The sequence below is a fragment of the Oncorhynchus clarkii genome, chromosome 10 (genome assembly GCF_045791955.1).
Source record: "Oncorhynchus clarkii lewisi isolate Uvic-CL-2024 chromosome 10, UVic_Ocla_1.0, whole genome shotgun sequence".
In the NCBI taxonomy this organism is placed as follows: Eukaryota; Metazoa; Chordata; class Actinopteri; order Salmoniformes; family Salmonidae; genus Oncorhynchus; species Oncorhynchus clarkii.
This window is the reverse complement of record NC_092156.1, coordinates 42,054,045-42,176,137: the sequence shown is the minus strand read 5'-3', so window position 1 is coordinate 42,176,137 and position 122,093 is coordinate 42,054,045. Positions and strand designations below refer to the sequence as shown.

Sequence of the window (122,093 nt, the reverse complement as noted above, 5' to 3'; positions counted from 1 at the left end):
CGGTGTCTCTCACAAAAAGACCGGTCTACCAAAAAGGTAAGCAGACACCTATTGTGAAAAAACTAAAGTTCTGCATATTGGCATTATCCAAATTTATTTTGTGAGAATGCCTGTTTGACGTAAATTACCAAATTATAATTCCCTATACCTAGTATAAAAATATTATAACAATATAGACAAAACTGTGGTGAATGCAATTTTAATTGATCATCCCTATTTTGCAATGTGTAAATGAAATGTACTGTATGAGTGGATAGTCAGGGACTACATGAGACAAATGTGAATATATGAAAAATAGTCGGGGACTATAAAGTATAAGTACTGAATGAGTGGATAGTCAGGGACTACATGTTATGAATGCGAATACATGGAAATAGTCAGGGACTATTGGGGGTAAATTACCATATGATAACGAATGCAATGTACTAGATAGGTCAGGGACCTGTTGGTTTGCATGTGGGTGGGTCGGCGTACCTACTAGTGTGAGTGTGGGGGAACGGCAATATAACAGATAAATACAGGTCAGGGACCTGGGTTATATTGGAAGTAAGATAAGTTTGCCGAGTGACTGTGGTACATTGGGTATTAAGTCAGGGTACTAATACCATGTGTGAATGACCTAAGTTGTTAAAGAAGTGTCGGGGACACAGTTCATATGGAATAATTTACCTAGCGTATGATAGTACACTTAATATTGCAGTCAGGGACTGAATATTCCTAGGGGACCCACATTGCAGGATTGAGTGTGTTGAGAAATAAGGTAGATTTATTTTGCTTTTTTAATTAATTTACACGAGTATACACAGACATATGTACTAAAATGTTATTAGAAATAGAAAAGGTACTGAAAACATTGATGTCCACGTATGTTTGCAGGTTTGAGTGATTCAACCGTGTATGTTTCCAGATTTGAGTGATTCAAACTGATGTATGTTTGCAGGTTTGAGTGATTCGAACTGATGTATGTTTGCAGGTTTGAGTTATTCGAACTGATGTATGTTTGCAGGTTTGAGTGATTCGAACTGATGTATGTTTGCAGGTTTGAGTGATTCGAACTGATGTATGTTTGCAGGTTTGAGTGATTCGAACTGACGTATGTTTGTAAGGTTTGAGAGAGTCGAACCGTATGATTGTAGTACATTAGGTATTAAGTCGACATACTAATACCAAGTTTGTATGACCTTCGGGTAAATAACAGGTGTGAGACCTAGGTTATGTTTTGAAACGGTAAAGGAGAAGTGCACAGTGTTTACTAGACAGTGGCTAGATTGGGACACATTCTAAGGCAGCACACAATTGAACCTGATCATTTCTATTGTATTCAAATTAAAACAAGTAATTGAAATACATTAGACAATGGCTAATCAGGAGGCAGAGAAGGTGTTGAAAACATTGAAATCAGCATTAGAGACCAATGGAGGAAAAGAGGGAAAAGATTGGAGAAAGAAAGGAGAAAAATTATACAGAAGATGGATAGAAGAGGGCAGTATTGCCGAGCCAGTCGACTGGGAGCCTGGTATAATGCTGGAAGCGCTGAAGCATAAAGCATACAAAACCTGTTCCGAGTGGAAACAGGGAGGAGAGCCGAGTAAGGGTAAAATCAAGGAAGAAATGGAAAAGGCTAAATTGAAGGAACGCATAGGACTGGCTATGCTGGAAAAACTCAAGAAAATGTGCACGGATGAAAACCCACCAAAACCACAGGGAGGTAGACTATACCCGGAACTCCCTAAAGCGCCACCACCCTATGATAGTCCACGAATAATGGCACCTGTACTGGATCTCTCAGCCACAGTAAACTACCACAAAAGACCAGATGATGGCAGCAGTGGACAAGAATGGTGTCTGGCGTCAGAGGGAAGAGAATAAGAAATACAGGCTCTGGTGGAAGCTGCCAGAACTAAGTAAAGTACAGATGGAAGGAGGAAATATGAGCATAGACAGCAGGAGTGAAAGTGGATCCTCTGAAAATGGAATCAGATGGACTGAGACAAGCCTGACAAATACCCAAGAGGAAGAAGAGGAGCGGAGGAGAGTATGGAATGAACTCCAAGACAAACTCAGAAAGGAGGAGGGAGCAGTGAAAATACTGGAACGGACCCTGAAAGACATGGAACGGATTGAAATAAGGCGTAAGGAACAGACTACGCTGAATCAATGCAGACCGACATCAGGGCCAGGTGTACATTTCATCAGGCTGGGTACGCACAGCCAAGGAACAGAGGAATATGAAGATGGTGAAGACACACCCCGGGTTGGGCCCCCACAGTGTGAGCTTGACCAAAGATTAATCTGTGGCGTACTTGAGGGGGGCCTATGGGATCAACAGTCCGCTCCCGCACACCACACCAGGAGTAAGACCTAACAGGGTGGTGCTAACATGATGCCACTAAGAAAACTACCTGGTGGACAAACAGTATACAAACCTTGGGCTCACAGGGACTTGCAGACTCTAGTAGAAGCCCTGCCGCTACCAGAAGAGTCTGGATGTAGGTGGGTGAAGGCCTTTGAGAGCCTGACTGCAGCGGATGAACTGACAGTAGGAGACATGGTGGCTGTCATGAATAGATGCATGGGGGACCAGGAATGTCGTGAACTCATGAATGATGCAGGGATGGGAGGGATGTTTGCCATAAAGACTCCATTTGATCAATACCGCAATGGGATGTGGACTGCCATCAGGAGGAAATACCCCACTCAACCCAGGCCTCAGTTGATGAAATCATTGACCCTAGAAGAGGATGAAACTGTGCCGGTTTATATGAAAAAAGCCAGGATCCTGTGGAGACAGGCCTGGAATGCTGAGCCAGATAAGAATGAGATGAAACATATATTTCTGGAACAGTGCATGAAAGGGCTGCCGGACCAGGTGCGCACAGAGTGTGAAAAAGTGGTGGGGATCACTGCGAAGAATGTGATAGAATTCACTGAGATTGCTCAACACCATGTGGAGAGATGGAGAGGAGGAAAAAGGAAGGAAGAGGATGAAATAAAGCAACTACAGAAGAAAGTCTTGAAGAAGCAACTGGCAGACGATAAGCCAGCAAAACAGATGCCTCTAACCAGCACTCCTCAACCTGCACCGCAACCTTCTAGAGCCAACACCAGTGACACTGTTACTGCTGTGGTGCAGACTATGGCGGGATTGATGACACCCAAAAGGAATGCGTATGGGGGGCAACCACCTTCTACAGGATGGCCAAGCTACAATCAAGATCCAGACAGAGGGGCTAACCTCACCTGTTATAGATGTGGAGGCTATGGTCACTGGGCATGGAGTTGTGGGCAGTCATCGGGAGTAGTCCGGAGAAGAGGTAGGGGACCTTTTGGACCGCAAAGGGGGAGAGGCCAATGGGGGACACGCAGGAACTCAGAGAGCTGGCAGGGTCAGAAAGGGGGTTCACAAGGTCAACAATACCAACAACCACAATGGATTGCAGGTTGAGTTTATTTGGAGAAAGATTGAATGAGTTACATGAAACATCGAGTAAATGTAAAACTAATGATTGGAGGGAGTACATTTCCATTTTCCCAGAGACATGATATCTTAAAGGGTACACTCACATATGGAATATTAAAGTTTTTATTTTCTGAGTCTTAATTTAAATAGGTGAAATCTTTTTAAAAAAGAATGTTGTTTAATATACACTGCTCAAAAAAATAAAGGGAACACTTAAACAACACAATGTAACTCCAAGTCAATCACACTTCTGTGAAATCAAACTGTCCACTTAGGTAGCAACACTGATTGACAATAAATTTCACATGCTGTTGTGCAAATGGAATAGACAACAGGTGGAAATTATAGGCAATTAGCAAGACACCCCCAATAAAGGAGTGGTTCTGCAGGTGGTGACCACAGACCACTTCTCAGTTCCTATGCTTCCTGGCTGATGTTTTGGTCACTTTTGAATGCTGGCGGTGCTTTCACTCTAGTGGTAGCATGAGACGGAGTCTACAACCCACACAAGTGGCTCAGGTAGTGCAGCTCATCCAGGATGGCACATCAATGCGAGCTGTGGCAAGAAGGTTTGCTGTGTCTGTCAGCTTAGTGTCCAGAGCATGGAGGCGCTACCAGGAGACAGGCCAGTACATCAGGAGACGTGGAGGAGGCCAACAACCCAGCAGCAGGACCGCTACCTCCGCCTTTGTGCAAGGAGGAGCAGGAGGAGCACTGCCAGAGCCCTGCAAAATGATCTCCAGCAGGCCACAAATGTGCATGTGTCTGCTCAAACGGTCAGAAACAGACTCCATGAGGGTGGTATGAGGGCCCGACGTCCACAGGTGGGGGTTGGGCTTACAGCCCAACACCATGCAGGACGTTTGGCATTTGCCAGAGAACACCAAGATTGGCAAATTTGCCACTGGCGCCCTGTGCTCTTCACAGATGAAAGCAGGTTCACACTGAGCACATGTGACAGACGTGACAGTCTGGAGACGCCGTGGAGAACGTTATGCTGCCTGCAACATCCTCCAGCATGACCGGTTTGGCGGTGGGTCAGTCATGGTGTGGGGTGGCATTTCTTTGGGGGGCCGCACAGCCCTCCATGTGCTCGCTAGAGGTAGCCTGACTGCCATTAGGTACCGAGATGAGATCCTCAGACCCCTTGTGAGACCATATGCTGGTGCGGTTGGCCCTGGGTTCCTCCTAATGCTAGACCTCATGTGGCTGGAGTGTGTCAGCAGTTCATGCAAGAGGAAGGCATTGATGCTATGGACTGGCCAGCCCGTTCCCCAGACCTGAATCCAATTGAGCACATCTGGGACATCATGTCTCGCTCCATCCACCAACACCACGTTGCACCACAGACTGTCCAGGAGATGGGGGATGCTTTAGTCCAGGTCTGGGAGGAGATCCCTCAGGAGACCATCCGCCACCTCATCAGGAGCATGCCCAGGCGTTGTAGGGAGGTCATACAGGCACGTGGAGGCCACACACACTACTGATCCTAATTTTGACTTGTTTTAAGGACATTACATCAAAGTTGGATCAGCCTGTAGTGTGGTTTTCCACTTTAATTTAGAGTGTGACTCCAAATCCAGACCTCCATGGGTTGATAAATTTGATTTCCATTGATCATTTTTGTGTGATTTTGTTGTCAGCACATTCAACTATGTAAAGAAAAAAGTATTTAATAAGAATATTTCATTCATTCAGATCTAGGATGTATTATTTTAGTGTTCCCTTTATTTTTTTGAGCAGTGTAGTAAGAAACACTTCTTTGGAGGGATGGTATGACTTATGACCTCCATTGTAACTTTCCTTTGTGGTCTGATCAGCCTCATTGGAAAGCCATTTGGATGGAGAATCTGGGGTCATTTGTAATACTGATATTAAGGTAATTTAATACAAAAAGGCAGTGAAATTTACATTATAGTGTCATTATATTTTCTCTGATGAATGTGGTGTGAAAATGAGCTAGGATAAGTTTTAATGATGGTAGACTCATGTTAACTATTTGGGACATATTTTGAGCCAACAGGGCAGGGAAGAAATTGAGATATTTGTGTTTGGATTTAACACCTGTGTATAGGAGGGTGCCAGAGTACCTGTGTAATGGGGGAGGGTGTCCGTATGGGGATTACATGATAACCAACTTGGGACAGTCTTGGGATTGGAGAAGAGGGTATCCTTATAGCATAGGGGATCCCACAAACGTGGATAGGTTTTCCATGATATGGGGAAAACCTGGGAGCACTGTTGAACTCTGTAAAGGTGATGAAATCCTACTAACCATTAAGTCCATTAAGCTTTCTGATGCAGGAACCTATACCCTCGGTCTGGAAAGGAATGGGGCTGACACAATGGATGTGTTCTCTGTAAAAGTGCTGCCGAGGCCACAGCGGTCTCAGATGAACCAGAGCCAGACCCAGACACACTCCTCCACCACTCCAAGCCCAACCCTGCCTCCACCAACCAAATTACCAAACCCTCTCCAGGTAATTAATGTTAAGGATATTCACAGATAGCGACCAATTGGGTACTGAAATTGGATATGACGTTAGGGAAAATATGTGGTTGGCATACATGCGATATACTGCCAAGACATTACAAAGGAAGGACTGTGTTATTTGTGCCCCTACTAGGCCTGTATTGGCTACTCATCCATTTGCCTTGGGAAAGGGGGAAGGATGGAGGTGTATGCTGGAACGTTTTTACCATGTTAAACCCAACTCCACCCTTTGTAAGACTCTGTCTCTAGTGTTCCCAGAAGTCCCTCCTCAAAAGGCTCCATGGGGTGTTAAGGCGTACGGAGGTAACTGCAGTTGCATCACTGGTACAGGTAGGGGTTTTGACTATGGGCGGTTGCCTGCAGCAGATTGTAGTAATAACATAACCATTAATGCCACCGGGCCAGTGAAAGGCTTGAATCAAACTAAGGGTGTTGCTGATGTATGGTGGATGTGTGGCCCAAACAGGCATTTAACACCTGTCCTTAGAGGTAACTGGCAGGGTACGTGTGCTTTAGCCAGTCTGATAATACCACTAACCATTATCGAAGTTACAACTAATCAGCTCCTGGGATCTACTAGAAAAGCACCTAATGATGTTCACCCGTACTCCAGATATAAGCGTGATGCACCTTGGTCTGAGGAAACAGATAATATACATTTCAACCTACTAGGTGTGCCAGTAGGTGTTCCTCGGGAATTCCAGGCCCTAAACAGGAATGATGGTTTATGGCATCTACTACCAATTCTTGGCCCCGCTATTGTGGATGCCAAACAGACCTCATGGATAAATTATATATACTATAATCAACAACGTTTTGTTAATTACACCCACACAACTCTTACTGGTATGGCTGAGCAATTGGAGGCTTCTACCAGGACCGCCAGGCAGAATAGATTGACTTTAGATATGATCCTGGCCAGTCAGGGAGGGGTTTGCAAAATGTTTGGTGAACAATGTTGTACATTTATACCTAATAATATACGGAATCTAACTTCCGGAGAAAGATGGGGCTGACTGAGGATGACCCCTAGTTTGCTGTGGGTGAGGTCGTGGAATGATAACTTCTTAAATACATAACGTGTACGATATAACTTGTCCTCTCTTATGTGAAGGTTTAGAGTCCCTGGGTGGCAAGGAGCCCACCTGGTACAGGATAGGAGTAGCTGAGAGGACCAGATGGTTTATAATAATGCTTTGCTTTGCTTTACTCTGTTTTCCATGACCAAAGTTTTATCCTATATCTAACATGTCAATAAACAATATAGTTTTATCCTATTTTTGGTAAGTGACACCCTTGTGGGTGTCAAAAGGGGGAGACAAAAGCATATATCATTTGTAGATTTTCTATCTTTCTTTGTTGATTTTTCTTTTTTGTATTTCTGTAAAAAAAAATATATATTTTTTTAATAATACACTTTTTATTATTTTCATGAAATGCTATTAACATATTACTATGTTGGGACTGCTGAAATAAAGGATAATGAGTGACACCCATGTGGGTGTCAAAAGGGGGAATCAAAAACAGTTTATATATGTTATATGTTAATCAACAAAGGGATGTGCATCACTTCATATATTCACAAAATAAAGGTTTAAAGTTCCTGGGTTCATCAGCAACCTAGTATATTGGATGGTGTGGTTACACCCATCAGGGGTGTAAAAAGGGGGATTATGAGGATTCTGTGTTATGCACTATAACCCGTTACCATATACAGTATGTGATTGAATATTATCTGCTGTTGGCTTGTGTATGTGTTATGCAACATAGCTGACTTGAAACATTGTTAACAGTTTCAGGGCCATGGGCCTTTCTCATGATGGAAAAATACAGAATGACATGAAGACAGGAACTGTGCAATGAGTTGGGGGGGCACATTCAGAACGTAGGTTGGATGGGGATTGTCACTGCACAGCTATTTCAGGTCTCTCCAGATATGTTTGATTGGGTTCAAGTCCAGGCTCTGGCTGGGCCACTCAAGGACATTCAGAGACTTGTCCTGAAGCCACTCCTGCGTTGTCTTGGCTGTTCTTAGGGTCGTTGTCCTGTTGGAAGGTAAACCTTCGCCTCAGTCTGAGGTCCTGAGTGCTCTGGAGCAGGTTTTCATCAAGGATCTCTCTGCACATTGCTCCGTTCCTCTTTCCCTCGATCCTGACTAGTCTCCCATTCCCTATCGCTAAAAAACCACAGTATGATGCTGCCACCACCATGCTTCACCGTAGGGATAGTGCCAGGTTTTCTCCAGACGTGATGCTTGGAATTCAGGCCAAAGAGTTCGATCTTGGTTTCATCAGACCAGAGAATTTTGTTTCCTTTAGGTGCCTTTTGTCAAACTCCATGCGGGCTGCCGTGTGCCTTTTACCGAGGAGTGGCTTCCGTCAGGCCACTCTACCATAAAGGCCTGATTGGTGTAGTGCTGCAGAGATGGTTGTCCTTCTGGAAGGATCTCCCATCTCCACAGAGGAACTCTGGAGCTCTGTCAGAGTGACCATCAGGTTCTTGTTCACCTCCCTGACTAAGGCCCTTCTCTCCCGATTGTTCAGATGGGCCAGGTGTTGGGAAGGGATCACAGCAGTGATTGAATGAGGGTGTGAGGTATGAGTTGAGGTGTTCAGAGGCTTGACTTCAGTGCACGGCAGAGGTTGAGGTGTTCATAGGCTTCAGTGCAGGACAGGCTCATCATGGATGGATGGTGTTGGAGAAGAGCTCAACTCTTCCACTGAGGGCAGGACAGGATTTAACTGGGAAGACAAAAAACAATAACACAACACACTACACAGTTAGAAAAAATAACTAAGAATGAGTTAGTCCAAGCAAGTAGTAAAATCATTGATGTGTAATAATGTGATTGTGTTTGTGTATATGATTGACTCTACATACAATAATGAGCTACAATTGACAGGTCTACTCACAGTGCTTGGAGAGGAAACATTCAATGTGCCTGTGGATGAGAGGGCACATGAGACGTGGCTTCATTTCATGTCAGGAGAAAATGACAATGGTAGTGGAGTGGAATAGTCATCACCTCTTAAACAGGGAACATGAGGGGTCTTAGCTGTAAATACAAATAGCAGATACATTCCACTACAGCAGCTCCATCACTTGGGCAACACGTTTCTCCATGAAGTTAATCTCAGACATCTCAGAATTCCCAAAGTCAAACACAGACTGCTCATCTCGCCCACTTGACACATCAAAGTAGCCCAATAAACGTTCCTGAATGAAGCCCTGATCATCCACACCATCATCCACATCATCCGTACCTGACGATAACTGACAACTGCAAGCAGACTGGTTGCACCATAGGTCCCAGAGTGGAGTAGAAATGTTTTCTCTCTGGGGCCTGGCGTTTTCCCTTATTTGGTAACCTAACCAGGAAAACTCTGCACCCTAAAGTTTTATACGGGCTATGATGGACCAGTTTGTCTAATCAGGTCACATGGTTCTAAAAAAATATTGGAAAAAATCTCCTGGTCCTGGGGAGGACAAAAGCCTGTCAAACTGCAGCTACCTTATACTTGTTCATATATGAATTATATTTAGACAAGCCTACCAAGACACAGAGACAGCAACTGATAGACAATAGAACTCACAGGGCTGAGCTTGCTTTATGCATGTTTGCATCATGTAGGCCTATGCAACTGTAAGGCTTATAAAAAATGTATTCACAGTCTATGTCATCACTATTATGTTGATTGATTATTTCCAGTTAATAATTTTGGATCGAAGAAACTCCAAAATGTTGTGAGGTACAAGCCCAATACACCACACTAGGATCATTCTCTGATCCTAATCCTTTGATTGGTTGGAGGATGTCCTCCGGAAGTGGTCTATGGAAGTGGTTAAGGCATACAAGCCTCCTAGGTTTTGTATCGAAGTCAATAGCTGTCCTCCGACTACACCATGGTGCTAGCCTAGAGTGTGTTGTTGAGACTACTGTAGACCTTCATTGCAAAACAGTGTGTTTTACTCAGGTATTTGGTGACGTGACTATATTTAGTACAGTTTTATCTAAAAAGGAGAACTTTTTTAATGTTTAATTATTTTTTTTAATTCTGAAATTCACTGAGTAGGATGGTCCTCCCCTCCCTCCTCCGAGGAGCCTCCACTGATGCTGACATGTTCTGATTTACTTTCCCCATTCTCCTATCACAGTAGCTTTTATTATGCTTATTCTTGGGTAATTATTTATAACCAGTTCAGGTTATTGATAGTTAGTTAGCATTATAGTACAGGTACTTTGTGTAGAGATATAGAAATTGCTGTTTGAACGTATGGTTTCCCTTTTCTCTATGAACTAATCAAAAACCACAGTTTCCTCAGAGAAGTTCCTGCACACTTTTAGAACTGGTGTTTGTCCTGACCATGTGACCTAACCAGGAGAAACTCCAAGCCCTAATTTATGCCTCATAATTAATTTCCCTCTCAGAATTAATTTCCCTCTCTTTATGTCAGTCAAAGATGACTTTGACTGACATAATGTCATCCTTCAAAATGTCCCCATAACTCAGAACACGTTGAGCTCTAGTCACTTAAACAAAGTGTTTGACATGTGCATGGTCAAATTTGAATGAATGGTGTGTGAGTGTGTGCGGTACGACAATTATTGCATAAAACTTCTGGTAAACTACAGCCACTCATATCTGATGATGAGGAAGGACCATTTATTAGCCTGCCTACTGTTCTCAGTGCAATTAAACATGAGCATTTGAACATGTGATTCATGATGTGGGAATGACAAGAACTGTGAGTATCAAGGTTACAGGTGATTCCTGGCCAATCTTATATAACACTGATTTGCATAGGGGGGAGTCGTGAATACGTTTAGTGAAGGAAGTGCCGTAATGCTGACATACTGCTGAATGGTGCTGACACAGAGAAAGTGACAGATGAGTGTGAAGGTACCAGGGCAGTATTAAATATGGGGCTATTTATATAGACTTAGCATGGGGTCTATATGGTGGCAGCCTTGGAGTGCTGCTGTCTTCATTTTCCTCTGGGTGCTCTGGGCCTGGTGTGGTGTGGTGGAGGACTTTAACCATGTGGAGCACTGTAATGACTCTCTACATGCTCAGCCCACCATGGGGCTACCTGGGGGGGCAGCAACCGGAAGAAGATATGCCAGCACCTGGAGGACAAGCCCTGATTTGTCACCCTCTATGACCCCCACAGACACATGCCCCTCTAATCTGCCTACACCTTCAAATGGTCTGACGGGGAGAAGTGCAAGGATCAGCCCTGAGGTGAGTTAAGGTCTGGGGACAGAGGGAAGATGATCATTGTAACACACACTATGACAATTCACAGTTCTACAACTTCAATTGTGTTCTTATATGAAGAAGACTATTCTGGTCCCTTAGAAATGGACTTATATATAAACTAAAGCTCACTATCTTGATCAGAGAATGTGTGAGCCTTTGTTTCGCCCACACATTCCATAACTCACCATCTTCCTTTAGTAATAGCATGAATCCCCGCAGTAAATATAGAGCTCTTGAATTTCACCTAATTACAGCAGTAGGTTATAATTTAAAAGATAAGATGGTAGATCGGTAGACAGTCGGGCACTGCTTTCCCGCAGTTCTGCTAACGACGCCAAGAGCAGGTGTTCGTTCGGGTACAGATTGTAAGAAGCTCTGGTAAGCAGGTGCATGGGGTTTCTCGGCTAGTGATTCCGAACAGATGGGAATTAAATCAGGAAGCCCCTTTGTTAAAGAAACAGACAATGTCACACAGTATACAGTCTGATAAATAAAATCTTTGGCTTTGGAAAAAAAAAAGATTATTGAAACACTGAGTTTTCTTCATTCCTGAAATGTTAAATCTGCACACCCTGTACAAAACAATCTGTATCAATAGGCACCTGTCTCGCCGATAATCAAATTGATGACCTCTCTCTCTCTCTGCCTCTTTCTCTCTCTCTATCTCTCTGCCTCTCTCCATGTCTCTCTGCCTCTTTCTCTCTCTCCATCTCTCTGCCTCTCTCCATGTCTCTCTGCCTCTCACTCACACACTCTCTCTCTCTCTGCCTCTCTTTCTCTTTAGTTCTCTCTCTGCCACTCTTCCTCCTTCTAGCTGGCCTCCAGTAAAGCCAGTAGTAATATGGAGCCCTTCCCCCAGTCGGCCTAGATGCACATGCGTCTCATGGACAGTCAGGCGGTGCTGGATGACTTTGCAGATGTGACCCAGAACAAGAGAGGCCAACTGAACCCAGACCAGCACCAGTCTGAGCCCCTGTAAAAGGCAACCACCTACATCCTGACCAACGTAGGGCCTTAGATCCGAGAGTTCAACACCGGCCCCTGGGCCCAGCATGAGGACCGCATCAGACAACACCTCAACAACTACTTCCGTGGCAATGCCTAGGTCAACACCAGGAGTCACCTCGGCCGGGAACATGATCAGACGGTGACAACCAGGACTGTGTGGGCATACCAGAGTACATGTGTACGGCCTACTGCTGTCCAGACTATTACCACAATGCCCCCTACCTAGAGCGCTGGTTATGTGATTGTGAAGAAACGCATAAGACTGACGCAACAATGTAATTTCATTTGTGTTGATTGACAAAGAGCCGGGAGGGAGAATCGTGCTGTGCTTGGTGTAACATTCATCTATTACGTCCAGGGGAGAATGACTGCCCCTCACAAGTTGACCGACCACGGTACTGCAGGTATTGTTTCCAGAAAACAGGATACCCATTATACAGAATTGGGAAATGGCGATCTCCTTGGTCAATATTCATGGTATACAGTGCACTCGGAAAGTATTCAGACCCCTTGACTTTTTCCACATTTTGTTACGTTACAGACATATTTTAAAATGGATTAAAATCCTCATCAGATCTACACACAATAGCTCATAATGACAGAAATATCTTATTTACATAAATATTCAGACCCCTTGCTATAAGTCTTGAAATTGAGATCGGGTGCATGCTGTTTCCACTGATCATCTTTGAGGTGTTTCTACAACTTGAGTGGAGTCCACCTGCGGTAATTTCAATTGATTGGACATGACTTGGAAAGGCATACACCTGTCTATAGAAAGTTCCACATTTGATAGTGCATGTCAGAGCAAAAACCAAGCCATGAGTTTGAAGGAATTGTCAGTAGAGCTCAGAGACAGGATTGTGTTGAGGCACAGATCTGGGAAATGGCACCAAAAAATGTCTGCAGCATTGAAGGTCCCCAAGAACACAGTGGCCTCCATCTTTCTTAAATGGAATAAGTTTAGAACCACCAAGACTCTTCCTAGAGCTGGCCACCCGGCCAAACTGAGCATTTGGGGGAGAAGGGCCTTGTTCAGGGAGGTGACCAAGAACCCAATGGTCACTCTGAGCGATCCAGAGTTCCTCTCTGGAGATGGGAGAACCTTCCAGAAGGACAGGTTCTCCCATCTGAGCCACTCCTCAGTAAAAGGAACATGGCAGCCCTCTTGGAGTTTGCTTAAAGGCATCTAAAGAATTATCATACCATGAGAAACAAGATTCTCTGGTCTGATGAAACCAAGATTGAACTCTTTGGCCTGAATGACAAGAATCAAGTCTGGAGGAAACCTGGCACTATCCCTACAGATAAGCATGGTGGTGGCAACATCATGCTGTGGGGATGTTTTTCAGCGGCAGGGACTGGGAGACTAGTCAGGATCGAGGGAATGATGAACGGAGCAAAGTACAGAGAGATCCTTGATGAAAACCTGCTCCAGAGAGCTCAGACCTTAGACTGGGGCAAAGGTTCACCTTCCAACAGGTCAACGACCCTAAGCACACAGCCAAGACAACGCAGGAGTGGCTTCAGGACAAGTCTCTGAATGTCCTTAAGTGGCCAAGCCAGAGACCAGACTCGAACCCGATCAAACATATCTGGAGAGGCCTGAAAAGAGCTTTGCCGCGAAGCTCCTCATCCACCCTGACAGAGCTTGAGAGGATCTGCAGAGAAGAACGGGAGAAACTCCCCAAATACAGGTGTGCCGAGCTTGTAGCATCATACCCAAGAAGACTCCAGGCTGTAATTGCTGTCAAAGGTGTGTCAACAAAGGGTCTGAATACTTATGCAAATGTAATTTCATTTTTTAAATTTGTTATGCATTTGCAAACATTTCTAAAAACCTGTTTTTGCTTTGACATTATGGGGTATTGTATGTAGACTGATGAAGAAATAACCCCAATTCAATCCATTTTAGAATAAAGCTATAACTTAACAAAATGTGGGAAAAAATCAAGGGGTCTGAATACGTTCCGAATGCACTGTATAAAAAAAAATCAGCAAACACAATCATGGTACCAGTAATTGCTCCAATTTCACCAGAAGTCTTTCACCAGATGCCTTGAAACGATTACTTTAAAATCCCTCAGCCTGCAGTACCTCGTCAGCCGTCGACTTAGCAAGATGGTGACACTTCCTGACATTCTTGCGCAACTGAGCATTCTCATCGGCAACAATGAGATGACGTCATCGATGGCATTGCCACATTTTTTTTTTTTTACCGTCTATGATTACATGAGAGTAAACTTAACATTAAAATTTGGGTTCTTAGACAAGCATTACATCACTGCTGAAATATTACGCCTTGAGCCGCTGGCTGTGACAGAAAACCAGGACCATTAGGAATGTAGGTCAGAGGACCAGAAGGGGTTAAATGCACCCCATTTGCAGAATTGACCAGTCATAAAAGGCTTTAAGATGCATCTGTCTCTTCTTTTAATTGCTAAAGCACAGCTGAGTGTTTCCTCTGTCCTTGTTGGCACATGTAGTCTTTTTTGGTCTAAACAAATCCCTGCAGCAATATTTATAGATCTGTATTCCTAGAACTGCAGGTAACTGCAGGTAGTCTAGTGGTTAGAGTGTTGGGTCAGTAATTGAAAGGTTGCTGGGTGAAATCCCAGAGCTGACAAGGTAAAAATGTGTCGTTCTGCCCCTGAACAAGGCAGTTAACCCACTGTTCCTAGGCCGTCATTGTAAATAAGTGTGTAAATGTGTTCTTAACTGACTTGCCTAGTTAAATTTTAAAAAACTGCAAGTCATCCCAAACAGCACAGACTATAGGCTACACATCCCTTGTATACCTGCATATGTATAAACTCCTTGTGTAGGCCTGTCTGTGCTAAATTACTTCCCACACACATAAAACAACTGAGAAAATATATTCAGCTCAATAATAAATTAGGTCTTTGAATCAATGTTCATTCAAACCACAGGGCTGGTAACCTCAGGGGCCCACAGACAGGAAAATGTGTAGAATTGCAAGACATTTGTTTTAAAACGGCTAAATATTTAGCTCAGCCTCATGGCAAATTGTGAACAAAAGCAGACGATGAGCTTAAAGAACAGCAAATAAAGATCTCTGCCTCATGACAAAAATGTATAGAATAGCATGACTAAACAGTACAGTTTTCTCTCTGCACCGTGGCACAATGTGTTGAAATGCAGTAAGTTAGCTGATTCCCCACTCCAAAACCCCCCCAAAGTCGGTGCCCTGGGGCCCGAAACGCAGTAGCCTGGTATTGGTTACCGAAATACATCAATGCCATCTCATTTAGAAAAGACCGTTGAAGAATGACAGCCTCTAATTGCAGGTTCAGAATTCAGTGGTGAGATAAATTCATAACTGCATATTAGTTTGCCAAAACACGACCCAGTTAAAACTTATTTGGGAACGGGGGGCAGTATTGAGTAGCTTGGATGAATAAGGTGCCCAGAGTAAACTGCCTGCTACTCAGGTCCAGAAGCTAGAATATGCATATAGTTAGTAGATTTGGATAGAAAACACTCTGAAGTTTCTAAAACTGTTTGAATGATGTCTGTGATTATAACAGAATTCATATGGCAGGGAAAAATCTGAGAAAAATCCAACCAGGAAGTGGGAAATCTGAGGTTTGTAGATTTTTAAGTGATTGCCTATCCAATATACAGTGTAAATGGGGTCGGATTGCACTTCCTAAGGCTTCCACTAGATGTCAACAGTCTTTAGAACGTTGTTTCAGGCTTCTACTATGAAAGGGGAGCGAATAAGAGCAAAACACACATTTATTGTCTAACATGGAGTCCTGGGAGTACCATCCGGTGAAGATCATCAAAGGTTAGGGATTAATTTTAACGCTATTTCTGTCTTTTGTGATACCTCTCCTTCTTTGGAAAATGGCTGTATGGTTTTCTGTGGCTAGGAGCTGACCTAACATAATCGCAAAGTGTGCTTTCGCCGTAAAGCCTTTTTGAAATCAGACACTGTGGCTGGATTAACAAGAAGTTTATCTTTAAAATAGTGTATAATACTTGTATGTTTGAGGTATTTTAATTATGAGATTTCTGTTGTTTGAATTTGGCACCCTGCAATTTCACTCGCTGTTGGTGAGGTGGGACGCTATTGTCCCACATATCCCAGAGAGGTTTTAACCTGTAATGAAAGTATTCCCCCATAGTTCTCCTCGCCTGGGCATGTTCAGTACAAAAACTTTTTGGGGAACGGTGCAGATGGAAATCTATGAACGTAACTGTAACGGTTCTCCTCGTCATCTGAGGAAGAGTAGTCAAGATCGGACCAATGCGCAGCGTGTTATGTGTCCATGTTAATATTTAATAAATCAACTGAACACTGAATAACAAAACAACAAAGAGAGTGAACGAAACAGTCCTGTAAAGTGCAAACACACAAAACAGAAAACAACTACCCACAAACACAGGTGGGAACAGGCTACCTAAGTATGGTTCTCAATCAGAGACAACGATTGCCAGCTGCCTCTAATTGGGAACCATACCAGGCCAAACACATAGAAATACAAAACTTAGACTACAAAACATAGAATGCCCACCCCAACTCACGCCCTGACCAACCTAAACAAGAAACATAACAAAGGAACTAAGGTCAGGACGTGACAGTACCCCCCCCCCCCCCCCCCCCCCCCAAAGGTGCGGACTCCGGCCGCAAAACCTAAACTCATAGGGGAGGGTCTGGGTGGGCATCTGTCCACGGTGGCGGCTCTGGCGCGGGACGTGGACCCCACTCCGCCATAGTCTTGGCCCCCTTACGTGGCACCTTTGGAGCGGCAACCCTCGCCGCTGACCTCGGACTGGGGACCCTTGCAGCCGGCCCCGAATCGATGGGAAACTCCGGACAGGCAGGGCGACTCCGGCAGCGCCGGAGTGAAGGGTTACTCCGGCAGTGACTCCTCTTTCACCCCAGCTGCCAAACTAACCCTGATACAGTTGACCATCCTACTCATGCCAGATTACGGAGACATAATTTATAGATCGGCAGGTAAGGGTTCTCTCGAGCGGCTAGATGTTCTTTTCCATTCGGCCATCAGATTTACTCCTTATAGGACACATCACTGCACTCTATACTCCTCTGTAAACTGGTCATCTCTATGTAACCGTCCTCACTCCCCCCTGAAATATCTACTGCAGCCCTCATCCTCCACATACAACACCCGTTCTGCAAGTCTCATTCTGTTAAAGGTCCCCAAAGCACACACATCCCTGGGTTGCTCCTCTTTTCAGTTCGCTGCAGCTAGCGACTGGAACGAGCTGCAACAAACATTCAAACTGGACAGTTTTTTCTCAATCTCTTCATTCAAAGACTCAATCATGGACACTCTTGTGGCTTCTTTCTGTGATGTATTGTTGTCTCCACCTTCTTGCCCTTTGTGCTGTTGTCTGTGCCCAATAATGTTTGTACCATGTTTTGTGCTACTACCATGTTGTGTTGCTACCATGTTGTTGTTATGTTGTGTTGCTACCATGCTGTGTTGTCATGTGTTGCTGCCTTCCTATGTTGTTGTCTTAGGTCTCTCTTTATGTAGTGTTGTGTTGTCTCTCTTGTTATGATGTTTGTTTTGTCCTATATTTATATTGTATTTATGTTTTATTTTTAATCCCAGGCCCCTGTCCCAGCAGGAGGCCTTTTGCCTTTTGGTAGGCCGTCATTGTAAATAAGAATTTGTTCTTAACTGACTTGCCTAGTTAAATAAAGGTTAAATAAAAACAAAAATAAATAAAATGGTATTGTAGAATTCTAGTGGCGCTGTTTACTCAGTAGTGCTGAATTTCAGCCTCAGCTGATTTTCTTTAAATCAATCAAATGTATTTATAAAGCCCTTCTTACATCAGCTGACATCACAAAGTGCTGTACAGAAACCCAGCCTAAAACCCCAAACAGCAAGCAATGCAGGTGAAGAAGCATGGTGGCTAGGAAAAACTCCCCAGAAAGGCCAGAACCTAGGAAGAAGCCTAGAGAGGAACCAGGCTATGAGGGGTGGCCAGTCCTCTTCTGGCTGTGCAGGGTGGAGACGATAACAGAACATGGACAAGATGTTCAAATGTTCATAGATGACCAGCAGGGTCAAATAATAATAATCACAGGGGTTGTAGAAGGTGCAACAGTTCAGCACCTCAGGAGTAAATGTCAGTTGGCTTTTCATAGCCGATCATTCAGAGTATCTTTACCGCTCCTGCTGTCTCTAGAGAGTGGAAAACAGCAGGTCTGGGACAGGTAGCATGTCCGGTGAACAGGTCAGGGTTCCATAGCCGCAGGCAGAACAGTTGGAACTGGAGCAGCAGCACGACCAGGTGGACTGGGGACAGCAAGGAGTCATCAGGCCAGGTAGTCCTGAGGCATGGTCCTAGGGCTCAGGTTCTCCGAAAGAGAGAAAGAATTAGAGAGAGCATACTTAAATTCACACAGGACACCGGATAAGGCAGGAGAAATACTTCAGATATAACAGACTGACCCTAGCCCCCCGACACATAAACTATTGCAGCATCGGTCGGGAGACACTGTGGCCCCGTCTGACGTTTAAACATATAAATGTTTCTTTGTACTTCCTTCATTCCAATGCATTAGCTGTATCAGTTGATTCATCATTGTTGCTTTTGTCAGGTCAGTCAGCTGTTTAGAGAACTCATTGCTTTGTTTTTCAGGTGTGCGCGGGTATTGGAGGTCTCCTTGCTGTCTGTGGTCAGAAGAGTATCCCATTTATTTAGCTTTATTATTTTCTATCAATATTTGTTGTCTTTCCTGGAACAGCTGATGATGGTCGACAATATCAGTAGACAACTAGCCAATAGCTAGACACCAATACGCATCCAATCCATCCAACAAGTATACGTTAATGACAGTAGGCCTATAGTTGACTCTTTTGGTTAGAAGCATTTGATTTGGCAATGCCACAGGCCTACATTATTTTGTGTGCCCATGAAAACAGTTTTCACTGTGAAACATAATGAAATGTTAGGTTGGCATAGTAACACTTACAGTGGATTTTCTGAGATCTCCAAGATTCAGGTATCGTACAGAGTTTAAGTTCAATGTTTTAATTCAGTTGTTAAATGCTTAATAATGACAAATACATGTCATTAATGTACGAAAAGAAAGGTAGTGTTTTATGTCACAGGATCTGTGAAGACTCCAAGTGTTCAACTCATGTAGGGCTATTATATTGAATGCAGGCTGCCTGTTCTGCATGTGTTCATATGTGTAAAATTTCCTCGGCTGAAAGGGGAGGCTACCGGCAGGAGGGTAAATGCAAGTAAACTCAGTTTACCCTCCTTTTTTTCCAGAAAAATACATTAAAAGTATAGGGAGCGTAATTTATTTTCTCACCGCGACCGGCAATCAGAGTTTACCCAACTATTAAAAAATATATTTTTACCACTACATCACTGGCTACTGGTAGGCCTATTTGACATTCATGGTAATACACAATAGCCTATACAAGTAAATTAACTGTGTGTTAGGGTGACCATCACGTTTTTCCAGGGACGGTTTCAGACCCATTTCGGGTGTCCCGACTTTTCAGGCTACAAATAAGGTCAATTTGTCAGCATGATGCATCAATTAATGTAGACCTAATCAATGGCAATCACCGAATGTCATTAGACTCACTTTTTGGTGTTTTGTAAACAGATGTTGATTTCCATTCGTCAAATGGTGCGAGTATACATGCAGTTTGGATGCTGGAATTATGTTGGAGTAGACAAACATGCATAACAGGTAACCTACTTTTTGAAGTGATTTGTTTGACAAATCATGTTCATGCCAAAAAGGTCATACGTTTTACTGTTAAATTATGTCTTTGTTATTAGGCCCATAACTTCTTTTTTTTTAAGAGACCCCCGAATGTCACAGTGTAATTCACACTCTGACTGGATCGCCCTGCCTCCCGCCTGTGTACCAGAGTCCTAGCTTAAAAATGGACCAATAGAAGCATAAAGAGGGGTTCCGATGGAATGTAGGAATGGCAACATGCAGGAACGCCCGCATTGCTGGGCGCAAATGCACCCTTCTCGAGATGGAGAACAACAGATGCCGGTGACCCAGTGGCATGTATTCATGAATGCCAAGGGAAGCCAGGCTTCCACAAAAAATGTACCAAGAAAAAAATGACCCATACTAAATGATTTATCTTTTGTCTCTCTGAGGTTTCATAATTTCCCTTCCATTTGCAAGAGGCTGAATGTATCTCAATGGAGGAGGGGCAAGCGAAACAGCGCCCTTCTGGCTCTGTATGTGTAGCCAATCTATCTGATGCTGTCTGGTCAAAAAGAGTATGACATTGTTGCTGCACTTTGCATTGAATGCAAGGGGAGCTAGCGAGCATTTGGTCTCCCTTGATATTTTTTAAAAATACAATAATATCCAAACAGCTTTGAGCTAAACTGAGTGAGCTAAACTGTGACCGTCCTGGCACACCAAAAAAAAGTGTGAAGGGACGCCAGTTTGGATTTGGCTTCACACCAATCACACCACATCAAGCCAAATGTCATTGACAGAAAAAATGTGAATTGTTTCATCTTGTTGTGTTGTTGTCCTCAGGTGACTAGCTAGCTAACTAAAATTGTCCCTTTCCTAAATTAGCCATGGACTGAGATAGGGATTTGGACTTGTGGTTTTGCTTAATTATCCATACTGGCCAATGATTGTGATGTTAATTCTGATCCAACCATAAATTCATACATTGTGCCTCTGGCCTGAGAGGATGGAAGTTCAATATGTAGCTAGGCGTAGTAGGCAAATGTTAAGTAGCTGGCTAATCGTTTCCCATGAAAGGAAGTTAGGCTAGCGATCAAGCATTTTAGCCAGGTAGTCTAGGACAACAAAAACTAAAAGTGTGCACTGCGTAACAACGTCATAGACTGTTTCGGCAACATGAAAAAGGAGGATGGCATTGCAGTTTCTCTACAAGTAGTATGAGTCAACATGTTTTTTCTCCTTATGCACACACAAACACACAAATCAGTATCACGGACTGCAACATGAATGTTTAAAGTCATCAGTGTATTAGACTAGGCATAGGTGGTTTGATGATGTTCAAATGTTGAAGTTGAAATGCTGCTGTGGTACTGTTTTCTTTGCGAATTGTGTTAATTTTCTGGTGTTCTAAATCAATAGTTGTTTAGTAGTCTGAAAATCTCGGCAACATTGACTTGATTGACCATGCTGTAGGTCATGTAACTTCGTTACATGCAATACGCTTTGTGAACTCCACCAGACATGTTGCTCTCCGTTTTTGTGATGAAACAAAGGTGTGGTTGAATCTATTCTGTGTTTTCTTATTGTCTTGGCCTTATGCCTATATATCACGGTGGCAAGTCATTTGAACTAGTCGGTTATATAGAGCAAACAACGCAAGTATCACAACACATCGGTTGTAATATGTTTTTCCCTGGCTTAGCTTCCTCAGTGACTTTACTCATGCGCCACTACTGCGGTGACCATAGCAACGAAATAAACAAACATTTTCAACATGTGAAAAAGTGAATAGTTGTAACACCAAAAGCATTCATAAAAAAGTATTTAAAGGCAGGATAAAATATTAACTCAAAATGAGGTTAGAAAACAATGATTTGTTATTGTTAGACGTGACTCTGTAAACCTATAATCATATAATTGCAGTCAGCTAAATTAGATGATATGTTAAAAGGACATGCTGATTTATCACCACGCAGGCTACTTTGTGTTGAGCGTGTTGGAATGGGAACGCGCCTCAACCAATGAAAACTGTTGGTGGGCGAGGCCGGTACGGGCCGAACCCCCCTCGTTACATGTGCTGCAGCTAGGGGTACTTGCTCCGGTGTGCACGCGGCATTTCTTTGCGCTCGGAACAATGGACAAGGATACAGGTGGAGAAAACGTAGACGAATTTCGAGAGAATTTCATATAGGCTGCTGGAGTGTAGGCCTACAAAATAGATAATTTGGTCACGGATGTGTTTTTTTTTTTACTGTGTATATTACACATTTACTTTGTTTAGCAATGCATTCTAAAAATGTTGGACCATTTTGCGAATGTCTTCCATTTCAGGTAAGATATCTATAGCACACGATTGAAACAATTCTTAATTTGATAACCATACTGTGTTGGTGATATAGCTTAAAACTGAGGCAAACATATTCAGGAGAATATATCTATCTATCCATGAACTTTAGTGCGCAAAGTTCCAAACGCATTCTTGAAGGTTTCCAAAGTGCCTTCGATGGTATCCGTATGGTCTCATATTTAGGTATCTTCATAATAAATGCACGATTACAACGACAACGTCGAATCATCATTATGGCTGTTCTCAAACGTGTGCTTCTGCCATACCAGTTAGTGAATATGCCAAAAGGCTAAACCACGTTTTGAAAACTGTGCTGATATAGCTGATACCAGCTCCATTTCCCCCACTGGCCAGAATAGGCCCGTGATTTAACTTCTTCTCACTGAAGGTCAATGGTGCGTAAAGAACCCCTCAGGGTTGAATCCACCGGGCACCGGGCATTTTACGGATCAAATCGTGTAGTTGAGGGTAAAAACTATTTTGTAACTAATTTATAGCCCTCCACATCACAATCAAGTTGGTCATGCTGGTCTATAACGCACACATGAAAGGTCTATGTATGAATTCTATGAAGTCAAAGTAATGTCATCTATTTTCCCATTCACAAAGCATTTATAGCTAAGCACGTCATGGTAATTAACTGTGCAGTTTGCCACTCTGATCTATAACACCAACGTTAAAGGTCAATGTTAGAATTCTATGTAGTCAATGTAATGCCATTTCCATTCTTCCATTCATATAAACATACCTCACTTATCAAAAAGAACACGGACACAACACAGAATTTTCGGCCTAAAGAAAATATGACAATTTTCTAGATGAAGCACATTAAACAATTACGGAGGACTTCGTTTTATATGTTTACTTTTTCTTGAATAGATTTAACAAAGATTCATATTAAAAGCATTCCAATTAAATTCCCCATTTCAGACTCATAGCATTAACTATTTAAGTGAGTAAAACATACTAACACAGGGTGTTAAAGCTAGTAGCTAGCTAGCCATTTCACACCAGTTACACTTACCCCCCTTTGACCTCTTTCTCCGCAGCCACCCCAGCAGCTGGGCAGAGCCCAAGTGAGTTATCTGTTAGCATCAATGTAAAAATATACATATGATGTCATCTATTGAAATGCTTCTAGCGTGCAACGCTAACTAGCTAGCCATTTCATACCGGTTACACTTTGAATATCAATCTTTGTTAAATATATTGAACAAAAATATTATCGCAACATGTAATCATTTCAAAGATTTTACTGAGTTATAGTTCATACAAGGAAATCAGTCAATTGAAATATATTCATTAGGCCCTAATCTATGAATTTTACATAACTGGGAATACAGATTTGTATCTGTTGGTCAAAGACACCATAAAAACAAGGTAGGGGTCTGGATCAGAAAACCAGTCAGTATATCGTATCACCACCATTTGCCTCATGCACCGTGACACATTTCCTTTGCATTGAGTTGATCAGGCTGTTCATTGTGGCCTGTGGAATGTTGTCCCACTCCTCTTCAATGGCTGTGCGAAGTTGCTGGATATTGACGGCAACTGGAACATGCTGTCATGCACGTAGTCCCAGAGCATCCCAAACATGCTCAATGGGTGACATGTCTAGTGAGTATGCAGGCCATGGAGGAACTGGGACATTTTCAGCTTCCAGGAATTGTTTACAGATTCTTGCGACATGGGTCCGTGCATTATCATGCTGAAACATGGGGTGACGGCGGCGGATGAATGGCACGACAATGGGCCATCAACAAAATGAAATGTTTTCGTTGTCTGTAGCTTATGCCTGCCCATACCATAACCCCACCGCCACCATGGGGCACTCTGTTCACAACGTTGACATCAGTAAACCGCTCGCCCACTCAATGCCATATACGTTGTGAGGCCGGTTGGACGTACTACCAAATTCTCTAAAACGATGTTGGAGGCGGCTTATGGTAGGGAAATTAACATTAAATTCTCTGACCACAGCTCTGGTGGACATTCCTGCAGTCAGCATGCCAATTGCACGCTCCCTCAAAACTTGAGACATCTGTGGCATTGTGTTGTTTGACAAAACTTCACATTTTAGAGTGGCCTTTTATTGTTTCCAGCACAAGGTGCACCCGTGTAATGATCGTGCTGTTTAATCAGCTTCTTAATATGCCACACCTGTGAGGTGGATGGATTACCTTGGCAAAGGAGAAATGCTCACTAAGACTGATGTAAACAAATTTGTGCACAACATTTGAGAGAAATATGCTTTTGGGCATATATAACCTTTCTGGGATATTTTATTTCAGCTTATGAAACATGGGTCCAACACTTTGCATGTTGCGTTTATATTTTTTCTCAGTGTATATTCAAGAAAAGTCCAACTGAAAAATGTAAATAGTATTAACTTTAGTAGGAATGATTATTCAGCGATGTCCTCAACATCCTCAGCAAAAAAACATTTGGTGCTAGCTACATCTATTAAATTGAAATAAAATGTTCATATTTCCTTTAACATTCTGTGTTGTGTGCATATTATTTTGATAAGCCTTATTAATGCTTTATACAGTACTAGTCAATAGTTTGGACACACCTACTCATTCAAGGGGTTTTCCTTATTTGTACTATCTTCTACATTGTAAAATAATAGTGAAGACATCAAAACTATGAAATAACACACATGGAATCATGTAGTAACCACAAAAGTGTTGAAGAAATCAAAATACATTTTATATTCTTCAAAGTAGCCACCCTTTGCCTTGATGGCAGCTTTGCACACTCTTGGCATTCTCTCAACCAGCTTCACCTGGAATTATTTTCCAACAGTCTTGAAGGAGTTCCCACATATGCTGAGCACTTGTTGGCTGCTTTTCCTTTATTCTGCGGTCCAACTCATCCCAAACCATCTCAATTGGGTTGAGGTCGAGTGATTGTGGAGGTCATCTAGTGCAGTACTCCATCACTCCTTCTTGGTCAAATAGCCCTTACACAGCCTGGAGGTGTGTTGGGTCATTGTCCTGTTGAAAAACAAATGATAGTCCCACTAATCACAAACCAGATGGGATGGCGTATCGCTGCAGATTGCTGTGGTAGCCTTGCTGGTTAAGTGTGCCTTGAATTCTAAATAAGTCACAGACAGTGCCACCAGCAATGCACCCCCACACATCACACCTCCTCCTCCAACCACACGTGTGGAGATCATCCGTTCACCTATCTGCATCTCACAAAGACACGGAAGTTGGAACCAAAAATCTCAAATTTGGACTCATCAGATTAAAGGACAGATTTCCACCGGTCTAATGTCCATTCCTTGTGTTTCTTGGCCCAAGCAAGTCTCTTTTTCTTATTGTTGTCCTTTAGTTTTTTGCAGCAATTTGACCATGAAGGCCTGTTTCACGCAGTCTCCTCTGAATAGTTGAGATGTGTCTGTTACTTGAACTCTGTGAGGTATTTATTTGGACTGCTATTTCTGAGGTTGTTAACTGTAATGAATTTATCCTCTTATCCTCTTTTTTTTTGTGGCGGTCTTCATGAGAGCCAGCTTCATCATAGCGCTTGATGGCTTTTGCGAATGCACTTGAAACTTTCATGGTTCTTGAAATGTTCCAGATTGACTGACCTTCATGTCTTAAAGTAATGATGTTGTTTCTCTTTGCTTATTTGAGCTGTTCTTGCCATAATATGGAATTGGTCTTTTACCAAATAGGCCTATCTTCTGTATCCCACTCCTGCCTTGTCACAACACAACTGATTGGCTCAAATGCATCAAGAAGGAAAGACATTCCACAAATTAACATTGAACAAGGCACACATTGTTGATTGAAATGCATTCCAAGTGACTACCTTATGAAGCTGTTTGAGAGAATGCCAAGAGTGTGCAAAGCTGTCATCAAGGCAAAGGGTGGCTACTTTGAAGAATCTAAAATCTATTTTGATTTGTTTAACACTTTTTTGGTTACTACATGATTCCATATGTGTTATTTCATAGTTTTGATGTCTTCATTATTATTCTACAATGTAGAACATAGTAAAAAATCGTTGGAGTCATTAAAACTTGTTTTTCAACCACTCCACACATTTCTTGTTAACAAACTATGGTTTTGGCAAGTCGACATCTACTTTGTGCATGACACAAGTAATGTTTCCAACATTTGTTTACAAACAAATTATTTCACTTATAATTCACTGTATCACAATTCCAGTGGGTCAGAAGTTTACATACACTAAGTTGACTGTGCCTTTAAACAGCTTGGAAAATTCCAGAAATTATGTCTTGGCCTTAGAAGCTTCTGATAGGCTAATTGACATAATTTGAGTCAATTGGAGGTGTACCTGTGGATGTATTTCAAGGCCTACCTTCAAACTCAGTGCTTCTTTGCTTGACATCATGGGAAAATCAAAAGAAATCAGCCAAGACCTCAGAAAACAAATTGTAACCCTCCACATGTCTGGTTCATCCTTGGGAGCAATTTCCAAATGCCTGAAGGTACCACGTTCATCTATACAAACAATAGTACGCAAGTATAAACATCATGGGACCACGCAGCCGCCATACCGCTCAGGAAGGAGACGCGTTCCGTCTCCTAGAGATTAACGTACTTTGGTGCGGAAAGTGCAAATCAATCCCAGAACAACAGCAAAGAACCTTGTGAAGATGCTGAAGGAAACATGCACAAAAGTATCTATATCCACAGTAAAATGAGTCCTATATTGACATAACCTGAAATGCCGCTCAGCAAGGAAGATGCCAATGCTCCAAAACCATAAAAAAGCCAGACTATGGTTTGCAGCTGCACATGGGGACAAAGATCTAACTTTTTGGAGAAATGTCCTCTGGTCTGATGAAACAAAAATAGAACTGTTTGGCCATAATGATCATCGTTATGTTTGGAGGAAAAAGGGGTAGGCTTGCAAGCCAATTAACACCATCCCAACTGTGAAGCACTGGGGTGGCAGCATCATGTTGTGGGGGTGCTTTGCTGCAGGTGGGACTAGTGCACTTCACAAACTAGATGGCATCATGAGTTAGGAAAATTATGTGGATACATTGAAGCAACATCTCAAGACATCAGTCAGGAAGTTAAAGCTTGGTTGCAAATGGGTCTTCCAAATGGACAATGACCTCAAGCATACTTCCAAAGTTGTGGTAAAATGGCTTAAGGACAACAAAGTCAAGGTATTGGAGTGGCCACCACAAAGCCCTGACCTCATCCTATAGAACACGTTTGGGCAGAACTGAAAGAGCGTGTGCCAGCAAGGAGGCCTACAAACCTGACTCAGTTACACCAGCTCTGCCAGGAGGAATGGGCCAAAATTCACCCAAATTATTGTGGGAAGCTTGTGGAAGTCTACCTGAAACATTTACCCAAATTAAACAATTTAAAGGCAATGCTACCAAATACTAATTGAGTGTATGTAAACGTCTGACCCACTGGGAATGTAATGAAATAAATAAAAGCTGAAATAAACAATTCTCTCTACTACTATTCTGACATTTCACATTCTTAAAATAAAGTGGTGATCCTAACTGACCTAAGACAGGGAATTCTTTACTAGGATCAAATGAAAACTGAGTTTAAATCTATTTGGCTAAGGTGTATGTAAACTTATGACTTCAACTGTTTACAACAAATACACTGCTCAAAAAAATAAAGGGAAAACTAAAATAACACATCCTAGATCTGAATGAAATATTCTTATTAAATACATTTTTCTTTACATAGTTGAACGTGCTGACAACAAAATCACACAAAAATTATCAATGGAAATCAAATTTATCAACCCATGGAGGTCTGGCTTTGGAGTCACACTCAAAATTAAAGTGGAAAACCACACTACAGGCTGATCCAACATTGATGTAATGTCCTTAAAACAAGTCAAAATGAGGCTGAGTAGTGTGTGTGGCCTCCACGTGCCTGTATGACCTCCCTACAACGCCTGGGCATGCTCCTGATGAGGTGGCGGATGGTCTCCTGAGGGATCTCCTCCCAGACCTGGACTAAAGCATCCGCCAACTCCTGGACAGTCTGTGGTGCAACGTGGCGTTGGTGGATGGAGCGAGACATGATGTCCCAGATGTGCTCAATTGGATTCTGGTCTGGGGAACGGGCGGGCCAGTCTATAGCATCAATGCCTTCCTCTTGCAGGAACTGCTGACACACTTCGGCCCCATGAGGTCTAGCATTGTCTTGCATTAGGAGGAACCTAGGGCCAACCGCACCAGCATATGGTCTCACAAGGGGTCTGAGGATCTCATCTCGGTACCTAATGGCAGTCAGGCTACCTCTGGCGAGCACATGGAGGGCTGTGCGCCCCCCCCCCCCAAAGAAATGCCACCCCACACCATGACTGACCCACCGCCAAACCGGTCATGCTGGAGAATGTTGCAGGCAGCAGAACGTTCTCCACGGCGTCTGCAGACTGTCACGTCTGTCACATGTGCTCAGTGTGAACCTGCTTTCATCTGTGAAGAGCACAGGGCTCCAATGGCGAATTTGCCAATCTTGGTGTTCTCTGGCAAATGCCAAACGTCCTGCACGGTGTTGGGCTGTAAGCACAACCCCCACCTGTGGACGTCGGGCCCTCATACCACCCTCATGGAGTCTGTTTCTGACCGTTTTAGCAGACACATGCATATTTGTGGCCTGCTGGAGGTCATTTTGCAGGGCTCTGGCAGTGCTCCTCCTGCTCCTCGCACAAAGGCGGAGGTATCGGTCCTGCTGCTGGGTTGTTGCCCTCCTACGGCCTCCACGTCTCCTGATATACTGGCCGGTCTCCAGGTAGCGCCTCCATGCTCTGGACACTACGCTGACAGACACAGCAAACCTTCTTGCCACAGCTCGCATTGATGTGCCATCCTGGATGAGCTACACTACCTGAGCCACTTGTGTGGGTTGTAGAATCCGTCTCATGCTACCACTAGAGTGAAAGCACCGCCAGCATTCAAAAGTGACCAAAACATCAGCCAGGAAGCATAGGAACTGAGAAGTGGTCTGTGGTCACCACCTGCAGAACCACTCCTTTATTGGGGGTGTCTTGCTAATTGCCTATAATTTCCACCTGTTGTCTATTCCATTTGCACAACAGCATGTGAAATTTATTGTCAATTAGTGTTGCTTCCTAAGTGGACAGTTTGATTTCACAGAAGTGTGATTGACTTGGAGTTACATTGTGTTGTTTAAGTGTTCCCTTTATTTTTTTGAGCAGTGTATATATGGGGGATTGGAAATGATGCAGACAATAACATTGATGGAAGGTACAATCTATCTGCAATATCAATACCCCCCCCCCCCCCCCAAAACAAAAAAAATGAGGCCAACGAGGTTTCAGATGGCACTCTATCCCAGATCTTCCAAAGTGAAAGTGGCTTATTTTTTTGTTCGATGCGGAGATAGAGCAGTGTCTGAACTAGGGCTAATGTTGTCCAACTGTGAGGAATGGAGCTAGACCTGCACCGACCTCAATGATGCGTTAAGTATGCAATGTCTCCTGTCACTCCCAAATTCGGGAGGACTATCAGGGCAATCTACCCTTCCAATGAGTTCTTGCATTAGAAAGCAAAATAGAAACCACCTAAACTAAATGCAAAACTGTTTGGACAGCTGAACAGTCGGCAGTCAGTTACTCTACAGTATTTCCAGTAAATCTGCTTAAGGGATCCCGCTAGCTGACATCCTCTGTTCTCTGGTTGACATCACGGTCTGTTATATGACTGTCTGTTATGTAAAGCTGCAATTGCTGCCCGTCTGTATCTGCTCTCAGCCACCATTTCTAGCGTCTGCCTGAGGATGTGTGTTGTTCCCCCAGGGCTGGTGGCGGTACTGCTGACGGTACTCCAGTGGGCAGGGCGAGGCCTCCCTTCTCCTGTCAGGCCCATCTGTGACCCCCGCGTTCTGGACCGCTTCATCATGGAGGCCCGCGACACAGAGACCGCTCTGGTGAGACACTGACTGACTGGGCCTAACCACCACTAGATGGACCTGGGCAACTTTTACATGTCTGGAAAATGTCACATTAGAAGTGAAATGGATGAGGATATTATTACAGTGTATTATGTACAGAGACACTTCATCTTTATTTGTGTGTCTGATCTTGCTCTAACTGTCAATCTGTCTTGCCTTCTTTCCCTCACGCAGCGAGGTTGCAAGGCAGGGTGTGGCGTGACAGGCACCTTTGTGGTTCCACTGACCAACGTTGACTTTGTGGTATTGGAGACAAAGGATGTGAGTAACTGTCTATCAGTTAAATACCTACTGTACATGAATAGCACAAGCCATGGCCATATAGTATAGAGAGAAGTGTTTGGCCCATTTCCTCTGGTTTCTCTACACTGAGTGTACAAAACATTAAGAACACCTTCCTAATAAGAGCTGCAACTCCTTTTGCAGAACAGACTCAATTTGTCAGGGCATGGACTCTACGAGGTGTCGAAAGTGTTTCACAGGGATGCTGGCCCATGTTGACTCCAATGCTTCCCACAGTTGTGTCAAGTTGACTGGATCTCTTTTGGGTGGTGGACCATTCTTGAGACACACGGTAAACTGTTGAGTGTGGAGAAACCCAGTTCTTGACTCACTCAAATCTTCAATCTGCCCATACCGTAACCCCACCGTCACTATGGGACATGGTTCACGTTGACATCAGCAAACCGCTCTCACACACAACGCCATACACGTTGTCTATGGTTCAATCTTTTGTCTTGCCCATTCACCCTCTGAATGGCACCCATACACAATCCATGTCTCAATTGTCTCAAGGCTTAAAATCCTTCTTTAACCTGTCTCCTCCCTTCATCTGAAATTAATAAGGGATCGTAGCTTTCACCTGGTCAGTCTGTCATGGAAAGATCCTGGTCAGTCTGTCATGGAAAGAGCCTGGTCAGTCTGTCATGGAAAGAGCCTGGTCAGTCTGTCACGGAAAGAGCCTGGTCAGTCTGTCACGGAAAGAGCCTGGTCAGTCTGTCATAGAAAAGAGCCTGGTCAGTCTGTCATGGAAAGAGCCTGGTCAGTCTGTCTTGGAAAGAGCCTGGTCAGTCTGTCATGGAAAGAGCCAGCTCAGTCTGTCTTGGAAAGAGCCTGGTCAGTCTGTCATGGAAAGAGCCAGCTCAGTCTGTCATGGAAAGAGCCAGCTCAGTCTGTCATGGAAAGAGCCAGCTCAGTCTGTTATGGAAAGAGCCTGGTCAGTCTGTCATGGAAAGAGCCTGGTCAGTCTGTCACGGAATGAGCCTGGTCAGTCTGTCACGGAAAGAGCCTGGTCAGTCTGTCATGGAAAGAGCCTGGTCAGTCTGTCATGGAAAGAGCCTGGTCAGTCTGTCTTGGAAAGAGCCTGGTCAGTCTGTCATGGAAAGAGCCAGCTCAGTCTGTCATGGAAAGAGCCAGCTCAGTCTGTTATGGAAAGAGCCTGGTCAGTCTGTCATGGAAAGAGCCTGGTCAGTCTGTCATGGAAAGAGCCTGGTCAGTCTGTCATGGAAAGAGCCTGGTCAGTCTGTCATGGAAAGAGCTCTGGTTCAGACAGATCTGTGTTGATGACCGCATCTGTGTGTACTGTTTGAACTATATTTAGGGGGTAGATCAGCTTTAACATAGATTGTGGCTTCTATCAATGTATCAATGTAATTGTCTGCATCATTTCCAATCCCCCATATATTATTGTCAATATATATACAGTACCATTCAAAAGTTTTCGTTATTTTTATTATTATTTTTTATTTTCTACATTGTAGACTAATAGTGAAGACATCAAAACTATGATTATAATACATATGGATTATAATACATATGGAATCATGAGGTAACCAAGAAAGTGTTAAACATCTATTTATATTTGAGAATCTTTCGAAGTAGCCACTCTTTGCCTTGATGACAGCTTTGCACACTCAGGTAAATGTTGCAATTCTTCAGCCATTTCTGAATCTGCAACCAAAAACAAGCTACGTATGGACAGTACCAAAACAAATGATTCAAGGATTCTGTCTCTTCGCAGCAAAATCTGCAGAGCTGGGATGGTTGTAGCCACCATATTGCCCAGAAATGTGTATAATTTAAATTGAAAAATTCAAAGTTTTGAATCCGGTGTCATTTTGTGTATCAGTTCATAAACCACATGGAATCGGTACATTGAAAATCTCTTCACAGCTATTTCTAAATCTGAATGGCACAGCTGTCTTCTTTGGTCCTTAAATGAAACTGGTATAATTTTCTTTAACCTATTTTGGTCTTTAATACAGGGCCGACAGACAAGTTCCTTACTTTTCCCCCCTTTCACTTGCCTCTTCCATTTTTTTGCGGTAATGCTACAATTAGTTGGATGTAATTTTGGGTAGAGCAGACATTTCCATATATTTCTCTTAGCTGCATGTGTGGCATAACTCCAGCATTAATTTTTATGATATCATTATAAAAGATTAAACCGTTTTTAAACATTTTGTCGCCCAACATTTTTTAAAATCAATTTGTATATTTGAGTTTAACCATAGTATTTGTATATTTGAGTTTAACCATAGTATTTGTATATTTGAGTTTAACCATAGTATTTGTATATTTGAGTTTAACCATAGTATTTGTATATTTGAGTTTAACCATAGTATTTGTATATTTGAGTTTAACCATAGTATTTGTATATTTGAGTTTAACCATAGTATTTGTATATTTGAGTTTAACCATAGTATTTGTATATTTGAGTTTAACCATAGTATTTGTATATTTGAGTTTAACCATAGTATTTGTTGTAATATTTGTGTGTTTTTTTCTCTGGTGGATTAAAGTTAAATTGCGACCAGCTTTCTATGGCTTGTTTTTAAAAAAGCAATATTTTGGAGAGGATTTCATTTTCAAATGACCAGAAGTGAGTGGTTGTAATATGAATAAAGGAAAAGTCCTGTATGAACTTCCATTGAGTCCATTGAGCTCTTTCTGCCAATACATTTATTTACCTACAGTGTACCCATTAATACTGGAATACATTGGCCCTAATGTGCATGGTTCTTGTGCTATACATGGCAATGTATAATGACATATTCAGGGAGTTTTGTTTTAACGTATGTGTTTATGTAATGTGTAATTTGTGTGTGTTTTCCCAGACTGAGGAGCAGGCTCTGGAGGTCCAGTCGGGGCTGTTTCTGTTCGGCCAGGCCCTGGGTGCTGTGAGGGAGTCAGTGAGCCGTGCTGCCGTAAAGAGCCTCATCGACAACAACAAGAGCAACATCCACAGCCTGGGCCAGGTGCTGCGCAGCCTCCACATCAAGGTGACTCACTGAGGACTGTGAGTGTCTCGTCTACAGCATGACCAGTGGATGGGACTGCGGTGTGAGCAGGGGTTCCGTGTGGCTCAGTTGGTAGCGCATGGTGCTTGTAACGCCAGGGTTGTGGTTTGCACTCGAGTATCCACTCGCTGCTGTAAGAGTGTTTACTAAAATGTAAACAGTTTGTTACGTAAGACCAGGAGATGTTCCTGGTCTGATAAATTGACCAGGGAAAAACTCCTGTCCCTTTTTAAGTGGATGTGTCTCAGTGTGCACATACTGTTCCTCCACAGCAGAGAGCCTAGTTGTAGATTGGAGTCCTTGGAAAGATCATGGACCCTGGGTACAGTCAGTCAGACGTTCCTCTCCCCTCAGCATGCCACCACCTGCCTGCTGTGTTTGTTTGCTTCTCGGTCAGAAGCCAGGAACTTTTCAGGGCAGGGCAGTTCAGTGACTGAAACGGCTTTGAGCAGGCCAGACATAGCAGTGGGAGTTATGGAAAGGGAACAGAATGTGTCTTCTATTTGGCCGCGTACCGTTTTTGGTATGGAGTAGCGGGGCGGGGCAGGAAGAAAATCTGGAATTAGAACCCCTTCCACAGAACAGAGGAGTGGTGCTTTCTTTTTAGGGTTTGTATGTTAGCCCTTGTTCTTCCTCTCATCCATTGAACAGGACCTGTCCCTCTCTCCAGTGCCAGCAGTAGGTGACTCGGCGACCAGGAAGGTGTCGTCCCTATCCGAGCTGCTCCGTGTCCACACCAACTTCCTACGAGGGAAGGTTCGCCTGCTGCTCACCAACGCACCTGCCTGTCAACAGAACAGCACGTGATTGGAGCTTTCCCGGGAAGACAGAGGCTGTGATTGGACCGTTGTTTAGAGAGAGGATGAGGTCATTGGACTTCTGCTGAAATCTCTGATTGGACTTCCAAGTATGGAATGTGTAGACAAGGTCGTTGTTGACTGGATAGAAACTGGTGGGAAAGTCAGTTGACGTGGGTGGAGCTGATGAGAAACCATGAACGAGTGAGAGAGAAAAAACGTAACTTCTACAACTCATTGACCTCATCGGTTCCTAGTACTACCTGTCAGTACCACAATGAGCTCTGATGCATGCAGCGGGAATAAGCCACAGACAGTACCCGCTGGGCACAGACGTCAATTCAATGTCTATTCCATGTTGGTTCAACTTAATTTCATTGGAATGACGTGGAAACAACATTGATTCAACCAGTTTGTGCCCAGTGGGTACAGATCATATGAGAAGATGATATATAAAGTCCTAAATCCAATGATTTCGATTTTTCATTTTATTTATACATTGTCTTAAAATGTGTTTTTGTATAACTTTTGTGTTATAAATCTCTATTTTCATATACGAGTGTGTACTTTGAAGTCTTTGAACCATATGTTATGATTGATGCTCAGGTTTAACATACTGTAGTCAGTGGTTTGTGTGTTCATGTAATATGCTTGTCAGTACTGTTATAATTCAGACAATGTATTAGTCACTTCTCACTGTGTGCTCTCTGCACTCGGACTGTCTGTGTGGCCCTCCCTCCGACTTACCCTGTCTTTGGGGTCAGAGTAGACATTGTAATTTCACCACCAGGCAGCACACACAGCTCTCTGGCCTAACAAGCAGAGCACTGAGTCTGAGAATGAGATCAGTTCCTAGTGGAGACCGTTCTGGACTCTGCTGCCCTCTGCTGGATAGACCTTGGCATCGTTGCCCTACTTATGCACTGGTTATACAAAGAACAGAAACCGGCTCTGGCTCTAAAAATATCATCATGAAATCATCTCATTATGTGTATATAGACCTAGTCATTTTCACAAAAAACTAAACAAAAGAACACCAATCAAAGAAGATCAGTAATGTCAACATGGGTAATCATTAATCAGATTAGCAACCACTCACAGATTAGCGATGATAAATCATTGGATATTGTGTGTTAAAATATAGGGAGGCAAATATGATCATTTGTTTCAGGATATCTTTTTAATGTTCTCCAGTTCAGACACACAACATACAGTGTGTCATAGCCTCTATATGAAATGTTAACGTCATTCTTTAAACCCGTTCGTTATGCTTCCTTACAGTGTCTCAATCCTCCAGTAGGTTACGGATTCCAGACTAAATGAAAACAGACACAAACAGGTGCAAGTCTTTTTTCGGCAACCCAGCGCGAACCTTGGAAAAGTAGAGATTTGCAGCTTTGCAATGTTTTTTTTGTTTGTAACATTGAGCCACCGCCAGACTTAGTGTCACCGTGTAAACAGGTGAGAGTGTGCTTCCAGTCTGTTGGCTGTCATATCCCCGGTTTCCAAATTTCAGTCATATTTTTTAAAATAGAAAAATACTGCCTTTTCTTTCTTCTTTTTTTGGAAACATGGGCATCTCAAATGGACAGCAAACAGGTGAGCTGATATTCCAGAAAATGACTTAAACAGTGTGCATGGCAGACATCATAGTAAAGGATAGCAAAGCAACCACAACCATCAGAGTCTGAAACAATACTGAAAGAGTACTGACTGAAGGTGTTGACAACATACTGTACCTGCTCTAAGCTATTCGGTAATACTATGTCACTTCTCAGGACAGTGAGTGTCACTAACAATTACCAACAGCACCACCATCAAGATTCAAGTTCCCTTGTTTTGTAGGTTTGGGTTGAGCACAGTTTCAAACCATGCCTATCTCTACCATTATCACTGCCTTCCTCTACCTCCATCATTATCACTGCTTTCCTCTACCATTATCACTGCTTTCCTCTACCATTATCACTGCCTTCCTCTACCATTATCACTGCTTTCATCTACCTCCATCATTATCACTGCATATCTACCATTATCACTGCTTTCCTCTACCATTATCACTTCCTTCCTCTACCATTATCACTGCATATCTACCATTATCACTGCTTTCCTCTACCTCCATCATTATCACTGCATATCTACCATTATCCCTGCCTTCCTCTACCACTACCATTATCCCTGCATATCTACCATTATCCCTGCCTTCCTCTACCTCCATCATTATCACTGCTTTCCTCTACCATTATCACTGTTTTCATCTACCTCCATCATTATCACTGCATATCTACCATTATCACTGCCTTCCTCTACCATTATCACTTCCTTCCTCTACCTCTACCATTATCACTGCCTATCTACCATTGTCACTGCCTTTCTTTCCTTCAGTCGCTCTCCCTTTTTCTTTCGCTCTGTATCCACATTTTCTCTCTAAATCTGCTATCTCTGCAGCTCTTACCATTGGCCACTTAACAGATGCTAAAGAACTCCTCTTAAATGAATTGTCATTCCAGACAAAAGCTGTCGTCGTGATTGATGTGGCAGTTGACAAAATGTGCAAGTAATGCCGACCGCCCCCAGAACCCCACCCACGTCCAGTATGTCCCTCCTACCCTAGAGAAACCTGAGCCATATCCCTGTCCCCACTGCTATTTATGTTGAACTCAACCATGCTAGGATTTTAGATGTAGTTTTCATTCACAGATCATTCATGTATGTTAATAACTGTCTATATGTGCCCATAACTTGTTGCACTTTGACCTTGAAAATCTAAGATATGAAAGAAAATCAAACAACGAGAGCTCAAATCAGCCGTCTGAACTTGCACCTGATTTGGCCCTTCACTCATAAACCAAACCATAAACATAATATTTACAAATACCACTTTGTTCTCTTACACTTTAACATTTTTTTTTACAGTTTGTTTTCTATGTGTGTTTTGTTCTTTTTCTGAGTCCCGGTTCTCTGTCCAGTCCCCTGTGATGGACCCCAGTCTATAACCCCGGAGTGTGATCATCATCATCCCAAAACAAGACAGGAAACAAAACAGGAAAAACATCCCACTAGGTGTGTTGTTTGTGTTACATGTGAGTAATGTTTATCAAATGTTTTTCTACTCAAGTTTTAGAATGTATCCTCTGTGCACCGGCGACATGTCAGGTGCCTGCTGATGATTAGTCTCTCCATTGCCATTGTTGTTTTCAACGTCAATGCTTTCCTAGCGTCGTCTCAACTTCGGTAACAGTTTTGTTCCTCACGAATGTCCAGAGTTTGACGTGTCCCTGTGTTCAGTTGTGCAGTTGAAAGATCTGAAACGTGCGTACAAGGTTTTTTTTCACCTTTGACCTACAGTATGTCAGTCTGAGCCCCCTTCATACCCCCTGCCCCTCAACAACAGAGAGAATCTCAGAACAACAGAAGAGATGAAAATACTGACATATCCAGTATCCAGAAACCTGTAGCACGCAGCTAAAAGTCCACGGAGGAGAGGATAAAAGTGCTTAAAACTAAGATAAATTGTTCAAAGACAACCCTCATTTCCAGGAAAATATTTAGAATTATATCCATTTTTACCATTGAGGCAATTCACGTCAAATATGACATTTTCACAATTGAAAAACGAGTATTGGCCTATCATGGATAAACACTGCAGGCTGACGGAGTGGTAAAGTCCAACAATATTTTTTTTACAGAGGAATGATCAAAGACAATCTTCAGTTGAGACGGTAACGCGATGACCGTGCAACACTTCACAGCTGAAGTAAGGAGAGAAAGAGTGAACTAAAAAGAGAGGGGGGGTGGGTGAGACAGGGCTTCAAACAGTCTCCCAGGGCAGCAGGTGCTCGTGGCACAGCCTCGGTGATAAGAAATGAAAAAAAAATAAAGGACATATTTGTTCTTCTTGCTCTAATCATAGTCAATATTCATCCCCTGATACCTCTTTTGAAGTATCTACAGAACAGAACATAGTTTCCTTCATGAAGTGCACAAAGTTCAGCAGATATAGAAAAACAAAAAGAAATGACTTTTCAAGAAGAAAAGAAAACAACAATAAGAAAACAAGGCCAAACGTAAAAACAAACACACTTTCCACTCCGATGTCCGTGCTCCGTTTAGAAAAAAATTAAAATCATGCAAAAGATCCCAGACAGCAAACCAGTTATGAATCTTAATATTCTCTTTATATATTTTACAAGGATATATTCAGTCTTTTCCCCCTTGAGTAAAGCCCAGCCACAGTGCAACACTGAATGCAAGAAAAAAACGAAACAAAGTGCGATAGATCAAAAAGAAAGATGAAACATTTGGCACTTTTTTTGAACGTGATTCCTTGTGTAAGATCAAGTCAGGATGGGCCTCTCCTGGTGGTCCGTTGGACCCTCATTGCGAGAGGAGCGTTATCACAGTTCTTGGCACCAAGAATGCTGGTAAAAACGAGATATCAGAATAACCACTTTTTTTCATTCATATCCTTACAATTGATCAATAATACATCATTTACATTTATGTGTTTGTATAAAAGACTCCAAAGAGGAAAAAAAGGAGTCATGAAGAGGTTTATTTGAGAGAGAAGGGAGGACGAAAATGAGACTGGGAGGATTGTGTGAACGTTGCGATCAAGAGCCACAGGAACAGACAGGAAGAGAAAGTGAGTGGGAGTCAGAGAAGAAGAGAAGCAGTAATATGGGTTGAGAGAGAGGAAGATAGACAGAGTGAGAGAGAGGAAGAGAGTGAAACACACAGATTGTACAGACATATGAACAGGTTGGACGATGTGTGATAGAGTTGTGTTAGTTGAAATGATGGGTCTTTGTCCCAGCAGTCCACAGCCTGAGTCAGACTGAGCCATGTGTCCCAACGGTAGGGGGCGACAGCACAGCCTCACGGGGAGATTGACAGAGAACAGAACAACAGAGAGAGAAAAAAAAAGAAAAAAGCAACACAGAAAAAGAGTCCCAGGAAAAAGCTGGAGGATAATCCCAGTGAGAGAGAGAAAGAACAGGAGGGGATCCATCTGTGGTGTTTGTTTGTATCTCTGCTGAACCACAGGTTGTGCCTGGTCCTATACGCGGGTGGTGGAGTGTTGGTGTGGCAGGGCGTTGTTGCTGTGGCCAGGGGTGGGGGTGGTGGGGGGGGGCGGGGCAGGGGGGTAGGTGTTGAAAGGGTGGAGGGGCTGCATGCCACTGATGGTGCTTGGGATCATGGTAATGGTGTTGGCCGTCATCAGCGGCACGTCCTCCGGTGCCCGCCGCAGGGCCAGCGTGTAGTCTGGTGGGCCCACCTGCGCCCGTAGAGGCTCCAGGTCGCCGTGGAGACCCCGGGACGGGAGGGGCGTGCCGATGCCGTGCTCCATCTCCACCCTCTGCTGCTTCATCTGCAGGGACATGAGCTCCTCCTCCTGGCTCAGCGCCAGGTCGTTGTGGGACGGGGCGCCCACCCCTCCCATGGTGGTGCCCATGCCGCGCTGCGGGGACAAGCGGCGGTGGCGTCTCTGCAACAGCTCGTGGCGTTTGTCCCGTTTGTAGTAGAGGGCTGCGAAGGCCAGCACGTTGAGGAAGAGCAGCGAGGCGCCCACCGCCACTGTCACACTCAGCTCCGTGGAGTAGTCCCTTATCTCGTCGGGGAACGGGTTGCGGCGGGGCGGCTCGGAGGGGTCTGGCTCGGGTTCGGGGGGGTTGGTGGAGATGACGGGGTGGCGGGTGGAGCGTGCCCCAGGGGGGCCAGGTCGGTGGGCGCGGGGACCTCCTCCTCCAGGCGGCAGGCGGGTGGTGATGGGGTAGATGTCCTCATGCATGGAGTGCAGGTGAGGCACCAGCTCCAGCCAGAAGGCCACCTTGTTGGCCCGGTAGTTGTCCCTGACGCGGGGCTTCAGGCCAATGTGGAGGTACTGCTTGTCCTTGGAGCTGAACTTGGTCCAGATTACCTCCTCAAAGCGGTTGGGTTTGGTGTGGATGAATTTAGTGTCCTGGGGTACAGGCAGGTTGGGATCCCTTATGGGAGGGAGTGAGAGAGAGAGAGAGAGAGAGAGAGAGAGAGAGAGAGAGAGAGAGAGAGAGAGAGAGAGAGAGAGAGAGAGAGAGAGAGAGAGAGAGAGAGAGAGAGAGAGAGAGAGAGAGAGAGAGAGAGAAAAGATTATCACAAGTATTGAGCATGTACTGTATGCATCTGATAAAGTTTCTAATCTGATATTTCAATGCCGTGTCTAGGTCTTGTCTAACTCCAGTACTGACCCGGTCTTGGCAAAGTTGGTCCAGTACGTCATGACCACAGCACTGAGCATGACGTCATTCTTGGAGAAGTTACAGGGGAACAGGTCGGTGGCTCCCACCATGGGGACCCCAAACACGTAGGGCAGCTCATCCCCGTGGGCCGCGTCCGCCCACTCTGGCCGGGCCTCCGTCTGGCAGTGGTGGTGGAAGGTGTAGAAGTAGACAGGAGACTGGAATTCAGCGTGCAGCTTGGCTGTGGCCACCGCTGGCGCCACCCACTGGTGATCTGTGAACAGTGCCAGCAGGGTCTTCCTCCTCATGTCTCCGTTGTCCCTGTCGGCCCAGTCTGTGTACATGAACTTTATGGTCTCCCTCAGGATGTCCTTACCTGGAGACAGAGACAGACCGAGAGCAATGGAGAGAGCAAGCAAAAGAGATTAGAGAGAGACAGAACGAGGGGGGGAGAAAGAGACATAGACAGAAAGGGGGGAGAAACAGAGCAAGAGAGGGGAGAGACAGAGAGAGGGGGGAGAGAGAAAGAGAGAGAGAGAGAGAGAGAGAGAGAGAGAGAGGGGAGAGACAGAGAGAGGGGAGAGAGAGAGAGAGAGAGAGAGAGAGAGAGAGAGAGGGGAGAGACAGAGAGAGGAGAGAGAGAGGGGGGGGAGAGAGAGAGGGGATAGACAGAGAGAGAGGAGGAGAGAGAGAGGAGAGAGAGAGAGGAGGGGAGAGAGAGACAGAGTGGAGAGAGAGACAGAGAGAGACACACAGAGAGAGGAGAGAGAGAGAGAGAGGGGGAGAGAGAGACAGAGAGAGACACACAGAGGGAGGAGAGAGAGAGAGAGAGGGGGGAGAGAGAGACAGAGAGAGACACACAGAGGGAGGAGAGAGAGAGAGGGGGGGTAGAAAGAGAGCAACAAGAGACGGGGAGGAGATGGGACAGAGAGACCTTGAATAGCCAGCAATGAAATACTAAACAATAGTAAAATAAAATATATATCTACTCTTAACACACATGGGTAACTGGAGCATTACTTCTGCTCCTGTGGGGGTGTCTAACATGCAGTGGTGTAAAGTACTCGAGTAAAAATACTTCAAAGTACTACTTAAGTAGTTTTTTGGGGTATCTGTACTTTACTTTTTCTATTTTTGCCAAATTGTACTTCTACTTCACTACATTCCTAAAGAAAATAATGTATTTTTTACTCCATACATTTTTCCTGACACCCAAAAGTACTCCTTACATTTTGACTGGAAAATGGTAGAATTCACACACTTATCAAGAGAACATTCCTGGTCATCCCTACTGCCTCCAATCTGGCGGACTCACTAAACACAAATGCTTCGTTTGAAAATTATGTCTGAGCGTTTGAGTGTGCCCCTGGCTATACGTCAGAAAATTGTGCCGTCTGGTTTGCTTAATATAAGGATTTTGAAATGGTTTATATGGTTTTTATTTTTGACACTTAAGTATATTTTAGCAAATGCATTTACTTTTGATACTTAAGTAGATTTAAAACCAAATACTTTAGATTTTTACTCAAGTAGTATTTTACTGGGTGACTTTCACTTTTACTTGAGTCATTTTCTATTAAGGCATCTTTACTTTTACTGAAGTATGACAATTGAGTATTGTTTCCACCACTGCTAACATGTTTGTGTGTATGAGGACATTTATAACAAACTCTCACCCTCAGGGTATCCATACAGGTTGTCCACAAAGTTGGAGATGGTGTAGTCGAAGGAAGCTGCAGAGATCCCATCATCCCCCTCACTGTCGTCCACAAACTTCAGCCCTTCTCCCTGGTTCACCCCCAGCAGGATGTCATAGTTCAGGAACTCCCCCTGGTGGCAACACACACACATAGCATCACAGAACAATGGAGGAAGAAAAAGACACTGCTACAGCAACAGTAATCGCATTAACATAAGAGACTGAGGAATCCAGAGATTTGTATTTTTTTAATGGTGACTGGAGCCAGAGGCTGAGTCTGACCTGTTGCATGAGAATCTCGGGGTCGTCGGGAACCACGTCTCCATCCACCACGGGGCCGAAGGCGATGTGATACCTGGCCGGCTGGATGTCCTGGTCCACCAGCTCCCTGAAGCTCTTCCTCCTCAGACACTCCACCAGGTCGCCTGTGTCCCCGTAGCTGCAGCCTACCTTCTTAGCCAGGATCTTGGTGTACATAAGGGGCCGGTAGTTGACCGACCAGCTGGAGATGGCTGAGCCGCTCTGGGCTATGGCCCTCTGGAACAGCCCTGGGGGCCACAAGAGGGTCAGAGGACTTAGTGTAGTGTAGAATGTGTAGATCCCTGAGTGTATAAATATAAAGTGCATTTGGAAAGTTTTCAGATCCCTTCACTTTTTCCACATTTTATTACGTTACAGCCTTGTTCCAAAATTGATTAAATAGTCCCCCCCCCCCCTCAATCTACACACCATAACCCATAATGACAAAGCAAAAACATGTTTCAAAACTTTGTAAATCTTTATAAAAATAATAATAATGAAATATCACATTTACATAAGTATTCAGACCCTTTGATCAGTACTTTGTTGAAGCACCATTGGCAGCGATTACAGCCTCGAGTCTTCTTGGGTATGACACTGCAAGCTTGGCAAACCTGTATTTGGGGAGTTTCTCCCATTCTTCTCTGCAGATCCTCTCAAGCTCTGTCAGGTTGGATGGGGAGCGTCGCGGCACTGCTATTTTGAGGTTTTTCCAGAGATGTTCGATCGGGTTCAAATCCGGGCTCTGGCTGGGCCACTCAAGGACATTCAGGGACTCAGGGTACTCTTGCGTTGTCTTGGCTGTGTGCTTAGAGTCGTTGTCCTGTTGGAAGGGGAACCTTCACCCCAGACTGAGGTCCTGAGCGCTCTTGAGTAGGTTCATATCTCTGTACTTTGCTCCGTTCCTCTTTCCCTTGATCCTGACTAGTCTCCCAGACCATGCCTCTGAAAAACATCCCCACAGCATGATGTTGCCACCACCATGCTTCACTGTAGGGATGGTATTGGCCAGATGATGAGCAGTGCCTGGTTTCCTCCAGATGTGACGCTTAGCATTCAGGGTAAAGAGTGCAATCTTGGTTTTCATGGTCTGAGAGTCCTTTAGGTGCCTTTTGGCAAACTCCAAGAGTGCTGTCATGTGCCTTTTACTGAGGAATGGCTTCCGTCTGGCCACTCTTCCATAAAGGCCTGATTGGTAGAGTGCTACAGAGATGTTTGTCCTTCTGAAAGGTTGTCCCATCTCCACAGAGGAACTCTGGAGCTCTGTCACCTCCCTGACCAAGGCCCTTCTCTCCAGATTGCTCAGTTTTGCCGGGCGGCCAGCTCTAGGAAGAGTCTTGGTGGTTCCAAACTTCTTCAATCTAAGAATGACGGAGGCCACCGTGTTCTTAGGGACCTTCAATGCTGTCTCAGAGCTCCACGGCCACGGCTTGTTTTTTGCTCTGACATGCACGGTCAACAGTGGGACCTTATATAGACAGGTGTGTGCTTTTCCAAATCATGTCCAATCAAGTTTTAGAAACATCTCAAGGATGATCGATGGAAACAGGATGCACCTGAGCTCAATTTTGAGTCTCATAGTAAAGGGTCTGAATACTTATGTAAATAAGGTATTTCTGTTTTTTTTTTATAAAAAAAAAAAAAAACCTTTACAACAAAAAAATATCTGTTTTCGCTTTGTTATTATGGGGTATTGTGCGTGGATGGAGGATCCACCACCGTGGCACCGTGAAGTATTACATATGGAGGGAGCACTGTTCCGGGTACACTGCCTCTCTCCAAAGCCCCACTAAATCATTGTAAACATTAGGCTTGGCAAATCCGCTGGTTTCCTCACATCACATACGGAGGCAGCGACAAGAAAATGGCGACAGGCCCGGCACACAGTTGTGTTGGCGTTAACACTGACTGGTGGCTGTGTTAAACGGAGAGAGAGAGAGAGAGAGAGAGAGAGAGAGAGAGAGAGAGAGAGAGAGAGAGAGAGAGATAGATAAAGAGATAGAGAGAAAGAGAGCACTGCTGCACCGTTATGTAAAGTGCCTTGTTGTCCCCCTGTTTTCATCTGCAGATTCTGACATTAATAATTAAGACCCCCTCCCCTCCATTCCATCCCCCTTCCTCTGCAAGTGCCCCCTCCCCTGCTCCTCTCCCTATGAAATCAATTAAGACTCGTCTCAGCTGCGGCTCAAGTCCTGAGCTCAGCTCAGCTCTGCTCTCTCCTGCTCAGACAGACATCCATATTTTCAGTCCTCATTAGAGTTCTGTCAAACACCTGTCTCACATACACAGGCACACATCCATATTAACACAGTCCCAAAGTCCTGACTCACACGCCAGTCTCTCCCTCTGATAGCTACACAAACTGAGACTCCTATTCCTATACCAAAGTCAAATTCATACGGCTGTCTGGTGCATATTGATCTGATTCTACGAAACCTATTCTATGTTTCTGATAGTCGTATCCACACGGGCCGAAAGTTATATCCAATTTTATACCTCATTCAAATTCACACATCATCCTAGGGTTCAATTCCATACTACCTTGTTGCTCAGTTAGACACTATGAAACTGAGGCAAGAGGGACGTTTGTCTTTAAGAACACCTTTCTGGGTTTCCTTGGTGACACACACCTGAAGTACACTTAAAATCATCTTGGATGTTGCTATGGTAGTGAGGATGAAAATGACAGTTTGTGATAACGATGACAGGTTTGACAGTGAGGATTGTTGTCCTAGATTCGTTTCAGTAGCAGTTTATTACATGTTTACATGTAGGCCGTACCTGGCAGCTAAACAATGAATTTCAGTACACGTCACACACAACTAAATACATCTCAAGGCGCTTTAAAAGCAACGATGGTGATGATGAGATCGCTGTCATTATAGAGGATGACTGATGAATATTTTTGATGATGTTGGCTATGCTGCTGTTGTTGCTAATGACTAAAACGATGATGACTGGTCCTTACCCTCAGAGTGGTGGGAGAGGATGAGCAGATTGACACAGGAGGCTCCGGCGCCGGAGCCAAAGATGGTGATCCTCTCTGGGTCTCCTCCAAAATGGCCAATGTTCTCATTGAGCCAACGTAGAGCCTGGATCTGGTCCAACAGACCATAGTTCCCCTTGGCTGACTGGTCCCCGGTACTCAGAAACCCTGCAGGACAGAGAGCGAGAGAGAGAGGGGGATGAAGGGAGGGATGGAGGGATGAGGCATGTGAGGGTGACAAGGGTGATTCGATGACAGAGGGAATATTAATGAGAGAAGAAAGAGAGCAGAATGAGAGCGAGGAAGAAATAAGAAGGCAGAAGGGGGTTAGTTGAAGAGGAGTAGGAAGAGATTCAAGGAGAGAATACCAAATAATTTAATATTTCATCCGGGTCTTTTTCTGTTCTCCACAAACAAAGATGGCAGCAGCATTCGGTGACAGTGGCCTGGGTATTTACGAGGCCGCAGCTCGTTAGCATCCTCAAGTGCTTTAACAGAAACTTTGCTAAATTAGTCAAGCACTGTATTATCTGATAAAAGCAATGACACTCATTTTAATACCCATGTCGTTAAATGAATGCAGTAAAGAGAGCTCGTTAGGAGAGGCACAGGAGACACGTTTCATATGCTTCCAATATAGAGGAAGAAAAGAGTGCAAGTGGCTTGCAAAAGTATTCACGCCCTTTGGCATTTTTCCTATACTTATACTTATTTTCCACCATAATTTGCAAATAAATTCATTAAAAATCCTACAATGTAGGGCCTCCCGGGTGGCGCAGTGGTTAAGGGTGCTGTACTGCAGCGCCAGCTGTGCCATCAGAGTCCTGGGTTCGCGCCCAGGCTCTGTTGTAACTGGCCGCGACCGGGAGGTCCGTGGGGCGACGCACAATTGGCCTAGCGTCGCCCGGGTTAGGGAGGGCTTGGTCGGTAGGGGTGTCCTTGTCTCATCGCGCACCAGCGACTCCTGTGGCGGGCTGGGCGCAGTGTACGCTAGCCAAGGTGGCCAGGTGCATGGTGTTTCCTCCGGCGCATTGGTGCGGCTGGCTTCCGGGTTGGATGCGCTGTGTTAAAGAAGCAGCGGCTTGGTTGGTTGTGTATCGGAGGACGCATGACTTTCAACCTTCGTCTCTCCCGAGCCCGTACGGGAGTTGTAGCGATGAGACAAGATAGTAGCTACTACAACAATTGGATACTACGAAATTGGGGAGAAAAATAAAAAATAAAAACTAAAAAAATCCTACAATGTGATTTTCTGGATTATTTTCCCTAATTTTGTCTGTCATAGTTGAAGTGATGAAAATATGATGAAAATTACAGGCCTCTCATCTTTTTAAGTGGGAGAACTTGCACAATTGGTGGCTGACTAAATACTTTTTTGCCCCACTGCATTATATATATATATAATGCAACAAATTTATATATAGCATATATATGTCTATAAATATATGCTATATATCTATAAATATCTATAAAAAAAATATATATATATATAAAAAAAAATATATATAAACCTGTTACCACTTCATAAACCCATTATCTCCTTCACCATCATTGTTGGACAGCTAATTGGTGTTGCTGGTGTTTTCACATAAAACCCTGGGCACACTGGTAGCAGAGCAGCACTCTGTTATCTGTGGGTCTGAGGCCTAGCTACTGCTTTACAAGACATACACACACTCATCGGCCTGCCTCTCTGCCTGTCTGCCTGCCTCGCGGTCTGCTGGTTAATTGGTAGTTTGGACTTGATAGTTACAGGGTGGATTGTAAACAATGCCGGCAGTGATTAATACCTGTGGTACTGACATGCTACAACTGTACCAGGAGAGGAGCACACGTGTGAACTGACATGTGTTAGACATGACTTTATGAAAAGGGATTTGATAGCTAGGAAGTGGCATTCTGCGATCGGTGATTATACATATTATACAGCGTTTTGCCAAAAACTGTATTATTGCCTGAATAATGACCTTGACAGGCAGATTAAATGGATCATGATGTGTCAGTAACAGAATCCTAGCTAAGCGTGTTGTGTAATTGATTGTCCTTGAGCAGAGCATGCCATCTTGCCTCCATGATTCCACACCATGCAGATCAAGGAAAACACCACTCCAGGAACTACAGTACAAGGAACTACATGGGAAAATATGGTGAAATCCTTCCATGGCTCCGGGAGAGGGTTTTGTATTCTCGGTAGCCCTGTTTGTAAGGAGCAAAGGGCAGAGAGAGGGAGAGAGAGGCCTGGGGAGAGACAGAGGAACAAAGACATATGAAATGCAGCTATTCACTCATCCACTGCTGCTTAACTGCCCCCGGCACCAAAGTCAAAGAAAAGAGACCAAAATAATCTGACCTCTAACCCCTGTGCGAGCGAAAGCTCTTGGCCTCCTGTGACTCAGTGACCCTATGACCCTTAAACTGTGACCCGTGCTGCTGGCCAGGGCCAGAGGTGTGAAGATGTGTCAGCTCTCATAACATCCATGTGCTGAACTGTCTGCCTGCCTCTGTTGCCTGGCAACCGGCCAGAGCTACAGTCACAGAGATCTAGACACACACACATGGACTTAGAGTCAGAGACACTTGCATGCTCACATGAGCTTCTCCCCACTGCCTTTGATTGGGTAAGAGGGAATATGGTTATCTGCCAATATTTAAGATAAGTCTCTCTCTCTCTCTCTCCTCCTCCTCCTGCCGCTCTCTCTCCCTCTGTTTTCTTTTCCATACTCTTCCTGTCTGCTAAGTTGGGCTTCCTGCCGACTTTAGAGCTGAGAGCAGCAGTTTATGGGGGCCGAACTCATGCATATTCAATACTCGCTTTAGGTAATGGCCAAGGAACTGTAAGGAGAGTCTTCAACCTCGGAGAGCGAGAGAAGGAGAGATCTGGCAGAGAGAAAGAAAGAGGAGAGAGACATAAATGAAGGCTAGAGAGCACTAGATTGAGAGTGATTTGAACAGAAATGAAAAATATGAGACGAAGAGCTCTCTAAGCATCCACCAGATAACACTTCATGAAAAACTACCCCTTCCTGCTACTGGAACCATGGTAATACCATCACAGCTGCTGGTAATACCCTACCACCACATACCAATATGATGGTTGTTTAAAATTATCAAGTCTTATATTGTGAATGATTGATGTTTCTTCTTCAGGGGAGACGGTGAGAAACCATTATCATGAATTAATTGTAGCTTGCATAACTTAAATAGGCAACTTTATAAATCATACAGACCTGGTATGTGTGGGATTGAATTGTATGTTCTAATCATGAACTATGAGCAATGACACACACACACACACACACACACACACACTGAAACAGTTGGCTATGAGTGGAGTCAGAGCTATGAGTGCCAATTAGGAGTAGTGATGTGCTGTTCTCCATTACAGTGGCTCAGTAAAAGCCTGCAGTGTTCACTGTTCCAAGGACAGAGCTGTCAGTGTGTGTGAATAGTTGATTTGTTCTGTGAAAACTGTATTTCACACCTCATGATTCATGAGGTGGGCGTGTCAGGCGGTGATCAAATCAGGTCATTAAATTAGATAAGCACGTGGTCGCCACATGTTGTATGTAAACACCTTTGATCTGACTACTTTGATATGGATTACTTTGATGTACGTTCTGCTGCCGTGTGTGTGTGTGTGTGTGTGTGTGTGTGTGTGTGTGTGTGTGTGTGTGTGTGTGTGTGTGTACCCAGGTGTGAGGGGCTTGTTGTGATCCTGGGGGTAGTGTTTTGGGCAATATGTAAGACAAAAGACTTGATGCTTTTAATCAAGTAGAGTCCTTGGTCAGTTGTGGGACAAAGATGTGTTATGCCGTTGATCAGGGGCAGTGTATTAAACTATTTGAGGAACTAAGGTCTATTGTGCCTTTTGATACATTTTGTGGGGTGGAGACGAGAGGAGGGGGTTGGCCATGTTGAAACAGTTCTGGTGTTGAGGGTAGGGTTTTGGTTGGGGGGCCAGTTGAAACCGTTTTGAATGAGGTGCGTTTTAGGTTCTGGGCTGAAATTCAGCATTGTAATCAAACCGGTTGGGGCGAGGCTTACATGCTGACCACACCGCTTGCGTCGCGTGTGCGAGCATGGCAAAATAAATGTAAACATACATGTTTTTCAATTATTGCACCTACACTGCTCGCGTGCGCCAACGAACGTCTGCGTTGCCAAGTGCTAAAATAGAAGTCAGTTCTATTTGTGACGCTGAACGTGGTGCAAGTCCTGCCTCTCCCATCTCCTCATTGGTTTATAGAAGCAGATACCCACGTGCCATCTCCTCATTGGTTATACACACACATGGTTATACACACATGGGTGATTGAAAGTTGAACTCAGTTTGGTCGGTCGTCATGGTAATTATGAAAGTTAGATGCATATCGCCATATAAAGTCCAAAGAAGAAATAGCCTGGAAGGAGGAGAGATGACTAGAAATTATTTGGTTGACCGTTTTGTGTGTGGATTAATTGTCGGAGTAGAGGACCTTGTGCATTTCAGGTAAAATAACAACTCAACGTTTATATCCCATGACAAATTAGCTAGCAACAGCAAGCTGGCTAAATAGGACAAATTAGCTAGAAACTGCAAGCTAGCTAGCTAAATTGCCATAAATATTTAATGTTTTTGACCTGTCCCCAAATTAATATACAGTGCCTTGCGAAGGTATTCGGCCCCCTTGAACTTTGCGACCTTTTGCTACATTTCAGGCTTCAAACATAAAGATATAAAACTGTATTTTTTTGTGAAGAATCAACAACAAGTGGGACACAATCATGAAGTGGAACGACATTTATTGGATATTTCAAACTTTTTTAACAAATCAAAAACTGAAAAATTGGGCGTGCAAAATTATTCAGCCCCCTTAAGTTAATACTTTGTAGCGCCACCTTTTGCTGCGATTACAGCTGTAAGTCGCTTGGGGTATGTCTCTATCAGTTTTGCACATCGAGAGACTGACATTTTTTCCCATTCCTCCTTGCAAAACAGCTCGAACTCAGTGAGGTTGGATGGAGAGCATTTGTGAACAGCAGTTTTCAGCTCTTTCCACAGATTCTCGATTGGATTCAGGTCTGGACTTTGACTTGGCCATTCTAACACCTGGATATGTTTATTTTTGAACCCTTCCATTGTAGATTTTGCTTTATGTTTTGGATCACTGTCTTGTTGGAAGACAAATCTCCGTCCCAGTCTTCAGGTCTTTTGCAGACTCCATCAGGTTTTCTTCCAGAATGGTCCTGTATTTGGCTCCATCCATCTTCCCATCAATTTTAACCATCTTCCCTGTCCCTGCTGAAGAAAAGCAGGCCCAAACCATGATGCTGCCACCACCATGTTTGACAGTGGGGATGGTGTGTTCAGCTGTGTTGCTTTTACGCCAAACATAACGTTTTGCATTGTTGCCAAAAAGTTCAATTTTGGTTTCATCTGACCAGAGCACCTTCTTCCACATGTTTGGTGTGTCATGGGTGGTCATGGGCCTCTTGGCTGCATCTCTGATCAGTCTTCTCCTTGTATGAGCTGAAAGTTTAGAGGGACGGCCAGGTCTTGGTAGATTTGCAGTGGTCTGATACTCCTTCCATTTCAATATTATCGCTTGCACAGTGCTCCTTGGGATCTTTAAAGCTTGGGAAATCTTTTTGTATCCAAATCCGGCTTTAAACTTCTTCACAACAGTATCTCGGACCTGCCTGGTGTGTTCCTTGTTCTTCATGATGCTCTCTGCGCTTTTAACGGACCTCTGAGACTATCACAGTGCAGGTGCATTTATACGGAGACTTGATTACACACAGGTGGATTGTATTTATCATCATTAGTCATTTAGGTCAACATTGGATCATTCAGAGATCCTCACTGAACTTCTGGAGAGAGTTTGCTGCACTGAAAGTAAAGGGGCTGAATAATTTTGCACGCCCAATTTTTCAGTTTTTGATTTGTTAAAAAAGTTTGAAATATCCAACAAATGTCATTCCACTTCATGATTGTGTCCCACTTGTTGTTGATTCTTCACAAAAAAATACAGTTTTATATCTTTATGTTTGAAGCCTGAAATGTGGCAAAAGGTCGCAAAGTTCAAGGGGGCCAAATACTTTCGCAAGGCACTGTAATTGGTTCAGAGTTTGTTTTGATATTTCAACCTGCGTGTCATAATCGCGTTTGGTGTGGGGGGACAAAATCAATTTGCGCGCGGCCAGTTTGGATACGGTGTTAGGGCTCCCAGAGCATTCACACCTGGCCCAGTGGGGAATCAACAAGCAGTTGGCTGGACTTCACAGAGCCTTGGAAGTTCACTTTGGTGCAATTTTTCTATGAAATATTTTCACAACTCTGAGCACAAAGATTTTAAATCTGATCATCAAAATGTCTCATGTTTCAAAACTCTAAGCACATTTTTAATTGACGGAGTACAACAAACACATTCACTGCACCAAATAACTCGTTCAATGTGGATACACATTCAATCTAAGTGTCTGCTTTTCAAAATGCAATATTCACTTTACTTTTGATATGATTTACTATAAGTTAATCAAACTGTTCAAAACGGATAAGTAAACGAACCAAAAGTATGTAATGCCTAGTTAACGGATATAGTTTGATAACGGCTGTACACCGTACATTTCTATATTTTTACCTCATAAATGTATACATTTGAGTCAATTTATGTTGGAAGGTAAAACCAAATCATATCTGGATGTGGCATCAAATACTACATCATAGGACAAAGTAGAAAGAGTCACTACGTGCTACAATTTTGAATTATAGTGTACAGTGAGTGCACTGCTGAAAAACCTGGGTTATATCTAACAATATATTCCCCTCATTATCTGAATGCCATTGATACTTCGTAAGCTGATGAATTTCAAGGAGCGAGACAGGCGATACTGTATCAGTTGACAAGTCATATAAGAAAAGGCGATCTTGTGGTGTTGCATGGAGGGCAGAAATGACATACAACACCGTGCAACGTTTTTAAAGTAGCCAAATGCTTCACAAAACTTTTCTTTACAAGGAGAATGAGATTGTAAGACTGGAATACAACCTGCCGAGGATAGAAATAATAATAACAATTGCATGTCAAGTTATAGTCAAATACTGCATGGAATATTATATATTTACCATGTACTATTCTTTCTATTCAGCACTTCAAAAATAACAGTTTTGAAATGTCTATGTTATATTTTTGCTATTGGGTAGCATGGTAGTTAATAAGACAAGAAATGGTGAGCATATCATTATCTAGTCGATGTTTTTCATGTGCTTTATCACACAACTGAACAATCATTCAGACAAAAACACACAAGTGTTTATATTTGTGTTTTTCCATAAATCAGCTAGTCTCAGGTTGTCTCGATATGGATTTTGTTTGTAGCATCTGTTACAGTTGCATTTTTTTTTTAAAGATTTGTTTTCAGCATGCTTTCATTTATACTTTCTTTTGTCATTCATGTGAAGCAAGTTCAGGGAGTGAGTGTTGTAATAAATACAAGGAACAATGAACACGAAACACAAACAACGCACCAACACGAAAACAGAGTCAATAACACCTGAGGAAAGAACCAAGGGGAGTGACAGATTTTGGGAAGATAATCAAGGAGGTGATGGAGACCAGGTGAGTTTCATGAGGCGCGCGAGACGATGGTGACAGGTGTGCGGGATAATCAGCAGCCTGACGACCTAGAGGCCGGAGAGTGAGTATACGTGACAATAACTGTGTGGTATGAATTTACAATGGAATCAGTTCCTAATCTACTGAAAGTTCATGGCCAAATTATTTTATTTATCATTCCCCCCAGTGTCTTGGTACTAAAGGTTTTCTGTACCAAATCCTTGGATTTTTATGAATACGACATGACATTGACAGCCCCATTTCACCCCCCTTGGCATTTTTCCTTATTTGATGCCGTACAACCTGGAATTACGCCTACCACAACACGCCTACCACTTTGAAGATGCAAAATATTTTTTATTGTGGAACAACAAGATATAAGACAAAAAAAAACGGAAAACTTGAGCAGGAATAAATACTCACCCCCCACAAAGTCAATACTTTCTAGAGACACATTTTGCAGAAATTACAGCTGCAAGTCTCTTGGGGTATGTCTCTATAAGCTTGGCACATCTAGCCACTGGAATGTTTGCCCATTCTTCAAAGCAAAACTTCTCCAGCTTCTTCAAGTTGGATGGGTTCCACTGACGTATAGTAATCTTTAAGTCATACAACAGATTCACGGGCAGATGCGGGCTTTGAATAGGCCATTCCAAGACATTTAAATGTTTCCCCTTAAACCACTCAAGTGTTGCTTTAGCAGAATGCTTAGGGTCATTGTCCTGCTGGAAGGTGAACCTCCGTCCCAGTCTCAAATCTCTGGAAGACTGAAACAGGTTTCCCTCAAGAATTTCCCTGTATTTAGCACCATCCATCATTCTTTCAATTTTGACCAGTTTCCCAGTCCCTGCCGATGAAAAACATTCCCACAGCATGATGCTGCCACCACCATGCTTCACTGTGGGGATGGTGTTCTCGGGGTGATGTGAGGTGTTGGGTTTGCGCCAGACATAGTATTTTCCTTGATTGCCAAAAAGCTCAATTTTAGTCTCATCTGACCAGAGTACATTCTTCCATATGTCTGGGGAGTCTCCCACATGCCTTTTGGCGAACACCAAACGTGTTTGCTTATTCTTTTCTTTAAGCAATGGCTTTTTTTCTGGCCACTCTTCCATAAAGCCTAGCTCTGTGGAGTGTACGGCTTAAAGTGGTCCTATAGACAGATACTCCAATCTCCGCTGTGGAGCTTTGCAGCTCCTTCAGGGTTATCTTTGGTCTCTTTGTTGCCTCTCTGATTAATGCCCTCCTTGCCTGGTCCATGAGTTTTGGTGGGTGGTCCGCTCTTGGCAGGTTTGTTGTGGTGCCATATTCTTTCCATTTTTTAATAATGGATTTAATTGTGCTCCGTGGGATGTTCAAAGTTTCAGATTTTTTTTTAACCCAACTCTGATCTGTACTTCTCCACAACTTTGTCCCTAACCTGTTTGGAGAGCTCCTTGGTCTTCATGGTGCTGCTTGCTTGGTGATGCCCCTTGTTTAGTGGTCTTGCAGACTCTGGGTCCTTTCAGAACAGGTGTATATGTACTGAGCTCATGTGACACTTAGATTGCACACAGGTGGACTTTATTAAACTAATTATGTGACTTCTGAAGGTAATTGGTTGCGCCAGATATTATTTAGGGGCTTCATAGCAAAGGGGGTGAATACATATGCATGCACCAATTTTCAATGTATTTGAAAATATATAAGTAATTTTTTTCATTTCACTTCGGACTATTATGTGTACGTTCATTACATGAAATCCAAATAAAAATACATTTAAATTACAGGTTGTAATGCAACAAAATGGGAAAAATGCCAAGGGGGATGAATACTTTTGCAAGGCACAGTAGTTTATTACTTTTAAAGGATGTTATAATATATATTTTAGTTATCAAGATGTTAGTACTGTACTACTACACTAATACTACATTGTAACATTCTACTACTTTCTAAGATGGTAACCTTTTACACGCATACCCATATACGGGTTGTAAATGGCAGATTTGGGTACTGATAAGCACAAACTGGAACGCAGTGGCTGAAAGTAAGATTATGTAAATGACGTCAGAGCTCAGGCTCTGCGCTTCATAGCTCTGTATGGGTTTTGACTGACAGCCATTTTCTATAGGCTAGACCTACTATATTTATTTCTTAACCTTCCTAATATTAAGCATATTGCTTATCTTTACAACAGGAGTATAGCCTTCCTGGTTGGCATGAAAATGAACCACGGGAAAATCATCTTCCATTTGCTATTTAAGTGCATAGATTACATGTATTTTATTTTGCACACCTCATGTAGCCTAGCCCATAGGCCTATATGTTTTGATAAGGTTTGAATCACAACTGAAGTGGCCAAATAACTTCTTAAAATTAAGCACATTAATCCACTTTATAAGGGGTATAGAGCATAACTGTAACGGTTTTCTGTATGTGAAGGAGAGTCGGACCAAAATGCAGCGTGTCGATTGCGATTCATGTTTAATTAAAAAACACACTAAACACAAACACTACAAAAACAATAAACGTAACGAAAACCTAAACAGCCTATCTGGTGAAAACACATAGACAGGAACAATCACCCACAAACACACAGTGAAACCCAGGCTACCTAAATATGGTTCCCAATCAGAGACAATGACGAACACCTGCCTCTGATTGAGAACCATATCAGGCCGAACATAGAACTAGACAAACTAGACATGTAACATAGAATGCCCACTCAGATCACACCCTGACCAACCACAACATAGAAATATACAAAGTAAACTATGGTCAGGGTGTGACAGTACCCCCCCCCCCCAAGGTGCGGACTCCGGCCGCAAAACCTGAACCTATAGGGGAGGGTCTGGGTGGGCATCTGTCCGCGGTGGCGGCTCTGGCGCTGGACGTGGACCACACTCCATAATAGTTTTAGTCCACCTCCTTAGCGTCCCTAGATAGGTTACCCTCCTTAATGACCGCTCGGGACAGAGGGGCAGCTCGGAACAGAAGGACAGCTCGGGACAGAGGTAGCTCGGGACTGATGGGTAGCTCAGCACTGAGAGGAAGCTCAGCACTGAGAGGAAGCTCAGGCAGGTGGTTGGATCCGGCAGATCCTGGCTGGCTGGCGGTTCTGGAAGATCCTGGCTGACTGGCGGATCCGGAAGATCCTGGCTGACTGGCGGATCCGGAAGAGTCTGGTCGACTGGCGGATCCGGAAGAGTCTGGTCGACTGGCGGATCCGGAAGAGTCTGGTCGACTGGCGGATCTGGAAGAGTCTGGTCGACTGGCGGATCTGGAAGAGTCTGATCGACTGGCGGATCTGGAAGAGTCCGGTCGACTGGCAGCTCTGGCTGCTCCATGCTGACTGGCTGCTCCATGATGACTGGCAGCTCTGGCTGCTCCATGCTGACTGGCTGCTCCATGCTGACTGGCAGCTCTGGCTGCTCCATGCTGACTGGCTGCTCCATGCTGACTGGCAGCTCTGGCTGCTCTATGCTGACTGGCTGCTCCATGCTGACTGGCTGCTCTGGCTGCTCCATGCTGACTGGCGGCCCTGGCTGCTCCATGCTGACTGGCGGCCCTGGCTGCTCCATGCTGACTGGCGGCCCTGGCTGCTCCATGCTGACTGGCGGCCCTGGCTGCTCCATACTGACTGGCGGCCCTGGCTGCTCCATGCTAACTGGCAGCTCTGGCGGCTCCTTGCAGACTGGCAGCTCTGGCGGCTCCTTGCAGACTGGCAGCTCTGGCGGCTCCTTGCAGACTGGCAGCTCTGGCGGCTCCTTGCAGACTGGCAGCTTTGGCAGCATCCTGCAGACAGGCAGCTCTGGCGGCTCCTTGCAGACTGGCAGCTCCTTGCAGACTGGCAGCTCCTTGCAGACTGGCAGCTCCTTGCAGACTGGCAGCTCCTTGCAGACTGGCAGCTCCTTGCAGACTGGCAGCTCTATGCAGACTGGAAGCTCCTTGCAAACTGGCAGCTCTATGCAGACTGGCAGTTCTGAACAGGCGGGAGACTCCGGCAGCGCTGTAGAGAAGGAAGGCTCTAACAGCGCTAAACAGGCGGGAGACTCCGACAGCGCTGGAGAGGAGGAGGGCTCCGACAGCGCTGGACAGGCGAGGCGCACTGTAGGCCTGATGCGTGGTGCTGGCACTGGTGGTACTGGGCCGAGGACACGCACAGGAAGCCTGGTGCGGGGAGCTGCTACCGGAGGGCTGGGGTGTGGAGGTGGTACTGGAAAGACCGGACCGTGCAGGCGCACTGGAGCTCTTGAGCACCGAGCCTGCCCAACCTTACCTGGTTGAATGCTCACGGTCGCCCTGCCAGTGCGGCGAGGTGGAATAGCCCGCACTGGGCTATGCAGGCGAACCGGAGACACCGAGCGCAAGGCTGGTGCCATGTAAGCCGGCCCAAGGAGACGCACTGGAGACCAGATGCGTAGAGCCGGCTTCATGGCATTAGGCTCGACGCTCAATCTAGCCCGGCCGACACGCGGAGCTGGAATATACCGCACCGGGCTATGCACCCGCACTGGAGACACCGTGCGCACCACTGCATAACACGGTGCCTGTCCGGTCTCTCTAGCCCCCCGGTAAGCACAGGGAGTCTGCCCAGGTCTCCTACCTGGCGTAGCCATACTCCCTGTTAGCCCCCCCCAAGACATTTTTGGGGCTGCCTCTCAGGCTTCCATCCGCTACGTCGTGCTGCCTCCTCATATCTGCGCCTCTCAGCTTTCGCCGCCTCCAGTTCTTCTTTGGGGCGGCGATATTCTCCTGGCTGAGCCCAGGGTCCTCTTCCTTCTAATTCGTCCTCCCATGTCCATACCTCCTCTTTGGGCTGCTCCTGTTGCCTCTTCTCCTGCTGCACCTTTAGGCGGCTACACTCCCCTGGTTTAGCCCAGGGTCCTCTCCCGTCGAGGATAGCCCATGTCCAGAAATCCTTATTGCGCATCTCCTCGCGCTGCTCCTGCCTGTTGACACGCTGCTTGGTCCTTTTGTGGTGGGTGATTCTGTAACGGTTTTCTGTATGTGATGGAGAGTCGGACCAAAATGCAGCGTGTCGATTGCGATTCATGTTTAATTAAAAAACACACTAAACACAAACACTACAAAAACAATAAACGTAACGAAAACCTAAACAGCCTATCTGGTGAAAACACATAGACAGGAACAATCACCCACAAACACACAGTGAAACCCAGGCTACCTAAATATGGTTCCCAATCAGAGACAATGACGAACACCTGCCTCTGATTGAGAACCATATCAGGCCGAACATAGAACTAGACAAACTAGACATGTAACATAGAATGCCCACTCAGATCACACCCTGACCAACCACAACATAGAAATATACAAAGTAAACTATGGTCAGGGTGTGACAATAACTGGCATACATATGCAACACATGAGTTTCAAGTTTGGGGGAAGATATTTTTCACCATAAAAAACAAAAACAAAAAATCGGTCACTTTTGATAATTGTGTATTTCTGCTATTTGGCCATTCGCGCTTATAGCCTTCTGCTGTGTACGCATTTCTGCGCTGTCACGTCCTGACCTTAGTTCCTTTGTTATGTTTCTTGTTTAGGTTGGTCAGGGTGTGAGTTGGGGTGGGCATTCTATGTGTTGTTCTAGTTTTGGTTTTCTATGTGTTTGGCCTGATATGGTTCTCAATCAGAGGCAGCTGTCAATTGCTGTCTCTGATTGAGAACCATACTTAGGTAGCCTGTTTTTCCCACTTGATTTGTGGGTAGTTGTTTTCTGTCTCTGTGCCTCTACCAGACAGGACTGTTTCGGTTGTTCTTTTGTTTACTTTGTGTTTCAGTGTTCAGTTATTGAATACATTTAACATGGACACTTACCATGCTGCGCTTTGGTCCTCCTCTTCTTCCACCGCCAACGGCCGTTACATGCGCTTATAATGTGAAGAAATAGCCTAATAATTTATCAACATTTTAGGCTAAATGTTCTGATCTGCTACGTCAGCCTCATTGCGTAAAAAAGTTTTTTTGATGCTAGTGGTTGTATTAATTTGGGATCTATCGCATCCCACAACTGTCCCAGACTAATATACTGTCTCAGACTAGTATGTTTGGAATATTTATTTATTGCACAGAATAGGTAAACTTTTCTACTATGGGGATAGTAGATTGATATAGGCTAATGCTTTTGCTGTTCGTTAGGCCTACTTATGTTCTTGGCTGACGAAAAGTACATGTGAACAGTTCTTCCAATATCTTCAATATGCACCTCGAAATTGGATAAGGACGTGCGCAGTTGCGTCCCCGATGTGTCTGTCTTCACTTGTAGCCTGTGAGAAAGACCCAATCACATGATGGAGAGCCATGTGAGTGAGAGGTGCTTCGGAGCAAGCAGCACTCAGGGAGAATAGAATTCAAATTATTATATTTTGCCCGCATGTATATTTTTAGGGGGTTTTACGGCGACACAATTTTCAATTTGGATACACATTCAATCTAAGTATCTGCTTTTCCAAATGTAATATTTAATACATTTTTTCTATGATTTTCATGTCATTTGATAACAATACAATTAACTATCACTTTGAAAACTATTACAATCAAACTGCTCAAAACTGACTCAAAATGATGTAATGCCTTGTTAATGTATATAGTTTTATAAAAGGCTGAACACTGTAAATCTATCAATTTGACATCAATTTATGTTGAAGGTAAAACCAAATCATATATGGATGTAAATACATCATAGAACAAAGTGGAAAGAGTCACTGTGCTACCATTTTGAATTATAGCGTAGTGTACAATAGACTGCTGGAATATCTGGGTCTACTTTTAAAAATCCACCTTTCCAGAAAAAAAGTCTCTCCATTGCCACTTGTTATAGACCCCCCTCAGCCCCCAGCGGTGCCCTGGACACCATAAGTGAATTGATAGCCCCCCATCTATCTTCAGAGTTCGTACTGTTAGGTGACCTGACTGGGATATGCTTAACACCCTGGTCATCCTACAATCTAAGCTAGATGCCCTCAATCTCACACAAATGATCAAGGAACCTACCAGGTACAACCCTAAATCCGTAACCATGGGCACCCTCTTATAGATATCATCCTGACCAACTTGCCCTCTAAATACACCTCCACTGTCTTCAACCAGGATCTCAGCGATCACTGCCTCATTTCCTGCGTCCGTAATGGGTCCGCGGTCAAACGACCACCCCTCATCACTGTCAAACGCTCCCTAAAACACTTCACCGAGCAGGCCATTCTAATCAACCTGGCCCGGGTATCCTGGAAGGATATTGACCTCATCCCGTCAGTAGAGGATGCCTGGTTGCTCTTTAAAAGTGCTTTCCTCACCATTTTAAATAAGCATGCCCCATTTAAAAAATGTAGACCTAAGATCAGATATAGCCAGCCCTTGGTTCAGACTTGACTGCCCTTGACCAGCACAAAACATCCTGCGGCGTTCTGCATTAGCATCGAATAGTCCCCACGATATGCAACTTTCAGGAAAGTCAGGAACCAATATACACAGTCAGTTCGGAAAGCTAAGACTAGCTTTTTCAAACAGAAATTTGCATCCTGTAGCACTAATTCCAAAACGTTTTGGGACACTAAAGACCATGGAGAATTAGAGCACCTCCTCGCAGCTGCCCACTGCACTGAGGCTAGGAAACACTGTCACCACCGATAACTCTATGATAATCGATAATTTCAATAAGCATTTTTCTACAGCTGGCCATGCCTTCCACCTGGCTACCCCTACCCTGGACAACAGCTCTGCACCCCACGCAGAAACTTTTTCAAGTCCCCCCCGCTTCTCCTTCACCCAAATCCAGACAGCTGATGTTCTGAAAGAGCTGCAAAATCTGGATCCCTACAAATCAGCTGGACTAGACAATATGGACCCTCTCTTTCTAAAATTTTCAGTCAAAATTGTTGCAACCCCTATTACAAGCCTGTTCAACCTCTCTTTCGTATCGTCTGAGATCCCCAAAGACTGGAAAGCTGCCGCGGTCATCCCCATCTTCAAAGGGGGAGACACTCTAGACCCAAACTGCCCTGCCTTTCTAAAATCTTCGAAAGCCAAGTTAACAAACAGATCACCGATAATTTTGAATCCCACCGTACCTTCTCCACTATGCAATCTGGTTTCCGAGCTGGTCATGGGTGCACCTCAGCCACGCTCAAGGTCCTAAACAATAGCATAACTGCCATTGATAAAAGACAGTACTGTGCAGCCGTATTCATCGACCTGGCCAAGGATTTCGACTCTGTCAATCACTGCATTCTCATCGGCAGACTCAATAGCCTTGGTTTCTCAAATGACTGCCTCGCCTGGTTCACCAACTACTTCTCAGATAGAGTTCAGTGTCAAATCGGAGGGCCTGTTGTCCGGACCTCTGGCAGTCTCTATGGGGGTGCTACAAGGTTCAATTCTTGGGTCGACTATTTTCTCTATATATCAATGATGTCGCACTTGTTGCTGGTGACTCTCTGATCCACCTCTACTCAGACGATACCATTCTGTATACATCGGGCCCTTCTTTGGACACTGTTAACAAACCTCCAAACGAGCTTCAACTCTCCTTCCGTGGCCTCCAACCGCTTTTAAATGCTAGTAAAACTAAATGCATGCTCTTCAAACGATTGCTGCCCGCGCCCGCCCGACTAGCATCACTACTCTGGACGGTCCTGACTTAGAATATGTGGACAACTACAAATACCTAGGTGTCTGGTTAGACTGCAAACTCTCCTTCCAGACTCACATTAAGCATCTCCAATCCAAAATTATATCTAGAATCGGCTTCCTATTTCGCAACAAAGCCTCCTTCACTCATGCTGCCAAACATACCCTCGTAAAACGGACTATCCTACCGATCCTTGACTTTGGCGATGTCATTTACAAAATAGCCTCCAACACTCTACTCAGAAAATTGGATGTAGTCTATCACAGTGCCATCCGTTTTGTTACCAAAGCCCCATATACTACCTACCACTGCGACCTGTATGCTCTCGTTGGCTGGCCCTTGCTACATATCCGTTGCCAAACCCACTGGATCCAGGTCATCTATAAGTCTTTGCTAAGTAAAGCCCCGCCTTATCTCAGCTCACTAGTCACCCTAGTAACACCCACCTGTAGCACGCGCTCCAGCAGGTATATTTCACTGGTCATCCCCAAAGCCAACACCTCATTTGGCTGCCTTTCCTACCAGTTCTCTGCTGCCAATGACTGGAACAAATTGCAAAAATCACTTAAGCTGGATACTTATATCTCCCTCTCTAACTTTAAGCATCAGCTTACCGATCACTGTACACAGCCAATTCTGTAAATAGCTACCTCATAACTACCTCATCCCCATATTGTTATTTATCTTTTTGATCTTTTACACCCCAGTATCTATACTTTCACATCATCATCTGCACATCTATCACTCCAGTGTTAATGCTAAATTGTAATTACTTCGCCTCTGTGGCCTATTTACATTTGTACACACTGTATATAGATGTTTCTATTGTGTTATTGACTGCACGTTTGTTTATGTGTAACTCTGTGTTGTTGTTTTTGTCGCACTGCTTTACTTTATCTTGGCCAGGTCGCAGTTGTTAATTTGAACTTCTTCTCAAGTGGCCTACCTGGTTACATAAAAAAAATACACATTCATATAGCCCAATACACCATCCTTAGGATCACAGCAAGCCTAGGTACACACACACACACACACACACACACACACACACACACACACACACACACACACACACACACACACGAGGTGTGAAATACAGTTTGACAGACCAAACTCTACATCAACTACTTGTATGTGTGTGTGTGTCCAGCCACTTAGGTATTGTATAGGACCTAGCTAGTCTGCAGTGTGAGGGAATAGGCCCTACATACTAGAGGTCGACAGATTATGATTTTTCAACGTCGATACAGATTATTGGAGGACCAAAAAAGCAGATACCGATTAATCGCACAATTTTTTTAAATGTATTTGTAATAATGACAATTACAACAATACTGAATGACTACTTATTTTAACTTAATATAATACATCAATAATATCAATTTAGCCTCAAATAATGAAACATGTTCAATTTGGTTTAAATAATGCAAAAACAAAGTGTTGGAGAAGAAAGTAAAAGTACAATATGTGCTATGTAAGAAAGCTAACGTTTCAGTTCCTTGCTCAGAACATGAGAACATATGAAAGCTGGTGGTTCCTTTTAACATGAGTCTTCAATATTCCCAGGTAAGAAGTTTTAGGTTGTAGTTATTATAGGAATTATAGGACTATTTCCCTCTATACCATTTGTATTTCATTAACCTTTGACTATTGGATGTTCTTATAAGCACTTTAGTATTGCCAGTGTAACAATATAGCTTCCGTCCCTCTCCTCCCTCCTCCCTGGGCTTGAACCAGAAACACAATGAGAATGAGCACGCGCTAACTAGCTAGCCATTTCACTTCGGTTACACGAGCCTCATCTCGGGAGTTGATAGGCTTGAAGTCATAAACAGTGCAATGCTTGATGCACAACGAAGAGCTGCTGGCAAAACGCACGAAAGTGCTGTTTGAATGAATGTTTACGTGCCTGCTTCTGCCTACCACCGCTCAGTCAGATACTTAGATACTTGTATGCTCAGTCAGATTATATGCAACGCAGGACACGCTAGATAATATCTAGTAATATCATCAACCATGTGTAGTTAACTAGTGATTATGATTGATTGTTTTTTATAAGATAAGTTTAATGCTAGCTATCAACTTACCTTGGCTTACTGCATTCGCATAACAGGCAGTCTCCTTGTGGAGTGCATTGAGTGAGAGGTAGGTCGTTTTGCGTTGGACTAGTTAACTGTAAGTTTGCAAGATTGGATCCCCCGAGCTGACAAGGTGAAAATCTGTCCTTCTGCCCCTGAACAAGGCAGTTAACCCACCGTTCCTAGGCCATCGTTGAAAATAAGAATGTGTTCTTAACTGACTTGCCTAGTTAAATAAAAGGTATAAAAAAATAATTTAATAATAATACAAAATTTTAAAAAGACAAATCAGCGCCCCAAAATACAGATTTCCGATTGTTATGAAAACTAGAAATTGGCCCTAATTAATCGGCCATTCCGATTAATCGGCCGACCTATACTACATACCCAGTGTCTCAGATACGAACAGGACAATTATCAGGAAGTAACCGAACAAACGGCTATATGAATACATGAGTAGGTGAATAGAGCTCTACCCAGAGAGGAGAGGAGGAAGGGGGGTTTGGAATGGAAAGAAAAAGGAGATGTGAAAGGCGATGGATACAAAGGAAGCATATAGATTCAGTGCATTATTCAAACGGAACGTGGATGATGAAGAGTGATGGACAGATGGGATGAAGATCACGGAAGGGACTTTACATTGTCCAAACACATCTCTGTGTATCAGAGGGAGGGAACCAACCCATCATAGATACAAGGCCAATAAGAGAGAGACCGAGATATACACTGCTCAAAAAAATAAAGGGAACACTTAAACAACACAATGTAACTCCAAGTCAATCACACTTCTGTGAAATCAAACTGCCCACTTAGGAAGCAACACTGATTGACAATAAATTTCACATGCTGTTGTGCAAATGGAATAGACAACAGGTGGAAATTATAGGCATTTAGCAAGACACCCCCAATAACGGAGTGGTTCTTCAGGTGGTGACCACAGACCACTTCTCAGTTCCTATGCTTCCTGGCTGATGTTTTGGTCACTTTTGAATGCTGGCGGTGCTTTCACTCTAGTGGTAGCATGAGACGGAGTCTACAACCCACACAAGTGGCTCAGGTAGTGCAGCTCATCCAGGATGGCACATCAATGCGAGATGTGACAAGAAGGTTTGCTGTGTCTGTCAGCGTAGTGTCCAGAGCATGGAGGCGCTACCAGGAGACAGGCCAGTACATCAGGAGATGTGGAGGAGGCCGTAGGAGGGCAACAACCCAGCATCAGGACCACTACCTCTGCCTTTATGCAAGGAGGACCACTGCCAGAGCCCTGCAAAATGACCTCCAGCAGGCCACAAATGTGCATGTGTCTGCTCAAACGGTCAGAAACAGACTCCATGAGGGTGGTATGAGGGCCCGACGTCCACAGGTGGGGGTTGTGCTTACAGCCCAACACCGTGCAGGACGTTTGGCATTTGCCAGAGAACACCAAGAATGGCAAATTCGCCACTGGCGCCCTGTGCTCTTCACAGATGAAAGCAGGTTCACACTGAGCACATGTGACAGACGTGACAGTCTGGAGACGCCATGGAGAACATTCTGCAACTGCCTGCAACCAGCATGACCGGTTTGGCGGTGGGTCAGTCATGGTGTGGGGTGGCATTTCTTTGGGGGGCCACACAGCCCTCCATGTACTCGCTAGAGGTAGCCTGACTGCCATTAGGTACCGAGATGAAATCCTCAGACCCCTTGTGAGACCATATGCTGGTGCGATTGGCCCTGGGTTCCTCCTAATGCAAGACAATGCTAGACCTCATGTGGCTGGAGTGTGTCAGCAGTTCCTGCAAGAGGAAGGCATTGATGCTATGGACTGGCCCGCCCTTTCCCCAGACCTGAATTCAATTGAGCACATCTGGGACATCATGTCTCGCTCCATCCACCAACGCCACGTTGCACCACAGACTGTCCAGGAGTTGGCGGATGCTTTAGTCCAGGTCTGGGAGGAGATCCCTCAGGAGACCATCCGCCACCTCATCAGGAGCATGCCCAGGCATTGTAGGGAGGTCATACAGGCACGTGGAGGCCACACACACTACTGAGCCTCATTTTGACTTGTTTTAAGGACATTACATCAAAGTTGGATCAGCCTGCAGTGTGGTTTTCCATTTTGATTTTGAGTGTGACTCCAAATCCAGACCTCCATGGGTTGATACATTTGATTTCCATTGATAATTTGTGTGATTTTGTTGTCAGCACATTCAACTATGTAAAGAAAAAAGTATTTAATAAGAATATTTCATTCATTCAGATCTAGGATGTGTTATTTTAGTGTTCCCTTTATTTTTTTGAGCAGTGTAGTAAGAAGACTAGGAGAGATACATAGACAAAACAGAATTATAGAGACAGAGGGACAAACACAGGGGTCAGGTTGTGTATAAAATCCCTTAATGGAGGTAAATCCACAGATGTACACGTCAAATTTCCTGTGTTTGTTCTTTACAGATGGAGTATTACTGTAAGCTGTTTGTCCTCCACAGATGAGGCTGTGCTCACAGAGAAGTGCTGTGTTTTCAGACTAAATTGTTCATGGACGGTTTGCTCTTTTTAATATTGTTGTAAACACGAGCCTGTGTCTAACAGCGTAAAATTGGACTCATAAGTGAAATTGCTCATTGTAAGGTAACCTTTGAGATCAACTGTATCCACCGTGGCCTTCATCAGTATCTGTGGGTTTTATAGAAACCACTATGGCACTGCATTCTGTTATTGGGCAGTTGTGCTCTCTACAATGTTATCCTGTTGTGGTATGCAGTATTGGGTTGTGGTATATTCTATTCTAGTGTGTCGTTTGACCATCTAAATGATGATTCCATACAGTAACATCACAACCCTTTCTCTTTTCATTTCATGCTTCCTCCACTCGGTTAATTTGTGCAAGGGAATTCACTCTCTCCTGACAGCCCCATGCAACAATAACCATATGATCGCAATACTGGCTCTATTTATTCAGTCTGAGCCGGGGTTGTAATTATATTGTACATCCAAACCAATAGAATGTATGCTGAAGTATTAATAACTAAAATAACTCCTTGGCTGCATCAGGAGAGAGCTGGGAATCATAATTCTGTGATTTGGTGTTTGTTGGTTGCAGAGGGAGAGAAACAAACACATGAGATTATCTCATTAAGAGTCATCCGATTTTGTCAATCAGATGGGACTGATCTGATGGAGAGAACGGGGATGAGATGAACAAAAAGAAGAAGAAGAATGAGGAGGAAGAAGAAAAAAGGAGAAGGAGGAGAGCGGAGTGTTCTTGATGTGAGACAGCCCCTCTCTCTCTCTCTCCCACAGCCCAGTGACGGTGGGCCCTTTCCCAGAGTTCATTAATTAGTTAATTAGTTAATTAGTCAGAACAGATGGCTTTGCAGCACAAATCAGGAGGCTGCATGGGCCTGGAGCAGCCAGGAGGAAGGTAGGGGCAAGGTGAGCAGGCAGCAGCGTTGGGGTGGAGCTCTACTGTAAGTAGGTACTAGTATACACACTCCTAACTTCACCATGCTAAACACTCCTGGACTGTACATGGCAGACATTTAGGATTTTCTTATAGACATATTCCCCCCTTTCACAAATCACAAGCATATCATGAATTAACTTAAACATCCACCAAGCGCTAAAAAAGAAAGTGAAACCCCTTATGTAACTGTATGCGAGTATATAGAGATGTGTGTAAGCCTATATGTGTGTGTGTGTGCGTGCGCGCCGTGGCCACATTGCATTAACATTTGTTTGAATGAATTTTTTTTTGTTGCTTCGTCGCAGATTTAAAAAGCACTTCTGATGGTTTATTTTTAGATTGTTCCCATCTCCCCCTTCTGTTGCTCCTTCCCTCTCTTTAGCTATGTCTCTCTGTTTCTCCCTCTCTCATCTGTCTCTATCCCCCTTCTCTGTCGTCCCCTCCCTAGCTCCCTTCCATCTCTCTGTTAAAGGCACAGGCTGAAATACGGTTGGCATATGTGAGTGTGCGCGTGCATAAGTATAGGATAATACTGTGTGATTATGTGCTAAACCTATTGTAGAAATGTGGAGCAGTTGTCTTTCTCTTTTCAGGCCAAAAACGTTTTTGTCCATTGAGAGTGTGGGTGGTGAGGATGGATGGCACATTGTACTGTTACATATTCAAACATACACGCACGTATGCAAACACATACAACACACACACACACACACACACACACACACACACACACACACACACACACACACACACACACACACACACACACACACACACACACACACACACACACACACACACACACACACACACACACACACACTTCAGTACAGTAGAGTAACCCATTAAAAGCAAAACAGAGGGAGCGAGAAAGAGGAAACAGAGAGAGAGAGAGAGAGAGAGAGAGAGAGAGAGAGAGAGAGAGAGCGAGAGAGCGAGGTTAGTCTACTCGCCCACGTACCAAAATGTTCAACCATGTTAGAGGAATCGAGGGCACTGCATCATCTCTCTGCATCGCTCAGCAGGATCTCTCTCTACCTCTGTATGTCACTGTGTGTGTGGTGCATAAATACTGTACACTACACACGGGCAAACTACACACAGCACACATACAGTATGTAAATCACACAGACAAAGACTACTATTTGGCTTGGGAATGATGCAAACATGGACTCCATTGAGGACTGTTTGGATCAGTGAATTAGAGGCATGCAGAGCAAGGATTAGATTAGTGCATTAAGGAAACTTAAGTTCACACAGCGGATTGTTCTCACGCTCCACTCGCTAATGTTTCCAGTTTGTCAGACAGATGTAGAAAAGCATAACAGCACATGACACATGCACCTCAAAACAGGCAGGCCCAAATCTAGCAGGCAGGACAGAGCTGCTGCCAGGTGCACCTCAAACTCTCAGTATGTTCCCTCTACTGGCTGGCCCCGTCTGTCAATGCCTGTGTGGATCACGTTCCACTGTGTTTACACTAGTGGCAAAGCTTGGACTGTATCCTAAAATACTCCCATTTCTCTCTTTATGAATACTCTGATGTGTTGAGACAGGCTTGATACAATAAACCAGATCCCATTACCCAACCTGGCAACCACAATGGAGACTGTGGATGCTCTGTGGTGTACAGTACACAAACAAACAGCTGTAGAAACAAACAGGCAGTCAGCCCCTCAGAGCAGCTGACTAAACTCCTGTCCACTGGCTCAGAGTCTGTACACAGGGACAGGGCAGAGCACACAAAACTCAGGTCACATGGTACAGCTAGGGCCAGATGGTTCTACTGTTCTGGTCATGTGATCAAGACCAACTCCAGGACCTAGACCTGTAGACTATAACTAGGACCCAGATATATTCCTGGTCAGTCCACATCATTAGGAAAAGCGCCTCGTTCTATATAAGTGTAAGTCGTCTAATTAAGGAGAGTGAAACCATAGAATAAGAGTTCTGGGACCTGATGGTGCAAGCAGGAAGTGGTGTCATAGTATGCAGACAGACAGACTCACCGAGCACGCCCAGACGGTAGTTCATGGTGACCACGATGACGTTGCCGTAGGCTGCGAGGATGCTGGCGTCGAACATGTTTCCCGTCCCCTCCATGTAGGAGCCGCCATGGATGAACAACATCACCGGCTTCTTCCGACGGTCACGGATATCTGTGGCGAAGAGCGGGACGTGGACATACACAGAAGTTTGCACAAACACAAAAAGATGAGAGGATGAGAGAAAGAGAGTAGAAACACTTTAGATTCTGAGAAAGAGATGACAACTTTCGGTCTATCTACAAAAAAACTATCCACAGGAATGTCCACAGAGCCATTCACAAAAACATCCTTCATTTGCATACAGATGTAGGATCTTAATTGGATCACTCTTTCGTTGCTGAGATTTTTCCTGCACAGGCTAAAAAGGCTTCTAAAGTTTAATTTCCACTGGTCCTAAAGGAAAAATGTATCAATCCCTACAAAAAAATGTCCATTAATTATAGTCAACATAATAATATACATTCCCTGTTGCTCCAGGATTATTTACCTGATGTAGCAAACTGGCTCAAATTAAGATCCTACGTCCTATGTGCCTTTTGATCTCCCTCATCTTTAACTATATCCCCAAAGTTTGAAACATACACTTCTTCTGCTCATTCCTACTCTTCATATTGAACTGAGGTGACATTATAGGTTGACGCAATAGTGTTGAAAGCTATAATGTTGGAACCTATCCAGTACTGTCTCTTATCAATGGTTAGCCATTTTAGATATTGGAACATCGTCTTAGTGTTGTCATGGCAGTCTGTATTTTTCTGTCCCCTCTTGTAGTGTCGTGGTCCTATCTGTAAGTTTCCCTGCATCCCCTCTCTCTGTGGTATTATGGTACAGTCTGTAACTCTCACTGTCTCTTCTGGTGAGTTATGGTACAGTCTGCCACTGTCTCTCCTACTGCAGTATAATGGTACGATCTGGGTTTTTCAGGGTCCCCCCCTCTCTGTGAGGTACTGTGGTACGGTCTGCGTGTCTTTAATAAGGCAGAGCTGCCAGTGGTTCCCAGTTAGCCTAGCGTCTGCCCTGTGGATAATTCATATGAGAGCCAGACCAAGTGGAAACATAAATAACAGCCACAGCATCTGTTTACCCTGATGACTTTCTGGAAGGAGATGGGAAAGAGACAGAGGGAGAAAGATGGGAAAAGAGAGAGAGAGAGTGATGAGAAAATACATACTGTAACTTAGAGAACGATGGGAAAAGAGACAGGAAGGAGAGCGAGAGAAAGAAAAGAAAGAGAGAGAAGAGGAGAGAAAGAAAGATACATGGCCCCTGAACCGAGACAGAGAGAGAGGGAGTGAGCAAGAGAAGGAGAAAGAGTAATGTCACAAGAAAATGGTGGGATGGGATGAGATTAAACAAACCGTTACAAAGTTGTACATGGCAAGGTCTCTGCACGGACACAGAGATGCATGTAGGAAAATGCACAAAAGCGCGCACACTGACACACACAGAGACACAGGCAGGCAGCTGCGATGCTGAGTCGCTATGGAAACTGCCTCCTCTTGCTCTAATAGAACCGCACCAGCCATTCCATTGCATTGACTCACTCGGAGCCTGTTGCCGTGGTAACACATTCTACTCACGTATTTGCACACCCGCCTGCATCACAACCTGAATCTCAGGTTACACATGCACCAGAATGCATCACTCACACACCACTGCAACAATGTACAATTTATCAATACACATACATGCAGTCACCTTTTATAGAACATACAGTGCACTCGAGAGACATGAACATTCACACACAATACATTAAAGCCCTAACACACACACACTCGCACTCTTTTCCCATCTCTCCGATATTCACCAACCAACATTGCATATGCACACACTCAGCAATGGAGGAATTCACACACTCTCCCACCCTCCATTCCCTTCCCCCCTCTCTCCGGTGTGTTGTGAGCCTCTGGTGATTTCCCAGAGGAGATGTAAACAAGTTCAATTATCCCAGCATTACCAGGCCAGCAGAGCCCTGGGTGTGATGCCTGGCTAATGGATCAGCTCTCCTCTCTGTCACCAGGCAGTCACACTCCACAAGCACATGACAAATGACACACACACACACACACACACACACACACACACACACACACACACACACACACACACACACACACACAGGGACAGAGAGGGACACGTAGCACTGGACTGGCGCTCATCTAGAGCAGAGCTAGGACACTTGGAATACCTGGAGCAGGAAATACGTTTCCCATTTCACGGAAGTTCAGCATTCATGGCGCAATTGAAATGTAAAGCATAGTTTACTGTCAATGCCGTCTACGCACACATTGCCTTTAAATGACATTCGGCCTACGCTGAACTTCTGCGATCAGGGTTGAACTTCTGCGATCAGGGTTGAACTTCTGCGATCAGATTGAAGTTCTGCAATCAGGGTTGAACTTCTGCAATCAGGGTTGAACTTCTGCAATCAGGGTTGAACTTCTGCAATCAGGGTTGAACTGAGACCTTTGTCTCTGAGACTGTCGCTGTATGTCTGTTGTGTGCATGTGTGACCTCCAAAGGAAGCAAGACAATATATCTCATTGTATAACCCACACAAAGCATTCAATTATCTCTGCGTGAATAAGAGCTAAATTAAAGTACACTGACTGTACAAAACATTAGGACCTGCTCTTTCCATGACATAGACTGACCAGGTGAATCCAGGTGAAAGCTATGATCCCTTATTGATGTCACTTGTTTAATCCACTTCAATCAGTGTAGATGAAGGGGAGGGGACAGGTTAAAGAAGGATTTTCCTTGAGACAATAGCAACATGGATTGTGTATGTGTGCCATTCAGAGAGTGAATGGGCAAGACAAACGATTTAAGTGCCTTTAAAAGGGGTATGGTAGTAGGTACCAGGCACACCGGTTTGAGTGTGTCAAGAACTGCAACACTGCTGGGTTTTTCACACTCAACAGTTTCCCGTGTGTATCAAGAATGTGCATTCTGAAATTATTCAGGTCCCTGGACTTCTTCCACATGTTGTTACTTTACAACCTCATTCTAAAATGGGTTAAATAAATTATTTTCCTCATCAATCTACACACAATACCCCATAATGACAAAGCAAAAAACTGTTTTTTAGAAATGTCAGAACATTTCTTAAGAATAAAAAACAGAAATAGGTACAGGTGTATCCTGTCTTCATTGATCACCCTTGAGATGTTTCTACAACTTGATTGGAGTCCAACTGTGGTAAATTCAATTGATTGGACATGATATGGAAAGGCACACACCGGTCTATATAAGGTTGAAGGAATAGTCCAAGACAGGATTGTGTCGATGTAAAGATCTGGGGAAGGGTAGATTTTCTGCAGCATTAAAGGTCTCCAAGAACACAAAGGCCTCCATCATTCTTAAATGGAAAAAGTTTAGAACCACCAAGACTCTTCCTAGTGCTGGCCGCCTGGCCAAACTGAGCATTTGGGGGAGAAGGGCCTTGGTCAGGGAGGTGACCAAGAACCTGATGGCCACTCTGACAGAGCTCCAGAGTTCCTCTGTGGAGATGGGAGAACCTTCCAAAAGGACAACCGTCTCTGCAGCACTCCACCAAATCAGGCCTTTATGGTAGAGTGGCCAGACGGAAGTCACTCCTCAGTATATGACAGCCCGCTTGGATTTGGCCAAACGGCACCTAAAGGACTCTCAGACCATGATAAACAAGATTATCTGGTCTGATGACTGGTGCAAAGGTTCACCTTCCAACAGGACAACATCTCTAAGCCCACAGCCACAACAACGCAGGAGTCGTGGCTATGGTCATGAATGTCCTTTTGTGGCTCAGCCAGAGCCTGGACTTGAACCCGATCAAACATCTCTGGAGAGACCTGAAAATAGCTGTGCAGCAATGCTCCCCATCCAACCTGACAGAGCTTGAGAGGATCTGCAGAGAAGAATGGAAGAAACTCCCTAAATACAGGTGTGCCAAGCTTGTAGCATCATACCCAAGAAGCTGTAATCGCTGCCAAAGGTGCTTCAACAAAGTACTGAATCCTTATGGAAATGTAAAAAAAAAATGTTTTTGCTTTGTCATTATGGGGTATTGTGTGTAGATTGATGACGAGAAAACAAACAATTCAATACATTTTCAAATAAGGCTGTAATGTAACAAAATGTGGAAAAAGTCAAGGGGTCTGAAAACTTTCCGAATGCACTGTACATGTGCGTTGGAGGTTGATTGCATGTATGTGCGTACATGTCTAACATGATGTTGCAGCATGTCTGTTCATGGTGCGTAAATATGTCTTTGAGCCACCTGCAGCAGTCTCCAGGTGTACTTGTCTCCTCAGAGAAATCTCCCTAAGTGATTGACTCACATCTTGTCAGACAGCATTTCATTAAACTATTAACAATGTTAGTAACATACCCAGTCAAAGGAGCAGATTTTAGACACTGCCCCACGTATGTGGCATGCATGTAATATGCATATGTATATAATATTTACAGTGCCATAGATTTTCATGCCGATTTAAGTCAAAACTGTAACTAGGCCACTTAGGAAGATTCAATGTCGTCTTGGTAAGCAACTCCAGTGTATATTTGCCCTTGTGTTTTAGGTTATTGTCCTGCTGAAAGGTGAATGTGTCTCCCAGTGTCTGTAGGAAAGAAAACTGAACCAGGTTTTCCTCTAGGATTTTGCCTGTGCTTAGCTGTATTCCATTTTGTTTTATCCAAAAAAGACTCCCTAGTCTTTGCCAATACCAGCGTACCCATAACATGATGCAGCCACCACCATGCTTGAAAATATGAAGAGTGGTACTCTGTGATGTGTTGGATTTGCCCCCAGCAATGCTTTGTATTCAGTTGATTTCCTTGCCACAACTTTTGCAGTACTACTTTAGTGGCTTGTTGCAAACATGATGTACGTATTGGAATATTTTTATTCTGTGCAGGCTTCCTTCTTTTCACTCTGTCATTTAGGTTAGTATTGTGGAGTAACTACAATGTTGTTGATCCATCTTCAGTTCTCATATCACCACTATTAAACTCTAACTAACTGTCTTAAAATCACCATTGGCCTCATGGTGAAATCCCTGAAGTTTCCTTCCTCTCCGGCAACTGAGTTAGGAAGGACGCCTGTATCTCTGTAGTGATAATTAATAACTTTGCCGTGCTCAAAGGGATATTCAGCGTCCTTTTATTCTCTTTCTTTACACATCAACCAATCGGTGCCCTTCTTTGCAAGGCATTGAAAAAACCCTGGTCTTTGTGGTTGAATCTGTGCTTGATATTCACTGCTCGACTGAGGGAACTTTTTATTAATTTTGAACATTTTCTACAAACAAAATTCCACTGACATTATGGGGTATTGTGTGTAGACCAGTGACACAAAATATCAATTTAATCAATTTAAAATTCAGGCAGTGACACAACAAAATGTAGAAAAAGTAAAGGGGTGTGAATACTTTCTGAAGGAACTGTACATCATATATATGTAGCTGTACATCCCTTTGTACAATATATATAATTAATTCATTCTCATGGAGGTGTTGCTAAGCTTCAGCACCGGAGCGAACATGGCAGCAGTGTCTGGATTCATGTGTATGTGAGAGTGCTTGGAGGTCATATGTGTGTGTTTTCACGCATGATAAGATTGCATGTGTTCGTGCATGTGTTCGTGCATGATAAGAGTCCATGTGTTTGTGCATGATAAGAGTGCATGTGTTAGTGCATGATAAGAGTGCATGTGTTAGTGCATGATAAGAGTGCATTTGAGTGTGAGAACGTGTGTATCAATTTCCTCTCTAACCTTGCAGTGAGTTGGGGATGAGCCTGTGTCCAGATGGGGAGAGGACAGGAGCAGTCTCACTCAGCCTGAATCCCAGGCCTACAGGGCCAACAATGCCCTCACTGTCCTGCCTGCTTCAAAACAGCCCCGAAAATATTCTCCCTCTCTCCCTCTTCCCCTCTCTCCCTCTCCAAACGGATTAGCAAGCTCTGTCTCCTTTTAAACCACAGCAATTAGAGACGGCAGAATGGGACAACTTAACACGTAAACAGCATACACACTCTAACACATGCACGCCCACATCATCACACGCACATATATACAAATCAGACAGACAAACACCTGATCAGATGCACACACAAAGATGCGCGCACACACAAAACACTATGGTAACAGTCTGATCTTTCAAACCTCTTGATTACATAAAGTCAATGCATCTTTTCCTGGCTAGTTTTAACAACTGATTACCTGGTTATTTGCATGTGTAATGCATGTCAGTTAGCAAGCTCCACTGCTTGTAATCCATTCCAGCCCCCACCACCCACCCAAACTATCATGCTTTTACTGTACAAATCCTCCCCTATTCCCCAACAAATAACTTAATAAAGAAATGGTAAAGTGGATCAATCGAATGACCAAATCCAAATGATGGAAGGTAAAGAATATTACACAAGGTTAAATATTCACTGGCGCAAGACAGAATACAGTCAACACAGCATGACTTTGTAAAAAGTTCTATGCATATCAAATTCTGTTTATTGGTTGATTAACCATATAGCGAAAAGGGAGAAAACTGCTCTGTGGCAAGGATGGGTGGAACAACTGAGGTGTGTGTGTGTGTGTGTGTGAGAGAGAGAGTGAGAGTCTATATCAGTCTACTTCACACCATTAACTAGTGGAGCTAATTTTAAGTATATGGTATAAAATAATATATCATTGTATATATTATATTATTGTGAGACGATTACAATTACAGAGAAAAATAATAAGTGATTACACTTAGACACAAACTAATAATATACGTTTGTTATTCAATTTAACTATCCCCTCCAAAAGTTTGAAAAATACAACAAAAAGGGTAAAACATGCAACAAAAATACCTTCATCCCTCGGTTTGTTCATTGTAGACTCATCGTGTTTTTTTGTGAGTGGACCTAAGGTTCAGAAAAAAGGGAGGGAAAAGAGAAAAGAGAAAATTCAAAAAGATTGCACTTTGCTGAAAAAGCGAAAAACTAAAAAAGTGAACAAGAACACAAGAGGAGAAAAATGACAAAGCAGGAAGAGCAACCTCGATCTCATTTTCAAAAATCTCAGAAACAACCCGAAAGCCAAAAGTAAGAGAGCATTACAGATACAACTTGCCCTGTGGAGACAACTAGCCTGTTCCCCTGCACAATGCCTAGCCAAGAGCTGCCTGGTCAACGACCCCAGAGAACATCTCATTGTTTTTCTCTTCCCATTTATTCCCTACACGTTAGTGCTTTGTAGAGGAAAATCAATGAAGAGAATCAAGCCATCATTCTTTGCCGTCAGAAGGCAGACAGGGGAATGCCAACCCATCATGAAGCATGTGCCCACTTAGCCCCTTAGCCCAGCGCTGCAGCCCTCAGGCTAGAGGGTATCTGGGCTCTCTACACCACGTCCATGGGGACTGGTCTGCCACTATACACAACTACACTGGAGGGGATGACCAGGGACACACACGCACACTCCAGCGATGTTAATACACGTGATAAGTGGCTCTCCCTCCTCCAGTGTAACCATACAAGAAGCTGGCCAGGGAGTGGTGGTTCAGTATTTACACAGCCAAGTGAGGACGTCTGACAGGGCTCCCCTATGCCAAGGTCACAGAGGTCCACGTTCCGTTTTAATGGTGACGGCAGTTAAACGCTCCATAGGGGAAAGACAATAACGCCGCTCTCTGTAAGCCTGGCCAATATGGATCCTGTTCATTTGTTTATTGTGTCCATCTGTCAGCGGAGCGCTACATGGCCAGCCCAATCACTACACAGCTTTTATCGTCCCTCTCAATCATTGTTAGCATTTAGCACGCTAGCCTGTACACACACACACACACACACACACACACACACACACACACAGTGTGCTAATAACATAGTGCCACCTGGCTTGCTAGCTATGCTAACAACACACTCTCCCTTTATGGTGCTAACACACTCCTTACTGGGCACACAATGGTTGAATCATTTCAATGAAATTATGTCGCACCAATGTGGAATAGATGTTGAATAGACGTCTGTGTCCAGTGGGTCCTCTCTCCCTGTGTGTTGGCGATACACTCTCTCGTCTAACAGACACAGTATACTCTCTGTTGGTGAGCCAGCAGCTTTATCAGTCTCACAGTGTGCTAACTACATCTCTCCCATTGTCTTCTGATGGCTCCCTTATAAGGTGCTAACAACAGCCTCTGTCACGCTGTGCCACAAAGACAGATCTATTGGCAAAACGCATGGCCAACACTCTGCACTGCTGGACGAATGGCTGCTGGAACAGGGACACACCCAGAGCACCAGCACTGCTCTCTCTGCTCTCTCTCTGCTCTCTCTCGTCATTACTATAGTGCTTCCTCAATCCTCATATGCAAGTGCTATTTTATAAGGGGAGTGATCAATGTTGACCCGATTCCCTTCCGCCCCCAGTCCCCCTGGTGTAAGGGCAGTTCCAGTAAGGGGGTGGGGGTGGGGGTGAGGGGCGACAGGTAGACAGCCTGTAAATGGAGGGGAAGGAAGATTAGCCCCTCTGTCCAGTCAGCACTTTCCCAGCAGCACTTTAATACCACACCTAACTGCTTAATGGAGAGCACAGTGATTTCATACCTGCTCTAATACCCATTAAAAAGCTTAAGCTGCATACAGAGAGCAGCTCTGCTGAAATGGAACCCGTCTCCCTTTGAAATAGAGTGGCAGACTTCAGTTAAAGACTTTGCATGGGCGTAATGCTTCCTGGAAGCCCAATTCTGTCTCTGATGGGAGAGGAAGCTCAATCCGGGATGATTGTTGGATGTGTTTTGTTGGGATCTGTTGTGCTGTCAAAGGAGTTTTTTTTTGTCGTGTTGGAGGAGAAAATGTAATGTGCTGGAGCGCACTTTGGGACATTTTCTGCAGTGCATTTTGGGATGCGACAAGCAGGTATGATAGCGTTGTTTCCTAACAGAGACATGGCTCTGTGGGGAGAGAAACAAACAGGTTTGTCTTTGTGTTCAGCGGCGATGTCAGCATGTGCAGTGGTGCTGCATGGGGCTGTAGCTGGGGCCTTCTCTCACATCTAATTGACAGAGCCAGTTCTACGGAGTTGTCAGCTCCACGTGGACAGCCAGCCACTTAGAGTAGGAAATAGTTACAGCACCTATACGCCTGCTTCAATGGCTTGACATTGAACAAGATGTCTGAGAATGGCCAAGAACACCTTAATACACACATCCATCCTTGAAACAGTCACAAATACTCCACCGGACACACGTCATAAACACGTATACCATACTGCAGTATTTACATACGGTACATCAAATCAAAATCAAATGTATTCATATAGCCCTTCTTACATCAGCTGATATCTCAAAGTGCTGTACAGAAACCCAGCCTAAAACAGCAAGCAAGGCACGTGTAGAACACTACCTGCCTCATTTTAAAAGGGACAACCTCATTGCCACTTTCCTCATCTCTCAGCCATCAATCTCACGCCAATGAACTCATTGTTACACTTCCAGGAAAAGGATGGCGGCACAACAAGTTTGGTAAAGAACGGTAGACACCTCGTTTGTCTGCATACTACTGAGCAAGAACAGTGTTACTAGATGTGAAATCCTTCCCTTCGGTTTCTAGACAGGTCAATAAGGGCACAAATAAATTTTTCATTACGATTATTTTACCTTGGAGAATTCTTCTGCAGCTTGGCCCCTGATTCTAACACCATTTATAAAGTGAAATTGGCAGGAAGATGCAGCCAGGATCAGTCATGGAACCAAAAGAGTGAGAAAATAAAGAAAACACATCTTACGCATAATAATCAACCACACCGATGAAAAAAACACACCTAAAGAATTTTAACAAGCTTGATTTGAATATATGTGCAGTTGAAATGTAGCTGGGTCAACAGAGGAACAGAGTATCCATTTCAGCCCTTACATGTGCTCCAATTAGGAGCTGGGCAGCAGACTGACTGACACATGATGTAATGGGCTGGCGTTCAGTGAAATCCAGTGGTCCACAGATGATCATTTAGCTCAGCTCCTGTCCCCCTCCTCCCAGTCAACACTGTTTCTCCACGGTTGAGTGAGCGTGGAGCGGCCTGAACATAAGCTGCTGTCTGCTGTCCTTCTCCATTTCCCCAGTGTGTCATGACCGTACTGTGCTGTGTGTTTGACGAGGTGTGAGACACAGCATCAGGCCCTCACCGTGCTTCTCCAGCGGCTCACAGTGTTCACAGTGCCATTCCCATACCCCTCCCTCCGTCCATACCTAGCTCTGTGGCCCCCGCCTGCTGAAATACGGACGATCCGACCGTCTGGGGGAAATAGGAATGCAATGACACAGTGCTCTCGCCGAGCAGGCTGGCGGCTAATACAGTACAGGGGATTCTCCACGTGAGGAACCCAGGCACAGCTGGACTAAAAAGAGCCCCTGTGTGTGTTTGTCTCTGACATTAGGTCAGCTTTGTTTTCATTATTCTAAAAAGCAATTCAAATTTCATTGGCGTTGAGGGCGCAGCAGGCTACATAGCGGCCTGGTGGGGAAGGACATGGAACTGATTTGCATTCAGAGCCTGTGACCTCCTCTACCACAGCCCGCATAGAGAGGAGGAGGGAGGGGGGATACAAAGAGAGAGGGAGGGAGGAGCTCAGAGGCTGAGAGCAGAGGGGGTTCTGTCTGAGTATTTCCTCCTTCCACGGTACTACTCTTAAAATTGGGCAAAAGGGTGTGATGTGTGGTTTCCTCTATGGTCTGTGAGTGTTGGGTCATTCTGAGGCCTCAGATTCAGGTAGCAGATGAGGGTCCATTAGAGGGACAGTCAATAAGGGGGATACATAGAGTGGTGCACTAAACAGGCCTTGGGCGTGTGGGATATTGAACTGTGATGTGTGGAAACTGTAATAATCCATAGACCCGAAGCAAGTCAAAATATGTCAATACTGTATGAACTACATCTGATGTATGAACATGGAACATTGATATTTTGACTTTCAAGAACACTCAATTGTTTCACACACAGGAAGTAATAGATGAGGACAGCGACAGGCCTGTGTGAGCAGTGACCCCTAACAATATGTGACAGAATATGACAAGAACACAAGCCACATGTAAGAAACACACTTTCACTCACAGACAGGCACTCCTGTACCCTTGGCTATAACCAAATCACACACAATCCATTGTCCTCCCAAGCAGCATAACCCATAGCAACTTGACATAGAATATGATTTCAGCCAATCACAAGCCAATCGCAGGCTTCCCAATTACAGTAATCTCCCCTTCTCTCCAGTACTTAGACAGTATTTAGAAAAGATTTACAACATAACTCACTACCCTATTCATACACTATTTAGTGTTCAAGGTGCTGCCTCACTTGATTAAACGCAATTAATCAACAGGATGAAAAATGTCTGTTGGCCAGGTCGAGCTAGAATCCAGCAGTGTTTCTGGTGCCCCTCGTTTCCCATCCCAGCCCAAAGCTCACTTTCAAAGGCATCCCTCTTTTGTGTACATGGAATTAGATAAACCTTCAGTTTCTGGGCTAATTAGCTGTGGAGTTGTGCACTAGGCAGGAGCTAGCAGAGGTGCGACTGCTACAATACAGTACACAACGATGTCTCATTTCCCCCGAAGAACAATCCTGATCCAATTTTCACCAGATCAAGGGCTGCTGCGATAGCAAAAATAGAATAATTTGTTTGAGGTTTGTTCTTGCATCAGAGGCAATTCACACGGTAGTTCTTCTGCAGTGTCAATTGTTATTTATTCATTTATTTATACATTCATATCAGTTTCCCCTCCCCCACCAATCATCATCACCCAACCAGTCTTCATGTGTATTATACTCTGAAGCTTGAAATGACTCTTGAGCACGTACCATCTTTCTGTTTGGCTGTGGAACATATTGATCGGATTAAAACGGAAATTAATTTGGAACACTGCCAAGACGTGGCCTGGTGGATTGTGATGTCACATCCTTCGCAGTGTATTGCTGCTGAGTAGACATCACAATGGGATTGCAAACACTCAAACTCTCTGTTACAACGCCTCATACACAGTGAAATATGCATGTCGGCTAAATGTAGACTGCAGCCTAAGCCCATTACATCTAGTATACTGTGTGAGCTGGGTTTTGACATATCATGGGGTGAAGCAAAGCCCAATATGTTACTACAGTAACACTATAGAGCCTAGACATTTACTTAGGTCTATAAAAAGCGTCTCTATTGTGAGGTCAGTGTTACAGTACAGGGGGATTGACATACTGCAATTCTGTGTGGAGTCAGTACTGTGTGTGTGTGTATATACATGTATATACACATACTGTGTGCGTGTTTGTGAATGTGGCTTATGTTAAACACTACCTGCTAATTAGCTTTACTGAATACTGAACAATCTTTGAAGAAAAATCCTTTCCTTTCCAAATGTGTTTAATTGGTCCTGATGGAAGAGAATATTGAAGTTACACTGTTATGCTCCATTATGCTTTTAGTAAGTCAAAATAAATCAATGCTTGGACAACTAATCAACTACAAGGGGGCAGAGCCTGTCAAAAGAAAATAGTACAACACTTTGTTTATCCCTCTCCTTAAAGCCAATCCAGAGTCTGTACTTCAACCCAACAGCAGCCCAAACTCTGGTTTGGGCTATGCTACGGTATATCAATAATACAAATGTTAAAAAAACATGAAACAGCAGGAAATCTTACAGACTGTGCCTTTAAGTTATTACGTCAATCTTCAGCAGTAGATTTCTGTCAAATAGAATATAATCAGAGATCAGCAGACCCCCGTCAGAACACTGCTTGATGCAGATGGAAGCAGGCTGATCTGCTAAGGCAAGCACTTCTTACTGACATGATTGGTTCGTGGCAGATAGTGGGAACCAACGAGGCTAGGATTCTCAGGCCCTCTATTGCAGTGATGCTTTGGGTCAACCAATTATGACAAGCTAATGTATAGAGGTTGACCTCCATGACAACCAAGGAGATGAGCTATCATCTGCAGCATATGAAGTCTCTCAACCTGATCATGGGTGCACTGTGCTTACTGGTTACTGAGCTGAGCATGTTAACATGTCATACCTACATTATCATCTTCAGGAAAGGAATTTAACTTCGGAGTGTATGTGTGTGTGTGTATTGGTGTGCTGGTCTTGAAAATAATTAAATATGAGTGCTATAAATGGCTTAACCCCAAACGGACTGGTAACACTGCCTGAAATCTGATTATAGCTAATGCTCAACTCCAATGAGATTCAGTACACAAAGGATTTCAGGAGCACAGCTGAAATTCTCAGAACCGAATGCCCTTGATACAAGCAAGCCCACTGGGCAGCCTAAAATGGAGATACAAATTCCGTATATGTAAATGCTAAACCTAGAAGTCTCACAAGTATGTGCACAATATTGTTTTCCCGAGCACACAGCGAGGAAACAAACACAGCCCAGTTGGGTCAGACAATAGAGATGATCTGGTGTAAACATACAATTCATCAATTTGCTTCATTAGAGGGACATGTTTTTTTTACTGTGGTCTAGATTTTCGGTTGTCCCTCGCCAAGAACTCATGTTCATTTTACGTTTATCTAGTACATTTTTGCCATTGACATGTCTCAATCCTCAAGCCATGGGTAAATATACTTCCTCAACAAATGTGGACACACAGTGAGGGAGTAGCATAGCTAACAAACACTGACCTTTTGACCGAGCCGACCCTTCAACAAAGTGATGGGGGTTTGACAGTTATGTATCATTTTGGAGGATGTTATATCAATAGTTTGGACTCCAAGGTTGTTGTTTTTTGTTGCTAGCTGGCTCTAGTCGGCTGTACCTGTGCCAAGACTCCAGTATTTTTCATCCTATAGCGTGTTATCCATCTTCTTTTTAAACAGTGAGCCAACATGTTTTGAGCACTTTTATGGTTGGCCAACACTCCTTTTCTCATGCTCCCTCTCATCTCTCTGCAGCAGACATATAGTGAGAAACATGTTTGGAACGTCAAATCACAATACATATAGAATCGTGAAAATCTCAATAAATATCGTAAGTATAGTGTATATTGATTGACACATTGCTTGATGTGTATTGATGAGTATAAAGGGCTCATTTGTGAAAGAGACCTTGGTCTCGGCATGACTCCCTGTTAAAATAAATAGAATATCCTATTGTGAGGTCCTGGGCAATTTCCAGCTCTTACTATACACTGAAGCTAAAAATCCCTCTGACAGGACTAGCGTACAGTAAGCATATCAAGGAAACCTTGCCTGAACAACAGACTAAACAGTAATCGAGGCTGACATGAGTGTAAGTGCTGCTATTCTTTGGTAATCTCATGGGTGTCTATTGGCTCAGCTTAAGAGCCCTTGTGTCTCTGATTACAATCTCCTGAAAGAATGATCCAAATGATACCACTCTATAAAGATGCTTCAATAGCGTTCCCTCTTGCTGGGACCAAATAACAGTTGCACTGTGACATAAAAAGGCTGAGGAGGATGACGCATGCAATGCATCCTGGTCATTTTCACACTACCGTCTTACTCTGGAGTGAGATAGCCAAGAAGGACCTGCTTCTCAACCGGAGACGAAACAAACACAAGGTTAGTAGTGATCGGTGTAAATGTGGTATCTTACTGCTAACCTTAAGTTAACCTAACCTACTCCACACCAGTTAGAACAGGATGTGAATGAACTATCTGACCAAAACTGAGGAGATCTCTTCATCCCCAGCAGTAGAAACCCTAGACAGTCTGTCCTAGCCTGAGCCTGCCTGACTGGAAGTTTACTCTGGCCTGATAGATGGAACAGGAGCTGGACTCACCATCCTCAGTGGGCACGTAGACATTGAGGTACAGACAGTCCTCACTCTGGTTCTGAACGTAGCCTGCTGCAGCATCCAGGTTGTCAGTGAACCACACCGGCAGCATAATCTCAGGCAGCACCCCGTGTACGTTCTGCGGGCATACAGGGGCAAACTGGGTGGCGTTGCGAATCTCCTGCCAGGAACCTGGTGCCTCAGGGGGCTGGAAGCGACGCTCGCCAATGGGCGGGGTGGCATAGGGCACGCCCAGGTAGTGCTCCACGGGCCCCAGGATCTCGTTGTTGAGCTCCTTCCTGACGCCGCGCAGCTTGCCATAGCCCGTGGTGACCATGGGGTGTTTCCCGCTGAGGTCGGCCCGCTGACAGGAAGACAGGGTCAGGCAGAGGGCCAGGCTCAGGAGACACACCAGACACGGGTCAGACATCCTGCGGGGGCTGGAGCGCCGCGTCCCACCAGAACCCTGCCGTCTGGGACCACTCTCTGAGAAGAAGGACATGTCCTTCAGTCTTCTGGCCAGAAAAACAAATTATGACCAAGAGTTCACTCGTGGGCAGAAATGGGTATAGAAAGGACCTCCAAATAACCTAAAATTAGTAGGTTATTGGAGATACTGGGATAAATAAGGTATTGGGAGGGGTGGGGGGGTGGGGTGGGGTGGGGGGTGGGGGGGGGGGGGGGGGTGGGGGGTGGTCAGAAGCAGAGGTGCAGAGTGCGTCTTCCTAGCATGGTGTGAGAAGTGAGAGAGCAGGTGTAGAGATGGGGATGGACGGGGGGCATCCTCAGCTAGACTGTCTGCTCTGGTCCATTCTCCTGAGAGCTCCAGATAGGCCAGCTGCAGACTGACAGCTCCCACGGCCAACACGCCACACCTGGGTACACACAAGGGTCAGAGGTCATGTTTCATTAGTGGGTCTGTGTTTCGAGAGACACACACACACACACACACACACACACACGAGTCATTAACTATAGCCGTTTTTAGTATTATGTAAAAACGGCAGTCCTACATCAGTTACATATGCACGTAAGATTTGCATTACATCGTGTACATTGTGCACTTGAGCTGACAGAACTAAGACATGTTCCCATTCACATGTTCACATCTTGGATACTGTATATCCATCCATGCTACGGTACTTTGAAGTGTAAAATGCTCTCCATGTAATCGACTTGACTCCTCAGAGAACACAACAGCAATAAAAGCCCATTGACACATCAATCAGGAAGCCTAAAAAAAGCGTGACACCTCTCTCCCCCTCCCTCCGGTGCGTCTATGTTGGCTTCCCCCTCACAGCTTTGTTTAGTTGGTTCCTGCCTTCTCATGGTTCCACTCGAATGGGCGGCGCTAATCTGGCCCTGGCTTTGGGAGATGGAGCCGTTTAGGCGTGATAAAGGCTTTATGAGGCTAGCGCTCACTGTCTGCTGAATACCTCCCACCCCACCCCCACACCGCCCCTCACCTCCCCTGCTGCAGCCACTCCACCTGATGACAGACTAACACGCTACAGTGATGGCATATGATGCTACAACACACTATGACAAGACAAGGATGTGAGCCCTATCAGGCTGAGGGAAAGGAGAAAGGAGCTAGCTAGCTGCCTGTAAAGACAACAATTTGGGGCGGCAGGGTAGCCTAGTGGTTAGAGCGTTGGACTAGTAACCAAAAGGTTGCAAGTTCATATCCCCAAGCTGACAAGTTACAAATCTGTTGTTCTGCCCCTGAACAGGCAGTTAACTTCCTAGGCCGTCATTGAAAATAAGAATTTGTTCTTAACTGACTTGCATAGTTAAATAAAGGTAAATTAACATATATATATATCCCTGACTCCATTTTAAGACCGGCAGGCTAGGCTGTCTGTAAATGTCATGGAAGTGACACAGCTATACTGAATGGATGTTATTGACTATGCTGTAGCCTACACATTCAACTGAGTCACTATTAAAACATTCCCAATGCATGATGCTGCCACCGCCATGCTTCACCGTAAGGATGATGCCAAGTTTCCTCCAGACATGACGCTTGGAATTCAGGCCAAATAGGTCTTGGTTTTCATCAGACCAGTCCTTTAGGTGGGCTGTCACTTTTACTAAAAGTGGCATACGTCTGGCCACTTTACCATAAAGGCCTGATTGGTGGAGTACTGCAGAGATGGTTGTCCTTCTGAAAGGTTCTCCCATCTCCACAGAGGCACTCAAGAGCTTTGTCAGAGCGACCATCAGGTTCTTGGTTACCTCCCTGACCAAGGCCCTTCTCCCCCGATTGCTCAGTTAGGACGGGCGGACAGCTCTAGGAAGAGTCTTGGTGGTTCCAAACTTCTTCCATTTAAGAATGATGGAGGCCACTTTGTTCTTGGGGACCTTTAATGTTGCAGAAATGTTTTGTTACCGTTCTCTAGATCTGTGTCTTGATACAATCCTGTCTCGGAGCTCTACGGACAATTCCTTCGACCTCATGGCTTGGTTTTTGCTCTGACATGCACTGCTCAAAAAAATAAAGGGAACACTTAAACAACACAATGTAACTCCAAGTCAATCACACTTCTGTGAAATCAAACTGTCCACTTAGGAAGCAACACTGATTGACAATACATTTCACATGCTGTTGTGCAAATGGAATAGACAACAGGTGGAAATTATAGGCAATTAGCAAGACACCCCCAATAAAGGAGTGGTTCTGCAGGTGGTGATCACAGACCACTTCTCAGTTCCTATGCTTCCTGGCTGATGTTTTGGTCACTTTTGAATGCTGGCGGTGCTTTCACTCTAGTGGTAGCATGAGACGGAGTCTACAACCCTGGCTCAGGTAGTGCAGCTCATCCAGGATGGCACATCAATGCGAGCTGTGGCAAGAAGGTTTGCTGTGTCTGTCAGCGTAGTGTCCAGAGCATGGAGGCGCAACCAGGAGACAGGCCAGTACATCAGGAGACGTGGAGGAGGCCGTAGGAGGTCAATAACCCAGCAGCAGGACCGCTACCTCCGCCTTTGTGCAAGGAGGAGCAGGAGGAGCACTGACAGAGCCCTGCAAAATGACCTCCAGCAGGCCACAAATGTGCATGTGTCTGCTCAAACGGTCAGAAAAGACTCCATGAGGGTGGTATGAGGGTCCGACGTCCACAGGTGGGGGTTGTGCTTACAGCCCAACACTGTGCAGGACGTTTGACATTTGCCAGAGAATACCAAGATTGGCAAATTCGCCACTGGCGCCCTGTGCTCTTCACAGATGAAAGCAGGTTCAGACTGAGCACATGTGACAGACGTGACAGAGTCTGGAGACGCCGTGGAGAACGTTCTGCTGCCTGCCACATCCTCCAGCATGACCGGTTTGGCGGTGGGTCAGTCATGGTGTGGGGTGGCATTTCTTTGGGGGGGGCCGCACAGCCCTCCATGTGCTCGCCAGAGGTAGCCTGATTGCCATTAGGTACCGAGATGAGATCCTCAGACCCCTTGTGAGACCATATGCTGGTGCGGTTGGCCCTGGGTTCCACCTAATGCAAGACAATGCTAGACCTCATGTGGCTGGAGTGTGTCAGCAGTTCCTGCAAGAGGAAGGCATTGATGCTATGGACTGGCCTGCCCGTTCCCCAGACCTGAATCCAATTGAGCACATCTGGGACATCATGTCTCGCTCCATCCACCAACGCCACGTTGCACCACAGACTGTCCAGGAGTTGGCGCATGCTTTAGTCCAGGTCTGGGAGGAGATCCCTCAGGAGACCATCCGCCACCTCATCAGGAACATGCCCAGGCGTTGTAGGGAGGTCATACAGGCACGTGGAGGCCACACACACTACTGAGCCTCATTTTGACTTGTTTTAAGGACATTACATCAAAGTTGGATCAGCCTGTAGTGTGGTTTTCCACTTTAATTTTGACTCCAAATTCAGACCTCCATGGGTTGATAAATGTGATTATGTTGTCAGCACATTCAACTATGTAAAGAAAAAAAGTATTTAATAAGAATATTTCATTCATTCAGATCTAGGATGTGTTATTTTAGTGTTCCCTTTATTTTTTTGAGCAGTGTATATACAGGTGTGTGCCTTTCCAAAGCATGTCCAATCAATTGAATTTACCACAGGTGGACTCTAATCAAGTTGTAAAAACATCAAGGAGGATCAATGGAAACAGGATACACCTGAGTTCAATTGCAAGTCTCATAGCAAAGGGTCTGAATACTTATGTAAACAAGGAATGCGTTTTTTAATTTTTTTTTTATACATTTGCAACATTTCTAAAAAAACAGATTTTCGCAATGTCATTATGAGGTATTGTGCGTAGTTTCATGAGTCATTTACATATTTAATCCATTTTAGAATAAGGCTGTAACGTAACAAAATGTGAAAAAAGTCAAGGGGTCTGAATAGTTTCCGAATGCTACAACCATCCCAGCTCTGCAGATTGTGCTGTAAAGAGACAGAATCATTAGATCATTTGTTTTGGTACTGTCAATATGTAGCTTGTATTTGGTCACAGGTTCAAGGCTAAAGAATTGCAATATTTACCTTGCGCTAACTCTGCAAATAGCACTGCTGGGTGATAATAATCTTAGCAAAAATGTGTATCTGTAGAAACTATGAGAACAGAAAGGTTCAGAACTTTTGTGAAACAGCACTGTTGAAGAATATATGGTAATTAGAAATCAAAACTGGATGGCCTTCAGAGATAGATGGGAGGGGTTGAGGATAGCTGAAGGCTGGGACCTAAAACAAACAAACAAATAAAGACAACTAATGTAAAATATATTGTGTCTGTAAAATGTATACAGTATGTATAAGCTGGAAGTAGAAGCCTAAGTATTGTTGTCAATTATTAGTTTTTACTCCAATTAGGGGAGGGATGGTTTGGTTAGGGGAAAATAATAAAATAAAATATATATATTTAAAATATATACAGTACCAGTCAAAAGTTTGGACACACCTACTTATTCCAAGTTTTTTATTTTTATTTTACAATTTTCTACATTGTAGAATAATAGTAAAGACATCAAAACTACTACATAACACATATGGAATCATAACCACCAAAACGTGTTAAACAAAATATATTTTATATGTGAAATTCTTCAAAATAGCCACCATTTTCCTCTGATGGCTTTGCACACTCTTGGCATTTTCTCAACCAGCTTCATGAGGAATGCTTTTTCAACTGTCTTGAAGGAGTTCCCACATATGCTGAGCACTTGTTGGCTGCTTTTCCTTCACTCTGCGGTCCAACTCATCCCAAACCATCTCAATTGGGTTGAAGTAGGGGGATTGTGGAGGCAGCACTCAGCACTCCATCAATATCCTTCTTGGTCAAATAGCCCTAACACAGCCTGGAGGTGTGTTTTGGGTCATTGTCCTGTTGAAAAACAAATGATAGTGGGACTAAGTGCAAACCAGATGGGATGGCGTATCGATGCAGAATGCTGTGGTAGCCTTGCTGGTTAAGTGTGCTTTGAATTCTAAATAAATCACAGACAGTGTCACCAGCAAAGCACCATCACACCTCCTCCTCCATGCTTCATGGTGGGAACCACACATGCATTGATCATCTGTTCACCTACTCTGCATCTCACAAAGACACAGCATTTGCAACCAAAAGTCTCAAATTTGGACTCATCAGCCCAAAAGGACAGATTTCCATTGCTCGTGCTTCTTGGCCCAAGAAAGTCTCTTCTTATTATTGGTGTTCTTTAGTAGTGGTTTCTTTGCAGCAATTAGACTATGAAGGCCTGATTCATGAAGTCTCCTCTGAACAGTTGATGTTGAGATGTGTCTGTTACCTAAACTCTGTGAAGCATTTATTTGGGCTGTAATTTCTGAGGTGCAGTTAACTCGAACTTATCCTCTGCTACAAAGGTAACTCTGGGTCTTCCTTTCCTGCTGGCGGCCTTCATGAGAGACAGTTTCATCATAGCGCTTGATAGTTTTTGCGACTGCACTTGAAGAAACTTTAAAAGTTCTTGAAATGTTCCTGGTTGACTAACCTTCATGTCTTAAAGTATTGATGGTATGTTGTTTCTCTTTGCTTGTTTGAGCTGTTCTTGCCATAATATGGACTTGGTCTTATCTTCTGTATGCCATCCCTACCTTGTCACAACACAACGGATTGGCTCAAACACATTAATAAAGGAAAGAAATTCCACAAATAAACTTTTAACACGGCACACCGGTCAATTGAAATACATTCCAGCTGACTACCTCATGAAGCTGGTTGAGAGAATACCAAGAGTGTGCAAAGCTTTCATCAAAGCAAAGGGTGGCTACTTTGAAGAATCTCAAATATAAAATATATTTTGATTTGTTTAACACTTTTTTGGTTAGTACATGATTCCATGTGTGTTATTTCATAGTTTTGATGTCTTCACTATTATTCTACAATGTAGAAGATAGTAACAAATCAAACAAAAAAACTCTTGAATCAGCAGGTGTGTCCAGGCTTGACTGGTACTGTATATTTCCCCAAAATATATATGGGGGATTGGAAATGATGCAGACAATTACATTGATAGAAGCCACAATCTTTCTGCAATATTAAAGCTGGAAAAAAGTGTCACTCTTACTCTAATGTCTGTAATTTTAAGATTCACACATTATTTGAATCTATGTAATAAAAAAAAGAAAATAGATATATTTAACAATAAGAGCAATGGTGTGAAATTGTGCATTTCATTACTGGAGATAAATGGAAAAAGTGAGATACATGACACTGTACCTGTCCTTTAAAAAGGTTCAATATTGTGTGGGTCGTAACGGAGTGAGAATGTGTGATTTGAAAAGACGTTCCTAGGTTGGTATCTCAGACCGCCAAGTGGAGAGGCAGAGGAAGGAGTCAGGTGCCAACCTCTCTCACAGAAATTTACACCGAGATGAGAGACCTCTTCTGACCGATATGCCATCGGTTTGCCAGCCAACAACTACCCGTCCTGTTTTAAATATGGCCCATTAAAACAATGAAGTACAACAATGATGATTATGATCCCAGTTTGGCAGGTGTAAAAGCCAGAGCACAACTTCCTGTGTCACATTGTATATGAGGGTAATAGGACAGAGATTAAGATAAAGCATGATACATTTATACCTTTAAAGTTTCAGCCTATTGGTTTTTGAGATGTGATTGTGGACAATTGGAATACCTATACTTGATGACTAAGGATTTGTGTATTGATCTGTGTTGATCCAATTGTTGATCTGTTTCTCAACATTATGATGTTGTGGTATTGGCGTTGGTGTCATGTTAGACTGTAATGGTTTCTCAGGGTGTATATACCTCATGACTGCATCCAGATATGAGTCACCCTCGTGTTTTAATGAGATCTCTTTGCTCTGATTATTGGAGATCCTCAAATGTCGTTAGTCATGCATATTTATCAGATATAATTAGGGCCTGCTGCATATCGCACTTGGCAAGTGGGCTGAAATTAGATTTCATAAATATGCATTTGTTTTTTTGACCCCACACCCCCCGAAAAACAAGACAAGACAAAGAGAAGGAAATGAAAGGAATATGACACACTAAACAACAATAGGGAGACATAGCTATGGCTGCATCGACCAAACCTTCATAATCACCACATGTCCACCCGGTTTTCACTCCCACAAATTAGAGAGCAGGAGATGAGGAGCGAAGGTAGTTATGCTAGCAGATGACAGTACAGTGTTGGCCTACCACTGGAATTTGTGCGCTATCATTAATACGGGCAACACACCTGGAGGGCATTACTAGCAGCAACCCCCCAGCCATATGCATAATATTATTGATTTTATGAAAATGGATCCACCACTATTTTCTCAAAAAAATAAATAAGACAAAACAAGCCTAGGTACAGACAGACAGACAGACAGACAGACAGACAGACAGGCAGGCGCGCACACACACACACACACACACAGTAAATTGCAGTCTGGACATAGGCATGCCAAGCATAGTTAAATTCACTAAGCTATTGATAAGGCCTAAAAAGACAGTATACAATGAAAAACAAAAACAACAATATGTTTTAAATAGGCTGTCTAAACAGTTACAGGCAGCATAATTGCTCCCCGTAGGTGTATTATAGGCCTATAGACAAGGAAACTGAAGACTATGGAGGGTTTTACACCACCCAAACTTTTCACAGGAGCTGGACATAGATCCAGTATGAAGAGAATGGGGAATGTCCACTCACCGTGACACTGTTCCCAAATGTAATGCTTTATAAACATCATGGAATCATCTCACAGACCATATTTGGACTTCTACAGAAATAGCAGACAAAATTGCATCGCATTCGAGCCATGTACGTTCTCAACAAACTCATGGACGGTGAATCATTCTAATACGTTTTTTCCCCCCCCTTCAAATTAAATGAAAAACAATCTGTTTGTTAAATAGGATATGGTCAGAAGCATGATATCATAAATCACATCTCACATTCCATGAGCAAAAGGCATTGTGTGCACCCTATCCCCCACCAGAAATATCAAAATGAACTCTGAATTCATTTGGAGACATTTAGCTATTAGCGCTGCTTGAACATTGGGGCACGTTTGTAAGGACACACCTCAGTTATTTCCACCACTCCCACCTCAGCGCAAGCAAGCTCTTATAATAAGGCGCCAGGGTTGGAAAATAGCAGAGTGCCAGAGAAGTGCAAGTCGAAATTGCAAAAGAGCACGTGCCTTAACTTCTGCCGAGTCTCTGAGAGACAGATTTATTTATATATCAGCATGATAAGGTCAGCTCATAAATCACTCACAGATAATATTTATCTCTTCGCGATGCAGTATACGTGTGTGTGTGTACAGTAAATGTGTGTGCGTATGCAGATGTCTCTCAGTCAGGGAGGTGTTGTGTGTTCTGGCCCAACAGAGTGCTAGCATTAGCGTTTAGCTCACGGGGAGGAATCCCACATGTGAGCCCTTATTGATTAGCTTAGCGTGGGTTAGGGTCACATTCTACAGGGCCTGCAGTCTGACAGACTTCCTCACCACTGCCTGCCCAGCTCCCTGAGTGTGCACGAGCTACAGACACAGACACACTCTCACACAAGATGCGGAGTATTGACTGCAGGGGGAGGGGCTAGTGCACAAAGCTCTAATTATTCCATTATCAGCTCACACAATGAGAAAGACAACACTAGCTATATGTCTAAGGAATGGCAAGGGGAAGCAATGAAACCAGCCCAAAAATGATATAACCATTGACATGTTGTTCAGGCCCACCACATAGGCCTACAATATGCGTTGAAATAGGGTCAGATAGTACAAGCACCAGCAGCCCCATCAGTAGAAGTGTGTAGGGTTGTGTAAAAGGCCTACAAACGTAGGATCTTAATTTGATCACTCTTATGTTGATGAGAATTTTCATCCACAGCAGGAAATGTAAACTTGTAGTGTATTCAAGGTTTAAAAAGGCTTCTAAAGGTTGTAACTTACTTCACCTTTAAAATTTCAGACATGATTTGCCCTAATGTGAAACGTATCAACCCCTACAAAAAATATCCATGAAATATAATCCACATGTATGTAATAATTGACTGTATGTTTGTTTATTCCATGTGTAACTCTGTGTTGTGTCGAACTGCTTTGCTTTTTTATCTTGGCCAGGTTGCAGTTGTAAATGAGAACTTGTTCTCAACTAGTCTACCTGGTTAAATAAAGGTTAAATAAACATTTTAAAAAACATTTCCTGTTGCTGCAGGATTATTTTCCTGCTGTAGCAAACTGGCTCAAATTAAGATCCTACATCTGTAACAGTCATTGTGGCTTTGTCAGGTGAAGCCGTTTGATGTAGTAATACCTTCTGCCTCCAGGACAGTTTTAGAGGTGTGTTTAAGTGGACGAATGGTCAAAGTGAACCGTGAAAACCCTGCAGAATGGTGGCGTTTGAACAAACAGCGTGTCATAAGCTTCTTTGTCTCTGCCGCCGGTGCTAAAAAAACACATGCACTGTTTCAACTATCAAGCTGTTCTGTACTCCTGTGTTAGTGTACTTTTGTGGATGTCAAGCAGTTTATAAGGCCAAACAACAGAATGCCAATGTCTCTGGGATAACAAACTTATGTTTCAATCCACAGCAACTCAGGTGTCCGTTTCTATGAGCAGAAAACACACATGTGCACGCACGCACGCACGCACACACACACACACACACACACACACACACACACACACACACACACACACACACGGCGGATTTACTGCAAGTACAGTAAAACTGAAAGCTGGATAATTCAACTCTAATGTTATTCTTAGTTAATCTATCCCTGGTTAATATACAGTGGAGGGTAATATCCCCTCTCCTCTCCCACTCTGACTGAATCTCTTCTGATTCTTAGTTCAATCTATTCTTAGCAAATCTGTTCTGGACAGCAATATCCCACTGAAGGTTAATCTGTCTGAGAAAATAATCATTTTAGCATGTTATTTCTTGTTCCAGTGTTAATTTCAGGGTGACCTCATAATCACACTGAACCCCTGGGCTGTCATCCTTCATGAAGGCTGGGAGCTTCATCCCAGAATTCCCTCTGTTCCGTGTGAGCTCTCTTTCTCTCCAAGCAGCTCCACTCTGAGAAGTGCTCAGTCAAACACTACAGAGTTCCCGACCACCACCCTCAAACCCCATCTCACTCCAGCCAGGGGAATTTAGATTACAACTAAACAAAGTTCCCAACTTAAAGTTACGATATTAATTAACCCAAAGTTCAACCATGACTTCAAAATAATTTCTAAAAATGTAAAATGATTAAAGTTTCTGGCTAGGGGAATCCTAGAGGAGCCAGTGACAAGGAGACAGAAGACCATTGAGTTCCTTTGAGATTTTATTTGTCATTATTTCTCCCAGGATGCATTCCTACAAGTCACAGCATGAGAACCAATCAGATAAACAAGTTCATGAATAATCAAATAAAAGTAAATGAAGGGGCCTCTAACGAAGCAGGAGTAACGGTTGTTAACGAGTCAGGGAAAGAGACTAGGGACATAAAACAGCGGGCAGAAGGGAAGGTGAGACAAAAAAAATGGCTCTCCGCAGGACAATTAATGTGTCGCCCACAGTGACCACTGGTCTTTAATCTTAATGCTAGCAGCCCACATACCAGCCAGTGACCCTTCATCTGACTACCCTCCACACACATACATAAAAACACGGAAACATGCCCGCACACAATAATTATTGCCCAGATAAAATTCAATAGATTTCTACATTATGTTTTGTATGCATGTACAGTGTAGCTGTGTTCGAATAGTCATACTAACCGCACTAACCATACTATTTGTGACGTAAATTGAGTATGTAGTATGTTTATTGGTCATAGTATGGATAGAGTTAGTATGCCACAAGTTACCGGATGTCGTACTCCATTCGCCAAAATACGAAGACTACACACAGTGGACACTATTTCCATACTTTTAGGGCCGATGACGCAATTCATCGAACTTGCCATTATATTAACTATATGCTAACTTAACTACCCAACGTTTATTGACTTGATTATTTGCGTCAATCTTAGCTAAGTGGTATAGTCGTGCGTTCTGAGACTCAATGAACATAAATTCGCTCTGGCCATCTACTCCGATTTCATAACTGATGAATTTACGAACGCTCAACACCCGTTGAATATGGCCCGTGTCAGTAAACGTCGGCAAAAAAAAAGCGTCATTAAATTGTTGCCAGCAGCACAGATAGTCACCAACGCTCTGGAAAACCATCTCTGCTAGGGCAGTTGTGGTCAGAATGCTCGGAACAATCCCCACTCCTCAGCCAGAGCGTCCAGTATGCATTCTGAACGCTACCAGAGGGAAACGCTCTGAATTTACGAACGGACAATCTGGCAACTCTCTGAATTTACGAACACGCCGAAGTGTCAGGCTAGTCATTTGTTATGCTAACAAGCTAGCAAGAGGTTGCATAGCAACATCCTCAAATTCCGGTAGTACGCTCAACTGAAAGGATACCATTTGTTTACAGTATACAAAAATGAACTAATAGTACATTAGTATACAGTATGTTAGTATGGGTATTCGAACACAGTTTATGTCTAGGCTGGCATTCGTGAGTGCCAGTGTGCGCGTTACTGAGGTACACTGGTGTGAACAATCTGGCCACACACTAATTACTATTTATCGAGGCAGCAAACTAGGTGTGTGTGTGTGTATTGGGGGAGTGTGAGCAGTTTGACAGCTGCTTCCCCTCTAGCCACGGCTAATTTAAGGAGAGCGATCCTGGCTGAGAGGAATGGTCTGAAAGGTTGAATAATGAACCCAAGTGGCCCCATAACACAGAGCGCAGCAAAGCACAATCTAACTGACCCATTGTGTCTGCGCCAAGTCATGTCAACTGCGTTCAAATGTCATACCGGCTCTTCTATGACTGCTTACTGGTGATGTTTAATGTTCCAATTGATAGAAGGATAATCAACATTTGTAATAGATTTGAGCTGTACTCGTATCTTTCAAAGTGTATATGGAATCACTTAAAACATGACGTGGTCATGTTACACCAGCTGAGAGATGATGAATATGACTGAATATTGCAGGTTGTGTGCAGGCTGGTGTAACATGGGAGGTGGCCTGTGTATGGGGGAAAGTGATGTACCTGTAGAACAAAGTGATGAGGGGTGGTCTAAGGAGTGGTAATCACTCTGAGCCATATCAAATGCAACAGCTACACTTCATCATGGATTAAAACGGATACAGCCCTCACATACCTTCACTTGCCAAACACTCCCCCTCCCCACAACACACACACACACACACACACAGGCACACACACAAGTTCCAGCAAATTGGTCCATGCCTAGGGGCAAGACCTGGGAGCTAGGCAGGGGAGCTGGGAGTTTACAGCCAGTCTCAGGCAAGAGAGAGAGAGAGAGAGAGTGGAAGAGAGAGAGAGGAATAAAGACAGAGAGAGAGAGAACGGGTGGAAGAGAGAGAGAGGGAGGAAGAGAGAGAGAGAGAAACAGGAAGAAAGAGACAGAGGAATGGAGGGAGAGCAGAGCAAGGACTAAATCCTGTTTGTGTACTCTCATGTGTCTGTCAGGGTGTGTGTGGGTGTGCATGTGAATGTGTGAGTTTGGTGGTATGCCGCCGTGCATGCCAGAGACAAACAATGTGTGTGACTGGACCGGGTGCCGGCCGGGCCCATTGATGTGAGTGTATGACACACACAGGCTCAGAGTGTGGCATTTCATTTCTAAAAGCTGGAAACCTTTTCATATGTCTCTGAATGAGAGGGCAGAGTAGTGCAGTGTCCTCTACTGTGGCACACACCTGCATCTCAGTCTCCCCCTTCTCTCTCTCTCTACCGCCATCCCTCTCTCGCTCATAGGTGCTGCAGGGGCCTGATCTATGGCATGGAGTGGCAATGTACAGATGAGAAGAGGCGAGAGGAGGATGTGTGAGAGATGCTGGGGGAATGGGAGGTGCACTCATTTCTGACGCGTGTGGCGTTCTTGCGAGCGGTTCTCGACCCGACGGAAAGAGGGCTTTGATTTAGCTGGGGGTCCAGGGCGCCCTGGATGGGCTCCATCCATCTTGTAAAGTAATTACGCTACGAGCGTTTCCATTGGAGGGAGGAGGGGGGCAGCTGGGGGATCTCAATAGCTTTGTAAATCACATTCTCTCACTAGAAACTAGAGGAAGATGGAGGCTTAGAGAGTCCTATTATATTTCAGACTTTGTAAAAAAAGACTGTAAAACACTACTGTCACACCTTAAAAAACCCATTTAGAATTTAGGGAAAGTGCAAGGAGAGTGGGTGCTATAGCATGAGAGAGACATTGTAATGGTTCAGGTATAGCTTTACTAACTTCATTATCTTCACAGCTTTGCAGGTCTGTGTCTTGGTCAAGGTTTTTTATTATGTTTTATTGTACTTAATTTAGTTAACTAGCTATGGATTGTTATAACCTGCTTTAGCAACATTAATATACAATAGTTTGCAAAGATAGAAGCAATGTATGTATTTGACAGAGATCAAGCACAAAACACATGTAAGCACGGAGGCACTCTTTCACCCTGCCTCCCTCTCTCTCGGGACAAGAATGACTAAATGTGTCTTCAATGAGGTTGCCATCCTCTTCACTCTGTCTTTAGGGACAGCAATCACATCCCCCACAGTCACGGCCTGTCTTAAAGTGGACTTAGCTAGCATTAGCACGTCCACAGCCAAGTTATCCTTTCCTCCGACCCTAACATGGACAGAATGATAAGCGGTGTTAGGGCTAGTTGTCTTGGCATATATATAGATCGGGGGTCGGAAGGTTTTAGCATGTTATTTCTTGTTCCAGTGTTAATTTCAGGGTGACCTCATAATCACACTGAACCCCTGGGCTGTCATCCTTCATGAAGGCTGGGAGCTTCATCCCAGAATTCCCTCTGTTCCGTGTGAGCTCTCTTTCTCTCCAAGCAGCTCCACTCTGAGAAGTGCTCAGTCAAACACTACAGAGTTCCCGACCACCACCCTCAAACCCCATCTCACTCCAGCCAGGGGAATTTAGATTACAACTAAACAAAGTTCCCAACTTAAAGTTACGATATTAATTAACCCAAAGTTCAACCATGACTTCAAAATAATTTCTAAAAATGTAAAATGATTAAAGTTTCTGGCTAGGGGAATCCTAGAGGAGCCAGTGACAAGGAGACAGAAGACCATTGAGTTCCTTTGAGATTTTATTTGTCATTATTTCTCCCAGGATGCATTCCTACAAGTCACAGCATGAGAACCAATCAGATAAACAAGTTCATGAATAATCAAATAAAAGTAAATGAAGGGGCCTCTAACGAAGCAGGAGTAACGGTTGTTAACGAGTCAGGGAAAGAGACTAGGGACATAAAACAGCGGGCAGAAGGGAAGGTGAGACAAAAAAAATGGCTCTCCGCAGGACAATTAATGTGTCGCCCACAGTGACCACTGGTCTTTAATCTTAATGCTAGCAGCCCACATACCAGCCAGTGACCCTTCATCTGACTACCCTCCACACACATACATAAAAACACGGAAACATGCCCGCACACAATAATTATTGCCCAGATAAAATTCAATAGATTTCTACATTATGTTTTGTATGCATGTACAGTGTAGCTGTGTTCGAATAGTCATACTAACCGCACTAACCATACTATTTGTGACGTAAATTGAGTATGTAGTATGTTTATTGGTCATAGTATGGATAGAGTTAGTATGCCACAAGTTACCGGATGTCGTACTCCATTCGCCAAAATACGAAGACTACACACAGTGGACACTATTTCCATACTTTTAGGGCCGATGACGCAATTCATCGAACTTGCCATTATATTAACTATATGCTAACTTAACTACCCAACGTTTATTGACTTGATTATTTGCGTCAATCTTAGCTAAGTGGTATAGTCGTGCGTTCTGAGACTCAATGAACATAAATTCGCTCTGGCCATCTACTCCGATTTCATAACTGATGAATTTACGAACGCTCAACACCCGTTGAATATGGCCCGTGTCAGTAAACGTCGGCAAAAAAAAAGCGTCATTAAATTGTTGCCAGCAGCACAGATAGTCACCAACGCTCTGGAAAACCATCTCTGCTAGGGCAGTTGTGGTCAGAATGCTCGGAACAATCCCCACTCCTCAGCCAGAGCGTCCAGTATGCATTCTGAACGCTACCAGAGGGAAACGCTCTGAATTTACGAACGGACAATCTGGCAACTCTCTGAATTTACGAACACGCCGAAGTGTCAGGCTAGTCATTTGTTATGCTAACAAGCTAGCAAGAGGTTGCATAGCAACATCCTCAAATTCCGGTAGTACGCTCAACTGAAAGGATACCATTTGTTTACAGTATACAAAAATGAACTAATAGTACATTAGTATACAGTATGTTAGTATGGGTATTCGAACACAGTTTATGTCTAGGCTGGCATTCGTGAGTGCCAGTGTGCGCGTTACTGAGGTACACTGGTGTGAACAATCTGGCCACACACTAATTACTATTTATCGAGGCAGCAAACTAGGTGTGTGTGTGTGTATTGGGGGAGTGTGAGCAGTTTGACAGCTGCTTCCCCTCTAGCCACGGCTAATTTAAGGAGAGCGATCCTGGCTGAGAGGAATGGTCTGAAAGGTTGAATAATGAACCCAAGTGGCCCCATAACACAGAGCGCAGCAAAGCACAATCTAACTGACCCATTGTGTCTGCGCCAAGTCATGTCAACTGCGTTCAAATGTCATACCGGCTCTTCTATGACTGCTTACTGGTGATGTTTAATGTTCCAATTGATAGAAGGATAATCAACATTTGTAATAGATTTGAGCTGTACTCGTATCTTTCAAAGTGTATATGGAATCACTTAAAACATGACGTGGTCATGTTACACCAGCTGAGAGATGATGAATATGACTGAATATTGCAGGTTGTGTGCAGGCTGGTGTAACATGGGAGGTGGCCTGTGTATGGGGGAAAGTGATGTACCTGTAGAACAAAGTGATGAGGGGTGGTCTAAGGAGTGGTAATCACTCTGAGCCATATCAAATGCAACAGCTACACTTCATCATGGATTAAAACGGATACAGCCCTCACATACCTTCACTTGCCAAACACTCCCCCTCCCCACAACACACACACACACACACACACAGGCACACACACAAGTTCCAGCAAATTGGTCCATGCCTAGGGGCAAGACCTGGGAGCTAGGCAGGGGAGCTGGGAGTTTACAGCCAGTCTCAGGCAAGAGAGAGAGAGAGAGAGAGTGGAAGAGAGAGAGAGGAATAAAGACAGAGAGAGAGAGAACGGGTGGAAGAGAGAGAGAGGGAGGAAGAGAGAGAGAGAGAAACAGGAAGAAAGAGACAGAGGAATGGAGGGAGAGCAGAGCAAGGACTAAATCCTGTTTGTGTACTCTCATGTGTCTGTCAGGGTGTGTGTGGGTGTGCATGTGAATGTGTGAGTTTGGTGGTATGCCGCCGTGCATGCCAGAGACAAACAATGTGTGTGACTGGACCGGGTGCCGGCCGGGCCCATTGATGTGAGTGTATGACACACACAGGCTCAGAGTGTGGCATTTCATTTCTAAAAGCTGGAAACCTTTTCATATGTCTCTGAATGAGAGGGCAGAGTAGTGCAGTGTCCTCTACTGTGGCACACACCTGCATCTCAGTCTCCCCCTTCTCTCTCTCTCTACCGCCATCCCTCTCTCGCTCATAGGTGCTGCAGGGGCCTGATCTATGGCATGGAGTGGCAATGTACAGATGAGAAGAGGCGAGAGGAGGATGTGTGAGAGATGCTGGGGGAATGGGAGGTGCACTCATTTCTGACGCGTGTGGCGTTCTTGCGAGCGGTTCTCGACCCGACGGAAAGAGGGCTTTGATTTAGCTGGGGGTCCAGGGCGCCCTGGATGGGCTCCATCCATCTTGTAAAGTAATTACGCTACGAGCGTTTCCATTGGAGGGAGGAGGGGGGCAGCTGGGGGATCTCAATAGCTTTGTAAATCACATTCTCTCACTAGAAACTAGAGGAAGATGGAGGCTTAGAGAGTCCTATTATATTTCAGACTTTGTAAAAAAAGACTGTAAAACACTACTGTCACACCTTAAAAAACCCATTTAGAATTTAGGGAAAGTGCAAGGAGAGTGGGTGCTATAGCATGAGAGAGACATTGTAATGGTTCAGGTATAGCTTTACTAACTTCATTATCTTCACAGCTTTGCAGGTCTGTGTCTTGGTCAAGGTTTTTTATTATGTTTTATTGTACTTAATTTAGTTAACTAGCTATGGATTGTTATAACCTGCTTTAGCAACATTAATATACAATAGTTTGCAAAGATAGAAGCAATGTATGTATTTGACAGAGATCAAGCACAAAACACATGTAAGCACGGAGGCACTCTTTCACCCTGCCTCCCTCTCTCTCGGGACAAGAATGACTAAATGTGTCTTCAATGAGGTTGCCATCCTCTTCACTCTGTCTTTAGGGACAGCAATCACATCCCCCACAGTCACGGCCTGTCTTAAAGTGGACTTAGCTAGCATTAGCACGTCCACAGCCAAGTTATCCTTTCCTCCGACCCTAACATGGACAGAATGATAAGCGGTGTTAGGGCTAGTTGTCTTGGCATATATATAGATCGGGGGTCGGAAGGTTGGTCTGGCTTGATATGTTTCCCCCGAGGACCCAGCTACGTCACTCAGGCCTGCAACTGGCCTAGGGGATAAATTGCAGCAGATACGAGATTGACCATCCCTTGACTCAAACACAATACCATAGTTCCATGTCTTTTGGCGTTTGAGATATCTTAATTACTCCATACCGTCTATGTTGTCTGTAGCTTAGTTCACACAGAGTTCAAATTATCTTATTTTTAGTTGGTCAGAGTTGGTGATGTCTGGCTCTCTTTTTAGCAATGTCAGATACAGAACACCTTGAGGTGAAGCATAGGATCAACAAAATGTGCAACTATGCGCATTGAAAAATAAAGAAATCATTGACCTACAGTGCCTTGCGAAAGTATTCGGCCCCCTTGAACTTTGCGACCTTTTGCCACATTTCAGGCTTCAAACATAAAGATATAAAACTGTATTTTTCTGTGAAGAATCAACAACAAGTGGGACACAATCATGAAGTGGAACGACATTTATTGGATATTTCAAACTTTTTTAACAAATCAAAAACTGAAAAATTGGGCGTGCAAAATTATTCAGCCCCCTTAAGTTAATACTTTGTAGCGCCACCTTTTGCTGCGATTACAGCTGTAAGTCGCTTGGGGTATGTCTCTATCAGTTTTGCACATCGAGAGACTGACATTTTTTCCCATTCCTCCTTGCAAAACAGCTCGAGCTCAGTGAGGTTGGATGGAGAGCATTTGTGAACAGCAGTTTTCAGTTCTTTCCACAGATTCTCGATTGGATTCAGGTCTGGACTTTGACTTGGCCATTCTAACACCTGGATATGTTTATTTTTGAACCATTCCATTGTAGATTTTGCTTTATGTTTTGGATCATTGTCTTGTTGGAAGACAAATCTCCATCCCAGTCTCAGGTCTTTTGCAGACTCCATCAGGTTTTCTTCCAGAATGGTCCTGTATTTGGCTCCATCCATCTTCCCATCAATTTTAACCATCTTCCCTGTCCCTGCTGAAGAAAAGCAGGCCCAACCCATGATGCTGCCACCACCATGTTTGACAGTGGGGATGGTGTGTTCAGCTGTGTTGCTTTTACGCCAAACATAACGTTTTGCATTGTTGCCAAAAAGTGCAATTTTAGTTTCATCTGACCAGAGCACCTTCTTCCACATGTTTGGTGTGTCTCCCAGGTGGCTTGTGGCAAACTTTAAACAACACTTTTTATGGATATCTTTAAGAAATGTCTTTCTTCTTGCCACTCTTCCATAAAGGCCAGATTTGTGCAATATACGACTGAATGTTGTCCTATGGATAGAGTCTCCCACCTCAGCTGTAGATCTCTGCAGTTCATCCAGAGTGATCATGGGCCTCTTGGCTGCATCTCTGATCAGTCTTCTCCTTGTATGAGCTGAAAGTTTAGAGGGACGGCCAGGTCTTGGTAGATTTGCAGTGGTCTGATACTCCTTCCATTTCAATATTATCGCTTGCACAGTGCTCCTTGGGATGTTTAAAGCTTGGGAAATCTTTTTGTATCCAAATCCGGCTTTAAACTTCTTCACAACAGTATCTCGGACCTGCCTGGTGTGTTCCTTGTTCTTCATGATGCTCTGTGCGCTTTTAACGGACCTCTGAGACTATCACAGTGCAGGTGCATTTATACGGAGACTTGATTACACACAGGTGGATTGTATTTATCATCATTGGTCATTTAGGTCAACATTGGATCATTCAGAGATCCTCACTGATCTTCTGGAGAGAGTTTGCTGCACTGAAAGTAAAGGGGCTGAATAATTTTGCACGCCCAATTTTTCAGTTTTTGATTTGTTAAAAAAGTTTGAAATATCCAATAAATGTCGTTCCACTTCATGATTGTGTCCCACTTGTTGTTGATTCTTCACAAAAAAAATACAGTTTTATATCTTTATGTTTGAAGCCTGAAATGTGGCAAAAGGTCGCAAAGTTCAAGGGGGCCGAATATTTTCGCAAGGCACTGTATTTGGCGGTAGGTTGGCATTGTATCACTTCTACACTGATAGATAAGACATGCAATATTTATATTCATTTTATTGCTGATAGTCGGGAACGTTTGTTTTTAAAGGCTGGAATAATTGTCTATGCCGGTTTTGGCCGAGAATCAGAACAATGCGAAATTAAAGTTTAAATTGATATCCGGATTTGGCGCGTCTGAAACTCTTCAATCTGTCACTAAAAGACTACAGGTGCATGCTGCCAAACTCGTCAGTGGGAAGGCATCCCTCATGTGTCCCTACAGCGGCGCTCTCGAGGCACAGGCAGTCTCTCAGGCCGCAGAATACTTCTCACTTAGCAGACGCTCTTAACCAGGAGCAATTAAGATTAAGTGCCTTGCTCAAGGGCACATGAACATATTTTTCACACAAGGGCACGTCAACATACTTTTCACCAAGTTGGCTCGGAGATTCGAACCAGCGATCTTTCGGTTACTGGCCCAGCACTCTTAACCGCTATGCTTTCAATTTGGTTGTTCAATAATGTCAAAAAAGGGATCTCTTTTTGGTTTCCTTTGTTTTAGCAGCAGCTCCTTCAAATAATTTATTTATGCGGTAGTTGTTTCTCAATATTTATATCAGCTGCTTCTAGGGGGGGGAACGAAATGAAATATGCAAACGGCTACGAGGAGTCATATTGCTGCATGCAATGGATTTTTTTTAATGACGTTACTGGTGGACAAAATGAGGAAGAGTTCTAGGACATTTCTAGTTGGCCTTGTAATCTCCATACACCTCATTTCACCTGTCCATCAATATATCTGTCCACTATACAGGTTTGGCTAACAGTACGAGGAACATCCAGAGGACTCAACAGGTTGTTATTGTCATGAATTTTGCCCTGGAGGCAGAACTGAGCAATTTCTGCTAGATGGGCCAGCTGCAAAGTCAAAATTGTATATACCGTAAAGATTTACGAAAACAAAAATGTGCTTTTTCGTCTTTAAGGTTAGGGTTAGGCATAAGGCTTAGCAGTATGGTTAAGGTTGAGGCTAAGGTTAGGTTTAAAATCAGATTTTATGACTGTGGCTGTACCAGCTAGTGACCACTCTGCAGAGCTGCCTCCAAGGCAAGAATCATAAATGCCAACCTACGAGGGCTTAAATCACCATAGCTTATATACAGTTGGGCAAAAAAGTATTTAGTCAGCCAACAATTGTGCAAGTACTCCCACTTAAAAAGATGAGAGAGGCCTGTAATTTTCATCATAGGTACACATCAACTATGACAGACAAAGTGAGAAAAAAAATCCAGAAAATCACATTGTAGGATTTTTAATGAATTTATTTGCACAATGCTGAGAAGAGCAGAAGTGCAAGCCATATGTCATATACGCTACAACATGGGACATAATGTATGAACATTGATCTAATCATATATATATATATATATATGTGAAAAGGTAATAATTGCCACAAGATAAATCCATTTTTAAAAAAAAAGTTTAACTGCCTAATAGATTGGTTTTATGCTGATTATGATATAAAACCCCCAGTGTATTGTGTCTGGTCACGGTTTCAGCAAATGTTTGGTTTTGATGTCGCCATTTTTACCTTTCAGTGGCTCAGTTGCTGCTATAGCTAGCTTCACTAGAGCCAACTGTGATTCACAGCTCTCTCTCTCCCCATGTCCAGAGTGAACCGTGTCTGCACCACCTGCCTCCGTCTACATAAGAGCCTGAGAGTGCAAAGAAACCCTGGGCGGCAGGCGGCGCAGCACGCACGCACACACACACACACACACAGCTGTGCAATCAGGGGATAAATGCAGGAGAGACGGTCTAAGTAGTAGGCAGGTACTATACCAAAACGAGAACCCATGATGTTGGACCCAGATGGAGTGGTTTGGAGGATGATGGAGAGCCATAGGGATGTGGAGTGATACAGGAATATTGAGAGTGATATGGGAGTAATGAGGTTTGAAGACTAATGCAGAGCATGTAGGGAATAACCAGGTAAAATGGATGGTGACAGACAACGGTGGTGTAGAATGACATGGGGGAGGTAGAGTGATACAGGGTATTCAGGAAGGATAATATGGACAGTGACATAGGATGATGTGGAGATGGTTATGTGATACTGTTTAGAGTAGGATGTGACAGGGAGTGATTAGAGATGAGTTATGAGGAGGGTCAGGGGTCAACCAATCATAATCATTTGTCTCAAGGGCACCCCGTGTTGCTCTAAAATAAACAATCAATATACAATTTTACAATCATCACGTGACACGCAATACATAATTGGTTAGAAATGAACTTGTAGAATATCAATAGAGCGTTTGATGACGGGGCCATGTGAGAGCTGTAGAATGAACCAAGTCTTGATCAGCCTCAGCAGACATACAAAGCTTCCTTTTGATAAATGGTTAATATCCTGCATTAGTTAAGATGCTTGTTATGTGATGTATCATCATTTGGAAGGCCAGATGCTCACCTTCAGGGAGCCTTGCATGCTTTAAAACAGAGCACATTCCAGAATGTTTCATTACACAGCACTGTACACTAGCGCTTGGCGTTAAAAACTAAGTACATCACTTATAAATGGGGACACAGACGTTACTCAACTTGGGGTGAAGCAAATGTGTGGCCAGGTGGCAAACCCAACTCTTGTGATGAATAATGTCTGGAGGACTGCTACACCCTTGCAAAAAAACACATTTTGCAGTTTCATGTCATGTGAAACCATGTTTTTTACATGTATAGTTCATACCACCTTTTCACATGTGAGGAGAATAACATGTTTTTTAATCTCACATTTATTTATTTATTTATCCATTATTTTATCAGGTAAGTTGACTGAGAACAAGTTCTCATTTGCAGCAACGACCTGGGGAATAGTTACAGGGGAGAGGAGGGGGATGAATGAGCTGTAAATGAATTGTAAACTGGGGATTATTAGGTGACCGTGATGGTTTGAGTGCCAGATGGGGAATTTAGCCAGGACACCGAGGTTAACACCCCTAATCTTACAATAAGTGCCATGGGATCTTTAATGACCTCAGAGAGTCAGGACACCCGTTTAACGTCCCATCCGAAAGACGGCACACTACACAGGGCAGTGTCCCCAATCACTGCCCTGGGGTATTGGGATATTTTTTAGACCAGAGGAAAGAGTGCCTCCTACTGGCCCTCCAACACCACTTCCAGCAGCATCTGGTCTCCCATCCAGGAACTGACCAGAACCAACCCTGCTTAGCTTCAGAAGCAAGCCAGCAGTGGTATGCAGGGTGGTATGCTGCTGACAATTTCATGTGAATTGCAGTTCTACATGAAATTTGTGGTTTCACATGTTAAAACCTTTCACAGGTGAAAAACATTTGCCATTCCACATGTAAAAAAAACTCCACAAGTGAAACAATCTCATTTGCAGGTTCACATGTAAGAAAACTCCACATGTGAAAATCTCACTTTCACATGTGGAATTGCAATTTCACATGTGAAAAACAATCACATGTAAAAAATTGAATTAGCAGTTTCATGTGAAAAACATCTATGTCACTGTTTTTCACATGAACTTTCAATTTCACGTGAAAGTAAAAATCTAATGTGCAATCTCACTGCATAGCCACATTAAACTCCACATTAACTACAATATTTGTAAACGAAGTAAAAGTAAACAAACACTGTTTAGCCTAAAAAGCATAATTTACAGTATATAATTTTGATATCATGGATGGTCCAGCCTCATACCTCAGCTTTTTACCAAAACTGAGGCAGCGAGACGCCTTTGTTAATGTTTCAATTAAGGATTGCAGCTTTAAACACCTTTAATAGAGTCGTAGTGTTATTATATAGTGGAATCCTCTAGGGAGTGAGTTACTTCAGTCGTAGTGTTATTATATAGTGGAATCCTCTAGGGAGTGAGTTACTTTAATAGAGTCGTAGTGTTATTATATAGTGGAATCCTCTAGGGAGTGAGTTACTTTAATAGAGTCATAGTGTTATTATATAGTGGAATCCTCTAGGGAGTGAGTTACTTTAATAGAGTCGTAGTGTTGTTATATAGTGGAATCCTCTAGGGAGTGAGTTACTTTAATAGAGTCGTAGTGTTATTATATAGTGGAATCCTCTAGGGAGTGAGTTACTTTAATAGAGTCGTAGTGTTGTTATATAGTGGAATCCTCTAGGGAGTGAGTTACTTTAATAGAGTCATAGTGTTGTTATATAGTGGAATCCTCTAGGGAGTGAGTTACTTTAATAGAGTCGTAGTGTTGTTATATAGTGGAATCCTCTAGGGAGTGAGTTACTTTAATAGAGTCGTAGTGTTATTATATAGTGGAATCCTCTAGGGAGTGAGTTACTTTAATTAGTCATGGTGCTATTATATAGTTGAATCCTCTAGGGAGTGAGTTACTTTTGTGCCATTAATATATATTATTGCAAACAAAAATAATGATATTGAAAGCAAAACATAAATAGGAAAGTATTGATAGCAAAACAAAATATTGCAAGGAAATAATGTTCTATTGCGAGAGCAAATTAATTGTATATGGATGCAAAACAATCGTTTTCAAATATTTTGTTCAAAATAAAACACCTCCCTCTTTCCTACAATTCCCCGGTCTTTGGTTATTACACTGGCCTTTGCTTTCGCTTTCTTTTTATCCATTTGCAAGTTCTGGCCCATTCATTCCAGCAACAAAGCTTAGCAGGGTTGGTATTGGTAGGTCCCTGGATGGGAGACCAGATGTAGCTGGAAGTGATGAAAAAAGTTCACCCGGGGAATTTATTTTTTCACGAGGGAAAAAGGTGAAAAATGTCAAATGTGAAACTTGACACATGTTCGAAAACCACATCTTACTCATGAGAACATTTCAAATGGGATTTGCACACACGTGTTCGAAAAGCACATCTTTTTTTCACGCTGTTTTTTTGTAAGGACAGGTACAAATTAACTTTAGGGCCAAAACTACAACACCTCTGTCTGCTCTGCTCTGACTCTGGCCCGCCTCTGTCTATTTGGCTATCTGCTTACCATCTGGTTTGCGCGTGTTTGTTTGCTTGGCTTGTCTCCTCCACCGCTGCTGAAACCTAGTCCCTGAACTGACGCAGCAATGTAGTCCAGCTGGGATCTGAGTTTCCAAACAACTGAATAATTTAAGGCAGTTTTCAGAAAAGCAGGAATAAACTGCATTGCTGTTTTTTTCCCCAGCGGTATAATTCCCTATTCCCCAGCAAAGTGATAGTGGGGCTTTCACCTGAAAGTGCATTTATTCCGCAAAAACCCACTGGCAGTCCACTGACTCCACAAACGGAAACTCCTCCCAATTATGCCTCTGTGTTTACTTGTGTTTTCCCTTTAGGTTCACCCGTCAAGCGAAGGAGCTCTATGTCCTGTGACATCAGGGCCTAACACCCACAGGAGCCGCTTACTTACTAATCCCTGGCCCCTGAAACACAGAGGGAACCAAGATTTGACACACTTTATCACACATAGAAGCTATATTCCAGCTCTGTTAAAAAGAGATTCTCTCTTCTCATAATCCTTGATTATCCCTGTAATGTGACAGGGTGAATGCAATAAGAGGTCTGGAATGTGAAATTAAGAAATGGGACATAAGCAGCCCTGTGTCATGTTGTTGGGTTGTGACTCGATAGTGACACGTAGCAGAGGAATGCTCAGGAAATAATTGCTCCCGGGTCTTGACAAAGGGACAGGCTGGGGACTGTATCTAGAGCAGTGGCCACCAACTGGTCTATCTTCAAGGCATTCCTAGTCGATCGCCAAACATTTCTGTAGAAAAGCCAAAGATAAACCTTTGCGCTCCTATTTGTTTTAAATTCGTCTCGCGCTGTTGGCACCGAGTGCTAACTCAAGTGTCAGATAGCTCAAATCACGGTGCCTGGAACTTCCAAGACACCACAGCAAAGTTTCATACTAAGTGAGATTTCCGAACTGTTAAAACCAACACCAGAAAGAGACTGTCAAAGAATGCAGCTAAGAACTCTATTCAGCACTGTTAACATTGGTTTTTATGAAACACTTTTACAAACCATAAAACGTGCCTCTCCCTACTTCCACTCTCGCTACACCCAACCAACCAGCACTGCAACTGCAATGAATGAGTAGCCAAATGTAGCCTGTTGATAGGCCTGCGTTGTTATTATTACCGGCTTGTTGTTTCCATTTTAATATCAAGGAATATTTGACTTTCTATGGTCATAGGAACCATATGAATTTGTGCCTGAGGCAGAAATAATGCAGTGCGACTCGAGTTCCACCAACAGGTGGAAGACGGTGTCCCCTCTCTCTGGTCAGTCTCAGCGGAGGGAGGGAGAGAGCAGAGAACGTAAGAGGCGGACCCTCTGTTGCGCTCTCCCTCCCTCCACTGAGACTGACCATCAGAAAAATCCAGTAAAAACAAAAAAGCAAATTAGTTCAATTTATGCTCAGCTGTGCCCCAAGTAATACAACAGATCTATTTAGCTCAAGTTTTGAAATATAATATGGTCTGAGAAGAACAATATTGCCATGCCAAGCATAGCCAATATGCTGTGATCATGTATTAGGCCTAATGCACGAACCTTATTCCTACAGAACCGTTTATAATAGGTCAATGTTGCATAGGTTTACGTTTTTTACATTTTTATTTTATTTTTTAAGTTTGAGCGGAAGATCTCAGCTTGGATTTTGACTTAGAAAGTGATCTTGACTCAGAAAAGGTTGGTGGCCGCTGATCTAGAAGCTAATTGGACAACACTGGGTTTGACTAGGAAGAATTCCGCTCCATCATTTACAATGTTGTTTTGAATCATCTCTACATTACTGGTCGGAAGGTCACAAAGCTTGCAACAAATGTGGCATGTTTGACCAGTTTCCCCATTTTATTTTCCTTGTAATACAGTAAAAGCTCAAACTTTAGTCTTCACATTCTAAATAACACGAGCACTTTCCATCAGGCCTCCATAGCCTGTCAGTCGTAGCTCACGATGGAACACAACGAAGGAAATCTCCTTAGTCAGCAGCTGCAGCGGAGGCAGGGCAGGGCAGGGGGGGGACCAGCCACTCCTCTCAGTACAGCCAGTGTTGCTCTACGTCCCGGCAGGCATCATTATCCTGGTTCACTGGGCCACATTTGGGGATTTGGGGTTAGGCACCCATCTGGGCAAATAACCACGGTTCATTGGGCCATGTTGAGAGCTTTTTGGAGCCTGGCACCATCACAGGCAGCTGCTGAAATATAGATCTTGCCTTGAGAAAAGTGTTGAGTCCAGCCGATGATTCACACGCTACACTGGTCTGTTTGGTGTGAAGCCTGTGAATGTAGCAAATGATGAAGAACAAAAACAATGACAGCTGGCTACAGTACATTGAGGTGGTGAATAGGTCAACCAAAGTGGTGCACTGAGATTAGCTCTATGTGAGAAAGGACCGTACCGACATCATTTGTATGCGCAAGAGGCAAGTGTACTCTGAGATTTCCTGTCCTCGGAGGGAACTGTACAGAAGTCAGCGTAAGACAGGGTTGTACTGATATCAGCCTGGTAAGTGTGTGAGAGAGGACTAGGGATCACCTGGATGGGAAATGAACCAGCACTAAAATGACCTTGTTATATACGGTGAAGACATGAAAAAGATGGCTGCACTGGCCACACACACCTGCAAAATGCAGCGTTTTCTGTAAACAACCCTATTCTACCCTGACATTTCACTACATATTGCCATGGAAGTTGCATATGATATGGCATGGTTATAAAGTTTCACTTAGGACAAGAAGCCGACAACTTCAAAAAAGAACAGGATATGAAAATAAAAGCACAAAACCGAGCCAACTGTCTTAAAGTTCATATGGGAGTGTGAAGGATGCAGGCTCCACCCACCCTGATGATGGTTTAAATGGTAATCCAGCTGCAGTAGATGCCTACAAGCTGGCCCCGTGTAAAACAGAACACACATTAGTTGTGCCAGGCACCAGAGAAGAAGTGCATACTCAGGGGTTGGTGCAAACTGAACATCGGCGTACCCTTCATTATTCATCCGCTCTGAGGAAAGGCCCCATATGCATGCATCCATGATGAACTCACTGCTAGGCTACATCCCTATAGCCCCTTCTCTTCCCTGGACCTGGCCTGCTCAACACAGCCACACGAGACTCCACCAGTCTCCACACAGAGAAGATGCAGTATAGGTCTACTAGGTGAATCTCTCTACTCCGACAGGCTAGGGTAAAGATACTCTCTCTACTCTGCCAACAAAAAAGTATATGGTAGATTCAATGCATCTGTTATATATGAAAATGCTATGTTTGTGCTGTGAGCATGTCAAAGTGTGAATAATGAGTGTGCCTCATAGGTGAGTGCAGACCCTTAAGCCCTACACCCTCTTTGTAGTCTTTGATTTGATGGCAGCGTTATGACACAGCGAGTGCTGCTCCAAGCATGGGGCCAGGGTACAGGCCATAGACTTAGACATAGTCTGTTGGTTTTAGTCAGTGGAAAACCCCTTGTGAGTTCTAACTTTAAGTAAATCAATCATGTTGATGCCCTTCCCCCCCCACCCCAGACAACAGATCCAGAATGCTGTACATTAAAAACGAGCACAACTCAAGAGTTCAAGTTCTGTAGTTCAGGGCTCTCACTTGTAGCTCACACTTTTTCCTCATAACCGTCCAAATCATTGGACTGATAGAATCCTTCTCCATACATCATGTACACATCGCAGACGTACCCGGAGTCATTAGTGTAGTTAGGAGCACTAGCTGATTAGGAGCCCATCATTCAGATCAGTGGGCAGCGCAGAGACTGATCTGCTATCATTAAGAAGGCCAGAGTATAAACGTACCCAGGACCTCCATCTAAACAGAGGTCCTCTTGTCTGAGCTGAATTCTGCCATTGACTGAGTACTGCCCAACCAGCAATGAATATAAATGGGCCTCTCTCCTTAGACGAGAGTGTGTGCATTCACTTGCGTAGTCACAATGCACTCTCCTGTGATGTGCATCTGATCATACCTGTGTGGGAGTGTTTGTGCGGGTGTGTGTTTTACATGTGTGACTGTTAGGGCGTATGTTGATGACAGTGATCAATATTAAAAATGGCCTTTAAAGTGGCACTCCAGTCTCCTTTTCACCTCATTTAACACCTGATTTACTTAGCAAAAGGCACATCTCAATAGGAGGTCCAGGTAAGTCATGACATGGCACAAGTGTGTGTGGGGGGGTGCTCCTCAAGTCAGAGGGAGGCCGATGACATCACGACTTCCCATCAGACCAACTCTTTGAATGCCCTACTCCTTGAAGTTACCAGTTGTTTATTAAAAAAAACACAATTTTTTTTACCTTTACTGTATTTATACTTGGGATATCGCTTTTCAACAGGAAAAGTAAAACAAAAAAGTAGCTGCAGGACGTTGAAAGAAATCACAAATGCCATCAAACACACGGCAATCTATTTAACCTATGGTGGAGGGATCTGGCACTCCTAAGAGCACAAAGCCTACAACCGTTAACTTATCAAGTGAAAAAATAAATAAGTCCCTACGTAGCCAACCGGGCTAGCGATGGGCGCAATTAAGCCCCTAAATGGCTCCTCGGTTGGTGAGCAGCACTGCCGGTCCGACTCATAAATAGGCATGCCCTGATTCAAATCAAATCTGATACCGACCGTCTTGGTTCCATTTTATTATTGGGTAAGACGGAAAGACAACTCGGCATCGTGGGTTGTTCTGCGGATAATAGCCAGCCATAATGTTACCGTCAAAACGTCAGGAGGCGACAGTTTATCAACAGGCAAAGGCCACTGATATAGCCCACCGTTGAAGGAAAACGTTACAAATTCACAGGAAGATTTGCCAATTGACATCTCATTTCCCAACAGTGACAGTGCGCCATGATCGATACATGGGAAGAACCTATGGAGCAACCGCATCACCCAGATGCTTGCACACACATAAAAGCTATAGGAAATCATTACAATTATGTTTCAAAAAGGTAGGAATAGGCTTACCCAAAATATTCCCAATATGCGTGAGAACGCGAGGGTCTCCCTTGAAGATGTGTCTTGTTCGCTCTCTTGTTTTATGGGGTTATGGTTTACGCCATTTCTTTATTTTGCATGATTATTTCTCAGGAAAGTGACGTGTCGCAGGCTTTCGCACATCAATTCACCTTCTCGGTGTCGGTCTGTCTCCCCCGTCCCCCCCCCCAAAACACCTAATGCCCCCTCCTTCTGTCTTTCCTCTTTCTGACAACACCCTTCTCTCTCTCTCTCTAGTCGACAGATAGCTCACCACATGTTTGATACCGTAAGAGAAAGCAGAGAAAATAAAACAATAATAAAAACAAATGCGTATAACGCATTAGCGGCTAACTCAACGCAAAGGATGCTCGTCTTCTCTCCGTCTCTCCATGGTGATACATTTCCACGGCGCCTCCCTCTGTTGCGAGAAGGCCAACATTAACGAATTATTTAAATGAATAAAATAAAGACTCTCCAAACGGGGTTTCAGACCTCTCCTTTGCTTAGCCTACTTGCGATTCTTCGTTGATGTTTTATATTGGCTACAAAGGGGAGCTATGAATGGATCTTCCGTTTCGTTGTGGCTTCGTTTGGCATATCATAATTACTTTTACAGGGTTGTTGCCTAACGATGTTCATTATTTTGCAGCCTCTCGCTCGTGAATATTCCTCGGCTGCTGCCTTAGAAGAGCTGCTTGTGTGTTTCATCTCTCTCTTTCTTTTTCTTTCTTTCTTTCTTTCTCTCTCTCTCTCTCTCTTTATTTTTCTCTCGCTCTCTCTCCCTCTCTCTCTTTTTTTCTCTCTTTCTCTCTTTTTAAAACTGACACATGCTCACTCGAATTCACTCAAAGCTGCTGCAGAATGAGTGCGGTTCCCATTTTTGCCACAATAAGGATGTCTTATTATCTGCCGAAGCCACTCTGTATCTGTGAAATAATATTTACATAAATGTTGTTTTGTCCACACTCGGAGCAGTTTTAACTCTATTGAATAAAGTATATTTTCAGATGGAGATCTGCATCTGGGTGACGTCATAAAATGTTAAAGCGATAGGAACATTTTCCTTCTACCTCGTCGACAGATAACCCATCTGAGATACAGTAGATAGCCTATGTTGCACCGGGTCTCGGTATCTTGAAATAAAGCATCTGTATTCAGTATCCAATGACTTCAATGAACCATGCTACTGTGATGTTGCATTCAGTCCTACAAAATGTGTTATAGGTATAGGCGATGCCAGAGTAGCCTATGATGCCAGAGGTTCACTTCTGTGGCACCTTGGGAGAATCTCAATTGCACACTCCTCACATCCTCTCTCCTCGCCTCCTTCTCAAAACCTATTGGAGGAGGAGTTTCTCTGACTTTCTCACCCAATAAGTTTTGAGAAGGAGGTGAGAAGAGAGGACACGAGGAGTATGCAATTGAGGTTTATGGCGCCGAAGGAGTGGATGTCGATTAAGGCAGCCCCCCACACCGCTCTGATTCAGAGGGGTTGGGTTAAATGCGGAAGACACATTTCAATTGAAAGCGTTCAGTTGTACAACTGACTAGGTATCCCCCTTTCCCTTGTGCGGGCCCTGTCTTGCTCAGTCTGAGTAAAATATATAATGTATAGCCTTGGTATTCAATGGGCTGAGGAAAGGGTTATGATTATTGGCTGGTGTTTCAGTGTGCTGTTATTCTGTAGCAGGCGAAACTCAGATGTCATGTTAAAATGAGAGAGGGGGTGGGTTGTTGGGTGCTGGTGCCCCCCGGGGGGTCTGTGACCACTCATCACAGGTAAGGGGAGAGCAGAGGACTGACAGAGAAGAGAGCTGGCGGCTGCAGGCACATCATCCGCTCTGTGAGTCCGTGTGATTAACCACAACAACAAAGCAGAAGAGCTGCCCAAACCAGCCCCAGGGGTTTTACTCAGCAACTCTGCGTGTGTGTGTGTTTGTGTGCATGCCGTGTGTCCTATGCATGTGTGTGTACCAGGAGATCATATTCTTTAGGTTAGGACATGGGTCAATAATGCACTAGAGTTCTATGAGTTTCAATCATGAATCAACTGTTCATACACAGTTGTCCATATGAAGTTGTAAATGTATGGGTTTGTTGCCTAGTTATGTAGATGATAGCTTGCAGGTTTCTACGTCCGAGGTTGTAAATGCTAAGAAAGGTCACACACACATACTACACACACACACACACACACACACACACACACACATCAACCCCTAGCCCACCCCGCCTGTGTATGTCAACAACTTTCGGCTTGATTAAATCCGAATCGCGAAAGTTCAGCGTGGCCGTGTTTACCGTGGATGCAGAGTCTCTGCGAAAGCGGGAGCATTGGCTTTTTACATTTCAATCGTGCTTGACTCAAACCTTTTATTTCAGACATATAAAGTTGTTCATCTATATTCATCTCAGTCTGGGCCATAGTCTCGCAGACAGTCATCACCGTACACATCATCAAATAAGGTGAGGGAGGGAGAAGAGAGATGGGAAAGGATGAGGGGAGTGAGTGGGAGAGAAACAAAACGGACAAAATAAGAGCAGTATTTGGTGAGGCACTGCGTTTCAGAACGCTGTCTGTGTAATACACTGTGTCATAATCAACTGTATGCTTACGGTATACATTTGTGTGAGGACTGGGTTAAATAGGCGGAAGTACAGGTGATTGTGAATGTACGTGTGTTGGTAGCAGGATGGCGTTTCATGTGCTCGGGAGCATTCGTGTGATGCATACAAAGTGTTGTATTGGGTGTGTTTTGTAGGCAGGGCTCTGCTTACAGTCTTCTCTGACCAGGTGCTAATTGGAGCCAATGGCAAAACCCATCAGTTTGTTTCCATCGACTTTAGGGCAGGAGCACAAAGCACTCTAATGAGCACCTAATTATACTGACCACTCTCTCTATAGCCAAGACCACAAGACAGGACAATGCTGTTACACACACACACACACACACAAACACACACGCACACACAGACAGATACAATATACACTGAGTATACTAAACATTAGGAACACCTTCCTAATATTGAGTTTGCACCCCCTTTCAGCTCAGAACAGCATCAATTCATTGTGGCATGGACTCTACAAGGTGTTGAAAGCGTTCCACAGGGATGCTGGCCCATGTTGGCTCCAATGCTTCCCACAGTTGTGTCCAGTTGGCTAGATGTCCTTTGGGTGGTGGACCATTCTTGATACACACAGGAAACTGTTGATAGTGAAAAACCCAGCCTGGCACCTACTACTATAACCCGATCAAAGGCACTTCAGTCTTTTGTCTTGTTTCACTCTCTAAATGGCACACACACACAATCCATGTCTCAATTGTCTCAAGGCTTAAAAATCATTCTTTAACCTGTCTCCTCCCCTTCATCTACACTGCTTGAAGTGGATTTAACAAGTGACATCAATAAGGGATCATAGTTTTCACCTGGATTCACCTGGTCAGTCTATGTCATGGAAACAGCAGGTGTTCCTAATGTTTTGTCCACTCAGTGTATATTATTGGGCTCTATACAGAGCTAATGCTTCATGTGCAGTGTATTTGCGAGGTGGTGTTTTTCTCTCTCAGTAAATGACTCCAGTGTGAGTGCATCCCTCCATGGTTGTGTGGGAGGGGAGAGAAGTTTGGGACATTCAACATGGCGCAGTAGAACAGTGCTCTCTGTTGGACATAACTTGTTAGTGTACCCACACACAGAAATGGATTTGAGCTTTAATCCTATTTAGTCTATACTCTGTAGATGTCGTGTCAATTAATAGAGACGACTCAAACCCAGAATCTCTAGCGGCACAGGTAGCACTATGATGCAGTCCCTTAGACCACTGCGCCACTGATAAAATATACTTAAGTATCAAAAGTAAAAGTATAAACCAGACAGCACAATTTTATTTTTCAAAATTGATTTACGGATAGCCAGGGCCACACTCCAACACTCAGATATAATTTACAAACGAAGCATTTGTGTTTCGTGAGTGCGTCAGATCAGAAACAGTAGGGATGACCCGGGATGTTCTCTTCATAAGTGTGTGAATCAGACCATTTTCCTGTCCTGCTAAGCATTCAAAATGTAACAAGTACTTCTGGGTGTCAGGGAAAATGCATGGACATTATTTTCTTTAGGAATGTAGTGAAGGAAACGTAAAAGTAGTCAAAAACATCAATAGTACAATACATATACTCAAAGTATTTTTACGTAATTTCTTTACACCGCTGGTAATGATCCAGACACGGCTGCTATGTCTGTGTGTCAGGAGCAGGTGTCTGTGTCGTCTCGTAAGGCTGTGTGAATCATGTTCCTCTATCCCTGTCATTTCACACTCCCACTGAATGCCTGATTATTTCACCGCACCTCATCTCCTGGAGTGTTATAGTTTTTCACCGTCGGTTTTCTCTGATGAGAGGTGGGTGTTCAATCAATTTGGGTTTGAACACATTACGCACACGAGTGCTTCTAAAATGATGGACCTCCTAAAAATCTAAACTCTTACATTGTCCTCCCATTGTAAAGCAATGGACTGCCAGCATAGCCTACATAGAGTATCATAAACCCAGGCAGATCGTGACTTTGAAATTGGACGTCTATCCATGTCCTCGGGAAATGTCTTTAAAACCGGCCACTAGGGGCAACAGTAACTGTTATTACCATCAAGTAGGTTTGGGTTATGGGGGTTTTGGATGTTGTGGATGAGCGTAATCCAATGATTCTGGATCAGAAGGCTGCGTGTTCGATCCCAGTAGTGGATAAATTTAAAAAATGACCCTATCCCAAACCTTAACCCTTACCTTATATATTCGGAATGAGTGCCTACACTTCCTGTTTTAACGCTAACCCTACCAAAAATGTATTTGAAACGTGGATAAACTTCTAATTCTGCAGTGAGGCTGTGAGATCTAATTGTGGTCCCCACACACACACGCACGCACGCACACACACACACATTAGCTCTCACTCTATCACAGCTTCTCTCTCTCCAAAGCCTTGTCCTATGCATGCCTGCACCTCTGAAGCCCTTTGGGAATACTGATAGGGTTTCCTGTAATCTGTCCATGTGTTGTGGGTTTTTGCACCTGCCCATTGTCACAACCTCCACCGTTCCAATTATCCGCCTTGTTAGGCTACAAAGAGGACACATTTCAAGGTGACACTGCAGTGGTGAAGGGGATTCTTTAAAGGGACGGACACAGGAGCTCAATAAATGATGTTTCCTCCCAAGATTGTTAGAATCTCAACTTTATTTCCTGTCTTGGAAAGGTTGGATAGAGAAATGGACACATTGAGTGAACAAAATTATAATGGTAGTTACTCTAATATGAGGCATTTGGAATAACTATGTATGCATTTCAAATTCACTGCAGTTCTATTTAGTTATGTTCTGTTCACCGTGCAGTACAAAAATAGCAAAAATAGGAGTGTATGTAACTACGTATGCAATGGGTTTGTCTTTAGAAGACATTGTAGTAACGCCTGGTACAGTGTATTTACACCAGTTGCCCAGAGGGTGTCACTGTTTCCTCACCTACTGCACCCATCATCTCCTCAGCAGCAGGTCCTGCAGTGAAAGTCAGTGGGATGGAGCATGGCTCACAGTTAACAGTGACAGAAACCAAGAGTGGGACAATCCTTTTAGGATTAAACTTGTCAAATCTCTGTTTAGTTACAGTAGACTACACAAGTTGTTGCATGTATAATTAAAGTGCAATATGTCTCTATCCTACTGACAGTGTCCCCCTCAATGACCGCAATGCTCCCACGGCTTTTAACACTCTCTACCTCCCTTCCCATTTAATACAACTCTTCTTTCTATTGGCTGTCACATGATTGTCAGCTGTAGGCTGGAAGAAAGAGATAGAGAGAGAGAGTGTGAGAGAGACATAGTGTGTATGAGAAAAAGAGAGATAGAGAGAATGAGAGCGAGAGAGTCAGACAAGGAAGGAAGGAGGGAAGGAGTGTAAGAAAGAGAGGTGTGGGTGTGTGAACCATGCAGGGGGGATCTGAGTTGTAATGAGTGTCTTTGATCTCACTGACATGTCTCCATCTTATACCTCATCGATACATCTAAGTCCCCTGTCTCTCTGTTAGAAGGAAACATTGAAGCTTCACCTTCATTTGACCTTTTACTGATGCTGAGAGGAGAGGGTGAAAAGGGAAGATGAAGGAAATTCAACGACAGATGAGGAGTTGGTGAATGTGGTTTTGATGTGAATGTTGATGAAATGTTTTATGCCACCATTAGCATCACACACACACACACACACACACACACACACACACACACACACACACACACACACACACACACACACACACACACACACACACACACACACACACACACACACACATTACACACACACACACACACACACACACACACACACACACACACTAGCTGTATTTAACAGTCTCACTTCCCATAACCATGTCTGTAATAGGATGAGGGAAATCGTGTTAAAGGATTTAAACCTCTGCTGCGAAGCCGTGTAGGGGTCCAAATCTCTCGCTCTCATTCTGTTTCCCCTTCTCTCTCCTCCCCCTCTCCTTTCTCTTCCAGTCACTTAATTCTGTCACACACTGTCACTCCCACAGACTTCTGACTAACCGCAGGGGTCCCATAAGGACAATGACAAAGGCAGAAATACAGAGAAAATGAATAAAAGTTTGTGTTTCTCCCTCCCCCTCTCCCCAAACCCCAGTCAGAGGCACTGCTGTGCTGTGAGAAGGGTTGTCTCTGATACAGGTAAGGAATGTAGTAATTGATAGTTACGTAAGGTGAGGTTCTATGCACTCGGGCCTCCTGAGTGGCGCAGCGATCTAAGGCACTGCATCTCAGTGTTAGAGGTGTCACTACATACCCTGGTTCAATTCCAGGCTGTGTCAGTTCCATAGGGTGCGCACAATTGGACCAGTGTCGTCTGGGTTAGGGTTTGGCAGGGGTAGGCCGTCATTGTAAATAAGAATTTGTTCTTAACTGGCTTGCCTAGTTAAATAAAGGTAAAAAATAATCAACCCAGACCTTTTAGAGATAAAAGGGCTCCTTAACATTGCAATATCTCACTCCATGATGACAAGGTGTGAACACACTTGTTACTCACCAATTCTGATGAGCCAGGTTTAATGAGAGGCCTCAGGCTGATGAAGAGAGAAAGAGAGGGACCGATACAGAGAGAGAGAAAGAAGCTGTGTCTCTGTCAGCTGAGGATGCTGATTGGCTGAATACGAGATGTAAGATAAGAGATGGTGGGAGTTATCAACTAAAGCAGCATGACAGAATACTGCCACATTTTCAATCTACCGGTAGTTTATTTGAAAAGATATATAAAGCAATCTGTGCATTTGAACAACAGCATAAATACACCTATTTCACCTTTGCATGACGAAAACCGATGACCACTGCTGCACTTTCTGCAACTGTTTTGAACAGATTCGATTATACTATTTAGAATGAGCAGCCAGCTCACGAATGAACAAGTGCACTAGGGTGAACAGTCGTCACTAGTTACCACAGCAATAAAGTCATCAAGCCGGCCTATTTCTACAATTTATCTTAAATTGTGATTTTAAACCTAAACCTAACCTAACATTTACCACACTGCTAACCTTATGCTTAAGCCTAAACTACCGTAAGGTTTTCATGAATTTTTAGGACATAGTCAATTAGGACTTTGTGGCTGTGGTAACTAGTGGAAACCAACATAACAAGCATGTTCAGAAAACACATATCCCCCTAGCTGGGGATAGCTAGCTAACATAATGCCACAGCATGATAAGCTAACCAAGTAACTTTCATTCTGAAATAACTTAATTTAGAAAGACTTGAAATTGCCATTGGTAGCAAGCTGGCTGCTTATCAAAGGTAGATAACTGGTTAATTTGACAAAAAAAACGACTTCTCAATGTTTCTCAAATGTACTGTAGCTGGCTAATTCATTTCATCATGCTTTGTGATACACCCGGTTTGACGTGTTTTAGTCCACACAAAATGT

General features: G+C 43.8%; 2 protein-coding genes across 3 annotated transcripts; one reads left to right on the top strand and one right to left on the bottom strand.

Moving 5' to 3' along the window:
- The first annotated feature begins 22,195 nt into the window (after positions 1 to 22,195).
- Positions 22,196 to 34,609, top strand: LOC139419559 (erythropoietin-like). The gene is made up of 5 exons (XM_071169530.1): positions 22,196 to 22,253; positions 30,058 to 30,188; positions 30,387 to 30,473; positions 33,329 to 33,493; positions 34,163 to 34,609. Exons 1-5 carry the CDS (start codon positions 22,238 to 22,240, stop codon positions 34,316 to 34,318), a joined length of 555 nt encoding a protein of 184 aa, XP_071025631.1. The 5' UTR covers positions 22,196 to 22,237; the 3' UTR covers positions 34,319 to 34,609.
- Positions 34,610 to 36,400: 1,791 nt separating this feature from the next.
- On the bottom strand, positions 36,401 to 114,269 carry LOC139418489 (neuroligin-2-like). 2 transcript variants are annotated; one of them, XM_071167999.1, is made up of 8 exons: positions 114,097 to 114,269; positions 76,144 to 76,197; positions 69,271 to 69,420; positions 45,491 to 45,676; positions 42,505 to 42,770; positions 42,200 to 42,353; positions 40,533 to 40,899; positions 36,401 to 40,292 (listed from the first exon to the last, which is right to left on the bottom strand). In XM_071167999.1, exons 2-8 carry the CDS (start codon positions 76,163 to 76,165, stop codon positions 39,365 to 39,367), a joined length of 2,073 nt encoding a protein of 690 aa, XP_071024100.1. In that variant the 5' UTR covers positions 76,166 to 76,197; positions 114,097 to 114,269; the 3' UTR covers positions 36,401 to 39,364. The 2 variants fall into 2 exon arrangements, with proteins under 2 accessions (XP_071024100.1, XP_071024099.1); XM_071167998.1 differs by lacking the exon at positions 114,097 to 114,269 and adding an exon at positions 84,072 to 84,567.
- Between the last annotated feature and the right edge of the window lie 7,824 nt (positions 114,270 to 122,093).

Bases quoted from the DNA above. Each gene is read 5' to 3' on its own strand.
- LOC139419559 (XM_071169530.1), top strand. The intron at 30,474-33,328 runs GTGAGTAACTGT...GTGTTTTCCCAG, and splicing joins TGGTATTGGAGACAAAGGAT to ACTGAGGAGCAGGCTCTGGA. The intron at 33,494-34,162 runs GTGACTCACTGA...TCCATTGAACAG, and splicing joins TGCGCAGCCTCCACATCAAG to GACCTGTCCCTCTCTCCAGT.
- LOC139418489 (XM_071167998.1), bottom strand. From the start codon at position 84,567: ATGTCCTTCTTCTCAGAGAGTGGTCCCAGACGGCAGGGTTCTGGTGGG. The intron at 45,677-69,270 runs GTGAGTCTGTCT...TCTGTCCTGCAG, and splicing joins CTACCGTCTGGGCGTGCTCG to GGTTTCTGAGTACCGGGGAC. The intron at 40,900-42,199 runs GTGAGAGTTTGT...CTCTGTCTCCAG, and splicing joins CCTGTATGGATACCCTGAGG to GTAAGGACATCCTGAGGGAG.